Source organism: Onychostoma macrolepis, chromosome 03 (assembly GCF_012432095.1).
Source record: "Onychostoma macrolepis isolate SWU-2019 chromosome 03, ASM1243209v1, whole genome shotgun sequence".
NCBI classification, from domain to species: Eukaryota; Metazoa; Chordata; class Actinopteri; order Cypriniformes; family Cyprinidae; genus Onychostoma; species Onychostoma macrolepis.
Window position 1 is genome coordinate 52,632,715 of NC_081157.1, and position 144,179 is coordinate 52,776,893.

Consider the following 144,179-nt stretch of genomic DNA (forward strand, 5'->3'; position numbering starts at 1 on the left):
AGAAAAATCATGTCAAAACTGGAGAAAAACCCTCGAGTTGCTTTCAAACCAAACAGAAAGATTTAAAGAAAAGAAGAAACAAGAAATATTTCACCTGCACTCAGTGTGGAAAGAGTTTGACAAGCAAATATAGTCTTGAGCTTCATATGAGATTTCATACTGGAGAGAAACCATTCACTTGTGATCAGTGCGGGAAGAGTTTCACACTATCATCACACCTTAAGATACACATGAACATCCACACTAGAGAGAAACCGTACTCATGTGATCAATGTGACAAATCATTTTTGAGAGCTTCAGACCTGAAGAAACACCTGAAAGTTCATACAGAGGAGAAGCCACATTCATGTTATTTGTGTGGAAAGAGTTTTTCACATCTACAAAGTTTGAAAGAACATCAGAAAATACACATTGCTGTGAGAGAGTACATGTGCTTTGAGTGTGAAAATACTTTTACTTCAGCGAGCAGTTTAAAACAGCATGAGAGGATTCACACTGGCGAGAAACCTTACAAGTGTTCACACTGTGACGAGATTCAGTCATTCATCAAGTCTGAAAACACATGAGAGGATTCACACTGGAGAGAAACCGTATCACTGCACTGCATGTGGGAAGTGCTTTATTAAATTATCTTTTCTACGCAGTCATACAAAAAACAATCACTGTAAATAGATCATCTTCAGATCCAGCTCTTTCATGTCTGATGCTGCGTCCTCACCAAATCCTTATCAAACATAATTTATTTCAAGTGCGCTCTTCTATCTGGGGCATGAAAGATTGCCCCATTCATGAATGAATCACTCTTTTGTGTCAGTTCTCTTCAAGGTCTTGAGCAAAGAAGCCTGCAAAACGGTGTGCATTTGTTCACGAATCACTTTGAATGGTTTGTTCATTTCCCTGCACGCACTGAATCATCTGAAGCGGTTTCTCATTCGTACCGGGGGAGATTTAAGAACAGAGAGAACATAAAGACCTTCAGACAATTGAAGCCAAATCTGCAAATTCAACTGTTGTCCTGCACTGAGGATCTTTATTAGCTGAACACCGTGTGTGTCGTCTGTGAACGATTCCACACGTATTCATCTGATTTCATTTAGGTGATATTTTGTAGCAGTGGTAGGAAACTAGATCGACAGTCATGTGTGTAAATGTGTAAAGTGAAATGAATTAAAGGTGTCGATCAAGGCATTTCATTTATAGTAGATTTACTTTATTACATAACATCAAATTTACTTTTGAGCATGGTCTGCGGTGTTGTGCATTATAACTAGGACTGTCAATCGATATTTTATATTTATTTTTTTTATTATTTAAAATCGCGATGAATCACATGATTGTCATGAGTTAACTCGTGATTAATCGCAACTTAATTACACGTTTTTATTTGTTCTAAATGTACCTTAAATGGGCGGGGGGGGGGGGGGATGTGCACGCTGGGAAAGAGAGACCTCACGTAGCAGTACCAGCATGTCTCAGAAACTAGCCTAAATAAGGTTTTGGCAAACCCTAAAGATTTGTCGCTAGGCGCTTTTTTGAAGAGGGGGGAAAAAGTCGCTAAATGGGTCTGCAAATTTGCTAAGTTGGCAACAGTGCATCTCCATTTCTCCAACTACAGGCTAGACCACAGGTCAAACAGAAATGCTGCGTTAATCGCGCGTTAATAAAATTAGTGCCGTTAAAATTAATTTTCATTACCGCGTTATTAATCTACTAGTGTCATATTTATCCATGACATGCCTATCTATAATTATCATTATAGAAAAAAATCTTACAAATATTAAGATATAATTTTTTGTCAATATCTCACACCAAAACATCACATCATGCCCTCAGCTGAAATAAAATAAGTAAGGAATAATTGACTACGGGCCGTTGGATTATTAGAAAAATAATGCACACCCGAGGTGGTGATGCGGTCACGACGCATCATGTTTAGAAATTATTTTTCTAATAATTCAACGAACCGAAGTCAATTATTCCGCTTATACTACGGTTGCCACACCTCAAGACATCGAACAGATGATATATTTCAAGGCATTCGTCCGGTATTTCTACTTAAATCGCTATTGTGAGTAGGATTATTTCTTCCGCATTTCATCCAACGCCTCTGTTGCTAATTCTTAAACGTCATTTTAAACCTAGTAATGGAGGCTTGAGCCGTTGATAACATTAATACAGTTAATAACTAAGTTATGAGAGAGAGGGGGAGAGAGAGAGATTACCTCTGTGCGTCTCTCAATAGTGTTCGGCAGCAATGTCTCTAGTTATAGTGAAACTTAGTTCCTTTTGTTCACGAACCGCGCCGTTATTGTTACCTCGCTTGTAAGAAGTCATGTAGTTTTTAAGTTGTTTACTGATAAAATCGTCAGAGTAGCGCTAACAACATTAGCGCGATGTATGCTAGTGTGTGTGCAGCTAACTGTTATGTATGTGCAGTCTGTGAGGGAGAGAGAGCGGGAGAGATAGAGTATGTGCTTTCCGTACATAATAAAACGTAATTTTGTGGCAAAAACATGGACATGATCTGTCATTTTTATCATATTGTTTACTACATTTATTTATTTGGCCAGTGTGTTGTGGGTTTTGGTTATTTTGCTGTTGTAAGACCTTTGAAATAACAGAAATCATTTGGCGAAGTGATATGGTCATGTAATGCGGTCAAGAGCTGCCTGGAACTACATTCGCCGTGCGTTTCCCTGAAAATAATTGCACACCTCAGAACGTTCGGCAGCCAATCAGATCCAAGCATTCAACGGCCCCGTAGTATAATGACAAACACAAAACACTAAAGTTTTGTACACTAAAGTGGAGCAGATGTTGAACTTTGTTTCTACAAAGACACTGACAGTTTTATTTATATTACATTATTTACACATTTATGAGAACATAACCCAACCCCTGCCCTTAAACCTACCATTTGTCAATAAAACACAAGATATAACAGGCAGATACAACTACTGTCATAATTTATTCAAAAAATATTAATATTCCAAGTCTTCCGAGGCAAAACATTTGATTTGTGAGAGAAATAGACGCGATCGCAGTCTCCATCCGCTGTTAGGCTCATCCTGTGTGCTGCAGTCTGTACGCGAATTCAAAAATGCCGCCAGAAGAAGCCTTACGTCAGCCTTGGTTGTGAAATTCTATTGGCTCTTGTGTGTCTCGTGACCGATTGCGTCATGCTGCGGGACGGGAGTATGCTTTTGAATGAGATGTGAGCACGATAACAGAGCGGGATCACTTTCAGCGATTAAAACCTTATGTTTTACTCTCTTCTTCTCATAAAGACTTTGTATGGCTTCAGAAGACTTGGAATGCAACACGACTTGTTTGTAATGCTTTTATACTGCTTGTTTATGGTCAGTTTTTGCAATAAATACCTGTGACTGCACTTATATTTGTCTGTTACGAGTTTTATATTGTTCAGAGGTGGGTAGGTTTAGGGTTAGGTGCTCCACTAAAAGTATAAATTTATATAAAATTGTTTATATATATATATATATATATATATATATATTACAAATGCATGCAAAACATTAAATTAAACTAAACAAAGACAAACAACTGAATGTCTGATTTCTGGGGGAGGAGCTGATCTGCCAAAATCGAGAAACATTCAAATGCAAGTGTCTATTTTAATTTTACAAATAACTTCTGAAAATGACACAATAGGCCTAGTTATTCTGACCTACTTATTAAAATATGTAAAAGAAAAAGATATTTTATTATAAATTAAATGATTAAAAAGTTATTGCTAACAACTGGGTAAAACCTAGTGGTTTGAAGGATAGCAAATATAAAGATTTAAAATGACAATTAATGAGCATTTTGGGGATACACACTATATATGATCCTTAAATATAATCTTTGAAAATGTCATCACATGATTTTTCTTCTAAATATGCCAGTTTATTTATTTTAGTTAAGTTTAGCTTTATTTTTGCTATATATATACCCCTTTTGTCTTTGACTCATACTAATTGACACATAAGCATTGTAAAACAACTAATGCTAATTCACTCATTTTTATTTATAATTCTAACATTTACTTTCTTCATTAAAATAGCAGCAGATATATAGAAACAGAAAAACATTTGAAAGTATAAAGTCAGAAAAAAATGCACATTTAAAAAAAACAAAAAAAGAATAACCCTCAGTCTGTTGACAATGAAACAAGCTTTAAATTAGCATTTTCAGGAGATCTGAAGACATCAGCATAATAAAGGAGGTGAAAACAGGAACTATTGACATGAAATAAAGAGTGTTTTCAGCAGCTGTTAATATTGATGAGTCTCAGAAGATCAACACTCATTCAACAAGACATTCAGGATCATCAGCAGATCATCTCACTTGATTCTGAGTGTTTGCTGATAGAAACTGATTATAAGAGTCAGGATATAAGATGAAAGCCTATAAAACATGCTCTACTGAAAGATTTCTCACAAGACATGAATGAAACATCAACAATGAAACAAACACTAATGACACTCATCTTCATCAACAACTACAGCTTAATAACTACAGCAGTCCAGATGAATCTAAATACAGATTAGTCTGGGTTTCTGTTAATAATAACAAATGGCTCTTTTGATGTAGAAGGTTGCAGACCCCTTCCCTCGGGGGTCACGCTGAATGGATTTTGGGTGTTTGCAGGCCTGGAGAGTGTCACGTAAATTTGCCTTTTCCTGTTTCCGGCTTCTACTCTGGATTTATTCAGTTTTACCACCTCGTGATGGCTGTGTGGGGGAATCTTTAGATCCTGCTTTGGGAATGTGTTTATTCTGCATCTTTTTGGTGGGTCTGTTCTGCAGAGGCCTTACACAATGAAGAACAAAATAACACATAAATCTAAGTCTCTCTTAAAAGTGTCACAGTCTCTTCTTCAGCTTCCTGAACAAGAACAGTTTGTAAAAACTTCTGCTTTCCTTCACGAAAGAGTAACAAACTACAAGTGACACGTATGCATTATAAGACAACTGAACATAATATGAAATTCATAAAAAAAGCACAATAATGTTGTTTATATCATGAAGCAACATGATATACAGGAATAAAACCTTTTGGACATTGTTCTTTGGGGAGGAACTCCATCTTTGAGTTGATCTGAATCTCAGTTGAATCTGCTGGTTTTGAAGATGAACTTTATTCACTGTGAAAACTTTAGATAATGTTTCTTTGTCATGTAGCTTGTTATGACAGATTTATCCAGATGATATTTTATTGCTTGATTCATTATTGCGTCACATTGGAGAGGACACAGCATCAGACCTGAAAGTGCTGGATCTGAAGATGATCTACTTACTGTGATAGTTTTTTGTATGTTTGTGTAGAGCAGATGAATCAGTGAACCGCTTCCCACATGCAGTGCAGTGATACGGTTTCTCTCCAGTGTGAATCCTCTCGTGTGTTTTCAGATTTACTGACTGATTGAATCTCTTGTCACAGTGTGAACACTTGTAAGGTTTTTCTCCAGTATGAATCATCTCATGTTTTTTCAAGTGTCCTGACTGAATGAATCTCTTGTCACAGTGTGAACACTTGTAAGGTTTCTCTCCAGTGTGAATCCTCTCATGCTGTTTTAAACGGCTCGCTGTAGTAAAAGTCTTCTCACACTCAAAGCACATGTACTCTCTCACATCAGCATGTATTTTCCGATGTACTTTTACATATTGTAAACATGAAAAACTCTTTCCACACAAATGACATGAATATGGCTTCTCCTCTGTATGAACTCTCAGGTGCTGCTTCAGTTTTGAAGCTCTCAAAAATGTTTTGTCACATTGATCACATGTGTATGGTTTCTCTCTAGTGTGGATGCTCATATGATCCTTAAGGGTTGATGATCGTGTGAAACTCTTCCCGCACTGATCACATGTGTGTGGTTTCTCTCCAGTATGAACTCTCATGTGAAGCTCAAGACTCCGTTTGCATGTCAATCTCGTTCCACACTGAGTGCAGGTGAAAGATTTATTGGCTCTTCTTTTCTTTAAATCTTTCTGAGTTTGAGAGCAACTCAAAGGTTTTTTTTCAGTTCTGATATGATTTTTTCCCTCAACTTCACTCAATTCTTCATTCTCCTCATTTTCTTCAATCAACTCTGAAATAAAAGTAAAAAAATGATTGATTTTCATTAACTCATAAAAAAAAAAAAGAAATGCGAAAAGACAAACGTGAACCCTGGTGTAACAGCAGAAAGTAGACAACTGCTATCTATACAACATTTTGATCATTTTGATGCAGTTTTATAAATACATCTGGTACATTTTATATATACACCTCTCTGAAACTTTTTCATTCATCAATGAATCAGGTACATGGATCTTCAAATTATGATTTTATAAAATATTGTAGGCACAAATCCCATGTTTCTATAGGGAGAACTATTAAATATGTCTGATCAACTACATGGTTATCTAACATAAATAATTTGGTTGAAAAAAAGTATCTAGTTTACAGAAAGTTAATAAGCTATTTCTTATAATTTGATTATTTAGCTCTATTACTGCAGAGCTCTAAAGATTTTTCCAATTACAACACACACAACCTAAAACTACTTGAGGTTTTATAGCCGTCAGCATTATTAATGAAGAATGAAGAATAAACACCAACCTGTTTGTTGTTCAGTATCTTCAGTGTGTTTGATTCTGCAGGGTTCTGGATCTCTCATCTTCTCTCTGTCCTCTTTAATAAACTCAGTCTCTGCAGATTTCAGCTCTTCCTGATGCTCTGATGCTCGTCTTCACTCGTAAACTGATGGGAATATTCCAGCATTTATTGGTGATTTGCTGAATGTGTGATTGCTGTGGGAGGAGCTTCACTGATGATGTGATTGTTGTGGGAGGAGCTTCACTGAACATAAATTTCTGTGTGGAAGAAGCAGATTTGCCAAAATCAACAATAAATCAGTTTACTTATTTTTAACTAATTCGCACATTTAACCCTCTGGGGTCGACAAACGCGTATACGCGTTTTGAGGCAGATTTTCCTGATAAGGCCGAAATGAGCTTGAATTACTCTGCCATTTTTGATCGTACAGATAAAAGCAATACACCATTCGAATCTGTAAGGGGTCTACTTTTATTTGTGTACACTCATAATAACAACTAAACTTTGTGCTTTTGCAGAATAAAGAAAACAAACAGGGTGTGCTCTCTGTCTTCGTCTCTGCGAACTGTTTTTAGAAACGCGTCACTAAAATGAACTGTAACTCAGCAAATAATTCACACAGAGACATGAGAAATATATCTATAGAAAGCTTGAAGTGTCTACTTTGAAATGAAGCAAGTCTTAAAGTCGAAAACAAACATTCTGTGATGAAGTAATCCGTATGAAACCAACACGATGTTCAATCTTTCCCATCTGACTCATTATCTCTAATGTGATCCCGCCCTCGCGCCGTTCATATGTAAATAGCCGCGTGGGACGTGCGCGCGTGCAAACGCCCAACACAAACAAAGAGAGGAGATCCTCATCGCGGCTACTGTTACTGTTCGCGCTGAGTAAAGGAAGGATTTCCCTCGAAAGAAGAACACGATTTCATCTAGCAAAGGAGATCAATCTGATGAGTAAGTAATGTTTCTTTTTTGCATTAGTTAACGTTTTATTGTGACATAAACTTGAACAGATTTATTAACAGTTAGCTGGGTTTTTCCCCTCTGAGAGCGCTGCACCAACATCAGATGTTCAACTAGACTGATATTCTATGTTAAAACAAGCTCCTTTTCTACTGATTATGTTTTTTTCTTCTTGAATCCATGGAAAGAAGTAGAAACACTTAAATAACACATGTACTGTAAATATCAGGTATGCTTTAATTGTTGAACAGAATCTGCTGCAGGAATGACTCAAAGTCTGTTCACATCTCTGTGGTTAGATAAGTGTTCACAATAATGTGTCTTTGACCTTCATTGTATGCTTTGATTATACTGTGTTGTAAATAAAATACAAATAATTTAAAAACCTTTTTCAATCTCCTCACATTCTCTCTTACCTGCCTCACAGTCACAGTCACACTGATGGGCCATTAGGGGCCATTAGGGGAGGGCCCTTTGTCTCTCAGGTGAGACTCACTTAATATTCATGGACATTGCCACTCCCTCGCATATAGACCCTCGATCACAAAACATGTCTTGAAAATTTTAAATCAATATATTGTTTTCTGTGAATGAGTAAGCAGAATGATTTTCACATAATTTTGAAGTAAATATTCTAGCCTACAAGACTGATTACTCAAAAGTCTTGGTCAGGACTATTTAGTGTGGGTTTCAAGGCCTTACTTCAGCTACATTTTTTCCCCAAAACGTACTAACCACGCATAATATTTTTTTTCTAAAAAATGCAAACATGTACATCCATCTTGGTCACATATTATTGTAGCACAGTTTGTGCTGAATACAAAAAAAATTACATGTTGGTCAATAGTATGTTTTAAGTAGCTGAAATAAGCACAAATATCAGAGCATGTCAAAACATCTCAAGGGCCCCAAAATGACCTCAGACCCCAGAGGGTTAAGCATTAATATAAGTTAATTAAGCAGTGTTACTCTCCATTTACTCTTAAGGAGTTAACTTAACAACAAATAGTGAAAAATGCCCCCTAGTGTTGGTGAAAATGATCAGAGTTGAATTCTGCATTGTTAACGTTACTCTGTTAAGCTCTGCCCCTCAAGCCAACCCCGAAGACCAGAGCAAAAGTTCTCTCATTGCCATTTTCTTTTGCCTTGCACCAAAATGTAAGCTCTTTTAATTAATTTATTAAAACATAAGTTTAATATTTGAGGTTAATAATTGTGTTACTATTAATGCATAAGTTGCAGTTATTTTTTAACTTTGTGTAATTTGATTGGTTTAAACTCGGGAATATCGAATAGGTATTGATTAAGTCAGTATGTTGGAGAAATTTGTTTTTTCATCTCAATGTGGTAATGATAAAGTTTAAATGATGTCAGTAATCTTACTTAATTTGATTTTCAGCTGTATTTAGCTTTGGTATATCTACTTAATCTGTTTTTTAAACGTTCAATGATGTAACGTCACAATGGGGCATACGTTAAGCTGACACATTTGTATGTATTGGACGGTAGAAATGTTCTCGGTAGGGCCGTGGCCTGGGTTTGCGTGATGTTAGAATATAAGTACAGCACGTTATGTCGTTGTAGAATGAAATGTTTTAGCATGTCCTACGACGTTAGATACGTAACTCTGAATAAATTCTATTATGTTATGTAAACCGTTGGAATGTTTTATAAACTCTAAATTTGCTACTGTTCAGCTCACGAAAGACTAAATGTGTCAACGAGATTAATTTAAGTTCTGTGAAGACAAATTAGTCGAACGCCGCTATTGCATCTTGATTGAAGCCATGTAGATGGCGCTGTGGTATTAGCGTTAACTCGGCTCAATGCTGTGTGACAAAGAAGCCAATGGGGCAGGCGGAACATCTCATTTAAAAACAGCCGCGTCTTTGTTTTTCGTTATTTTAACCTTATGCAGTGATTACGGTACCACGAACAACTATTTACGTTTTTGTTATTAGACATACACAGTTAGTTGGCCTGATCCAAGCGGTACATGTAAGTGCTGTTACAAGTAATGTTAACACATTTTTAAATGTTGCCTGTTTATTAACATTTTTATAACATTTAACATTTTTATATTTAACATTTTTTTTTATTTCTGCAGTACATCACCACCAAGGAAGGTGATCGAAGCCAGAGGAATTGTGCCTTTGTTCCTGTACCTTCTTCAAAAATGGCTATGCAAGTATCAAACTGTTTTTGTTTTAGTTTTAATGCATTGTTGACAACATTTAAATGTTTTGATCACATGCCCATAATACAGGTGGTGTATATTTCTCTTGGATTTTAAAACACATTTTCTCCTCCTTTTTCTGTATGTTTGTCTTTCTAAGAAGCACCGGAATCATAACTATACATTGAGACATCTCTAAAGAACGAGGAATATAATTTGAGAAATCTCATTGTGCCACTTTTCACAGCAGTTTTGTAGCTACTGAGTTGCATTAAACTGTGACTAAGGATTAACTTCATATAGCATTCTTTAAGCAGTGTTGATGATCTTAAAATGCTTTGTTGTTTGTGTCTTGTTAAGGCCAGAAGAGATCAGGAAAGGTGTCTATGCCTCAAGTAGGGATATATTCTAGAAGGTTAGTTTTTATTTATTATTATTATTTTTTTTTTTTTTGTAGTTTTTTATTTAACATATCAGTGATAGTCCTCTGCAATTTGCTTGTTTTTTTTTTTAGAGTGGAACAAGCATTGAGGAGCATATTCAAGACATTGCTGGAAGTGCTCAGCCCTGTCTACTGGCTCTGGGAAGAATTATTCAGTTCACCAGTACTTCAATTTTGATCAGAATGCCATTCCATGCAAGTCAGTCTCTTCTCTTGATGCCTTTAACGAACTGTTTACCCAAAAATGAAAATTGTCATCATTTACTCACCCTCATGTCGTTCCAAACCTGTAAGACTTTCGTTCATCTTCAAAACACCAATGAAGATATGTGAATGAAATCTGAGAGATTTCTGTCCTTACATTGAGAGTCCACGCAAGCTAGCACATTCAAGGCCCAGAAAGGTAGTAATGACATCATTAAAGTTATCATGTGACTCCACTGGTTTAACCTCAATTGTACTGTATGCATCCATTCACAACGTCTGCTTTAATTTCAACAAAACACTCATCCGTCGTCGTGCTCTCGTGTACGCTTGTCAGGGATTAATACTTTCATAAAGTGGTAAATTATTATTTTTTTTTTTCTTCGTGCAAACAAAGCGCTTGTGTTGCTTAATAAAACTGAAGTTAAATCACCGGAGTCACACGGGTTAATTTAATGATGTCTTTAACACCTTTTCAGGGCCTTGAAAGTTGCAGTTATAGGCTGTTGATGAAAGGATAGAAGTCTGCCGGATTTCATTAAAAATATCTTCATTTGTGTTCCGAAAATGAACAGAAGTCTTATAGGTTTGGAATGACATGAGGGTGAGTAATTAATGAGAATTCTGATTTTTGGTGAACAAACTTCTTAAAGCACACTTTGTTTTTGGCACCACTTATAACACTATTCTACACAAGATGTACACTTTCATTCAGACCACTGTGTACAACAAAGATGTTGGCAAAGTGAAGGTCCTTGTATTGCTGAGGTTAGAGCAAGGCTGCTTAGCTAGGTGGTTCAACAGGCTCTGTACTGAATATAGTGATGTATTGTCATTTCATGCAGACGTCACGTGATGTATTTTTGTGCATTAAATTGTGTATGTTTCTTGAGCATGACAGCATTGTAATAAATGTTTTGAATTTGACGTCGTTGATCTTGTTTTCTGTTCTGTTTTTAAAACACCAAATGGGATTTAAAATTAGATAATTTTTCACTATTATAAATGTAAATGAACTCTACATAAGTGAAATATTAACACTAATTAGAGTAAATTTTCCTGCAGAGTTAAATTGTGGTAACAAAGAACAGAGTTAATTTCCTCTAGTGTTAAACTCTGGTAACACTATTTAGTGTTCAGCAGTGTTAATTTTTTACTCAAAATAGAGTTAATTTAACTCTGAAAATTAAACACTATGACGAGAGTCAATTTATCACCAATTCTGAGTGGGACCAAATACACTCGGGCTGAGTGTTAAATTTAACTCTTATAGAGTTCATTTAATACTGCAAAATTTACTGTGTATAAATAAACTTGCCTTGCCTTATTATTGTTATCACTATGTCCATTTGACTTATAGCAGTGTACAGTGTTTCTCATACACTGAGTTATTTGTGGCGGCTCGTCACAATATCAAAACTGACCACCATAATACTTTGCACTATGCACTGCCCATTTCAAAATTAAAATGCAGCGCAGGTGTTTTTATTCGAATGTATCTTTGAAAAAAACCGACTGTCTTCAGAAAAACTTTGATTTCATTGTTATTTCGTCTTTCCTGTAATGCCTGATAAAGTAGGGCTTATTTGATTACAGTCGTTACCGTGGAAACAGCTATATCTCCTGCTCCAACAGCGCCTCCTGCTGGCAGAGAATAAATCTGCATTTTCAAGTCTGTGGGAAACACTGGTGTCTGTCAGCAAACATTAACAAAAATGCTTGCTTCAGAACCGTTTTGAGAAGGTGCTTAAACTTTCAGCTAATGTTATTACTATGAATTAGGCTACTACTACTACTACTACTACTACTACTACTACTATCTTGTACCCTGCAGTAATCATTTACTCAAACTCTCTTATGAGATGAAGGGGAAGAAAAAGAAAGAAAATCGGCCAAAAGAATTGGCATCATACATCGGCTGCCCTGATTTCTAAATATCGGCATCAGCCAGAGAAAAAACCATATCGGGCAACCTCTACTTAAAACAGGTGACATTTTGCCAATACTTCCCTTCATATGTACTCAGTACACAAGAGCCATACTCAATTACCTCTTTATACATGTACAGTACTCAATTAGAAAATAATTACTGTGATTCAGCAAAAGGTCCCACATTCCAAATGTTGTAGTTCACATTCAGTAAGTCAGTCTGGCCTCAGCATTTACTACAACTTTGTAAAAATTATTAATTTGAATTAATGATTGGACGTAGTTAAAGTTTGGTTTTTGCATTATGACTGGAATTTGTAGACGGTCCCTTAAACAACATTAGCGCTTATCCAGCGGACATAGAATCTGAATCAGAATCAGAATTAATCGCCAAGTGTGCGCAGACACACAAGGAATTTGTTGTGGGTTCTTTAAGGTGCTCTTGGTACATACATGTACACACATAGTATACATATCTGACATGAGAACATAAAACATTAAATAAGTAAGACTTTACAATAACTAATAATACAGAACCTAAAACTAACTTTATCGTGCTATAATCAATCAATCAAACTTTATTATGGACTCAAGGTCCAAATAAAAAATAAATTAAAAAAGGCAATAGGACAACATATACAACCCATAGCATCTACCACACACAATAAAGAGTTACAAAATACAGCAATATCAATGTCATTGCGTAAACATTTGGGTGGTGTTTTGCTAATCTTCCCACATCGTGACGTAGACATGTGGGGGCGTGTTTAAATGAAGCGTTTTAGGAAGGCGAGTCTTAACTTTTATAAAGAATAGCTCTTTGGTTTTGAGACTTTAGTCTTTGCAACTTCAGGGATCTTATCTATGCACAAACAGCCTGTAACACTCCAAAGAGAAAGGAAAACTTGAAATCACATCATATGACCCCTTTAAAAAGTGACACCTTCATCTAATCTGAACAGAAACTAAATTTATGTAAGTATATTCGCCTGCATATACATCATATGGCATTGCCTTTCGATATCCTCATCATCTGTCATGCGTTCAGTGATAAAATGTAGGTATTTTACTTTCATACACACAGTGAGACTCTTATTAGACAACTTAAAAACTGGAAAATATATACTTTTATCATCTTTAGTTCTGCAAATCATAACCACTGTCTTACCATGATTATATAAAATGTCATGTTCAAGACCATATTCAGAACACATAGTTAAAAACCGTTGAAGACCAGCACTGCTAGGACTAAACACCACAAGATCATCTGCATACATAATATGATTCACTAGAATATTCCTAATCATACACCCAGTTTTACAAGCATTCAGATAGATCAAAAGGGGCATATTTATTGACCCATTTTACTTGCATCATCTGGTGGGCATACCAATAAACCAGGATTCTCACAATGTATTCTGGCACCCCTCTTTGTCTCATTAAAAAAAAAAAAAAAAACTTTGCATGGTTAACCCGATCAAAAGCTTTAGATGCATCAAGGCAACACATAAAGACTGATGAGTTCTTTCGTCTCACTACACTTATTTACTATTTCCTTTAATGCTATAAAAGCGACTATAAGAAATCTGATCTGCCAAAGATAAATTAATAAAGAGAAGATCGCGTTAGCAGCAATGCATTACACTCAGTGATCACGAGACATTCAGTAACAGCACATTATCAGTCCAAACATGGAAAATGTGTCTGATGTTTGTGTTTCTATGTGAAACACCGTGAATTACTGACCTCTCCTCAGACTCGTCCGAAAGCTTTATGACTCGCTCCTTTATCAGACAATGACTTTACAGACAGCGTTTGTTCACGGTTCCTCCGAAAGAGACTTCAGACAGACTTCTGAGACAACATCACTATTTAACTACGGTCAAGCCAGCAACCACTCCGTAGAAGTTAAGCAGTAAAAAAAAAAAAAAATTGTCTGAGTGAACGCAGACGAAAGACCAGCGGAAGATCGCCGTAATGCACTGTATATGCGCGCACAACAAAACAGCGCGGCGGCTAGATTGACCGCAGTACGATTTAATGATCTACAACAACAGAGCTTTGCTGAGAAGCGAATACTTCATTACTACAACACTACTTTCTCCCTAGAAAGTAGTCTCTACATCAAAGCTGGAAAAAAAGTTGGTAAGAAAATTGAAGTGTTTTCTTCTTCCGGATGCAGAACAAAAAGAGGGCGTTTCCCAATTACTGGGCGTTTCCACATCGGAACAGGCTCATCAGAAAAGCACGAAAGCCCTCGGCCATGTGATATTTTCTTTTTACTTGTCTAGAGCACAAGAATTTATGAGGTCAAAAATAAATAAAACAGGAAAGTTGTGCGTTTTTCACCGGTGCACAAGCGTACACAAATGGAAACAAAGTCTCCTTGAAGTCTTGCATCTTCGGAACAGGAGCCGATTAAAATTAGAATTCATTTAGATAAGATTTAACGCATTTGCTTAAAGAGGATTTGTGGGTTTGATTAGAAATAAAACCAAAAGCTGAAGACTTATTGTGGTGTATCTTCCATCAGTGTCTTTGCAAATATTCACGATCACTAAAACTGATGGAGATTAACCTCATTCTTTTGTCTCTATACATAAAGAGACATTTGTATCGATGGCCGAACATTATCACCTGATTTTGTAAATGTGGTCAATTACATTTGCATTAAGCAGCCAGTTTGCGTTTGTCTATCATCTAAATTAGTAGCTTACATTTACAAAAGGATACTTTTTAATGAAAGTTTAAAGTTCACGATGAATCATTATACAATTCTCAGTGAAATTAAAATGTTAAATTAGAAAAAAATAAATAAATTTGTTATTCAATTTAGTTTTATATGGCAGAGATGGTCAAGTCAAGTCACCTTTATTTATATAGCGCTTTTAACAATACAGATTGTGTCAAAGCACTTAACAGTATCAAATTAGAGGCACTCTTATCAAATTAATGATAAGATTAAACACTCAATTTTCAGTTAAAGGCATTTCATTATTGAATTCAGAGATGTCATTGTCTAGCTCAGTTTAGTTTAAATAGTATCTGTGCAATCAAATCAGCGATAATCGCTAGAAATTAAGTGTCCCCAACTGAGCAAGCCAGAGGCGACAGCGGCAAGGAACCAAAACTCCCTCCGAGACAGAATAGAGAAAAAAACCTTGAGAAACCAGACTCAGTCGGGGGCCAGTTCTCCTCTGACCAGACGAAACCCGCAGTTCAAAAGTTTATATTTCTATTTTAATTTTGTTGCAATTTCTAACAGTAGTAGTATTATGTAGTTAGGTATTTTATTATATTTTAGTTATTTTTTTTTTTTAGTTTTATTGTATTCAATCGAGGTCTTCACTGGGGATATGTCTCTGGGGGTCATCTGGGTGTCCTGGTCTCCGCTGACGATCAGGGCTGTAGACATCATCTCTTGGTGCTGATCCACTATCTGATCGGATACGGACTGAGAAACAGACTAGGAAAGAAACAGACAAATATTAGCGTAGATGCCATTCTACTTACGATGTAACGAGTACATCGTGTGTTATGGGGAGTGTTCCCGGTTCCGGTTGATCTAATTAATGCAGCCTAACAATCCTTTAACGGATTTGAATAATATAAGTGTATTAGTGTGTTATGTGTACGCCAGGCTAAAGAGATGGGTCTTTAATCTAGATTTAAACCGACAGAGTGTGTCTGCCTCCCGAACAGTGTTAGGTAGATTTTGATATTCTAGGTATTATCAAACGGCCAGAGTTTTGAGAACGCAGCAGACGTGGAGGACTATAATGTGATAAGAGCTCGCTCAAGTACTGAGGAGCTAAGTCATACAGGGCTTTATAAGTAATTAACAAGATTTTAAAATCTATCCGATGTTTGATAGGGAGCCAGTGCAGTGTTGACAGAACCGGGCTAATATGGTCATATTTCCTGGTTCTAGTAAGGACTCTAGCTGCTGCATTTTGGACTAACTGTAGTTTGTTGATCAAGCGTGCAGAACAACCACCCAATAAAGCATTACAATAGTCTAACCTTGAGGTCATAAACGCATGAATTAACATTTCTGCATTTGACGTTGAGAGCATTGGTCGCAATTTAGTGTTAGTCAAGTAGAGAGAGACTACAAAACAAAGAACACTAAAATGTTTAACTATTGATCAGCTTCACCTCCCAGAATCCATCGGAAATAACAGCCAAATACAAAAGAAAACAAAATTCTTTTGTTGTGAAAGCACAGCAAATTATTAAACACAGCACTCTGTGTACACAACAGTACATTATAACCACAGCTGGGTTCTCCCACTATAAAGATTGACTGAGGAACAAAAAAAAAAAAAACCCACACACACACAACAGAAAGCAAGTATAAGCACATGGTCAATGTATTGTGTCAGAGAGCCAGGGGTTGTAGCAGCTGGTGCGTGGAGATAGTCATTGAGGCCACTCCAGAAGACTACCTTCAATGTTCCATCATTCCACGGCACTTTGTGGACGAGCTGGAGGAACTCCTCAACATAGTCCTCAATGGAGCGGCCATCTTGCATGACAGTGAGGAGTGCGTTCTCTGGATGCTTAGCTAAGAGGTCCATGCTCTGCGTGTTCGGTATAGGGGTCCGGTCTTCTGTCATGGAAGTAGACTCAGGACAGGTGTTAGTATAGCAATACAAATACTTTATTCAACAGAATGAGTTAGGTGAGCAATCGGAGTGAATGGCAGGCAAATAGATTCATGGACTTGCAGATGAACGGAGAACTAATGGAATTGTCTTTGCTTAGAATCTTGGGATACGCTGGAGAGCACACACCTCAGTGAAGGTTGCGCTGGAGACCAGGGGATGACGATGGAAGAGACCGACGTTGGAGAGGAGAACAGGAGGCAAGTACGCAAGTCTTTCTGTTTGCTTTTTCTCTCTCTCTCTCTTTTTACATTACACACAAACTGAACTTTACATTTATTGCATGAAATGAACAGTATTATACACCTCGAAGGGAATTTAAACTGACTTACGATATCAAATTCTACATATTGTTTGATGTTTTATTTTTCTGTGTTGTGATGCGATTGTATTTGCTATTATTATTATTGTAACAGTAAAGTGTTATTTTTATATTCAACTTCTGGTAATGTAGAAACTCATTCAATCTCAGTCATGTGTGGAGTAAAATATAGTTTATTAGGCAAATTAAATCTTTATTGAGAAATTTAAAAGCCCAAAAAGCAATTATGATACAGGTGCTTCGTAGCTTTTAGATATTGAAACTAAAATTATAAAATCACTGTTTCCTGATTCAAATACAATCAGCAGACAATAAAAGTTGTTGATAAAATATAAAAAGTAAAGCTAATGTATTAATTAAAAAATATAACATTTAATCAATAATTACATTTCATCAGCAAATACAAAAACAAGCTAAGTAAAATTGGATCTCTCTCCTGCTGACTTACATGGATATCTGTAAGGTTTTAATGGTGTTACTATTCTTACATTCCTGCTTATTAAACATATTGAACATAATTGTTCACACATTGTTCTTTGGGGAGGAACTCCATCTTTGAGTTGATCTGAATCTCAGTTGAATCTGCTGGTTTTGAATATGAACTTTATTCACTGTGAAAACTTTAGATAATGTTTCTTTGTCATGTTGCTTGTAATGACAGATTTATCCAGATGATATTTCACTGCTTGATTCATTATTGTGTCACATTTGGTGAGCGATATCAGACCTGAAAGTGCTGGATCTGAAGATGATCTACTTACTGTGATAGTTTTTTGTATGACTGTGTAGAGCAGATGAATTATTGAAACGCTTCCCACATGCAGTGCAGTGATACGGTTTCTCTCTAGTGTGGATCCTCTCATGTGTTTTCAGATTTGCTGACTGACTGAATCTCTTGTCACAGTGTGAACACTTATACGGTTTCTCTCCAGTGTGGATCATCTCATGCTGTTTTAAATGGCTCGCTGAAGTAAAAGTCTTCTCGCACTCAAAGCACATGTACTCTCTCACAGCAGCATGTATTTTCTGATGTTCTTTCAAACTTTGTAGACATGAAAAACTCTTTCCACACAAATGACATGAATGTGGCTTCTGCTTTGTATGAACTCTCAGGTGTGTCTTCAGGTCTGAAGCCCACAAAAATGTTTTATCACATTGATCACATGCATATAGTTTCTCTCTTGTGTGGATGTTCATGTGTCTCTTAATGTTTTTTTTTAGTGTGAAACTCTTTCCACATTGATCACATGTGTGCAGTTTCTCTCCAGTGTGGATGTTCATGTGTTCTTTAAGATGTGCTGATCGTGAGAAACTCTTCCCGCACTGATCACAAGTGAACGGTCTCTCTCCAGTATGAACTCTCATGTGTGTCGTAAGGCTTCCTTTTAGTCTGAAACTCTTCCCGCACTGATCACAAGTGAACGGTTTCTCTCCAGTGTGGATCACCTCATGTGTTTTCAGATTTGATGACTGTCTGAATCTCTTGTCACAGTGTGAACACTTGTAAGGTTTCTCTCCAGTGTGAATCCTCTCATGCAGTTTTAAACAGCTCGCTGAAGTAAAAGTCTTCTCACACTCAAAGCACATGTAATCTCTCACAGCAGTGTGTATTTTCTGATGCACTTTTAAATATTCTGGATGCAAAAAACTCTTTCCACACAAATGACATGAATGTGGCTTCTCCTTTGTATGAACTCTCAGGTGTATCTTCAGGTGTGAAGCTCTCAAAAATGTTTTGCCGCATTGATCACATGTGTACAGTTTCTCTCTAGTGTGGATGTTCATGTGTCTCTTGAGGGTTGATGATTGTGAGAAACTCTTCCCGCACTGATCACAAGTGAATGGTGTCTCTCCAGTGTGAACTCTCATGTGACGCTCACGATGAGGTTTGTGTGTGAAACTCTTTCCACACTGAGTGCAGGTGAAAGATTTCATGGCTCTTCTTTTCTTTACATCTTTCTGTTTGGGTTTTTCTACATTTTTGACATGATTTTTCTCCTCAGATTCACTCAATTCTTCTTTCTCCTCATCGTCTTCAATCAATTCTGAAACAAAAGTAAAAACAGTACATTTGTCAGTAACTCCTTAAAAAAAAAGAAAGTCAAAGGACATAATAAAGTGAAAGGACATAAAGATAAACCCTGATATAACAGCGAAAGTAGACAATTGCATTACAAACATTTTATCATTTTGATGCAATTTTATAAATTATACATCCCTGAAACTTCCCATGAATGAGGTACACTAATATTATAGGCACAAACCTCATGTTATTGTGTTATTTTTACTTTATGTTATGATATTTACTCAGTGTGGTATTATTTTACTTAAAATATGATGCATGTTCAAGAATGTAATCCATATACTGATCAATATGCTAAATTATTCCAATACTGAATGTCTTAAAACAGATTGTGAGTCTTAAAGGGGCATCCACTGGGCAGAACTGGTATTTTCCATTGAAGTGTACCAATGAACTTAAATAACCCAATGAACTTTGGGTGAGTTCCAGAATATGACAGGAAACAGGTAAACAAGTTTGATGTATGTCTCATGAGATGACCAGGTGGACTAGTAATAATTTGTTGCAAACCAGACAGGCATAGCCAATTAAAAACCGGAACTACCAAATTTGGGTAGAAAGATGAGTATAAAATGGGTGCCCCGACAGACAGAGAATTCAGATGCGGTGACCGTTATCTCGGCTTTGTTACTTTGTCTAATAAAGTCTTATTTTGACATCTGGAACTCTGCTTTTCGAGCTTCATTGATCACATAGAAGAAATCCATCATTGCTGGCTCCGAGACAAAACAATGTTTCTATAGAGAGAACTAATAAATACGTTTGATCAACTACATTATAGTGGACATGAAAGAGTTAATGTGTTTTGCCTATGTCACGTGTTCGTGGTGGAGAGTCACAGGGTTATGTGGGAATGGGAATATAAATCACCGGTTCAATTAGAGATGCTAAGGAGAGGGGGTGAGCAGGGAGGATGCGTTCTTTGTTGACCAACACAACATAACATAATATAACACAATTTGATACCATCAGTCTGTGCAATAAAGAAGAACAACTAAGCCAATTTTTGCCTCACTGATATCTTATTCATTTTTACCTCACTGATATTTGCGTCGCAAATGCATTGAGTTCCTATTTTAGCCTCTCAGCAGCATTTTTTCAGTAGCTGCTACATTATGTCAACAAAGAATTCACTTTTCAGCGAATGCATCAAAAGGATTAAGTATACATCGCGTCGAGGAGTACAGGATTCCGCTCATTTGGAAAATAAGTTAATTCTACAGCCGCAAAAGTTGAAACGCCAACAAAAACTGATCAGCAAAGCTCAGAGGAGAAGCAAGCAATCAATCACCGCATAGGTAAGCCTGCTGGGCTTTTTGTTAATCAGCTGTGCTGTTTTGGAAAGCGTGATGTTTCAATCGACTATGTTGTTTATGCATTGGGTATGATCGTGCGGTTGTGTTATTATTAGTTGTTTAGCTTCAGCTGATTTTGTCCAGAGCTCTGGTGTTGGTAGTTTGGTGATGATGGAGATGGTGAGAATGTAATAGACAGTGCACAGCCAAAAGTCACGGTTAACAGAATTTCAGTGGTGAATTTGGAAGACGTGTGGCAATAGCAGTTCAAAATGGACTTCCCAGAATGCAGACAAAATGAACAAATTGCATATTCAAAGGAAGATCAACGATTCATGGAAATGGTGACAAATTCTGCCAAACTTGATGATGCATTACGAAATTGGTTTACCTCTGAGAGAGAAAGTTCATATGCCAAACAATCAAAAAATTGTGGAACAACGTTCTCTACATCTAAATAGCAGACTTCAAAAGGATTCTGCCTTTCTGCAGGATATGGTCTCCAAAGGTTACGCAGAGCAAGTGCCTGCAGAGGATTTGACACATAGTGATGGAAAGATCTGGTATATTCTGCATCATGGTGTCTACCATCCCACAAAGAAGAAAATCTGTGTGGTGTTTAATTGTGGAGCGAGTTTTCAAGGAACATCCCTTAATGCTAAACTCTTGCAAGGACCAGACCTCACCAGCTCACTCACTGGAGTAGTGACAAAATACAGAAAGGAACCAGTGATAATCATGGCAGATGTAGAATCAATGTTTCATTAAATAAAGGTGCCAGCCAACAATGCTGATTTGTTAAGGTTTCTTTGATGGCCTGATGGAGATTTAAATCAAGATCCAGTTGACTTTAGAATACTAGTACACTTCTTTGGAGCGGTGACTTCTCCTGGCTGTGCAAACTTCGCTCTTAGAAAATGTGCTGAAAACCATAAAGAGCAGTTCAGCAAGGAAGCAGTGGATATAGTCCTACATTCCTTTTATGTTGATGATTGTCTCGTTTCAGTTGCTCCTACTGAAAATGCACTAACCTTGTATCAGGAGCTTGTCTCCATATGTGCCAAGGGTGGCTTTAACCTCACAAAATGGATGAGCAATAGACGTCAAGTGCTAGATGTAATACCAGAAGATCAAAGAGCAAAGACCATGAAACGCTTGATCATGGAGCGGAATTCTCCATCAGTTGAGACAGTATTGGCGGTGCAGTGGTGTATTCAGTCCGATGCATTCAAGTTTAAGATTGTAATTAAAGAAAGACCTCTGACTAGAAGAGGAATATTATCCATAATCAGTTCCATCTATGATCCCTTAGGAACTGTGAGTCCTGTGGTATTGTCCGCTAAGAAAATCTTGCAAGATCTCTGCAAAGGAAATCTGGGATGGGATGATGTCCTCCCTGAATTGGTTGTTCAAAATGGACCAGCTGGTTCCAAGAACTTCACCATCTGGAAAACTTTGAACTTGAAAGATGTTAAAATCTCCAAAGTTTGGGGATGTCACTACTGCACAGTTGCATCATTTTTCAGATGCGAGCAAGAATGGATATGGAACTGACATATTTTCTGTAACATAATGGACATTTTCAAGTATACTGTGCTTTTTTCATGGGAAAATCAAGAGTGGCCCCAACAAAGTCCATTACCATCCCTCGCATGGAGCTCATTGCTGCTACCATGGCAAGCCATATGGATGTGTTGTGGAAGAAAGAATTACATCTGGAGCTCCAAGATTCTATCTTTTGGATGGGCAATGTTTCTGTTCTCAAGTATATTAAGAATGAGACTTCCCGATTTTGAATATTTGTGGCCAACTGGGTGACAGAAATCCTCAAGGCCTCACAAGCCACAGTGGAGATATGTAGACTCAGCAAGCAATCCAGCTGATGTTGCTTCAAGAGGATCGGCTGTCAGTACATTCCTTGAGAACAAAACATTGACATCAGGTCTTGCCTTTCTTTTCTGTTCTGAAAGTGAGTGGCCTGACATTCTCACTGACCTCGAAAAGTTCGAAGTAAGTGACCCTGAGGTCAAGAAAGGCATAGAGACCAATTCCAAACAGCTCAAAGAAGAGGATAATTGCACATTTAATTGATATTTTTTCTTATTGGTTCCGTCTGAAAAAAGCAGTGGCTTGGATTTTGAGATTTAAGAATCTATTCGTGTCTCTTAGTCAGAAGTGGAAACAACTGAGCTTCGCTCTTGATGATTCTGGTTCGACTGCACAACAAGATGGTTCTTTGGGAAGAGAAATGGAGACTTTCAAAGATCAACTTTAACAATCTTCCCTCTCAACAGAAGAACTTAAAACAGCAGAACTGGAGATTATTCGATTCTCTCAAGAAAAGATGTTTCCTAAAAGATGTTTAGCCTAAAAAGAGGTGAAAGTGTAAAGAAGAGTAGCCATATCTATGGACTTTGTCCCATTCTTGAAGATGTTTTGAGGGTTGAATGACGATTAAGTAGGGCATCTATAGCCGGTACACACCAAGCCGACGGTTGGCCGTTGGGCAGTTTTTGTTTATCGGCCGACTGAGGTTTCTCAGTGTGTTCCACGCCGTCGGCTTTTTTTTCGGCCGATTTGACATGTTGAATCGGCGTCGGAGCTCGTCGGTCAGTCGGGCCATCTGATCATTCTGATTGGCTGTTCAGCTGGTGAACCAGTGTGCGAGAAAGGTGCAGAATGGATGTGCTTACTTGGCCGTCGGGTGTCGAACGTCGGCTTGGTGTGTCAGGCCAACTTTGGACCCAGACGCTGCCAACGTGAGTCAGGCTTCGGCTTGGTGTGTACCGGGCTTTAACCTGAAGAATCCAAACATTCATTCAGGAATGCCTCTTGCGACACATACATCAAGAAGTAGGACATGGTGGTCGCAATCATATGTTGTTCAAATTGCGACAGAAATATTAGATTACTGATGTAAGTACAGCAGTAAGGAAAGTACTGTCCAAGTGTATTGTTTGTCGGAGATTGAATTCACTTCTTGGATGTCAACAGATGGCAGATTTACCTTCAGAAAGAGTCACTCCAGATGAACCTCCATTTACCCGTGTTGGGGTTGATTATTTTGGACCTTTTGAGGTAAAAAGCTAGCCTGGTAATACCAAACTCTGCTACTTCGCTTTGCTTCGTAGACAGAGTCTGGAAGGGCATAATTGACAAGCGTTTACTTTCTCGTGGGCGGGCGTTTGCTTGAAGTTTAAAATCATTGGTGTGCCCGTAAGCCAATCACATAATGTTTGGTTATGATGTATGTAAAGAGCCGGCTCAGCCGCCTCGAACTTCCACTGTAAACACAGGTATGCGGCGAAAACAAAACCATTGAGTGAAATACCGGAGTGAAGATGGCTGTGAACGACTTTTGCAGATTATATGAAGTAAATCTACGTATCCACAATTATCGCCTTGCCGGACTTTGGCCTCCCCAGTATCTCGCTGACGATTGGTAACAGTTGGTAAATTAAACTTTTCCCAAAACCTGTCGGGAGTAGGGCCACAACATCACCTCCATTCAAAATATGAACCAAACACTTTTCTTGTTCGGGCTTCAGTTGGCAAATGCCAGGAATATTCTCCACAACAGAGCGAATAGCATCCCCTGTCTCCATGTCCGCTGTCGTTTTAGATTTCCCTCACCTGAACTACAATCTTAAATTTGGCGCTTAGCATCTACGTCACGGCTCTCAGCCCGCCCTCTGTTCGTTGATTGGCCCGGCTGCTGCGGAGCCGGAGATTAACTGGGAGTCTTCTATATCAGACTGAGTACAGAAGCGAAATGAAATTGAGCGGAAGTACGTAGTCAGGCTAGTAAAAAGCAGAAGAAGTGTAGTGAAAAGGTATGGAGTAATTTTCACCTGTTTGGCCATTTATAAATGCACTTTTATAAATGCACTCCGCTGTTTTATTGCAAGACGTGGACAGGTCCAAGAACTTCAATCTGATAATGGAAGAAACTTTGTATGAGCTGAGCATGAACTAAAAGTAGTGATAAAGGAATGTAATCAATGTAAGATCAATGATGTCCTTCTTCAGAAGGGGATTAAATGGACATTTAACCCCCCGACTGGATCACATTACGGAGGAGCATGGGAGAGGTTAATCAGACCTGTGCAGAAAATTCTGAACTCTACCTTAAAGGGATAGTTCCCCCAAAAAATGAAAATTAGTCCAATATTTACTCCCCATCAGGGCATCCTAGGCATGTCTAACATTCCTCTTTCAGATGAACACATTCGGAGTTATATTCGACATTGTCCTGTTTGTTCCAATCTGTATAATTGCAGTGAATGGTGCCCCTGTTTCTGAATCCGAAAAAAAAAAGTATCCATCCATCACAAAACTACTCCACACTGTTCCGGGGTGTTAATAAAGGACTTCTGAAGCGAAACGATGCATTAGTTTAAGAAAAATGTCGATTCTTAAAACTTTATAAACTGAAATGTGCAGCTTCCGGTCTCTCAAGCAGGTGCGTTCACAACAAGGCGGTCAAGCGTCAATGACGTAGGCGTAACGAAAGGCGCAACGTAAGATCCGGAAAGAAGACTGTAGTCTCGCGAGAGTAAGCTCCGGGGAGAAGCGTGTAATCTCGTGAGAACCAAGTTTTGTATACAGCACAGGGAAACCATGTGAACAAGTAAATTGTATTTGTTTTAATTAAAATGTTTGTGTCGATAACCAGGATGTTTAAATAAGTTTGTGACAAGTGTTGTGTTTTGCTTTCTCCTCTGTGCATCCGCGTTCGTCATGCACTCTCTCCCCGGATCTTACATTCGCTTTTCGTTACGCCTACATCATACGCTCGACTGCCTTGTCGCGAACGTGCCTGCTTGAGAGACTGGAAGCTGCACATTTCAGTTTATAAAGTTTTATGAATTGTCATTTTTCTTAAACTAATGCATCGTTTTGCTTCAGAAGTCTTTTATTAACACTTTATTAACATTAGTTTTGTGATGGATACTTTTCTTCGGATTCAGAAACAGGGGCACCTTTCACTGCAATTATACAGACTGGAACAGACAGGACAATGTCAAATATAACTCTGAATGTGGTCGTCTGAAAGAGGAATGTTAGACATGCCTAGGATGCCCTGATGGTGAGTAAATATTGGACTAATTTTCATTTTTGGGGGAACTATCCCTTTAACCCCCTGGGGTCGACAAACGCGTATACGCGTTTTGAGGCAGATTTTCCTGATAAGGCCGAAATGAGCTTGAATTACTCTGCCATTTTTGATCGTACAGATAAGAGCAATTCCCCCTTTCGAATCTGTAAGGGGTCTACTTTTATTTGTATACACTCATAATAACAGCTAAACTTTGTGCTTTTGAAGAATAAAGAAAACAAACAGGGTGCGCTCTCTGTCTTCTCCGTCTCTGCGAGTTGCTTTTTGAAACACGTCACTAAAATGAACTGTAACTCAGCAAATACTTCACACAGAGACATGAGAAATATATCTATAGAAAGCTTGACATGTCTACTCTCAAATGAAGTAAGTCTTACTGAAAACAAATATTCTGTGATAAAGTAATCCGTATGAAACCAAGGACATGTCCAGTTTTTCCGTCTGGTCTCATTATCTCTAATTAGGTCACGCCCACGCGCTGCTCTCGCTATTGATATTACAAACCTCCACGCGAGCCACGCGACATGTAAACGCCCACACCACCTTAAACAAAGCAGCAACGTGTTCATCTCGGATACTTTTCAGTTTTGGAAGAACACGCTGTGAGGAATAAGCCTTGTATTTACCTCAGAAACGCACTGAGAGGAAAAAGCCTTGTATTTACCTCAGAAACGCGCTGTGAGGAAAAAGCTTTGTTTACCTCACAAACCGAACGCGAGCGCAGCTGGAGCCGGCGGAGGAGGAGATACTTTATACCGAGTAAGTAATGTTTCTTATTGGCATTCGATAATGTGTTGTTGTGACAAAGTTGAAGGCATTTACTAGTTGAACTTTTCCCAAACTATAACTCCAGAATAAAATGTGTGAAATCGAGTGCAACATTTTGAAATATGATGAACCTTTCATTGCATTTAAATGTTGTACGACGTGAGGACAGTTATATGTTCTATAAACAATGATATAAAAGTAATGTCTAAGAAAGTTTAGACCATTCTTTACTGTGAAGTAGCCTACTCTGTTTGCAAATACCTGCTCAAACATGTTTATAATAAGCTTAACAATAATAATTTAGTTTCTCAGTTATAAAATGTTGTTTTTGTATTGTATAATAATACATGTGTGCATCTATGTTATAAAATCACGTGGGCAATATTGGTGATTGCTAATGTAATAATATAGTTGCTCCTGATAAGACTATCAACATGTTCACTAATTTATTTATTAATTTTAGTGGGTGGGGGTGCTTTATTTATTTTGAATGGTAACAATATGTAGGCCTATATATTATAATAAATATAATGTACCGTTTTTGCTGTACTTTGTATCAAATAAATGAGCTGAAGACACTTCTTAAAAAAAAAAAAAACATTACAAATCTTACTGTTTAAATAATTTGACTGGTAGTGTATGTATGGTCACCATGTTTGCTTTGTCTTTGTCCGTTCATTGTGTTGCTCACGTCTGTTTTGTGTTTTCTCATGCAGTTTCTGCTGTCTCCCGTTTTCCTGGGTTCCAGTTTCTTGCCAGTGTTTTGGATATTTTGGATATTGCACCCACGATGTCTTGACTCTTCTGTTGTTTATTTGTTTGTTTTGTTGGAAACTTTTTTCCTCTTGTCGAAGCAGAGACCAGGAGACGTTGGGATATCTTTCATACAGAAGTTACTCTTTATTGAGAACTCGCTGTGCGTCGCTGTAGTCATCCAAGTCTAACTAAAGCAGTGATACATTGTAGTTTATATACATTTAGGGGGCAGTGCTTAGGAATGGAAACAAAGCACCGGGTGACGACCTTAAACAAAGCATGCAAATGAAGTATTCAGGTATAGCATCCTGCCCCATTTAACCACTCCTAATCCAATCAGCCTAACTGCCCAAAGATTGAGGCAGGGGCATCAAGAGCAATTACAAACAAAAGGTAAGAGTCTCCGTCGTCTGGCTCATTTCACTTACAATAAGAGAACAGGAACTGGCAGGGACCTCTTGCTACAAACTTTGTTTAACAGAATCGTTCATCTGATGTCACCATCTTCACCATAAATGCTAAATACAATGTATATAACTTCTTCAGTTTGTACACTATTACATTGGAACCTAGATTTAACATTTCCAGTTCTCAAAAGTCTTGTGAACAAATGTTCTGTATGTGTTTTATGGCCTTATTTCAGTTACTTTAAAATTTTAGTTTTTTTCAAACCACGTATAAACGTTGTTTTCTCAAAAACACAATCATGTACGTACATGCTGCTCACATATTATTGTAGCCCAGTTTGTGCTGAATACAGTGTTTTTAGACTTTAGCCATTAAAATATTTATAAGCAACTGAAAAAAGCACAAATGTCAGGGTATGTCAAAACTTCTCCGGGGCCCCAAAACACCCTCAGACCCCAGAGGGTTAAGGTAGAGTTCAGACAAGACTTGATGTTAATGGGTTGCAGTGGTCTCAAACTCAATTCCTGGAGGGCCACAGCTCTGCAGAGTTTAGCTCCAACTCACACTTGCTTGAAAGTTTCTAGTAATCCTGAAGAGCTCGATTAGCTGGATCAGGTGTGTTTGATTAGGGTTGGAGCTAAACTGTGCAGAGCTGTGGCCCTCCAGAAACTGAGTTTGAGACCAATGGTTTTGGGTATCGACAACCCTGCTGACTAGTTGTTCAGACACCAGACAAAATAGATATTTTCTGACAGCATCTGCAAACTGGATCTTAACTATCTGGCGTGGAGACTCAATCTAACATACAAAAAGTACCCAGGTCATAGGACGTGTCCCTTATTATTTGACGCTTCAGCAAAATTATTAAACAGCACTAAAGACTTTTCGAATTACAACAAACACAATATAACCTGCCTGAGACTTTTTAACCGTCAGCATTATTAATGAAAAATGAAGAATAAACACCAACCTGTTTGTTGTTCAGTATCTTCAGTGTGTTTGATTCTGCAGGGTTCTGGATCTCTCATCTTCTCTCTGTCCTCTTTAATAAACTCAGTCTCTGCAGATTTCAGCTCTTCCTGATGCTCTGATGCTGTCTTCACTTGTGAACTGATGGGAATATTCCAGCATTTATTGCTGAATAGCTGAATGTGTGATTGTTGTGGGAGGAGCTTCACTGAAGATGTAATTGTTGTGGGAGGAGCTTCACTGAACATAAATTTCTGTGAGGAAAAGCAATAAATAAACAATAAATCAAAGAGGCATTAAAGTGGTGGTTTACTGTTTTTTTTCTAGGCTTGATTGTGTTTATGGGGTGCAGTCTAACATGTGGGTGCAGTGTAACAAAGCGTGCACGCATACATGACGTGATGAAGTCTAGTAGGTTAGACTAGTGCGCATGCACATTTAGAGTGTGTTTTAATTATGTATATCTTAATTGAAATGCTTTTGTCATTTAAAATAAAATTAAATATTTTTGTGTGAGAGATTAATATTTTATTTTAACATAACTTTTTTACCTGAAACCAATATCTTGTGCACTAAAAATGTCTCAATGTAGATTTTGGTGAGCTTAATAGGTACGTTTACCCTATAAAATGCGGAAAACTATTAATTGTTAATCTAGAATTAATTGCACTATAAATTATACTACAATTGGAAAATACTGTAAATTGATAAACTATTCGGCGTTATGACGTTGAATGTCTCCGACAGCACCTGTAGTCCCATCAGTGTTGCCAACTTAGCAGTTTTGTTGCTAAATTTAGCAACTTCTCACACTACCCTAGCAACTTTTTCTTCCAAAAGCACCTAGCAACAAATTTAGCTATTTTTAACATTTATTTGCCAATTTTTAGCAACTTTTGATAAATGACTCAAATGATAAAAAGGCACACAGTTTCCATCTAAATTACACAAAATGAGTAAACCAAAGATGTATAGCAGTACACACATCACATGAATTAAGTTAGCTGCTATTTGCAATTGTTCAGTTTGATAATAATAATAATAATTGAATAATTGTTCATTTATGATACACCTTATCTTGTACCTGACACTATGAATCATTAGTTAATCATAAGTAAATAGTCAATTCATCCTTTATAAAGCATTGTTCCAGCATTAATAGGCATTAGTAAGCATTTTATAAATACAGCTATAATTGCTTTTTTTTTTCTTGAGCATATATATAATGTTTAATAATTGTATTGTCATACATGTCTGTTTTGTATCCCTCTGTGTTGTGTTTGTTTATTTTATTTTTTTCTGTTAGGAAGATAACTGAGCCTTTAAATCTCCTTTGCAATATATATGCCTAATAAATAAAGAACAAGGCATTTATAGCTGTATTTATAAACTGCTGTGGGATACATGTCAACTCCTGAAACTTTGATTATAGCCTAGAAAACGAGCAAATAGCGCTTCCATGTAAATTATCACTAATGCTGCTTCCTTTCTAATCAGTGAAGCTCTCTGAACTGCAAATAATATCTGATTTACTTCATGCCCTCCAGCTGCATTTCGCGTGTCATCAGAATCACGTGATTGCACACTATTCACCAAAATGTGTTTTTGTTTGTTTGTTTTTCACATTTCAAAATGTTGTAGTTCACACTCAGTAAGTGTCTAACTGAGAGTAAGGCGGATTTATTTTCCTCATTTGCGAAACTATTTGTCTTCAACAACTCCGTATTCAACTCATCTTTTATGAACGGAGGGATATTAAGACACAATGTGATCGTTTTTAACGGTTTAAGGGCTTTTTTGGAGTAAAAGTCTTCTTTCTGCACTGACCACATGTTAACTTATATATAATATTATTCCAGCGCTGTTCATACGAGAAGCTGACATTATGCTCGACAACATTTGCAAACTGCAATTTATAATAATAATTTATTTACGCAAAATAATCCATGCACGATACCAAAAAGCAAATAATAGATAAGAAAGAGAAGAAAAACAGGACTCACTCTCACCGTCCAGCTCTCAGTCTCTCGCGCATGCGCACACCGAGTGATCCTCACAAGCCCCGCCCCCTCCATCTAATCTAATGAGACGAGAGACAAACTAAATAATTACATTACACTCCCAATATTTGTTTCCAAAGATGGTTTTGACTTTGTATGTATTTATCACGCTGCTGATGTAAGTTCAAGTGTTTGTTTGTTAAATAAGTTTGGTTTCAGTCAGTTATTTGTTTTATTGCATAACAAGAACAGTAACACAACATACATATATAGAGCATCACAGTGTGTTCAACTATTATCTGTTACATTCATAATAGCATGAAAGGAACAAACAGAAAAAAATAAAGAAGGGGGGAAAACTACAGCGGATAACTTACTAGAAATTTCCATTAGAAATGGTTTCAAAAATTCTATACATCCTTTTTTATTTCTTAGATCTTTTAAGGCTTCAATGTAGTGCTTAAGTTCAATTTTAAATAATGTAATGTTATGTTTATTATTTGAACATTTTTGTTTGTGTATATGGTATTTCCCATACATTAATTGTTAAATTAATCACCAAATTATGCTCCAAACACTTATTTTTATACACCAAATATATATATATATATATATATATATATATATATATTTACCACAGAACTGAATCTTTCATTTTATCATTTTAAATATTAGATATTTAATATCAAACCAAAACATTTGGGTAAATAGGCTACACAATCATAAAATAAGTGTTTTATGGATTCTTCATCTAAGTTATGATGCAGTTAGGGCTGGGCCGTGATATGAGCAAAAATTCATATCTTGCTATTTTTTGGTTGATGTGTGGTATACGGTATATATCTTCATTCACATGTCCATTGAAAGAGCTGTTGTCAGAAGGAATGAATAGGGTTGGAGCACGCCCCAGCAAGAAGCCTTTCAGAAACTGAAGAGAGAGCTCAGTTCAACTCCAGTGTTGGCCCAATACTCCCCGACATATGAGACTAGAATGTCAGCAGACGCTTCATCATTCGGGTTAGGAGGAGTGCTGACCCAAAGACAACCCGAGAATGGACGACGGAAGCCTGTGGTCTACATTTCCCGAGGATTGTCAGAAGTGGAAAAACACTACGCACAGATAGAGAAGGAAGCATTAGCGGCGACGTAGGCTTGCGAACGTCTTTCTTCTTATCTGTTGGGGTTAAAGGTCACCCTCGAAACAGATCACAAGCCTCTAGTCTCTTTGTTGAGCACTAAAGCATTGGACCAACTCTCTCCTCGTGTCTTAAGATTTCGTCTGAGACTGATGCGCTTTGATTATGACATAATCCATGTCCCGGGAAAGCAGCTGATCACAGCGGACGTGCTGTCAAGAGCGCACACGCTCTCAGAAGAGGAGATGGAGCAAGAGGCAGCTCTGAAGGAGTTCATTGATTCAGTTGTGCAAGGCTTGCCAGCCACAGAAACAAGGCTGAAACAAATAGTTGAAGAACAAAAAGCTGACTCAGTCTGTGGGAAAATCCGCCAGTGCTGCCAGTCGGGATGGCCAGAAAAAAGTCACCTGCAGAAAGACCTGTGGCCATATTGGCAAGAACGAGGGCATTTTTCAATAGTTGGGGACCTCCTTTTGAGAGGACAAAGGATTGTCATACCCTCTTCATGAGGGCCACCAAGGGATTGTAAAATGCAGGGCCAGAGCTGGTCTGTGGTGGCCTGGTATGTCAGTACATATCAGCCAGTTGGTGGAACGATGTACAGTAGTGTCTGTGCTCAACACCGAAATGCGAGGTGTGAGCCATTGTTGCCAACGCCCATTCCATTACTGTATATTGATGATTTTGAGGTTTCAAATCCTCTTGGGACTTCTCGTAAAATACACAAAGTGTGCGGTGTGTATTGGACATTAGCTAACATTCCAGCTAAGTCTCGCTCTACACTTCACACCATACAACTTGCTCTTTTATGCAATTCTAATGACCTGAGACAGTTTGGCTGTGCTAGGGTTCTTGAACCTTTACTAAATGACCTCAGGATTCTTGAAATGGAAGGTGTTTACATTGAGTCTCTTGGTGACTGTGTGAGGGGTTCAGTCTTTTCTGTGGTGGCAGACAATCTTGCTGCACATGGCTTGGCTGGCTTCAAAGAGAGTTTCAATTCCTCATACGTTTGCAGATTTTGTCTATGTACTAAGAGTGCCATTCAGACGACAGAAGTGACCAATGGTAATTGTGAGCTGAGGACAAAAGACAACCATGACACTGTAGTCCAAGGATTACAACGGGATGGAGATCATATCAATTATGGGGTCAAGGGTAGTTGTGCCCTGTCTGACTGCCTTGTTTATTTCCATCCCATCACAGGATTTCCTCCTGTTATCTTGCATGATTTGTTAGATGGTGTTGTCCCTGTTGAGATAGCACTTTGCTTAAAAGACTTGATTTCCAAGAAGTATTTTTCTTTGGATGATCTCAATAAGGCAATTGTGTCCTTCCCTTTTGAACATTCTGACAAGTCTGACCGTCCTCATTCAATTCCCAAGAGTTTCTCAACACGGGGCACTATAGGCGGAAATGGTCACGAGAACCTCACCTTGCTGAGATTATTGCCAGTTCTCATTGGGTTCTCTGTCCCAGAGGGTAACAAAAGTTGGGAAATTTTGATGGATTTGAAAGACATAGTTGCGCTATCATTGTGTCATTCATATGATGATGAGACTCTCCAGTACTTTGCTTGCAAAATTACTGATCACAGACAACTCTTACAGGAAGTGCATCATTACATCGAGCACTATTCTTACCTGATTAAGTGCTTTGGTCCTTTGGTACATCTCTGGACAATGAGGTTTGAAGGAAAACATAAAGTTTTCAAAAAGATTGTACTTGACACACACAACGTCAAGAACACTTCAAGAACTTGCTTGCAGAACTACACCAAAAAATGATGGCATACTACCTGTCATCTCCAGCCTTCTTTAAACCTGAAGTCCAAACCACAAAGCTGCAGTCAGTCTTAGTAGCTACATTGCCTGAAGATGTGCAGGTGTTTGTATCCAGTATCACTGACAGTAATGCCATTTACTCTGTAGATCATGTGATCGTTGATGGTACGCTTTTTAGACCTGGCATGTTTGTTTGCACGGGGCTACATGGAGAGTTGCCTGACTTTCATGAGATAAGGCACACTTTGCTGGTTAATGACAGTGTTTACTTTGTGCTGAAGAGATTTGAATCAAACTATGTAGAGCACTTGTGTAGTTACGAGTTAGTTGCAGACCGTGGAGGAAAGGTCTTTGTGAGATCAGCATTTCAGTTGCATGACAACATTCCTTTGACTGCTTACAGGGTAAAGAACCAAAAACTCCTTACCACGAAGAAATTCATCCAGCTCCTGGATCTACAGTTGTATTGCTGACCACTACACCACAGGGTCAACTGTAAGTGCCTTTGAGGCTGTCAATACATCTTTTATCACATTTAAACACATTTTATTTCATTTCTTTTTTTAGAGTTTTGCTTATCAGTTTTATGGCATACATTTCTGCTCATAAGTTTACGTGCCCCTTGCAGGATAGGAGAAATGTTCATTTTTACAGAATAAAAGATATCATACATTTTTCTTGCTTTTAGTACTGTGCTGAATAAGCTATTTTATATAACAGATGTTTACATATACTGCACAAGATAAAATAGTTGCTGAATTTATAATAATGAAACTGTTCAAAAATGTACAAACCCTTGAATCTTTATACTGTGTGTCATTACTTGGGCGATCCACAACTGTCATGTTTTTAATAGTTGTTAGTGAGTGCCTTGTTTATCCTGGCCAGTTAAACTGCCTGCATTTCTTCAGAAAAAGTCCTCCAGGTCCAGCAAATTCTTCAATAAAAGGTAATAAACATTTACTGATGTTTAAGAAAGCAACACAATGCAGTAGGGGGTGAAACATTTACTTATATACATACAAATACATATTTCCCCAAGGACAAAATAAGTACAATTTATCTATGATCATCCAATTCAATAAGTTTAACGAATGCATTGTGTTGCTCTGGAGCATCAGTAAATGTTTTTACCTTTTGTAGAAGCTGTGTTTGAGTCCCTCAGTTGCCCTCAGTGTGAAAATATGGGTCTCAAAATCAGATACAGTCAGATATTAGAACACCAAAGAATTTGCTGGACTTGGAGGATTTTTTTGGAGGAACAAGGGACTCACTACTATCAAAGACATGACAGTTGTGGATCGCTCCAGTAATGACACACAGTATAAAGATTCTAGGGTTTGTAAATTTTTGAACAGTGTCATTATAAATTAAACGGCTATTTTGTCTTGTGGAACGTATTTATTTGAAATAAGTTATTCAGGATAGTACAAAATAACTAGCAACTTCATAATCCCTATTTAATATTTTGTAAAATTATTAACAAGCCTATTCTGCAAGCAATATGTAAACTTATCAGCAGAACTGTAGTTACAGCACTTCAGTTTAATTGCTTGTGTGTGTTTTTGATGCTTACAGATTGAGCGTGAATATGAGTGCATCAGAGACAACTTTAAAGCTGAGGGTAATATTAGATCACACAAGTACCCGGAAAATAGTTTTGCCATCTCGCCCTGAGACAGTTAGTGATCTTTTGTTGCAGCTAAAAACAAACCTCAAGGTGAATTGTGACTTTAGACTGCAGTTCGAAAATGCATTATGTGATCTTGAGAACATTGATGAACCACCCTCCAAAGCAACTGTGAAGCTCATCAAAACAGTTGAACTGGATGGCCATTTTACTGACACAGAAGACACAGTGTTGCTCTTCTGAACATGCAAACAGATGGCCTGATGTCTTCACTCCACCAACATTTTCATATGATGTTGAGTTTGCCTTGAGAGAGGGCAATTCTGACTATGTTAAAGAAGGAAAACTTCTTAAATTGACAAGGGATCAAAAACATTACATACTTGAGAGGATGGTCGAAACAATCTATGGCTTCAAGGCATATCCAAATGATGGTGAGTTCACCAAGGCAGCTGAAGCTCTGGTGAAAAAGCACCCCTGCTTAAAGGAAAACGGCTCGAAGACTGGATATGATGGGTGGAAAGTTTCCCAAAGGAGCAAGCTAAGGAGGGTAGGAATACAAGAGCTTACGATTAAAGGGGGCAAAAGGAGCAGGGGCAATCCAGATGCGAATATTAAACGCCCTAGACAAGCTGAGGTCAACTTCCTCCCTAACTTTCCTCATGGATCAGATGCACCTGCTTTGGAAGCTTTACGTCTAGAAATGATGGATGAGCTTAACAAGAAGAACCAAGATGGCATGAAGATAAATCAACAGATGAAACAGACTTTTGCACTGAGACGAAAAGAAATTGTTCAGCCCAGTCCATCAGTTAAGGAAATGATGTCAAGATGGCAGCTCTGTTTCAGGAAGCACAAGTGATTTTTAAATCCTTTTTCTGTGTATATGTTTTTGCTTGTAGTCTAATAATCTTGGTTTCCTGCTGTCTTTACTCGAGTAGTTCACCCAAAAATGACTGACTTTCTTTACTACAGGCTTGGAACAACATGAAAGTAAGTAAACAGTGACAGAAGTCTCATTTTTGGGTAAACTATTCCTTTGTGCGCATTTCTGCACTCAGTAGTGCTTAAAGGGTTAGTTCACACAAAATGAAAATTCTGTCATTAATTACTCACCCTCATGTCATTACAAACCTATAAGACCTTCGTTCATCTTCGGCACATAAATTAAGATATTTTTGATGAAATCCGAGAGCTTTCTCCATAGACAGCAAGAGTACTACCATGGTAAAGGCACAGAAATGTAGAAAAGACCTCCACCCTAGCACCATTATGGAGATTATCATGATGCATGCATGTGGTGTAGAACATGCATGCATCATGATACTCTCCATAATAGTTATTTTTGTTTTCTTTGCACACAAAAAATATTCTTGCAGCTTTGTAAAATTATGGTTGAACCACTGATGTGTCACGTGGACTATTTTAATGATGTCTTTACTATGTTTCTGTGCCTTGCCTATGGTAGTACTCTTGCTATCTATGAAGAGTCTGAAAGCTCTCAGATTATTTCAGAAATATCTTCATTTGTGTTCTGAAGATGAATGAAGGTCTTACAGGTTTGTAACGACATGAGGGTGAGTAATTTTCATTTTTGGGTGAACTATCTCTTTAATATATATATTTGAGTGGTTTTCTACTCTTTATAATATATATATATATATATATATATATATATATATACACTGTATATATGAAGAGTTAATTTGCAAAAACAGATAACTCCGTTTATAACAATTCTCAAAAATCATGTTTTTTCATTGTGCATTCCAATTATTCTCAATCAAACTGCAGCTGGGTTATTTTGATTAGGTTAAAAAATACAGCTAACTAACACAATAATACAATACAAACATGATAGCATGAACAATTTTGAAAAAGCAAAACAAAAAATGAAGTTATCAGTTTTTGCAAATAAAATCTTTACATACACACATATATATATATATATATATATATATGTATATGTGTGTGTGTATATGTGTGTATATGTATATATATTTAAATTTGTGTTTTATAATAATTGTTGCGGGTGCTTGCAGGATTTCATCGAATCACAAACCAAAATCTGCAGCATACCTTCTACACTGGCCTGGACAAGCACACTCCTCAGCTCCTGAAACCAAGGCAGCGAAGGGTGGTGCCAGTGGCAACCGGATGGCTGAAATGTTCAGAGACTATGATGAACAAGTAAGTAGAATTCCCATTGAGCATATTGATTTAACAAAACTCAGAAAAACTGATTAACTCATGCATACACAGCCCATACAAAAAAAAAAAAAATGGTAGCACAAATCCAACATCAAACCTCATTGGTTCTCACACACCACATGACTGACATCATGACACCCAAGAACCAATGATGTTTGATGTAATATATATTTCCACAATTTTGTATTTAATTTAACTCTGTTCATCATTCAAAGCGATTGCATTGCTTCATAAGAATACAAGTCGAGTCATAGAAGTTGTGTTCATCATTGACTTTTCTATTATAAACAAAATTTAGTCTAATTAAAGTCTAAATTGCTTGTTTTGTGATTTGTCTTTCAGGACAAGGATGACATCAATGTCATTCGAACTCTTGTTCTGGCAGGCCTACCACTTTATCTGAAGGAAGACTCCTCAGAAGTTTTCAAGACCCACAAGGTAGGACAAATATAAGGCCTGTGTTATTCATATTTACTTGGCAATAGTTTGACCTTTTAGTTGACATCAGCATAAATTAATGCTTTGGGAATAGTAAGCTGAATAGTTGAGCATGCAGGTAATCTTAAAGGGTAGTTTTCTTAAAAATCATTATTATTTAATTAATTTCACTCACCCTCATGCAATTCCATAACACTTGGATCTTCGGAACAAAAATTAAATAGTTTTTAAAAACATTTCTCCATTTATTTTGTCTGTCCATTGAAAGTGTAGGCAATCTATTATCAAGTGTTAAAAATTAATTTATGATTTATTCAAATGCACATACATAGAGCACATGAAATATGGTAAACTGGTAAATCTCAGATTCACTTGCTTGACATGAGAACAAAATGTCAGCTTGAGCAACATTATAGACCATTGGACATGCCTCTTCTTTACATTCAAGAACATTTAAATATGGTGTCTGGCCTGACTAGAGATATGTATGTTCTAACAAAGATTATTTTCATGCATTTAGAGAGATGAGATCGACCAGGCACAAAAGGCAGCAGTTGCCATCATTGGGGTCAAGGAGGATGAGGGAGCATTGCCTTTCAACCCACTAGATGTTCTGATTGTCCTTGAAGATGATGTTGTGATTTCTTCCAAATCCTGGGTCAGTTCACTGGTGCTGCTTTTTGGGCTACTGTATGCCCTTTACATCAGCTACCCCAAGAAGCTGATTGTTTTTTTTGAATTCATATAAAAGGTACTATTGAAACTTGATGACGGGAAGGCTAGGCCAAAATTGCTGGCACTTAAAAATGAACTTTTGAATTAGTATTATGAAATCTACCATGTTACTAGTACTGTTAAGAGTTTTGCACAGTTTTTAGGATGTTAAAACAGCAGTTGTTGTTGTTTTTATTTAACTCTGTTTCTGAAGTGCTCAAGTATTAAAGGAATTGTTGATTTATTCCATGGAAAATTGTATTTTTGATAACATTGTTTTAATATTGTATTTTGTTGTGCTGCACAGCCCACATGTTGATAAACTTTGAGTGAAATAAATGTTTTATTTCAATAAATACTATTCAAAATAACCTTGTCCTGTCCTCATTGCTTTATACAAATGTTAATTTTTGCTTAGTCTTATGTAACTTTATTAATGTGAGTTCAGTCAACCATTTAAGGCAATCGGTTTCCTTAAACCATTTGAGTAGCTATTTGAACTGATTTAAGTTGTTTGAACTCAGTTAGATTTAATAGACATCGCAAACTATTTATTTTTTTATGAATATGACTTAACCTGATGGAGGACGCGCTCAGTCATTCAGGCAGTCTCTCTCTCTCTCTCTCATGCGCGCGTGCTGTTAGGCATGTTTTGTACCGTTGATCGCCCTCGTCGCCATCATCCTTAATAAATAAATAATTCTTCATGCTTGGATGTCAGCGGTGAATCCAGTGGAGAGAAATCCCCCCACAACTAACTGCAAACTGGCATTCAGATCTGCCTCCATTTTGTTAGCAACTTCCAATGATCCAATCAATTCTCGAAGGATGAAATCAAGTCCCGCCCTCTCATTTCAGATTCTGTTTCACTCGGATAGACGTCACAGTAGAGAAAAAAAGACAATCACTACTTCCGTTTCATGCCGACTTTAACGTCAAAAAAAAGATAAAAAAACGCGAATCGTGCACACAATTGGTGTCCTATTCTAGACCACCAAAATAACATCACAACAGTCATAAATGCAAGAAAGTTTTATTCATCAAGCAACAATTCAAAAATGCAAATGTAAACTGGATTTTGTATCCCCTGAAAATAAAGGACTAAAGTACAGTACACGTAAATCAGAGGTTAAACATAATATGGATGATAATTCAACATTGTATAAAAAAAGAAATATTCCAGCATTCATTCTTACATTTTTGTGCACCATTTTTACAGAATGAGCGTTAAATGCTGTATCACAATGTGTCAATATAGTGGGATTCATAGAGTAATTTCCAAAAACAGTATACACATAAGTTTGATCACAACATATAATCGTTGCTGTTAATAGTGTTCACCGTCTGTTTGATAACATGACATTGACTAACTGCTTGTTTTTCACTTATATTTCTGCCATATGGACATTAACTTGAGGTAGAAACTTTAATTTTCTGAAAATCTGCTTTTCACGATTTGCATCGTGAAAAGCGCTATACAAATAAACTTGAATTGCATTATTTTTACTGTAACATTCATACCATTAACATTTTATCACATAAATTGGGCAATCTCACTTTTTCCAAAATTAGTACTGCATGTTTCATTTTAAATGTACAATTCGAGCATTCATGAGAATCACAATTTATCAACAACAGAGCATGTGTCAAGAGCCTGAAAGTCCAACTCCTGGTTTAATTATACTCTATTCAGTTTGTTAAGCATAAGACACGGAATTCAAAAGCTTACCACACAGACATCATATGGCTTTGACAAGCAATGTATCTGGTCACATCACTGAACACACATTACACTGAATATCCAAGGCATTCACAGGAGGTGTGCAACAAATTCCTATTGTAGCCAAAATTAAAAAAAATAAAAATAGTTCAGAGTCAAATGCACAAACAGTTCTCCTGATTTGACCTTACTTTTTTTGTGGTGACCACATTGATATACCGCATAGATATGTTTATATATTTATTACAGTGAATTTATTTTCAGCAAATCAGAATTTTGGTAGATTTAATAAATGTAATCATTCCACTGTTTACCTTCAATTTATACAAAAAGTTTTTTTTTTTTCTGAAAAGTTTTCAAATTCAGCGGCTCCACATCAGTTCAAAAGATGAGCCAAATGCGTTTCGAGCCTTGAGTTAAGAAAATAATTATATTTAAAAATGTGTGCTGACAACTCAGTCGGGATGGTTTAGAAGCGGAATCGTCTGCTGCCCTTGCACTCCTCGCTATCCCTGTTTGCGGTCCGATCTCAGAAAAGCACACGCTTGAGGGACACGAGGGCTGCCAAAGGCACTGCTGGGATTCAACCCCAGGATCTCCTGTTTACAAGACAGGCGTTTTGACCAGCTAAGCCACAGCACCTTGCTGCTGTGGTGTGCTATCCTTCAAAAGCAGCTGAGGGGTGGTTTTCAGAAGCACACGCTTGGCAAGGGCCGCTGTGTAAAGACACACAAGCGACAACCAAAGGCACCGCTGGGATTCAAACCCAGGATCTCCTGTTTACTAGACAGGCGCTTTAACCAACTAAGCCACGGCGCCAACCCGCATGCTGGGCCTCTGGGAGGGTGACAAAGACGATCACAGCATCCAGAGAAGAGGCCAGCGACTCGTGGGACAGGCGCTGGATAGCTTAAAAGAGTTGTTTTGACAAGCGAGTCGGGGTGGCCAGCTAGCCTCTGTGTTTGTTGGCCAAGCGCACTTAGCAGAACGCATACTGTCACGACTCTGGTGGGACTTGAACCCACAACCTTTGAATGGTCTCATATGGCAGTCTAGAAGTCCAATGAGCTATCCATTGCACCACAGAGCCTGCCAGCAAGCCAGAGTGGGCCATGTAAATCACACACACACACACACACACACACACACACACACACACACACACACACACACACACACACACACACACACACACACACACACACACACACACACACACACAATGTATATATAAATTTCTAAATATTTTATATTCCAAAACCTCTAATCTGACATCGATAATTTTTAGACAAATACAAATTTAAAGAACTATAACAATACTACTAATAATACTTGCAAAATAATAATAATAATCTTTAAAATCTGACCTTCATAATAATGTTGTATGTAGATATACATTTAAATACCTAATAATACTACTAATAATATACACTTGCTTCCACAAATATTTTATTCCAAAAGCTCAAACCTGACATTTTATAATTTTTATTAGACATAAATTCAAATAAAGAACTATAATAATAGTATTAATAATAATAATAATACTTACATCATAATAATCAACTTTCAAATCTGAACTTTATATAATAAAAATATAGATATAATACAAATTTAAACTACATAATAATAACAACAACAACTGCCACAAATACAACTTAATTGTTTATCATTTCTGTTGTTTATATAAACAACTTTAAGTGCTTTCCTTTAAATTCAAATGTACTTGGTTTACTTAATGTACTAGTTAAAATGCACTAAATTACAAGTTAAGCTGACTGTGTATGAAATTAAGAGACAAAATAAAACATAAAGAGAGTCTTTCCACTCTGTAATGGTCTGGGCAGATGCTGGACAGTACCACTTTCCTTTAACCTGGGAATGGCCAGTAACTTTGCTTTTTGAGTGGCCACATGTCTTACATGGTCATGTAATGCTCTTTTGTGTGACGCTTCTTTGGTGGCTCCTCTCTTGCCACACGCTCTTGATCCTCAAGAGCTGCCTTGTGCAGTCTCCGGTGAACCGGTGGCCTCTTCTCTGGATGCTGTGATCCTCTTTGTCACCCTCCCAGAGGCCAAGCTTGTGGGCTGGCGCTGTGGCTTAGTTGGTTAAAGTGCCTGTCTAGTAAACAGGAGATCCTGGGTTCGAATCACAGCGGCGCCTTTGGTGGTCCAATCTTATGTCTTTGCGCAACGGTCCTTGATGAGTGTGTGCTTTTGAAAACCACCCATCAGCTGCTTTTGAAGGATAGCACACCACGCAAACGCACCACAGCAGCGAAGCGCTGTGCTTTACCTGGTCAAATATATCCATCACAGCGTGACGTGAGACAGTTTTATTATTTTTCAATCACAAAACACATTTTAATCAATTGGACGTCTTCGGATAGTGTGCAGGTGAGTACAGTATAACGTGAAAAAGAAGCGGTACGTGACATCGCTTCGTTTGACACTATGGTTCAATCTCAACCGCTAACGTTGGACTCGTGTAATTTAGATAACATTGTTCTTAATTTGGTGGTTTAAGTTAAGTCTATATAGATATTAGAGGCTATATTTGGGCGATATAGTGATATCAATTGCAGTGGCCATTCATTTTTTGCAACAGCATAGCCGGAATTCCTTCTATACAACGTCAATATGGCGATGATGATGATGATTGTCGGACATGTTTTGTGTTTTAAATGTTTTAAAATGTGTTTTAAAAGTGTTTCAAATGTGTTTTGTATTTTTCCTGTAGCTCAAATAGTAGAGCATGGCGCTAGCAACGCCAAGATCATGGGTTTGATTCCCAGGGAAAGCAAGAGCTGATACAATGTAAAAACTGTAACTTGAATGCAATGCAAGTCGCTTTGGATAAAAGCGTCTGCTAAATGCATAAATGTAAATGTAAATGTATTTTAAAAGTGAAATAAAAAAATAATAATGATCCCGCACACTATCGGTCCATGTTACCTTAAAGCTTTGGGTTTTTTTATTTTATTTTAAAAAAAGGGAAATTAGTTTGGCTGTAATGCTCAGACAACTTGCAAAATAGTAAAACCAACATGACAAAGAATCGTGATAAAATCGTGATATGATATTTTTGCCATATCGCCCAACCCTAGTTCGAGTCTCCATGCCAGATAGTTAAGATCCACTCCCGGATGCCAGATCCTGTCAGAAAATATGCATTTTGTCTGGTGTCTGAACAAATAGTCAGCAGGGTAGTCGATACCCAAAACACATTAACATCAAGTCTTGTCTGGTACCAAAACTGTATTAACAGTCTTTTATCAACCAAGAAGTTGACTGAGCAAAGCCAGAGAAGAGCAGAAGCAGGAGACGAAGTGATGATGATCAAAAGGAGCAATGTTTATTGAATAATCTTAGTTGTGTGTGTTTCAATGCTCAGACTTCATCTGACCAGCACAAATCCAACAAGTACTGTTTTACCAAACACAACAACATCCCATAATAAACCTTGAGTTTTATCATTATCATTTTATCATTTTATATTGAGTTTTTAATATTGCCTCTTATCTCATTCATATAGACAAAACAGTTAATGAAACCTCACAATCATAAGATTAAACATTGAAAATACATAAGCAAGGAAAATAATAAGAGATAAAAACATCATCGATGACATGACAAATTTACTGTTTTTACTTTTCTTTCAGAGTTGATTGAAGATAATGAGGAGAAAGAAGAATTGAGTGAATTTGAGGAGAAAAATCATGTCAAAAGTGGAGAAAAACCCAAACAGAAAGATTTAAAGAAAGGAAGAGTCATGAAATCTTTCACCTGCACTCAGTGTGGAAAGAGTTTCACAAACAAACAACATCTTGATGTTCACATGAGAGTTCATACTGGAGAGAAACCATTCACTTGTGATCAGTGCGGGAAGAGTTTCTCACAATCATCAAACCTTAAGGATCACATGAACATCCACACTAGAGAGAAACTGCACACATGTGATCAATGCAGCAAAACATTTTTGAGAGCTTCAAACCTGAAGAAACACCTGCAAGTTCATACAAAGGAGAAGCCACATTCATGTCATTTGTGTGGAAAGAGTTTTTCATGTCTACAATATTTGAAAATACATCAGAAAATACATTCTGCTGTGAGAGAGTACATGTGCTTTGAGTGTGAAAAGACTTTTACTACAGCGAGCCGTTTAAAACTGCATGAGAGGATTCACACTGGAGAGAAACCGTATCACTGCACTGCATGTGGAAGTGTTTCAATCAGTCTTCTGTGTTACACACACATACAAAGATATCACAGTAAGTAGATAATCTTCAGATCCAGCACTTTCAGATCTGATGCTGCAATAATGCATCAAGCAATAAAATAAAATCTGGATAAATCTGTCATTACAAGTGACATGACAAAGAAACATTATCTAAAGTTTTCTAATAAAGTTCATCTTCATCTTCAAACCAGCAGATTCAACTGAGATTCAGATCAACTCAAAGATGGAGCTCCTCCCCAAACAACGTTGAAAAGTTTTATTCTTGTGTATCATTTTGCTTCATAATATAAATTATATCATTGTGCTTTCTTATGGGTTTCATATTATGTTCAGTTGTTTCATATTATGTTCAATATGTTTAATAAGCAGGATTGTAAGAATAGTAACACCATTAAAACCTTACCGATACTCATCCCTTCTTGCAAGTCAGTAGGAGAGAGATCCAGCTCATTAGTTTTCACTTTTACTTAGCATGTTTTTGTATTTGCTGATTAAATGTTACCTTTTTTATTAATACATTGTTATCTTTTTATATTTGATCAACTTTTGTTGTCTGCTGATTGTATTTGAATCAGGAAAAAGTAATTTTATAATTTTAGTTTTAATATCTAAAAGCTGTATTGTAAAACAATTGCACTGTGAAATAAATGAAAATGAGTATTTTACAGGTATATTATTTTACCTCACTCTAAAGTAGGGAAATTGCTTTTGTTCTCATTTCTACACTTGCAAGCAGGGCCTAAAATTTACTTTTTGCCACATCTGCCAGTGAATGGTGACTTGAGAAAATCTGCCGGCCATAAATAGTTTTCCTTGCTATGAAACTGTTTTTGCAAATTCATTTTTTTTCATTTAAATTTGACTATCATTTCAACATTTGAAGCAAAAACACAATGGTCTGACTTTAGCTTTGTGAAATGATGCTAAAAACAGTATGAAACAAAAACAGACGGGCTGAATGAGAACGCAGATTCACTCTTTGACAGCAGGTGGCGCTTATGGAACAGCAGTGATAAGAGGGGAAAAATTATTACTAGTTTAATTAAATACTGTAAACAACTGCCTGACTTCTGGGAGGCGCCATGTGAGAGCACGACACGTGTGAAGGCAGCTCTGTAATTTTCCATTGATATGTGAAGCAAAATTAAACAATATTTAATTTTCACATCATTAAGTTCAGAATATCCACTTAAGATGCCAAATAAACCCCCCAAAAAGTTGAACAAACAACCAAAACCCCGAGAGACATTCAAGATGACTGTGGCGGCTATGGTAGCACCATGACTAACAAGGCAGTGCTAGAGGGGATAGCTGCTCTCCAATCAAATTTTCAGGTATTTAAGTTGGAGATAGTTCAGGCTATTGACAAGAGACTAGACCAGTTCTCGGCCTCCATTAGAGCAGAATTAACTGCTCTCAAAAAAGAGACTGATGTCACTATCTTGGCCATGAAAAGCATGATAGATGACCAAGCTACACTGTTAGACATTTCAAAGGGTTTTTACAGTAACTTTCTGGCAACACTGAGTGACAGTAAGTTGCTGTAATTAAGACTTACGGTAGCAAACTGTATTTAATTTACAGTTGCAAGCTGTACTGTTTTGCAGTAAATTATGGTCATCAGTATACTACTGTAATTCATTCATTTTAATGTAGATTTCATGAGAATTTATCATTTTTGTATAGAATTAATTTAATTTTTACTCTACATACCTACTACTGGCATTCACTTAAAACAGACACAATAATTACAAAATATCAAATGCTTTATTTAAAATGTATAACACTTAAAAATACAGTCTTACAATGCTGGAACAGTGCATCTTCACCATTTCTCCTGTCTTAGGATGTTTAGCAGTGCATCATGTTGTGTCCTCTGGATTCATCCTCACAAAGAATATTTAGGCAACAGAAACATAATGAGGGAAAAAAGACAAGCAGCCAAAGAATACATAGCTATCTGCAAAACCCATGTGCTGCTCCAAAACGTGGCCAACATCTTTGCTCACCATCCACTTTGACAGAAATGTCTTCTCTGAAAAACTAGTAGAAATTACACACTTTTAAAAGGTAAACCTCATATAGAAAACACAAATCTCTCAAAACCATAGTTGTTCTCTTACCATGAATTATCAGTCTCAGGGTGGCTGGCCTGCTCATGTCTTTCTTGATGCTTCATTGCAGTTGCCTTTAAAACACAAATACAAAAAGAAAAAAATAATGCAGTGAATCTTAAATTACATTAAAAACTATAACAAACTAATTCTAAAACTAGAAAGGCAGCTAGCCATAAAACTTTTTTAACCTAGCTAACATACGATTTTATTTTCTCAATAGGCTACTGACCAACATTATTATTAACACCTGAACTAAATTTCACATTAGTTAACCTAATGTGAATAAAAATAAATAAAATAAGCGTTGCTCGTTAAAAATCATTTTAATTCGATAACTTAATTCAATAAGCTGACAAAAGTCGTTTGAAACGACAGCGCAGTTTACCATAGTAAAGTTCTGCAACCACCATGTTGACGGGTAAATGTTACTAACGTTAGGTTAAACTGGTGTGCAAAAATCTGACGCAAACACACAGACAAACGTACATATATTTTACCTTGTTTGCTAGTCTTATTCTCTCATAAGGTGCATCGAGACACAGCGCAGATGTTCTCCGGAGCTCTTCCACTCTCGAGGGTTCATCCCCGGAAAAAACCCGCGGCGCTGCCCCGCTGCTTCCGTGTCTTCCTCGGACGCAAATGGCGTGGCGCGACTCAATAAAAGACAATATAGAACCCATTATATATACTATCTACAGTGGATGCGGACAGTAAAGTGATGCCCCGGTATATTTCTGCCATACAGATGTGCTCCAAGCGCTCGTGCTATTTCTGACATGAAGGACAAACGGATTTGCCAATCATTACAAGCGATGTAACACATGCAGTGTAGTCAGTCCCAAGCTGTTGCAGCGTTGTAGAGACTGTGTAGGGAAAATCGTGTCAATCCAAATGTAAGAAATGAGAAAATAAAACAACCTCAATAGAATGGCGCCAAAGAGCAAATACAGCAAAAAAAATTATTATATTTTCGACAGCAAATACAGTAGTATACAGCAATTTAAAAAAAAATACAGTAAGTCTCTGTATGTGGGGTCTGACGTCACAGAAAATTCCCATGATGCAAAGGGTATTACAGTTATTTACTGTAAAGGGAATTTGAAGGATTATACTGGGTGATATGCCGTCAATAACTGTAGAAATTACAGAAATATCTAACAGTGTAAAACAATGGCGGAGCTCGAACGTAGTGCAACTTTTACTTCGGATATGATCTCCCAGCTACAAAAGGATATTGAAAAGCTAACAAGCAGTGTCTCACAGCTCACTGAGAAATGTACAGACCTGGAAAGTCGCAGTAGAAGGCAAAACCTGCACATTCTAAACATTAAAGAGGGCGAGGAGACCGGGTGCAAGACCATAGACTTTATTGCACACCTTCTGAAGAATGCTCTCTTTGGAAACCTTACCTTTGATCGACCGTGCTCACAGATCTTTGAGAAAACGCTCCGACAACATATCATATCATATCCCCGAGCCTTCATAGTTAAGATGCACTACTTTAATGATTGGCAGGACATCATTCGAAAAGCGGCTCAACTCGAGACCATCATTTACAACGGAGAGAAACTCCTGATATTCCCTGATCTACCAGCTGCCATACTGAAACAGCGTGCCCGTTTTAACAGAGCTAAAGACCTACTTCGAGATCATCCAGGGGTCCGTTACGGATTTCTGTACCCAGTGACGTTACGGGTCACACACAACGGAGAAGAAATATACTTCACAGATCCGGTAAAGGCGATCGCATTCGCAGAGCAGCACTTTGGTGAGGGGAACGTGTCAACACCATAATCAGAATCACAATCAGACTGAGCTTTATTGCCAGGTATGTTTACACATATGAGGAATTTGTTATAGTGACAGAAGCTCCACAGTGCAACAGAATGACAGCAACAGGACAGGACACAGATAATAAAAATAATAATATACAAATATACAAAATAGACAATGTACAAAATAGCAAAAAACACAATATATAATATAGACAAATATACTTCACAGATCTGGTAATTTCTAATTTCTAGCAATTATCGTCGATTTGATTGCACAGATGCTATTTAAACTAAACTGAGCTAGACAATTGTAAGGGTCCACCCGCTAGTCCAAACAACGGAATCCAGCGGCCTGGTCGAAGGTTTAATGCATGTTCGGTCTTTTACTTGCGCTTATGAATTTATTAGGATTTAGTTTCAATTTTAACTAACTCCATGCTTGATCTGACTCCAATTTCAAGTGATCATTAAACTTAGACAATATTTATAATTAAACTGATCACAGATACCGATTGTACATTAACTTAGATATTTGATTATTGCGAAAATCCCATACTTTCAATTATTCGTTCATTAGGGACTAGGTATCGCATAGGAATTACACTTCGGACGATTTTTTAGTGAATCCACGACACATTTACTTCGTTACATTTACTTGAGTAAATTTTTTGGGTAAATAATACTTTTAGAGTATATTTAAAAATGGGTACTTTTAAGTATATTTTTAGTGAAAAAATGGTACTTTTACTTCGTAACTGTGGGCGACGCTCCTCTCGTTATTTTATCTTAATGCAATACAAGTTAAAAATCCTTCAATTTATTCCAAACGCGCCGTCTACTTTTTTTCTGGGCAATGAGTGATGCCCGTGCGCGAATGATTCATTCTTTGAGTCAATTCTGTTCGAAGGCTTGATCAGACCAGTTGGCAAACCAGTGAATCGGTTCGCGAATCAGTTTGAATGATTCGTTCAGTTCCCTGCCGCACGCGCTGAGTCGTCTGAAGCAGCTGTCACTCAGAGTTGTAACATCAGGAGCGCTGAAGTCTGGATCTACAGTCAGTTGAAAGCAAGGTGGGAAGTTGTGGCCTAATGGTTAGAGAGTCGGACTCGTAATGCAAAGGTTGCGAGTTCGAGTCTCGGGCTGGCAGGGATTGTAGGTGGGGGGAGTGACAGTCCAGCGCTCTCTCCACCCTCAATACCATGACTGAGGTGCCCTTGAGCAAGGCACCGAACCCCCAACTGCTCCCCAGGCGCCGCAGCATAAATGGCTGCCCACTGCTCCGGGTGTGTGTTCACGGTGTGTGTGTGTTCACTGCTGTGTGTGTGCACGTTGGATGGGTTAAATGCAGAGCACAAATTCCGAGTATGGGTCACCATACTTGGCTGTATGTCACTTCACTTTTTTTTTAAATCTGCAAAGGCTATTGTTTGCTAGCTATGAAGATCTTTATTAGATGAACACCGCGTGTGCAATCGGTTCCATAGGTATAGATTACAGTACACGATACCACTATGACATTACCAGTTTGTTGTACATGTACCTTACACATTAAATACAATGTATAATTGATTCATTAAATAAGCAGAGTCACAGAGTATGAAATGAACACCCGCCAAACCCGCGTTAGTTCCAGGAGGAATGCCTAGACACAATTAATATTGATATTTTCACAATATTTACGCTTGCAGAAATAAAGGCTACATTTGTTTACATTTTGCAGAACAGACGGAAGAAGATCCGTCAATGTGCATTTGTTTTGTTATGTTCAGATGTTCTGTTGGTCATGTAAGGAGTTTTCACTCTTCTCCGTGTCAGAGGTTATATACATATATACATTTATAATACATAATTAATATACTTTAAAATATAATTTAATTCAGTGATGCAAATCAGAATTTTTATAAGCTGTTACTCCAGTTTTCAGAGTTGTATGATTCTTAAGAAATCATTCAAATATATTGATTTATTACCAGTGTTGTTGAAAAAAACCAGCATATGCTGGTTAGGTATGTTTTGATGCTGGTTTAAGCTGGTCCTTAGCTGGTCGGACCAGCATAAACCAGCAGTGAACCAGCTTAAATCAGCTCAAACCAGCATCCCATGCTTCAAAACATACCTAACCAGCTGTTTTTTTCAACAGGGAACAGTTTTGCTGCTTAATATTTTTTGGAACCTGTGACATTTTGTTCAGGATTCTTTTATGAATAGAATATGTTTGTGTATATATTTATATATATACAGTATATGTATATATAAATGTAATCTAAATATCTATAGATCTACATAAAAATAGACTATATTCACTATATGATCCAAAGTAACTAGTAACTAACTACTTGAGTAGTTTTTTTTTTATCCGGTACTTTTTTACTCTTACTCAAGTAACTATTCAGACTATTACTTTTACTTGAGTAAATATTTCTTAAAGTACTTTTACTTTTACTTGAGTACAGTTTTTGGGTACTCTACCCACCTCTGTTACTCAGAGGGTGCAGAGCGGTTATAATACCTTTAAGTGAGCTGCGCCTGCATACTCATAACAAAAAGTGTAATTTTCCCTATAACCACGAGAGCTACACCGTGTTAAGCCAGCGACAGTCAGAAATCCAAAGTCTCCTTCATGGTGCTCCCCATGGTTCATCCATTAGTGCTTTAGTGTGATCTGTCCTGAACTCAGATTTGCGGAAATACCCCTACCATTAATCTACTAGGAAAAATGATTTCAGAAGAGATCAGAATAAATCAAATATAACAATTTATTATTAGTCAGGTAAACGCATCGTGCCAATTACATAATTAAACAATAAGAAGCCAATTCAAAAATAAGAAAATACATAACAACAGTTGTTCAAAGATGCATCTAAGAGTAAAATGTTTACCTGAATTCAAGAAGAAAATACATAGTATGGAACATATTAAACACACTCCACACTACGGGCTGATCTGGCTACAAATCGCCCTGACTGATTTGCAACTTTCCCTTAAATACTACCAGAACAAAAGGCCCATAAACATTTATTCTCTGCCCCAAAACAGATTAGATCTGTGTATGGGGGATGAGAAGCCCCAGGAAGAGATGTTCTCGTGCCCCAAATGGTCACACCTGTAGAGCAATGTTTATCAGGTTTTGAAAGGAGACCGCCCACAACAGAGGTACAGAATTCACTTAAGTTTCCAATATTTCTCATAATACAAGTGACTACTGTGAAATTGAGACCAGTTTACCCATCACACCGAGACCTTTAAAATGATACCAAACATGAAAGGGTTAAGATCATTAATTCTTAAGATATAGTAAATATTTATGTAAGAGTAGCAACTTGAGTTCTTTCAGTGACCAGTACCATGAGTCCAGGGGGGAAGGATGGGTGAGTGGACCAAATGGTCTTTCTCTCAGATCTTCTTGTCTGATTAGAGAGTTTATTGTCTTGCGGCATGACATTTGCATTGTAAGGGTTTCTGGGTGTTTGGCTTCACAAAGAGATCAAAGCCTAAATGAAGAGTTTGTTTTGTGGCCTGACATTTGCATTGTAAGAGTTCCTAAGTTTTGGCTTCACGAGGAGTTATTTTCATAAAGGAAATAATTTAACTCCCTACACAATGACATCTCTGAATTCAATAATGAAATGCCTTTAACTGAAAATTGAGTGTTTAATCTTATCATTATACATTACTGATACTCTATCCTCCAATTTGATACTGTTAAGTGCTTTGACACAATCTGTATTGTTAAAAGCGCTATATAAATAAAGGTGACTTGACTTGACATGTATGTACAGTTATGATATGTGCAAATTTGAAATGTAAATAAGTATGTTAAATAAATAATGTATTATAGTGTTGTGTGTTCCGTGTTTATTGTCAAGTGTTCATGAGATGGATTGTCTGAGGGAAGAAACTGTTCCTGTGCTGGTCGTTCTGGTGCTCAGAGCTCTGTAGCGTCAACCAGATGGCAGCAGTTCAAAGAGGGAGTGTGCTGGATGTGAGGGATCCAGAGTGATTTTGCCAACCCTTTTGATCACTCTGGATGAGTACAGTTCTTGGAGAGAGGGGAGGGTTCAGACTCGTCACCGTCCTGAATGAGGCCGATGACTGTGGTGTCGTCTGCAAACTTTAGGAGCTTGACAGAGGGGTCTTTAGATGTGCAGTCGTTGGTGTAGAGGGAGAAGAGCAGCGGGGAGAGAACACAGCCCTGAGGGGCACCAGTGCTGGTGCGCGTGCTGGATAAGAATTTTCCCAGCCTTATGGACCTCATATATCTCCTTATTCAGGGTACGCCAAAATTCCGATTTCGGAGCCCTCCCCTCAGACAGCGCGCCAAATACGCTTAAACTTTATTCTAGTTATTATATGTAAGTGTGAACTCTTGAAATGCAATGTTTATATGCTTTGCAGCTTGAATTAGTAAAGACTGAGTTGCCTGTGTGTGCAGATGGACATCCATAACATCAACAGGAACTGTTCACTGAGCTCCTGCTGGTCAGCTAACACAAGGTGGGCTGTTTTTTACAGTAAAATTTACTGTTTCTTGGTAAAATTCAGATTTGATGTTCAAGCAAGCCTGTGTTCTCAGGTACATTTCTGTTGTGATAAGGATTCGTGGGAGGGGATGTCTAATAGGGTTCTGTCTGTGGGTGCATTCTGCGTTGAGGGGAGGTAACAAACGCAATAACTGGGATGGCTGCTGCTCAGAGTAAGACACCGGATAGAGGGGTGGGAGCATTGACTTTTTCTTCTTGGAACGTTAAAGGTCTAAACCATCCTGTTAAACGAAGTAAAGTGTTGTCTCATCTAAAATCTATGAACACTGATATCATATTCTTACAAGAAACACTCTTCAAAAATGACTCTCATTCCAAGCTAAGAGCCATGTGGATAGGTCAGTCTTTTCACTCTTGATTTTCATCCAAGGCTAGGGGTACCACTGTTATAATAAGAAAAGAGGTTCCATTCAAGCATAGGGCTACAATTGCAGATAAGGAGGGGCGATTCATCATAGTTGAGGGAGAAATGTTTTCAATCCATATAACATTAGTTAACATTTACAGACCAAATTTTGGTGATCCACATTTTTTTCAAAATGTGTTTTCCCGGATTACTGAAATTGAAATATATATTACATCTTCATGACTAGATACACAGTGAGTTTGTCTTTACTATACATGTTAGATGTGAGTCACTCAACCGGAGGGAATCCTGTCAGATCGTCCATCCTTTCAGTGAGTACAGGTCGGCCGATCTGGTTTCGTCCGTTAAAGTTAACCTTTTCAAATAACGCGGTCCCAGACAGTGAAATTAAGTTCCTACTCATCGAGTATGCGGTTTCGGATGCAGCTATTGTATTTGTCATTGAATCATTCATTCAAACCACTTTTTCATAATTTTAATATTAAAAATTGGTGTATTTAATATATATTTTAAATACATATTAAAATGTTTAATAATTCATTCAAATTAATTACTTTTAAATAGACTGCAGAAATAATATTTTGTAACACATTATTTTATTTAGTTCAGAATCGTGGGAGAATCGTTATCTCTATTTGAGAAAAATCGTGATTCTCAATTTATCCAGAATCGTGCAGCTCTGAGATGAGAAAGGAGCGGCATATAAACACACACAGACATGTCTTCTCTTTGTTGAAACAGAAGTAATGTATTAAGCATAGAGGAGAGAAAATGGACCTAAAGTATTGATCTCATCAGGCTCGTATTGATCCGATACCAATATCAACGTTCATATCGATACTATCAATATTAGGATCAATCTGCCCACCGCTAGAAGAAGAAGAAGGGTTGCTAATGTAGACAAACTCATTCAATCTCAATTATAATACTTCATGGCTTTTAGATATCCTGATTCAAATACAATCAGCAGACAATAAAAGTTTATAAAAAATATAAAAAGTAAAGATAACAATGTATTAACAGAAAAGGTAACATTTAATTTTCAAATACAAATGCAAGAAGCTAAGTAAAAGTGAAAACTAATGAGCTGGATCTCTCTCCTACTGATTTACAAGTATGGATGGGTCTCTGTAAGGTTTTAATGGTGTTACTATTCTTACAATCCTGCTTATTAAACATATTGAACGTAATATGAAACAACTGAACATAATATTAAACTCATAATAAAGCACAATGATATCATTTACATTGTGAAGTAAAATTATATACAGGAATGAAACTATTTGGACATTGTTCTTTGGGGAGGAGCTCCATCTTTGAGTTGATCTGAATCACAGTTGAATCTGCTGGTTTTGAAGATGTTTTGAATGTTTCTTTGTCATGTCATGCATCAGACCTGAAAGAGCTGGATCTGAAGATTATCTGCTTAATGTGATTGTTTTTGTATGTCTGTGTAGAGCAGATGAATGAGTGAAACGTTTCCCACATGCAGTGCAGTGATACGGTTTCTCTCCGGTGTGGATCCTCTCATGTGTTTTCAGGCGATCTGATTCTGAGCGACTGAATGTCTTGTCACAGTGTATACAGTGTTGATGCTTCTTACATCTGTTTCAGAGAACCAGTGGACAAATATTTCAATCAATTGCTCATGCATTTAAGTGGCACCGAAATATGCGTTATGATTCGGTTACATAGGTACCGGTGCCGTATTGGTACCGTGTTTCGTTACCCAAACCTAGTGATGCGGTTTCTCTCCAGTGTGGATCCTCTCATGTATTTTCCGACTTGATGAATCATTGAATCTTGTCACCAATCCTCTCATGCAGTTTTAAACGGCTCGTTGTAGTAAAAGTCTTTTCACACTCAAGGCACATGTACTCTCTCAGCAGTATGTATTTTCTGATGTTTTTTCAAACTTTGTAGATGTAAAAAACTCTTTCCACACAAATGACATGAATATGGCTTCTCCTTTGTATGAACTCTCAGGTGTTTCTTGAGGACTGAAGCCCACAAAAATGCTTTGCCACATTGATCACATGTGTGCAGTTTCTCTCTAGTGTAGGTGTTCATGTGTCTCTTAAGGGTTGCTGATTGTGAGAAACTCTTCCCGCACTGATCACAAGTGAACGGTTTCTCTCCAGTGTGGATCCTCTCGTGTGTTTTCAGATGTGTTGACTGACTGAATCTCTTGTCGCAGAGTGAACACTTGTAAGGTTTCTCTCCAGTGTGGATCCTCTCATGCAGTTTTAAACAGTCTAAAGTACTAAAAGTCTTCTCACACTCAAAGCACATGTACTCTCTCACACCAGTGTGTATTTTCTGATGTTTTTTCAAATGTTGTAGCAATGAAAAACTCTTTCCACACAAATGACATGAATATGGCTTCTCCTTTGTATGAACTTTCAGGTGCTGCTTCAGGACTGAAGCCCACAAAAATGTTTTGCTGCATTGATCACATGAGTAAGGTTTCTCTCTAGTGTGGATGTTCATGTGTTTCTTAAGGTTTGATGATTGTGTGAAACTCTTCCCGCAGTGATCACAAGTGAACGGTTTCTCTCTAGTGTGGATGTTCATGTGCTTCTTAAGGCTTGATGATTGTGTGAAACTCTTCCCGCACTGATCACATGTGTGCAGTTTCTCTCTAGTGTGAATGTTCATGTGTATCTTAAGGTTTGCTGAGTGTGTGAAACTCTTCCCGCACTGATCACAAGTGAATGGTTTCTCTCCAGTATGAACTCTCACGTGATGCTCAAGATCATATTTGTTTGTGAAACTCTTTCCACACTGAGTGCAGGTGAAAGATTTCTTGGGCCTTTTTTTCTTTAAATCTTTCTGTTTGGGTTTTTCTCCACTTCTAACATGATTTTTCTCCTCATTATCTATAATCAACTCTGAAAGAAAAGAAAACAGTACATTTTCATTAAACTCCTTAAAAAAAGTCAAGACATAAGAAATTGAAAGGGCATTAAAAAAAACCTGACCTAGTAGAAAGTAGACAATTGCATTATAAAATTGTAATCATTTTGATGCAATTATATAAATTATACATCCCTGAAACTTTCCATGAAAGACGTACACTGATCTTCAAATTATTAGTTTTAAAATATTATAGGCACAAATCTTGTTTCTATAAGAAGAACTATTAAATATGTTTGATCAACTACATGAAGGATCTGAGGATCGTCAAATACAAACTGTGTTGCATCAAGAGAGCAACCATACATTTGTTTTTATTTTATTAATTTAATCATATAATCATTTATAATAATTAGCCATTTATGTGATTTATTGTATATTTTATATAATTTACTAATATCATTTTATATGGTAATTTTGTTTTTATTTTATGATGTTTTTATATTTTATATCTCATTTTCCTTGCTTATGTATTTTCATTGTTTAATCTGATGATTGTGAGGTTTTATTAACTGTTTTGTAAATAAGAGATACGAGGGAATGTTTATGGAAACTCAAGGTTTATTATGGGATGTTGTTGTGTTTGGTAAAACACTACTTGTTGGATTTGTGCTGGTCAGATGAAGTCTGAGCATTGAAACACACACAACTAAGATTATTCAATAAACATTGCTCCTTTTTATCATCATCACTTCGTCTCCTGCTTCTGCTCTTCTCTGGCTTTGCTCAGTCAACTTCTTGGTTGATAAAAGACTGTTAATAAAGTTTTGGTACCAGACAAGACTTGATGTTAATGTGTTTTGGGTATCGACTACCCTGCTGACTATTTGTTCAGACACCAGACAAAATGCATATTTTCTGACAGGATCTGGCATCAAGGACTGGATCTTTATTGATTTTCTTACTTGCAGACAAAAGCGGTATAAACAATCGTACGTGACATAAACAACCCACAAAAACATAAATTAAACAAAACAGTTAGTCAATAAATGGTAACAACATAAAAGGTGAGTAAATACAACAGTATAAAGTTAAAAAAATATATATATATAAAATTATCTACACCACAAGTTTCCACTATGAGCTAAATAAAATTCACCGTGACCATTATTTTGTCTCCTCACATTACTACTACTATGGACTACAGAAATTCAAAAATTTTCCCCATTTCTCAAAATAAATATCAATCCTCCCATGCAAACTATAGGAGAGTTTTTCAAGGGCTGCCACCCGTCCTAAACCCAAAAATCGAAGGCCTTCCAGAAGATTTCCAGTTTTTTTACTATCACACGTATGATGCAGCTCTGTATCCACTCTGATTCAGTTTTTTTTTTTTATTAACATGACAAAGGTCGAGGGTCACCAAGAATGTATAAACTAGGACAGAGATCATACTGGGTCTGTGATATCTTTAAAATATAATCATGCACCTCTCTCCAAAAGTACTGGATTTCAGAGCATTGCCATAAAACATGAAGGGGGTGAAGCAAAGATACATGTAAGCATTTGTCTCATCTGTAGATATCTCCCGAACTGATCATTAGACAAGATACATTTTTGCTTAAGTCTCTCAAATGATATTAATGTATCATCTTTATACAGATCTTCCACACTGTTAAAAAAAAAAAAAAAAGTTGAGCCAACTTTAAATTTTAAGGCAACCAGCTTCAGCAGATTTTTGAGTTTGCTCAACTTATTTTTGTAGGAGATATTTGAGTTCTCAACTTTTTGTTGAATAAACTTAAAACAACAAGTTGAGAAAACTCAAATCTACTGAAGCTGGTTGACTTAAACTTTTTAAGTTGGCTCAACTTTTTATTTTTATTATTTTTACGGTGCTGTAAAAAAATCAAAAGTTGAGAGAACTTAAACGTTTAAGACAACCAGCCTCAGCAGATTTTTGAGTTCTCTCAACTTGTTTTAAATTTCCCTTAAAGTTGTGACGACTCAAATATTTCCTACAAAAATAAGTTGAGCAAACTCAAAAATTTGCTGAAGCTGGTTGCCTTAAAATTTAAATTTGGCTCAACTTTTTACAGTGCAGAATATTTATATTTTTTTATTCATCCATTCCTTCCATAACACAGGTGCTCCATCTATTAGCAACTTTGAATTGGCCCAAATAGCAGGTGAATGGCTTAAAAAAGGGTCGACCCCTAGAATACGAGAGGTCTTCCTCCAAACTGCTTGGCGATGTGAAATAATTGGACGTTTATGCACTGGTACTGGTAGTTTTATCATCAATATGGACTTAAATGGTATAAGTTTCCATGACTAGCCATGGGGGGGGGGCTCGCTCTGGAGGTAACATCCACTGTCCCAGGTGCCTCAAACCAAATGCATAATGGTACAAAGATAACTTGGGGAGACCTAAACCTCCCTTCTCGACTGGAAGCAGTAATTTCTCTTTTATTGTAATTTCTAAGTTTGCATACCCTGTCAAATATACTGAATATTTTGAATGAACAGAGACAGGCAGGGAACTTAAAACATAATTAATTTTTTAATACATTAACTTTGCCCCAAAGGGAAAGAAAAGGGGGTGCCCATCTTGCGGTGTCAGCTGACATTTTTTTTTCCAATAGGGGGTCAAGATTGGTTTTAACAATATCCTTAAACCAATGGGGAAAGGTAATTCCTAAATATACAATGCCCTTGTCAGGCCATTTAAATGAACAGGTCTGAAACAATGACTTTGGACAGTAAGCAGTCAGGGTTAGAGTCTCTGGCTTGGCCCAGATATGTTCCGATACCCTTTTTCCTTTCAAGATACCTAGGCTATGGGTCGATACCAAGTACTGATCCGATACCTGGGTGTGTGTCTGTATATACTAGAGATGCACCAATTGAAATTTTCTTGGCCGATTCCGATTTTTTTGTAAGTGTGACCTGCCGATACCGATTTTTACAGATTACGATTTTCTTTCTAAAAACTTCAGAGTTAAAATTTTAAATGAACAACAAATAATTGACAGCATGCACAAACAAAAATCTATCCTTTTTTTAAAGAAAAAAAATAAATGAATGAATAAATTACATTATAAAAATTATTAAATCTTACAATTGCCCCAATCTGGACAAAGTTACATATGTTTTTTCACTTAAACAACTCTCAAAATAAAGTGCTCTTTGACTAGAAAAGAGGTAGAAATAATTAACTGAAAAGGAGTTGCTGTATATAACAATACAGATGTCATTTCCCACTATGTTTCTTAAATTGTCATTTTTTCACTAACCTTAATAAATGCGTCATCTTTCACACCAAGTTCTTACATTGTCTTTAATTAATTCAGTTAGAATAATAAGAAACTGTAGGGCTGTAACCATTCAAATGAAATCAGTATCGACAAAACACAGAAGTTGCATCTGAAGTGGCATTAGATGTGTTTACACAGACTGTTTGTTGAAGCTGAGGTGCCATAAATGCATTTATACTGCAAAATTTTGAATGCATAAAGACTTTTATAAGATTAATGTTTTAAATATTTTTTAAACATACAAAAAATAATAATAATGTTGGGAAAACTGCAATGATAGTTTTAAATATAAAATGAGTGAGTCATTAGTCCTTTATTCAACAGACTCGTTCAAAAGAATGATTCACCTCTGATAACTTTTAAGGCTTATTCTGTGGCATTTATACGCTTCAGTACTATATGTACTATAGTCCTTTGCCACGTCACAAATTGTGACGTCAACACGATGTAGATTTTGAACCAGGAAGATGAAAATAGCACAAAAAAAGCTTAAAATTAAGCAGTTTTCTCCAACAGTTAAAATTAACGGATACTAACATGGTCTTCTATGACGTGCAACACAAACACCTCTGCTTTAAATGACCCTTTAAATCGAGTCGTGATATGGACTAATATCTGTAAATATTAAGCCGCAAAAATATGAATCCTGCATGTTCTGCATGTCTCTGTGTTAATGAATGGTGCAGACATGTGGTTTCGTTTACTACACACATACTGAAGTGCGCTGTGTTTTCAGCATCTACCTTCTCACTAAATGAGGACATAAACACATGAACAACATCCCCAGAACTGCTCTGAGAGTCACTTCATGAGCATTTGACCATTTCATTTGAGTAAAACTATCCTCATATCATATACATAGGCTACAGAAACGTAAGGCCATCATTTCCTGTTACAACAAACCAAAATCTAAATCTGCTTGAAGCGTTATAACCATCAGCACTATTAATAAAGAGAGAAAAATAAACAGCAACCTGTTTGTTGTTCAGTATCTTCAGTGTGTTTGATTCTGCAGGGTTCTGGATCTCTCATCTTCTCTCTGTCCTCTTTAATAAACTCAGTCTCTGCAGATTTCAGCTCTTCCTGATGCTCTGATGCTGTCTTCACTTGTAAACTGATGGGAATATTCCAGCATTTATTGGTGAATTGTTGTGGGAGGAGCTTCTCTGAGCTTGAACATGTGCTCCTGAATTCAGTCAGCAAGCGTCTGCAGTGAACAAAAACACTCATCTGAATGTCTCTAATTGGACATTGAATTCATAAGTTCAACAGACTCGCGTGTGATTGGTTAAAATGAGCAACACTGTAAAAACGCTTAATAAAATCATAGCGCAACATTGTGCAGATCTAAAATTTAATTTAACAGTCGTAATGGATTTAGTTTATCTGTACAGCAGTATTTGTGTCCGTGTGTTGCCATGGTTTCTACAAGCGGAAACTGAGGATAGTACAGATATTACGCCACCGATAGGCGACAATGACCAGGGACACGAGCCATTACTTAAAATCGGAAATTCTCTGGATTTACAAATCCTTGGGAACTTTTGGGATAACAAATACACAACTGCATGAAATAGATAACACTGTGCAAGTAGTTCTTGGATATTTTATTAGAAAAATCTTACATATTGTGCCTTTAAGTCTAGTCTCTGTGAATCATTTACTATACTGAACTTCTGCCTTACATCACGACTTAAGGGACCATTCTCAATTACTTTACCTCTATGTATACGTTGTAATTCACCAAAATGTTTTTATTATTATTATTATTATTTTTTCTTTCACATTCCAAAATGTTGTAGCTCATACTCAGTAAGTCGGGTCGGCCGCTAGCTTTTGTTTTATACCGTGGCTGGAATTTGCAGACGGTCCCTAAACAACAACAAGCGGATATCCAGCGGATATCGAAACTAAAACCAACTTTATCCCGTTATAAAATTAAGTGACTATAACAAATTTGATCTGCCAAAAATAAATCTCAAAATTGAAATAACGGTAACAAACTCGCAGCAGCAAAAACAAGGCAGTGTCTAACTGAGAGATACACGTTTAAGTAAAGCGGATTTATTTTCCTCATTTGTGAAACTATTTGTCCTGAACAACTCTGTATTCAACTCATCTTTTATGAACGGAGGAACATTAAACACAATATGATCGTTTTTAACGGTTGAAGGGCATTTCTGGAGTAAAAGTCTGTTCCTGCACTGAACACACGTGTTATTAAGTAAATCACTCCAGCGCTATTCATACGAGAAGCTGACATTTACCTCACATTCCTGCTTAAATACGCAAAATAATCCATGCATTATTACCAAAAATCAATTAATAGAGAAGAAAAAGAGGACTCACTCTCACCGTACAACCGACGCTTCCGGTCTGCCACTATTACTACTACTACTTCTTCTTTGGTGTTTTTTGGCGGCTGGCAAACCAGCTCATAGGTGCATTACCGCCACCCACTGGACTGGAGTGTGGATCAAGATATATGCATTATGATGAGGAGAGAGGAGAAAAGGCCATAGAAACGAAACAAAAACAAATAAAAATATTATTTATATTCTCTAAATTAATTCACATTCTTTTATAAACTTAATAATATCATCATATATCTTGTTTGCTGATTTCCCCAATAAACCTGATAAAGAAAAGTCATGGTGCTTTACCTTCTTCATTGACTGAATAAGGCAATATCTCTCGTTGTTGTATTTTACACATTGAAGTAGTGCATGTTTAACTGTTTGGTCTGTACGATTTACACAGAAATATTAAGTAGCACAACTGTTTTCAACACAGACTACATTTACATGTGCACAAATAATGTGATTATTTCCAATAATCAGAGTAAGGACTTAATCACATTATAATGTTTACATGTCAAGAGCAAAGCTCTTCACTACCGTTTACATGCAATTTTCATTATTCGTATTATTTGAGTTGTGGTTATTTTTTACCGCCATTATTCACATAACATTACCTCACAAATAGGTGTGTTACTGGCCGCTACATCCTAACAAACACATGAACTTACAACAGCAGCGTGATAAAAACTACATATAATGTCAAAAACCATCTTTGGAAACAAATATTGGGAGTGTAATGTAATTATTTAGTTTGTCTCTGGTCTCATTAGATTAGATGGAGGGGGCGGGGCTTGTGACTATACTGAGTCCAGCCGCCTGGAGGCGCTCGAGACGCTCTGCTTTACTCTGCAGCGCTCGTGAGGATCACTCGGTGTGCGCATGCGCGAGAGACAGAGTTTACGGTGAGTCCTCTTTCTTATCTATTATTTGCTTTTTGGTGTCGTGCATGGATTATTTTGCGTAATTAAGTTTGAGGGCAGCAGGAATGTGAGGTAAATGTCAGCTTCTCGTATGAATAGCGCTGGAGTGATTTTAACACAGTGTTCAGTGCAGAAAGAGACTTTTACTCCAGAAATGCTCTTCAACCGTTAAAAACGATCATATTGTGTCTAATATTCCTCCGTTCATAAAAGATGACTTGAATACGGAGTTGTTCAGGACAAATAGTTTCACAAATGAAGAAAATTAGACACTTACTGAAGTGAACTACAACATTTTGGTGAATTACACCTGTAGTAAGTCATTATTGTCACTAGGAACCTACTACAAACCTGTGTGTTTAAAATGATTTGTATGTGAGCGGAGCGGTGTGATTTTAAATGGAGCGAGGAGCCAACAATTCATGCCAACAGCCCGTGATATAACTGCATATTTAGCAATAATTCACATGTTAATCATCTTTAGCTAGCTTGATACAGATGGATAACTCAAATCAGAAAGAATGTGAAGGTTATGATGACGGCAATGGACTTGAGCGGGAAGTTATATTATTTGTTTGTTCCTTAGACACTGAATATTTTCAGCTGAAAGCATGATTTAAACAAGTACTACAACATTATTCACACGCAATCGCTCTCTCAGTAATGCATTCAAACAAATATAACCTTACTATGCTACTAAATCTGTATCCGATTTCGAATGAGCAGAAATCTGTAAGAAATGCATCGATCCGTAGGTAAAATAACTGATGATTATATTCATCACAAACAAAATTGACACTGCAAAAAGCAGCAATTATACCTTTTATTGCCGATGTTATTAGCTTGTCATGTGGTAGGAAAAAAGTTTGCACACAAGTGTTCCAATAAACCACTTTGAAACTCCCTTAATTCTCTTGTGGCTCAAACATAGGCTAGTGGAAAAAATAAATACATAAATAAATAAATAAAACTTAATAAAGAGAGAAGAAACGTATTTTGTGTTAAACAGGTCCTTTTTTTAAAAAAGTCGGTGCTTGAAATAAAGCTTTTTCATTGATGATTGCAGTGTTAATAATTTTAATTATAGGCCTATAATTCATTGTATAATAAACCTGTTTTGAAAGACCTTTTTAAAAACATTTTCAATGAGGAGTAAGCTAGCCTAATCTTTATTATCCTCGCAGCGTGTCAGTTATGACTGTCTATGTCTGTTTGAGATCAAAATAGGTCACCTACGTGATTTGCGTAGATCCAATGAGAAAGTGTTTTGATGGTGGTGGTCGTGGGGGGACTTTTTACAGTACCATTAGTACCAATTCATATCTGTACCCGCTTGTAGTCAACCACTTTTAAACGCTCCAGTGTGTTTTTGCATGCACTTTCTGGTTTCAAATGACGGGTTTTTGCAGCATTGAGTATTGTAGCCAATCACAGGCATCTCTGTAGCCAAACACAAGAAATGCAGGGACAAGTGTGTGGCAAAATGTTCAGGATCATCAGGTTCAATCGTTAAGGCCTTTAATTGTCAGGATGCTCACGTAGGGGGCTGCGATAATATCGTAATTGTTGTTTTAACGATGTGTGATTTGACATTATCGAGTATATTGCAAAAACCAAACCAAACACCTACAGAGAGTGCACGCATGCATGACGTGATGAAGTCTAGTAGGTTAGACTAGTGCGCGTGCGCATTTACAGTGCGTTTTCACTGCATGATTCAGTCTATTAAAATGCATAACAAAATTCAAGATATGGTGGCTTTATATAATTTCATATAGTTAATATCACATGAACAGTGCCGTTTTTACCTCCAAAAATCAGCATGATTACAAATGTGATATTGATTTTAACAGTTCAATAAACAAGAAGTTAATATTAAGAGACTTACGACTTAAGCCCCGTTCAGACTACACGATTTTAGCCCGATTTTGCCACGATTTGCTTGACGTAGATTGTCGTGAGAATTCGTAAACGACAATGGGCGTCGGGACGCAAGATTCAATCGTGTCATCTCGTATAGTGTGTCATAGTGCACGACAACCGATGCCATGTCTGCGACGCTTCACGATGTCAACACAGAAAGTCTAGCATGTTTAATTTTTTCTTCGTCCACGACGGGTTCCGCCACATGTGTGACGCTGACCAATAGGAGCACAGAATCTCTTCTGTACACAGCTTTTAAACATGGCAAAACGAAAGAGAGATGACTGTGCTGCTAGGTGGACTTATGAAATGGAAGAAAGCTTTGTGGAGCTATGGCAACAATATGCTTGCCTTTATGATGTTTCATCGAGGGACTACCACGACAGAATAAAAAAAGATAAATACTGGCGATCGATAGCGGAGGCGCTTCAGCAACCTGGTGAGTACTGAAATTGGCATGTAAACTAGCAAATCACTCATTATGTTCTCATTCACAATAGCGACACAGTGTTTCATTGATTTATTTGTGGCGGGGCGGGAGTTTTTATATGAATGTATCTTTGAAGGTAACCGATTGTCTTCAGAAAGTTTCGTTGTCATTTTAATTTTAAGTAGCATTTATGAGCTCAGGGCTGCTTTGTTTACAGCTGTTGCCGGGAACAACAGTTGCTTTGTAATACCTGTCATACCTTTGTCATTATACACATCTATGTCCTGACTTTTCACAAAAACGCACACTCACACACACACACACACACACACATATATATTACAATTACAATTACAGAGACATTTAACATTCGGATGTGCTAGATTTGTAATTTACTTATCTCTTCCCTAGTCGGTGAGGTCCAAACAAAAGCTGCTTCCCTCCGAACACAATATGGGAAACTACTCTGTCCAAAACCAAGTGGCAGCAGCAGCGACAAAGACTTAACTCCCAGACAGAGGTGGATTTTAAAAAACCTCCAATTTCTACAACCTTTTGTTGTACCACGGGTAGGGTTGGGTACCGAACTCGGTACTTTTAAGGGTACGGACCGAATTGCGTCGGTACTACCGAGTATCGATTCACATGAAATCATTCGGTACCAAATTTCGGTACCTGAGAACGCATTTGGGCGCATACGAGAGAGACAGAGAGAGAGAGAGAGACCCTGTGACTTGTCACCCCTGCAACTCTTTAAAACACAACACAGAGGGCAAACCGAAATGTTCTGAAGTGTGCTTACATTTCTAGGGTCATATGGTTTCCGCGAAAACGCGGACAGGATGGCGGAGTCCATTCATATAAACGGAATTTACTCTATAACGCGGAATGCCACGGAATTCGCAAGTTTTGGATGAATAAAAGAATGTCTGTCACTTAATTCAATCGCGATATGAACTAGTGTATGTGAATATTAAAACGCAAAAGACGGTTTAAATATGAATCCTGCATGTTCCGTTAGCCTCGGTATATATGAATGGCGGAGACGCGTTTTGTTTAATAAACAAATACTGAAGCACACGTGAACTCGCGGTGATTTTCGGCCTCTGCACTACATGAACACATGAACTTACAGGCTGTGAGTCACTTCATGAGAATTTTACCGTTTCATTTGAGAAAACTAGCATCATATCATACTGTATACACACAGAAACTTCACGCAACCTGTCAAAATAAAAGTGCGGTTTAACATGTAACAGAAATATATTACTCTTGTATTACTTTTGTACAGTATAATGTACGTCTTTATATATTCCATTTACTGACAAATTTAAATAAAACAATTAAATTATAAAATAATTATTACAACCACATTAACGACTTAATTGTAGAAAAAATACAATTATTATTATAACTTTTTAAAGGTATATTCACATAATTTTTCTACCATGTATTAATTTTAACAGTAAACCTCTGTTTGTTTGCCAAAAAAATAAAAGGGTTTCATTTTGATTTGATTAGAAATAAATAAATGTTTCATGCCTTCATTTGATTATCAGAAAAAAAATAAAACACAAGAATTTCTGGAAGAAAAAAAAGAAAAACAATTGTTGGGTCCAATTGTTCAAAATGTTGAAATTGAGAGTTTTGGACTTATTTTTCACTGAAATAAATGTTTTGTTATTACACAGAGAGTAAAGTACCAAAAAGGTACCGTTGGGTACCGGTACCGAATTTCAGATACCGGTACCGGTACCGTACCGTTCAAATGTGAACGGTACCCAACCCTAACCACGGGTATCTCAGTCTACACTGAATGCAAGTTGGTTGTTACAGTTCTTCCCAACTGTTAAATTTGTGAGCTCCCCATTCTATCTATCTATCTGACAATTTCTATCTATCTGACAATTTCTATCTATCTTATCTATCTGCTTTCAAATTTTAAAACGACTTCGAACTAGTTTTTTTTTTTTTTTATAGTTTTTATCTTAGTTGGATGACTTGGAAAACAGCATCGCTGATGAGGGAGGAGAAGACCTGGAAACAGAGGAGGAATTGTCTGAGTCATCCACCTCCTATCAAGCATTCAGTTCATCAACTCCTCTTACCTCACTTGATTCCTCATCATCTCACCAGCGTCATCAGGTCACAAGCAATAATACTGAAAAAGCACATTACAGGTCCAAACAAAAGTCAAGAGATAAATCAGCAGATGAACTTGAATTGGAAAAAGTGACCATTCTAAAAAATGTGTCTGAAACACTGGTAGATGTCAGCAAGGATGTTGATCAAACATTTGGCAAACAGGTAGTATCTGAGATTAAGCTAATCAAAGACCCACTAACCAAGATGAGGCTGCGTCGTAACATCCTTATGATGTTGTATGATGCACAGGAAAACGAGGCTAGATTAGCAATACAAACACCCTGGCAGGGACACACAAATTATAATCAGCACACCCAAAATGCATCAATTCATGTCCCTCCTGTAACACCTCCAGTGAGCTACTTCAGGGCAGTAGAAGAGGCATATGAACATGAAAGAGAGAGGGTGTAGGTTCAATTCTTAAAGGGATAGTTCCTGTATGAGTTTCTCTCTGCTGTTGAGCACGCAAGATGATATTTTGAAGAATGCTGGTAACTTAACAATTGACTGAAACCATTTACTTCCATGGTAAGGAAAAAAAATACTGTGGAAGTAAATGGTTACAGTCAGCTGTTCTGTTACCAGCATTCTTCAAAATATCATCTTGTGTGCTCAACAGCAGAGAGAAACTCATAAAGGTTTGGAACTACTTCAGGGTGAGTAAATGTTGACTGAATTTTCAGTTTTGGGTAAACTATCGCTTTTATGTTTTTTTTTTGTTTTTTTATGTTATGGTGCTACACTGTTTGTTTTTGGTACTTTTCAGGCTGTTTAAGATGCTGTTTTGTATTATTTGCACATTTTGAAAGAACAGTTATGTTTACGAATTATATTCCCCTTTGTATGAAATTTACCAAAGACTTCTGTAAAGATTCAAGGAAAGAAAGTGTAATTTAACTTATTAAATAAAGGTTTTTACTAAGAAAATGAATCTTGTGCATTTTTTTAAAAACACAAATCATGTTAATTTTGACCATTACACATACTTGACATATTTAATTACATTTTAATTACATGACATTTGCTAAAGAAACAAACAGGAAGTCCACCTGAGTGTACTATTATATGTATTGCAAAATGTTCTAAATTAACACATTTATCAGATGATGTCCATGTTTAAATCATATTTTCCTGCCAGGAAACTGATCCAGCCGGTGACAGCAAGTATGCCTTCAAATTGTCTCGATTTTTTTTGGCAGCGGTTGTGGCATTCTGTACATTGCTGACTGGCACAGAGGGGAGTTCTCTATCTTTTCTCCAAGCTCCGGGTACTACATTATGGTTCTCATCATCTGCGTCTGCAAAGGCTGAAGGCAGGTACACATCTGATGCCTTCTCTCTGAGGAAGTTATGCACACAGAGTGCAGCTAGTGTTAGTGTTGCCACTTTGTCAGGCTCCAGAGCAATGTTGGAAAGGAAAACACGGAGCCTATTGGCCAAAATTCCAAACGCATTTTCAACTGTACGCCTTGCCCTTGACAGCCTGTAGTTAAATATCCGCTGTTCATGGTCCAGATTTCGGAAGGAGAATGGCTTCATCAAGTCGTTTCTGAGAGGGAATGCCTCATCTCCAACAAATGCATAAGGCAAAGTTATGTTACTGCCTGGTAGTGGCTCTGGAGGGGGGACATTCAGCAAACCTCTGTCCATTGCAGCTCGGAGGTCTGACTGGCCAAATATTCCTCCATCTGACAGTCTTCCTTGTATGCCAACATTAGCATAGATGAATTTGTAGTTGGCGTCAGCTACTGCCATGAGCACAACAGAAAATCTTGATTTATAATTATGGTAGGTGCTTCCACAGTTTGCAGGTGGCTGGATGTAGATGTGCTTGCCATCTATGGCACCCAAGCAATTAGGAAACTGCCACTTGTTTTTAAATCCTGCTGCCACCTCTCTCCATGCTGCCTCCGTTGTAGGTGTCTGGGGAAAAATAAAATTAATTAAAACATGACCTCTGCATTCTTACAGAGGTCATGACATTTTTAATAAAATGTATACTTTTCTCTTAAGTCCACTCATAATGCTATTAAAGACTTCAACTGTCATTATTTAGAAACATGTATATTGCATACTCTGGTTTTGACTTTGTGCTTAAAACATTTGTGCGGTTTAACAGATGAGGCTTAAACCTAATCCGAGACTAAAAAGCATGTTTAAGTTGTCTTAACTGGAAACAACTTGCACTTACATGTCTTAAAATATGTCAGTGTCATTGGTTTGTCTCAATATGCATAACAGTAATGTATGCACACTTATAAAAGCTTTTTAAATGCCCTAATTTAATTAAGACCTAGTCCTTGCTTAGTCCTGTCTCTGAAACCAAGCCATGGTTTCGGATATCTCTTTAGTCTTCATCATAGTCTCTGTGGCCACCCTTTGTTGTGAAATGTCAGTCTTCCTGTTGTTTACATCAAATAACTTACCTTCAAATGATCATCCTTTAAGACATCATACAGGGCTTTACAAGTCTCCATTACAATTTCACTGATGGTACTACGGCCGATCCGGTACTGGAAACTCAGAGACCTAAACGTCTCTCCTGTGAAGAGGAGCATGTTATTGTGAATTTCCAGTGTTGGGTTAGTTACTCTACAAAAGTAATTACTAGATACAACTTATATCTTCAGTGTAACTAGATAACTGTACTGATTTACATTACTCGTTACTGTTTACTTTCTTTAAAAGCACTGTTTTGTGTCTATCCTTGTATTGTTGAACTTTGAGGTTGATATTCCCATATCAACCTCAGAGTTCAACAATACAAGGACAGACACAAAACAGTGCTTTTAATTTTAAAATATTCTTGAACTAACCAAAGTATTTAAAGGGAGGTTACAATGAAAGCATACATTTTAACATTAGACATTAAATTGTTTGTTACATCCATTATTATTATATATTGAACTGTTCTACAGTCTATGCAGTATTTAATCAGAAGTAGCTGTAATTAAATTACAGAAAAATTTGAGAAATAGTTCACCCAAAATTAAAAGTTCTGTCATTATTTAGTCACCTTCAGGTTATGTCAAACCTGTATAAATTTATTTGTTGTGCTGAAAACAAAGGAAGATATTTTGAAGAACATTTGTAACCAAACAGGCACTTTTTTTTAAACTGACTTGCCTGTAGCAAGGAATCGTAGCGTTAGAGACAGGCATTCTTGTACTGATGGCTCTTCTAAATTTTGTTTACCTTCTTTGGATGAGTGGTGTAACTTTTTCAAGCAAGTAGCTGAAATCCTCCACATCCATCCTAAGCAGATCACGGAAACCCTTCCTGTCATTGTCCTTCAGTGCAAATAGAAAGAAACAGTTTGGAAAGTCAAACAGTCTGGTTACAATCCAAAGCAATAGTTAACTGTTTTATTGTTCACTTAAAAACAAAAAATGGACATAATGCAGAACTTTAAAAAAAAAATGATACCAAGGAAACGGCACTGCCGTTTTTGTGTGCCCATTTAACTTATTACTGTGACATCGTTTGGTGGAGTAATGTATCTATCAAAGGATTCTGATACACGGGCAACTTTTGAGCAATGTTGCCAGGCAACAATGTTGCTGTCAACGGACAACAATGTCAGACACAGGGCCCACGACCGATCTGACATTGCCCCATGTATCGTCAACTGGAGATAAAAGAAGAAAAAAAAGGCTCTGTGTTTACCCCATGTGACATAAAACAAATTGTACTTGTGAAGTGTAAAATTACATTGGTGATCAATGAAAAACATTGGAGCTGCATACTGCTTAATTTAAGCTTTAGCTCGATTTTTTAACAGTGTTTTTGTCTGGCTAAAAATAAAACTATAAACTATTTTACCTCGAGTTCTCTTTGGAGGATCGACAGCCCATATTGTCCTCTTCGAGCAAGCCAGGAACGTGTCCACTGTCGAGTTTTCTTTCTTTTTTTGCGCTTTTCCGAGGACAACACAGCCAGTACAAAACACGCAACTTCGGTATCCATCGCCGCTGTTGTTAGATGTGAGTCTGTAGCCGCTGCTTCTCGATGACGCACGCATGTAGACGTCACGCAATGATTTTGTCGGGAAGCAACGTGTAGTCTGGCATGTTTGTTACCCACGACACCACAAGATTCTATCCAGTCAAAATCGCATAATCTGACACAGTGACTGTCGTAACCGACAAAAAAATCGTGTAGTCTGAACGGGGCTTTAGACGCCATATTTCCAACAAAAATAATTCCAAACAAAGCCACAGCACTGTTTTGCGTCTCTGAGCAACATGACGGTGTATCGTTTCGTTCCTGAATGAATCAACCGTTTAAATGATTCGGTTCAGTCGCAGTGACTCACTTATTAACAGTGACTTGATGCCACCTACTGGTGATTGTAATTTCACATTTAAAGTATCTTTTTAAAAAAAATTATAATTTCAAATATCAGTATTCAACGTTTTATGTTTGCAGTATTAAAACTTATTATAATATAAATTATATATGCATGTGTAACTGCAGGTTAAATGCATTCATGTCCTGCATTAAACAGGTGTAAGTGCATCTAAATGCCACTTCAGAAATTAAAAATTCAAATTCAAAGATTAATTTTGTTGATACTGATTTCATTTGCTTGATAACAGCCCAAATGTCTTATTCTAATTTACTGATTAAATGTAAGAATTTGACTCAAATGATGATGCACACTTTTCGAAAAAATGGCTTAATTGTGAAAATGACCATAAAAGGTAAAAATCAATTTAAACTTATTGGAAAATATTAATTTCTATCACTGCTGTGAACTGACCACCACACAGACTATGAAGAATATCAAAATCAGCTGTCCACGGTAGTCCTTAAGACTACCAGCACAATAACACAAGGAAAATATCGTCTAATTCTTGTTTTTTTGTATTTTTGTCAATATTGCACACCCCTAGCTGCCAGCCGTTCTGCGCAATTGGCAGAGCTGAATGTAAAATTTAACACGGCATACACCATCCTAACCCTCACCAAAGAGGAGCTCTCTCTGTGTTTAACCAAACTCAGATTAACTTCGGTGGTTTACGAAAGAAATCTGTCAGTGTTTCCTTTAATTTTCTCTCTTCTTCAGCCCTTTGCTGGTAACTGAAAGACTCCTACTTAGCTATATTACTGAAAAACACATTTAGCCTACATTAATAATAGTAATAGTAATAATAATAATAATTTGTACTTTTATTTTAAATAACAAACACTGTGCACATTGAATGCACATATTTATGATTTCTTGTTACAATGTAAACACAAACTGCAAAATGCACATTACTGTAAAAATATAAAAACACTGTAAATGTGCAACAGTGAAATCTATTAAGAAATTGAACAGTTTTCAAAATTCAATACGTTCAAAACAGGCCCATAAAAGCATTTGTCTGCATATAAAAAACATTCTAAGTGTCCATAAAACTTTACTACAGCCTAATCATTTTTGATCACCAGATTTTTCTGCAAAAACAGCAGCTGATCAACATGGTCTGATCTAAGGCAGCTCCTTTGCGCTGTGATTAGATCGCCAGCGGTTGAGAAAACTCTCTCAGCCATAACACTTGTTCCAGGCACACAGAGATACTGCTTCGCTTGTTGTGCTAAAAGAGGATACTCTTCTGCATGCATCTCCCACCAGATTAGTGGGTTTCCGTTGAGTAGGACAGGTTTGACTTCCCTGTACCTTGCCACTTCCTCTTTTACCATTTCAGTCACAGTTTTCATTGATGCTGATGCTGCTTCTTTGTAGACTGGTCCAAGGAGATCCATCAGTGCAGATGTCTTTGGCTTCTTGGGTGATGTGGGAGAATCTAGTGCTGATGCTGTGTGCAATGTTTCCTTCAGGCCAGCATATCTGAAAGAGATTCCACACATTTAAATCACTTTTTGTCATATGCAGCTATACAGCTATATACAAGTCACATAGTATTTATTAGTGTTGTTGATTTCATTGGTATTTTAATCTATGTATGGTTGTAAAAATATTTAATGTATGCAATCTATATTTAGTCTGTAGGGTTTATAGCTGAACACTGCTAAAGAATTTAAAAAGTTCTGTAAACATACCTTGACATTAGGTTGTCATGTATAGTAGACTTAAAGTCCTTGATGATTGTGGAGTCGCTGGGTGAAACCCATCTCCTGTAACAGCCGTGCATGCAGAGGACCAATGACTGATAATGTTGGTGAGCATTCCTCAGACATGGCTAGTGTGGCAGCTTTCATGGAATTCAGAGCCTTCGTTACATCTTCTTCTGCCGTTATGTCACCCTCTGACTAGGGCTGTCACGGTTAAGGAATTTCCCTTGCGGTAATTTTGAGTGGCTCAATAGCGCGGTATGCGGCATTACTGTATATATATATATATATATATATATATATATATATATATATATATATATATATATATTTATCTGTGAGTGTATGTGTTACGATGTAAGGTAGGGATGCACCTATACCACTTTTTCCAGTACTCGCCTGATACCGATACTTTTATTTTTGGTACTTGTCGATACCTTGTACCGATACCGATATTTTCGTTGCATTTGTAAATTTTTTAAATATTGGGTACAGAAACCAAAAGAGTATGTATAATGTTAGTTGGTTAAATTGATTTATCAAATAGATACAGTCAAACCAAAATTTATTCAGACACCTTCAACATTTCTCACATTATCACAGTTTATTCGCTATAGTTTATGGTAGTAAAATATGACAAGAACTCAGAGTTAAACTGTGTCAGAACAAATTCAGCTCGATAATATCAGATAACTTTGATAGAAAGGTATGTGATGGATTACAATCAACCAAAATCATTCAGACGGCTGTTAGTATGACGATATTTACACAACTATCAATACTTTGTCAGGCAACCCTTAGCTTTAATGACAGCCTGTAGTCTCCTGGGCATGCTGTCAACCAGGTTCATGCAAACCTGAACTTCAGTTTTTTTCCCCAGACTTTTTGGTTCCAAATTTGTATCAATTTTATTGGTAGTCCACTGTATGAAGAATTTTTGGATATAATATGTCACAGTTTACTTTATTTTGCTATCCTCACTTACATAAATGAACTATAGTGCCCTGCACCCATTAGTAAAAAATATAAAAAATTATATTTGGTCTCTGAATAATTTTTGGTTTGACTGTATATCCTTCGGTTATTTTCACACTTAATTATGCACATTAAAATGTATTTTACAAGTTGAAACCGAGGAAGTGAAGTAAACAGAAGAGAATGACAACATAACGGTCCACATAACAAAACATAAACCTGACAATAAGACCATTAGTATATTGTTAGCCTATACACATACAGTTAGTTAAGTTCTGATCCTCGAATCTGACTGACAAGATACTTTTTCTGTTGATATTTCACTTGCGTGTTCTAGACGGCTGTCAGTCAGTGCAGTTTCATTGTTACGCCACAAGGTGGCGTCAAGGAACTGTCTTTGAGTGAGTCTTCATTCAACTACATGTTCAAAAGCGCTGATTCATTCAGAGATTTGTAATGAAACACGCTGTTTAAATCATTTTAACTTTGAGCGCCACTTTTAAAAGCTCAGCTGACCAGCAGTCCACTGAAATCCACTGAAATATCGCGGTTGCTGCGGTTGTTGCATTCCTCTGCGGTTATACTCGTCAATAGCGCGGTATTGCGATATTGCGGTTATCGCGACAGCCCTACCTCTGACAAAGTGCAAAGATCTTTCTCACTTCTGCGAACCTCAGGTGGGAGCAGCGCTGCGGATATGGCTGGCTGCCTGACAACGCTCGCCAAAACAGTTGAGCTCTCGGAGTGCAGACCTCTGCATACCGACTCTCTAATCGAGAGGAGGTCTACTATGCTCCACACGCTGGACATCCTGTAAGGAGACTCAACTAGAGCCTACCACTAACAGAGCTCTGTCGAGCGGAGGTCTCTAAAACTCTCTCAGCGAGAGGAGACCTAATGACGCTCGCCGAAACGGTCGGGCTCTAGGAGTGAAGTTCATAGGAGTGAAGGCCTTAGCATAACAACTCTGTAGATCGAGAGGAGGCGTTCTACACTCCACATGGAGCTCTGGCAAGCAGAGTCCTCGAAAAACTCCTAGCAGCGAGAGGAGGCCTAAGACGCTTGCCGTGACCGTTTCAAAGGGAAGAACCCGATATTGGTATGCTTTGCCCCCAAAGGAAACCTCAGGAACTCCCCTGTTTGATTAGCAGAGCCTGCTCAGGGTCCACCGTGTGGGAGAGACCCCGTTGAAAGTGGCGACGAAGCACCAAACTGCTTCTACAGTGCGCAGGACCCATAGAGACAAATTTGGCAGTAGTTTCCATGCTGCCAAGTAATCTACTAAGCGAACCAGTCTCTCGAGATTGGCCTCTGGTGTGCTTAGAGCTGCTAGGCTTGGTGCCCTGAAGCAGAAGACTGGTAGGAGACGGCCGAACCAGCTGCTCTAAAGACCTAAAGGGGCGGCGAGCCACTCAGGTTCCGCTACATTTCCGGATGGAAGAAACTGAGAGAAGCGCTTGCTGGAGACTGCTGCACCCTGGAACACTGGCAGGGTTGGCAGACCGATCTCCTGAGGGCACTGAGGAGAGACGGGCAGCGTATAATGCGATGTACACTGCTCTTCCCCAGAGGGGCCGGCCCTCAGAAGTCCTGGGCCATAGACAGCAGGATGTTTTAGCCGAAGACTATCCAGCGAGAATGACAGTCCGCAGATCCGCCTTCTGCTAGAAGTCTTCGGCCCGAGAGCGCCACCCTGACTCCAATATTGGAAGGTACGAGAAATGACGCTCCCTAAATGAGGAGCTGGAACACGGTTGGGGCTGCTCCGCCCCACAACCCCTGCTGACCACCTCAACATCCTCGGAGGAAGAGAGGTAAAATATTGTACTCTCACTCGAGAAATTTCCCAAGAGGCTCCTATAAACACATATGTGTATAAATATATCTCTAACTTCTCCCAGTTAGATGAAATACATCATTTAATTCCTCAGAAATTAAATGCAGCCAAACAACCAGACAAGTAAACACAGTCTGATATGAAAAGATTCATCTAATGAACCAAGAATGACCGTAATGCACGCGTCGCCTAGACAACGTGTGCTGCAACAGCGAGCTCTCACTCAAAAGGCTTCCAGCCCCGAGTGAGAGCGCTAGATCTGGGGAAAGCAGGTGGAGATAGGGTGAACCTGTCCGCCAGATCCATTTGCGATCCCCACAATCTCAGTCGCCACCGTGCCTCAGCAGCAGCGGGACCAGAACTGCGAGATCATAAGGCGGGGAGAAGCACAATCAGCCCCTTTTCTTTCTAGAGCTGATGGCACGAACTCCGAGTTGTGCAGGAATGCTGCTATAACGATATTTTCATTCGTAATATGCTTGTGCAAACTGCTTTACAAAGCTCATCGACAGCTCAAACATGCAATTTAGTCTAGGACTAGTCTTAAGCCTTGTCTGTGAAACCGGGGGTTACTGTAATAAACGTCTCGGTTACATAGGTAACCCTCGTTCCCTGAAGGAGGGAACGGAGACGTACGTCGGACTGACCGACGAATAGGAATCTCGCTAGAGAGGCCAATCTACTTCGAGTGTAACTAAAACGAGCCAATGCATATTGGCATGCAATCATATGCAGCTGCTGCTCACCTCGCAGCGCGGGTATATAATGAGCAGCAGGTGCGTTGCATCTTTAGGTTTTCGCTGAGGAGCCGAACAGGTAAGGCGGCAGCATCAGCGGGGTCCAGCGACTGTGGCGATGGGACGTACGTCTCCGTTCCCTCCTTCAGGGAACGAGGGTTACCTATGTCAGTACGTCGGACTGTACGTACGTCGGACTGACCGACGAATAGGAATCCCTACCAAAGCGCCACAGGAGCTGCCCCCTTCCAGCGCTCTGTAGCCAGCCTCCTGTACCCCCTTGCCTAAGGACGGTGGGACAGGGCCAACACAGAGAGTGTCGATCACTGCTGTTCCCAAAACCCATACAGTGAGACTTTTGGATAACACTGGGAAAGCGTACCCTTTCACTAGAAAGGAACGCTGCGGAAGCCACATCCTTCCCCGAAGGAGTTATGTGGAGAAGTACATATGGACTAACCCCGTAGGGCTGTACTACATATGGAAGTACTGGGGTGACTCCAAACCTGACGAGAGGTGGGTTCTCCCAGAGGGAAAGACACGGGTTTGTTTAGAAGCAACCCGTGGAAAACCCCATATGGGATCCCCGTAGGGTCACACATATGGACCCTAGCCTAAATCCGGTTCTCAGGGATACAGCGGAGTAAAGGCCTGGCGCCGGACGCTCCGCCACGTCTGGCTGCCGAAGGGTGATCGGAGGACTCAACAGGGTCTGCCTTGTAGGGACTCTCTGGAGCAATAAGCGTATGTAACGCAGCAAGCCGACACTAAGCCAGGACCTCTCCGTGCCTCTGACCTGAGGTGAGAACACGGGAGGAGACCGGCTCGACACGAAGGCTATAAAACCTAGTGAACGTGTTAGGTGTTGCCCAGCCCGCAGCTCTACAAATATCTGTCAGCGAGGCGCCATGAGCCAGCGCCCAGGAGGATGCCACGCCTCTCGTGGAGTGGGCATGCAACCTGAGCGGGCAGGGCACGCCTTGTGCTTGGTAAGCCATGGCGATGGCATCCACTATCCAGTGGGCCATCCTCTGCTTGGACAACCTGATCTCACAGAATTCCGTGTAATGTTCACGGACTTAATTAACCTCCGAATCTGTGGTGGCATCACGGAATCGCCGAAAATTCCGTGATGGGCTCACAGAAGGCATCAGCCGTGGTCCATGCACGGATTCACTGGTTCAACATAAAAAGAGTGACTCCGATGCAGTTATACTTTCACTGGAGTACCTGACCCCACCCCTACCCTAAACCTACCCAGTTCTGAACAATAATGATGATAAATGTCCCAGTATCGCGTCGGCATATTGATGCTAAGGGTTTCCGTGCGTGGAGCACGGCTGATGCCTGTCACTGACTTACATTGGTTTCACTTCTGTGAGCCCATCACGGAATTTTTTTCTGTGAGCCCATCACGGAATTTTCGGCGATTCCGTGATGCCACCACAGATTCGGAGGTTAATTAAGTCCGTGAACATTACACGGAATTCTGTGAGATCACGTTGGCTTGGAGACAGCCTTTCCCTTCTGCTGGCCTCTGTAACAGACAAAGAGCTGGTCTGAGGTCCTGAGGCTTCGAGTTCTGTCTATGTACAGTCGCAAGGCACGAACTGGACAGAGCAAAGCCAGGGCTGGGTCTGCCTCCTCCGGGGGCAGTGCTTGCAGGCTCACTACCTGATCCCTGAAGGGAGTGGTAGGAACCTTGGGCACATAGCCAGGCTGGGGTCTCAGTACCACGTGGTCGTCACCCGGCCCGAACTCTAGGCACGATTCGAGCATGCTTCTGTACAGCCGAGAACTGCTGGGCGAAGTTCTCGACCGCGTCGCCGAAGAGGCCGGTCTGGGACACGGGGGAATTAAGGAACCTGACTTTGTCGGTATCCCTCGTGTCGGCCAGACACAGCCAGAGATGGTGTTCCTGGACCACCAAAGTGGACATCGCACGACCCACTGACCGCGCCGTAACCTTCGTCGCCCGAAGTGCGAGGTCCGTCGCGGCACGAAGTTCCTGAAGAACTTGTGGATCATGACCACCCTCGTGCAGGTCCTTCAGTGCCTTGGCCTGATGGACCTGCAACAACGCCATAGCATGTAAGGCGGAAGCGGCTTCCCCACAGGCCTGGTAAGCCCTGCCTGTAAGGTCCGACGAGTGCTTATAGGCCCGGGAAGGGAGAGACGGCTCCCCCCGCCAGGTGGAGTTAGGGCACAGTTGCATAGCAACGGCCCGCTCCACAGAGGGGATGCACGTGTAACCCTTAGCCACCCCGCCATCAAGGGTGGTGAGGGAGGAGGGCCCACCGGCACGGTTTCGGGCAGTAAAAGGTGCCTTCCACGTACCAGTGAGCTCTTCATGCACCTCCGGGAAGAAAGGAACCGAGGTGGGTGGCTGAGAACCAGCTCGTGCCACCCCGAGAAACCAATCGTCCAGCCTTGAGGGCTCGGGACACGGTGGAGGATTCCACACGAGCCCGACCCTGTTGGCGGCCCGGGAAAGCATAGCCATCATTTCCGGATCTGTATCGGGCACAGCTACCGTACCCGAAGGAGGCAACTGCGCCGACGCGTCATCTCCAGAAAGGTCTGACTCACCCCCCGATGCAGCTATCGACATCTGGTCATCGGGAGGAGCGCCGAAGGAAACGGATGGTACACACCTTTGAGATGGCCCACCGTGCTCCCCCGGCAGCTCTACTGGCTGCGGAGTGCAGGAGGAGAGAGGGTTCCTAGGAGGTTGGTTCCCCGGAGGAAGCGCACTCACTGTAATCCTCAGGTCACCAGTGCCACTGCTCGCAGCAACCCTCTGAGGAGGATTGGAACGAGGCAGCGGCACTGGGACTCCGCCCCTTTGCAGGAACTGGAGTCTCGACCGCAACTCCGAGATGGTCATCCTCCCACAATGAGTACATGACTCATCCACAAACGCTGCCTCAGCGTGCGCTAAGCCCAGGCACACGATGCAACGCTCGTGACCATCCCTCGGCGCCAGGTAACGACCGCACCCAGAAACACACAAGTAGAATGTCATCTTTAAAAAGACGCAAGCTCTACTTGTGTAAGTTCTTTTAGGGACTTTACTCTTTTTATCAGTGCTGAAGCACGCAGGGGAACGGCCGCGGCAACACGGACAGGGATTTGTGCAGCCTGTCGTGTGCTCTCTCTCTCTCTCTCCTTACCAGCCGTAAACACGGCTTTTACGCGCTGTTTAAGCGCCCCGTTTACCAGCCGTGAGAACGGCCTTTTCAGCTCCTTTGCTCAGAAAAAAAAGGCAAAAAAAAGAGAAGAAAAGGAAAAAATGGAGAGGATTCGACCCCGCTGCTGTGCTGTACGCCCGCACTTCCACAACCAAAGGGATCGTCCTGCAGAGACTCGTCTTTCTATACTTCCAGCAGAGAACAACCGTTCGGCTCCGAAGCGAAAAGCTAAAGATGCAACGCACCTGCTGCTCATTATATACCTGCGCTGCGAGGTGAGCAGCAGCTGCATATGATTGCATGCCAATATGCATTGGCTCGTTTTAGTTACACTCGAAGTAGATTGGCCTCTCTAGCGAGATTCCTATTCGTCGGTCAGTCCGACGTACGTCGAACGTACTGAATGGGACTGAATGGGAACCATGGTTAACTTTGGTAAGAGAAAAATATGATTCATGATAATGTAATAACATGTACAGTATTAGGATTTTTCTTTAAATATATTTCATGATGTAATTATTATTGTACTAATTTTGACATTTAGGCAATTTAAAAGTATAGTTTTGCTAAATCTATATTATGTAAGTCATTACAAGATAGAACAACAACACATGGTCATAATGTGCAGTGTTGGGGAGTAACTAGTTGCATGTAACGGAATCACGTCATTTAATTACAAAATAAAAGTAACTGTAATCAGTTACAGTTACTGAGAAAAAATGTGTGATTAAATTACAGTTAACTTCTTAAGGTAAACTTAAGATCATCTAAGTGTACTCAACTGTGCTATTTTGGAACGCCATGAATATGAACTTAATGCACTTTTAACATACTATCTTTGTATTTAAAAAATGTATTTAGTCACCACTTTTAGTACACTTGAGTGTTCTAGTGTATGAAAGATGGTTCAAGTGTCCTACAAGTGGTAACTAAATAGTGACGGCTGGTCTTAAATTCTTTAGACACTGCACACTAAACGACTTTGAACACACTGCCTGAGCCCAAATGACATTCATAATCGGCCTGGCAGTAGGCTTAGTGTGTTCCCGGCTTTACAGAATGAACCAGTTCGTGCGTGGAACTGAAAAGTCTTACGTTTCTTGCAGACTGATGGACGGGCTATCTCCCTCGTCAATGCGAGGTTTTTAAAAGTCTTTTTTTACAGAATTATGCATTGCTGCTGTTTTTCTAGCATTTTCTAACACACAGCTGCAAATTACAGTCCAGCTGAATGGGTGAACACGCACAAATTTACATGCGTGACATGCCTGAAACAACCTGGATAACAATTGGCTAACACTCCTGTCAATCAAACTCATCAAGAATTATGCAAAAACACATTTTATTTATTTTATTTATTTGAGATGTTATAATACTTCTCTAATTGTGTTAAGATAGTTTAAATGATAATTATTTAACAAATATTATATTTGTATAATAAACTGGGGGGCCTTTCATCAGAGTGGGCGGGCCTGTGCCCGTCAGGCCCGTCCGCTGCCTACGCCCCTGGACCTGAAGGATTTTTCTGAAGAACAGCAGACAGTTTAACTGTTCAGGACAAACAAGGGACTCATGAAAAACTATCACTAAACAAACAAAAAACAGCATTAAGAATCAAGGGGATGTAAACTTTTGAACAGGGTCATTTTTATAAATTCAACTATTATTTTATCTTGTGGACTATATGTAAACATCTTTTATGTGAAATACCTTATTCAGATCAGTACTAAATAAAAAAAAAATAACATTAATTTTGTATGATCCCTCTGATTTTGCTAAAATAATTAACATTTTGCAGATTCTGAAAGGGGGATGTAAACTTTTGACCTCAACTGTACATTAACATTAATTTGGGACAAATACAATGTAATTTAATGGAAGACTATGCGAGTGCCATGGTAGTTTGCTTTTTCCACCAACGAGGGTAGAGGAGAGGTCCAAGGTTTAAGAGTCACGGTTCACTACTGTAATATAATATAGTAATGTAATGATTCACGAAGAGACAACACTTGATGGCTCTTTGATTTATTGTTTATTTTGGCAAATCTGCTTCTTCCATACAGACATTCATGTTTAGTGGAAGCTCCTCCCACAACAATCTCATCATCAGTGAAGCTCCTCCCACAACAATCTCATCATCAGTGAAGCTACTCCCACAACAATCATACATTCAGCAATTCAGCAATAAATGCTGGAATATTCCCATCAGTTTACAAGTGAAGACGAGCATCAGAGCATCAGGAAGAGCTGAAATCTGCAGAGACTGAGTTTATTAAAGAGGACAGAGAGAAGATGAGAGATCCAGAACCCTGCAGAATCAAACACACTGAAGATACTGAACAACAAACAGGTTGGTGTTTATTTTTCATTCTTAATTAATAATGCTGACGGTTATAAAGCTTCAGGCAGTTTTATATGTTGGTTTGTTGTAACAGGAAAAATCTCTAGAGCTGTTGAATGGCTCTTGGTGCCTCTGCCCCAGTATTTTAGTAGTTATGCTGATTGGATTAGGACTGGTGAAATGGGGCAGGTTGCTATATCTGAATACTTCATTTGAATGCTTTAAGGTCATCACCCAGGTGCATTGTCTCCATTTCTATGCACTGTCCCCTAAATGTATATAATCTACAATGTAACACTGCATTATCAATATAACACTAATATCAAGTCTGGTCCATTACCCAAAACTGTATTAACAGTCTTTTATCAACCAAGAAGTTGACTGAGCAAAGCCAGAGAAGAGCAGAAGCAGGAGACGAAGTGATGATGATAAAAAGGAGCAAAGTTTATTGAATAATCTTAGTTGTGTGTGTTTCAATGCTCAGACTTCATCTGACCAGCACAAATCCAACAAGTAGTGTTTTACCAAACACAACAACATCCCATAATAAACCTTGAGTTTCCATAAACATTCCCTCTTATCTCTTATTTACAGAATAGTTAATGAAACCGCACAATCATCAGATTAAACAATGAAAATACATAAGCAAGAAAATAATAAATAAAAACATAATCAATGACATGATAAATTTACTGTTTTTACTTTTATTTCAGAGTTGATTGAAGACAACGAGGAGAAAGAAGAATTGAGTGAATCTGAGGAGATAAATCATGCCAAAAGTGGAGAAAAACCCAAACAGAAAGATTTAAAGAAAAGAAGAGCCAAGAAATCTTTCACCTGCACTCAGTGTGGAAAGAGTTTCACAAACAAATGTGTTCATACTGGAGAGAAACCATTCACATGTGATCAGTGCGGGAAGAGTTTCTCATACTCATCAACCCTTAAGAAACACATGAACATCCACACTGGAGTGAAACTGCACACATGTGATCAATGTGACAAAACATTTTTGAGAGCTTCAGTCCTGAAGCAGCACCTCAGAGTTCATACAAAGGAGAAGCCACATTCATGTCATTTGTGTGGAAAGAGTTTTTCACATCTACAAAATTTGAAAGTGCATCTGAAAATACATACTGCTGTGAGAGAGTACATGTGCTTTGAGTGTGACAAGACTTTTACTTCAGGTAAACATTTGAAACTGCACCAGAGGATTCACACTGGAGAGAAACCTTACAAGTGTTCACACTGTGACAAGAGATTCAGTCAGTCAGGAGACCTGAAAACACATGAGATGATCCACACTGGAGAGAAACTGTACACATGTAATCAATGCGGGAATAGTTTCAGACGAAAAGGATACCTTACGCACCACATGAGAGTTCATACTGGAGAGAAACCGTTCACTTGTGATCAGTGCGGGAAGAGTTTCTCACAATCATCAAACCTTAAGGATCACATGAACATCCACACTAGAGAGAAACTGCACACATGTGATCAATGTGACAAAACATTTTTGTGGGCTTCAGACCTGAAGAAACACCTGAGAGTTCATACAAAGGAGAAGCCACATTCATGTCATTTGTGTGGAAATAGTTTTTCACTCCTACAACATTTGAAAGTGCATCAGAAAATACATACAGGTGTGAGAGAGTACATGTGCTTTGAGTGTGAGAAGACTTTTACTAAAGGGAGCCATTTAAAACAGCACCAGAGGATTCACACTGGAGAGAAACCGTACAAGTGTTCACACTGTGACAAGAGATTCAGACTGTCAGCACATGTGAAAATACATGAGAGGATTCACACTGGAGAGAAACCTTACAAATGTTCACACTGCGAAAAGAGATTCAGTGATTCATCAAGTCTGAAAACACATGAGAGGATTCACACTGGAGAGAAACCGTATCACTGCACTGTATGTGGGAAGCGGTTCAACCAATTATCTAATCTACACACACATACACAAAGATATCACAGTAAGTAGATCAAGTTCAGATCCAGCACTTTCAGGTCTGATGCTGCTTCCTCATCAAATGTGACACAATAATGCATCAAGCAGTGAAATATCATCTGGATAAATCTGTCATTACAAGCAACATGACAAAGAAACATTATCTGAAGTTTTCACAGTGAATAAAGATCATCATCTTCAAAACCAGCAGATTCAACTGAGATTCAGATCAACTCAAAGATGGAGTTCCTCCCCCAAAGAACAATGTCAAAAAGTTTTATTCCTGTATATAATTTTGCTTCATGTTTTATATTATATCATTGTGCTTTCTTATGGGTTTCATATTATGTTCAATATGTTTAATAAGCAGGATTGTAAGAATAGTCATTAAAAATGTACAGATACCCATCCATACTTGTAAGTCAGAAGGAGAGAGATCCAGCTCATTAGTTTGCACTTTTACTTAGCTTGATTTTGTATTTGCTGATTAAATGTAATTATTGATTAAATGTTACCTTTGTTCATTAATACATAGTCTTTTTATATTTTATCAACAACTTTTGTTGTCTGCTGATTGTATTTGAATCAGGAAAAAGTAATTTTATAATTTGAGTTTTAATATCTAAAGGCTAATCTTCTTTTTCGTTTTATTTTACAATCATTACCATTAGGGAATAGACACGAAAAATAATGGTAATGATTGTAAAATAAAATGAAAAAGAAGATTGTTCTCGTGAGTGTGGATCATTAATTCTTCTACAAAGTAACTCAACAGATTGACGCACCAAAACAAAAGAATCAAGTAGCGGAGGAGCGTGGTGCAAACGACGCTGTTGAACTGAATATCTAAAGGCTTAAATATCTTTGAATAATCATAATATTCCTATAATCATAATGCATCAAAAATTGCATTTGTTGTTGTTTTTTTCTGTCATTTATAAGCCTGAGGTATGAAATGAGTTAAATTCAACAAGAAAAAGAGGAAAACAAGGAACATTTAAGCCAGTTTTGCTTGTGGATGAAAAAATTTGCAATTTCATACATATACACGCACACACACACGTGTGTGTATATATGTATATATATATATATATATATATATATATATATATATATATATATTATTATTATTTTTAAGGATTAAACTGTGGGTCATATTAGTAGAGTAAAAAAGATAAAAAAAAAAAACCTACAGTCAAAAATATCCTTTAAAACTCATCTTTGATCATCAAAATGACATATTTAACTCTAGATCAGTCCTTGGGGTCTATCTGAGCCCAATGGTTTTTCATTGGAATATTCCAATGGTTAAAAGTGTACCCTTCATCTCAGGGGTATGAGACTCATAAACACACACAAATTTGGTTGTTCTAAAGGTGTGTAAAAAAAAAAAAATTGACCGTTTGAGTGCATTTTTATAGAAATTGGCATATAAAATCAACAAATTTGGCATAAATCTGAACATTTCCACTCATAAATGAAGGACTGGTACTAGAGCACAAATGCAACATGTTACAAGCATCACTCACACACACACACACACACACACACACACAGGTGTGACATAGGTGTCCAGGGCATTTTTTAGATTTTGGCAAATAAAATGCACAGAACATAAATGCGTTACAATGTGAAGGGATAGACATAACTTTTTCACTTTCTGTCTGGGAAGAAACTCCCGATCACCACTGAACCAGAATAACATCTTTTGGAGTTCATCACTCTTCAAACCCGGAAGAACTTGAAGAACACCAACTCCGACCTTCAAACCATCAAAACTTTAATCCGAGACTGCATCCGGACACTCATTCAACGACCAAGGCAATGCAAGTATTGTACATTTAACTACAGGTGCAATTCAATAAATTAGAATGTTGTGGAAAAGTTCATTTATTTCAGTAATTCAAACTTGTATTAAATAAATTCAATGCACACAGACTGAAGTAGTTTAAGTCTTTGGTTCTTTTAATTGTGATGATTTTGGCTCACATTTAACAAAAACCCACCAATTCACTATCTCAACAAATTAGAATACTTCATAAGACCAATAAAAAAACATTTTTAGTGAATTGTTGGCCTTCTGGAAAGTATGTTCATTTACTGTATATGTACTCAATACTTGGTAGGGGCTCCTTTTGCTTTAATTACTGCCTCAATTCGGCGTGGCATGGAGGTGATCAGTTTGTGGCACTGCTGAGGTGGTATGGAAGCCCAGGTTTCTTTGACAGTGGCCTTCAGCTCATCTGCATTTTTTGGTCTCTTGTTTCTCATTTTCCTCTTGACAATACCTCATAGATTCTCTATGGGGTTCAGGTCTGGTGAGTTTGCTGGCCAGTCAAGCACACCAACACCATGGTCATTTAACCAACTTTTGGTGCTTTTGGCAGTGTGGGCAGGTGCCAAATCCTGCTGGAAAATGAAATCAGCATCTTTAAAAAGTTGGTCAGCAGAAGGAAGCATTAAGTGCTCCAAAATTTCTTGGTAAACGGGTGCAGTGACTTTGGTTTTCAAAAAACACAATGGACCAACACCAGCAGATGACATTGCACCCCAAATCATCACAGACTGTGGAAACTTAACACTGGACTTCAAGCAACTTGGGCTATGAGCTTCTCCACCCTTCCTCCAGACTCTAGGACCTTGGTTTCCAAATGAAATACAAAACTTGCTCTCATCTGAAAAGAGGACTTTGGACCACTGGGCAACAGTCCAGTTCTACTTCTCCTTAGCCCAGGTAAGTGGTTCAGGATTGGCTTAACAAGAGGAATATGACAATTGTAGCCAAATTCCTCGACACGTCTGTGTGTGGTGGCTCTTGATGCCTTGACCCCAGCCTCAGGCCATTCCTTGTGAAGTTCACCCAAATTCTTGAATCGATTTTGCTTGACGATCCTCATAAGGCTGCGGTTCTCTCGGTAAGTTGTGCATCTTTTTCTTCCACACTTTTTCCTTCCACTCAACTTTCTGTTAACATGCTTGGATACAGCACTCTGTGAACAGCCAGCTTCTTTGGCAATGAATGTTTGTGGCTTACCCTCCTTGTGAAGGGTGTCAATGATCGTCTTCTGGACAGCAATCTTCCCCATGATTGTGTAGCCTAGTGAACCAAACTGAGAGACCATTTTCTCAGGAAACCTTTGCAGGTGTGTTGAGTTGATTAGCTGATTGGCATGTCACCATATGTGACCCGTTCTGGCGAAATGAGTCGGAAGTCGCACGGACTAATTTTGAGCTACAGGCAAAAGAAATGTAAAATGTCAGTTTTGGTCAAATTTGAGGTTTTCACAAAAATTAAGCCCTCTTCTAGTGATCCCAATGCTCCAAATAGTAATTAAACATCTAAAATGATCTTTATTTGTACGTTTTCTGAGAGGAGTACCTTTTTCTCTGCACACTTCTGGACGGCTGCTGCTTCTCACCACAAGTTGTAAGTCTATTGTTGCAAAGCCAGCATTCCAGCTTTGTGAATATTCATATCGAATTCTCTATGACATGAGTCCAAACCAGTGAAATATTATTTTTAAACCCATTCTGATGAAAACAAAACGATCGCGCTGACTGACATTTGCAAAGCGCGTGCATAAGACGCGCCTTTCTGCGAGCGCGCGATCTCCCTTATAAAGAACATTATTGGGAAATATGTATTTTTGCGAGATTCACACAATCATAAAAATCCGATGTGTAAATCCGATGTGTAAATCCGATGTGTAACATTATATTTGATCCATGCATTACAGTAGGTCTTAATATAGATCTGTCTCAAATTGAGACTCTCAATGCTAATCATACATTAAAAGAAAAGACGGAATCACTCGCTGCCCTTGATTAAACTACTGTTTATTTGCATCTTTGTACTTATTTTTAATAACAAACATGAAATAAAAATAGCTATACTGTGATTAATAATATAGTAATTATTATTAAGAAAAGAATTGGAGGAAAATATGCAACGTTGCTTGGTGATTTTGCTTTGGAATCTTTAACTCGATTTTTCTCAAAATCAGATCCGCTGCCTCCATTGCCTTCAAACGGCTGTAGCTCAGTAATTTGTTTATCCGATTCTAATAAGTCATATATCATTTTTAAGGTATTTTAATGGAGAATGTGAAAATAAAAAGAACTCATTTTTGAAAATTTTGCGCATTCTGACTCATTTTGCCAGAACGGGTCACATATTCTAATTTGTTGAGTGAATTGGTGGGTTTTTGTTAAATATGAGCCAAAATCATCACAATTAAAAGAACCAAAGACTTAAACTACATTGTGTGCATTGAATTTATTTAATACACGAGTTTCACAATTTGAATTGAATTACTGAAATAAATTAACTTTTCCACGACATTCTAATTTATTGAGATGCACCTGTAAACGAAACAGAGGTTTAGTATAAGCTATAGACCCTATTATACACGGCGCTGATGGTTTAACTCAGGTGTTTAACTGACTCTTTCCATAACTGCATTCTCTGTTTCTCTAATGGCTTCGTTCATCCACTTTAGCTCCCCTTTGTACGCGTGAGTGTATGTATGTTTATTCGTTTGTTTGTTTAGATTAGTTATGCGTGTTAGCATTTAGTTAATAAAAGTTGTGTGCACAAATTACACGAGTTTCTGGCTCTGCCTTGCAAATTAATGTCTCTTTACGATTTTGACCCTCGCTACATGCTTTAATGCATTAATAGGAAAGTATTTTCTGTGGCCATGGAAATATCCTTTCTTAGAGTTGATATGAACTTACACTGAATGTTCGCTGGACGAACAGATCCGTTGATGGCAATTTAATTCTGCTACAGTTATTATAACGATATAAATAATTGTAATTATTTATATACATTTCCCTTTTGAGCTGATTTGCTACAGCAGCTTTAAAGATTTTTCCTGTTACAACAAACCAAAATATAAGACTTGCCAAAATAAACAATAAATCAAAGAGGCAGTTAGTGTTGTCTCTTTCATTACTATATTATACTACAGTAGTGAACCGTGACTCTTGAACCGTGGCCCTCTCCTCTATCCTCATCGGTGGAAAAAGCAAACTACCAGCCTAGCTTACAGTGTCTTCTCCTAAAAGTCATCTGTGTCAGTTCCACCTCAACAAACAAGAGGCTATTCCAGCCTTAAAGCGGTCACATACCGGACGAGAAGCGCAGTGCTGCTCCGCACCACGTCTTTAAAATTCACACACATTGTTTTCTATGAGTGTAAGCACACCGGTGACGATGTAAATGTTAATTATTTTACCAAAATCAGAGGGATCATACAAAATGCATGTTATTATTTTATGTAGTACTGACCTGAATAAGGTATTTCACAGAAAAGGTGTTTACATAGAGTCCACAAGAGAAAACAGTAGCTGAATTTATAAAAATAACCCTGTTCAAAAGTTTACACCCCCTTGATTCTTAATACTGTGTTGTTACCTGAATGATCCACAGCTGTGTATTTTTGTTTAGTGATAGTTGTTCATGAGTCCCTTGTTTGTCCTGAACAGTTAAACTGTCTGCTGTTCTTCAGAAAAATCCTCCAAGTCCCACAAATTATTTGGTTTTCCAGCATTTTTGTGTATTTGAACCCTTTCCAACAAGGACTGTATGATTTTGAGATCCATCTTTTCACACTGAGGACAACTGAGGAACTCGTATATAACTATTACAGAAGGATCAAACGCTCACTGATGCTCCAGAAGGAAAAACCATGCATTAAGAGCCGGGGCGTGAAAACTTTTTGAATTTGAAGATCCGGGTAAATTTAACTTATTTTGACTTCTGGGAAACATGTAACTATCTTCTGTAGCTTCTGAAGGGCAGTACTAAATAGGGGTGTGCGATATTGACAAAAAATAATATATCTATACTTTCTGGGATTTTATCGATAATGTTAATTAGGCAATATCATCGATATTATCGAACGAACAATATGGAGAGAACCGAAGCAGCGTTTTTTTTGCTCCTTTTGGTGTTTTCTTGGTGGAAAATGAGGCCGTGAAGCCAAGATTCAAAGATGGAGTCTCAGCGGCGTTTACGCTGAAAGCTTATGTTAGCTGCAAGGCGAAAAAGAGCGATACAGCGACGTGCAAGCTGGTTACAGCCAAAGTATATATATTTAATTATTGTTATCTTATATTCAGTGCGACCCTAACCTGATAACATATAACTAAGCCCTATGAGATATAAGCAACATACAGAGTTGTTCTGATTATCGTTCTTTAATGTAAGCTTAAGCTCTTTAATGCTCATAAACAGATGTTTTGCTAGCATGACATCACATAATTAGAGAAATAATGTTAGACATTCATTGAACTATAGCCATCTAAGTAATGTGCCCATCAAAAAGCATAATTGTCCATATCAATATCTGCCTGATAATGTAAGTGATTCTATTTGAAAATAAGTTTTTTTTTTTTTTAATAGCAATACATTAACAGTTTGTAAATTGAGACACAAAGCCATTTTATCATATTGTTATTAAAGGGGTCATATAATGCCCAATTTCCACAAGTTGATATGATTATTTAGGGTCTTAATGAAAAGTCATGATCTCAAAACAGAATAAATAAGCTTTCCATTGATGTATGGTTTGTTAGGATCGGACAATATTTGTCTGAGATATTTGAAAATCTGGAATCTGAGGGTGCAAAAAAATCTAAATATTGAGAAAATCGCCTTTAAAGTTGTCCAAATGAAGTTCTAAGCAATGCATATTACTAATCAAAAATTAAGTTTTGATATATTAACGGTGATAAATTTACAAAATATCTTCATGGAACATGATCTTTACTTAATATCCTAATGATTTTTGGCATAAAAGAAAAATGTATAATTTTGACCTATACACTGTATTGTTGGCTATTGCTACAAATATACCCCAGCGACTTAACACTGGTTTTGTGGTCCAGGGACACAATTGTCTATTTTGCTCATATCTATACACCTTTCACTTTTAAAGACTATTAGAACGCAGGTGACTGTGATCTGGTGATTGCTGTTGATGACAGACTGTGACTCTCTGACACAATGACAATATCTTACATAACGTTTATTAACAAAAACAAATAAGATGAGGCATGGCATATTATAGGCCTACACCACACCGACTAATACATGACAGATTTGAAGAGTTTATTTCCACAGATTAAGGGACCGTCTGACAGTTTCACCAAGTGCGTTAAAAGATCAAATCTGTCTTCATAACTTTTAATATACAAAAATAATTTTAAAAAACAGAGGTTTGTAGTAGGTTCCTTGTGACAAGAATGACTTACTACAGGTGAGACTTTAAAAAATATATATAATTCACCAAAATATTTTCCGTTCTGAGGTTTGTAGTACATTCCTAGTGTCCAGATCGACGTTTCATATATGTACAAAGTACACTACCACAATACTTGAATACTTTACCTCAATTACCTCTCTTTATACAAGTACAGTACTTTAGTAATTAGAAATAGCTGTAATAGAGTGGAGGAACTTGTGTTGCATTTCAGGGCAAAGCAAAAAAACATTATCGAACAACAATGTAAAATGCGGAAAACTATTAATTAGTTATTCTACAATTAATTGTATTACAAATTATACTACAACTGGAAAATACTGTAAATTGATAAATTGTTCGGCGTGATGACGTTTAATGTCTGCGACATTTAGCAACTTGTTAGCAACCGTCTTTTTTAATATATATGCTCGACAACATTGGCAAACTGCAATTTATAATAATAACTAAATAATCCATGCACTTCACCAAAACGCATTTAATAGAAATAGAAGAAAAAGAGGACTCACTCCCTGCGTCCCAATGTGCATACTATCCACCTTATCTGCCCTAAATAGTATTAAAAATTATAGAATTGAGGATGGATGGTATGCACATTGGGACGCAGCTCTCAGTCTCTCGCGCATGCGCACACCGAGTGATCCTCACGAGCGCTGCAGAGTGAAGCAGAGCGTCTCGAGCGCCTCCAGGCGGCTGGACTCAGTATAGTCACAAGCCCCGCCCCCTCCATCTAATCTAATGAGACGAGAGACAAACTAAATAATTACATTACACTTCTAATATATGTTTCCAAAGATGGGTTTTGACATTGTATGTCGTTTTATCACGCTGCTGATGTAAGTTCTAATGTTTGTTTGTTAAATAGGTTTGGTTTTAGTTATTATTTAGTAATTATTTGTTTTATTGCATAACAAGAACAGTTATACAACATATAGAGAGCATCACAGTGTTTTCAACTATTATCGGTTACATTCATAATGGCATCAAAGAAACAAACAGAAAAAAAGAAAGAAGGGAAAAAAGACAGGGATTTACAATTTACAAGAAATCAAAGTTCTACAAAATTCTATACATCCTTTTTTATTTATTTTTTATTATTATTTCTAAGATCGTTTAAGGCTTCAATGTAATGCTTAAGTTAAATTTTAAATAATGTAATGCTAGGTTTATTATTAGACCATTTTTGTTTGTGTGTATATTTCCCATACAATAATTATTAAATTAATCACCAAATTCTGCTCCAAACTTTTATTTTTATACAACAAACATACAGTAGCCTTTACCAGATAATCGAATCTTTAATTTTATAAATTTAAATATTAGATATTCGATATCAATCCAAAACATTTGGGTAAATACACAATCATAAAATAAGTGTTTTATGGATTCTTCCCCTAAGTTACAAAAGATGCATGTATAGTCTCCATAAATATTTTTGCAACTACTTGTGTCTCTGGGTAAATCAAACGAATAGGTTGTAACTTATTTAACTTTATCGGAGAGACAGTATTTACTGGGTAAATTCCAGACCTCTTTTCATTCAATCTGAGCATATAACAAATTACAAAAAGGTTTGCATTTTTAAGCACTTTTATTCAGTGTGCGGTGGGGGACCTTTATTTTGGCGCTTCCGGAAGCTCAGCTCACAGAAGCGGAAGTTTTGCAGTGTGTCACACGTGTTTATTAAAACTCCGGAAAATGGCGAAAAACGGCAAATTAAAGCAGAAATCGACGTTTAACAGCGGCGTGAAACAGAAGAAGAAGCAGAGAAAATGCGTGCTGATGTTCGACGATAAAAACCGACAGTAAGAGACGATTATCATCGATTACTGGCTCTGTTTTAAAACAGAATTACGAATCAGCAGTAAATCAGTTTATATACAGTCACATTGATGAATAAGCATGCTTAATTACACATACACACTAATACACAGAAATAACATAATACGTCAATGCATAAGAATCACGTGTAATTACATAAGACTATTTATTTACCCCTTTCTTTCCGTTTGTTTTTCTTTTCCATTACTTAAAATATAAAATAACTTACTAAACTAAAATAATGTTTTTAGCTTGTTGCCAAGGGAACATTTTTTTCATACAATCTGACTATTAATTTAACTAAAACAAAAAAATAAAATAATTAAATTACACAATTTAATTTAAAGTTAGGAATTGAAAACAAACATTCAAACTCTTCCGCACTAAGTGAAAAAATCTACCAAAACACCTAACTATTTCACTACTTCACCCCCTACTTTGACCATCATAAACCAAACAAATAGAGCTCAGAGGTCCTACTTTCAGCTGATTAACAACTCCCCTTGTACATCTGTAATGTATTTAGGTCCTAGGCCATTTAGACATTTATAAACGAGTAAAAGTACTTTAAAATCAGTCCTAAATGTAACTGGAAGCCAGTGTAAGGACCTGAGGACTGGTGTGATATGGATGGTTTTGTTCTGATGTGGGTGTGTTAATTAGAGAGTTCCTGACGGGTTTCCACAAGCGTAAGCTGGAGCGGAGGAGAGCAGCGCTGGAGGAGATGAAGAACAAGCTGAAGGAGGAGCAGAAGCGCGTCAGAGAAGAGGTGAGAGCGTGAGGAGGAGGAGGATGATTGTGATGATGAAGCAGCAGCTGACTCTTCTGATCTTCCTCCAGAGACACAAAGAGTATCTCAAGATGCTGCAGGAGCGCCGCCAGGCTCTGGGTGAGTCAGGGGTCATGTGATGTGTGTGAGGTAACGTGGTGTGCCGTGTGAGGTCATGTGACGTGTTTGTGCGTAGATGAAGCAGACGAGCTGGTGGATGCCATCATAGCTACGAAAGAGAGCGTTCAGTACGACCATCCCAACCACACCGTCACCGTGACGACCATCAGCGACCTCGACCTATCAGCAGAAAGATTACTGGAGCCAGATCAGGTGACCTTCACTGACCAATCAGCTGCTCGCTAATGAGTGAGGTTAGACCGCTTAAAGGGCTTTTCACACTGAATGCGAATATTCGGTGTGATGACGCTTTTGAATCAAAACAATATGGAGCTATTCACACCAGACGCGATCATTCGCGGCACAAAAATTTTTTTTTCGTCGTGTCCATTTTTTTTCTCCCATGGCTCCGCAATGAAACGGGCCGTCCAATCAGATTTGAGCTTAGATCACGTGACCAGAACAGCTGCTGTTGCACAAAAAGGCAGGAGTGGTGGCGCTGTTTCGATAAACCAGTGTAATTTCCATCACGTGCCATATCGTGCAGCCCTAATCTGGAGAGCACTGTCCGTTTTCTTCGACGTGCGCGAGTGTTATATTAGATATCAGAGAACGCGTTCACTCTCTAGATCAGGGGTCACCACACACGGTCCCGGAGGGCCGGTGTCCTGCAGAGTTTAGCTCCAGCCCTAATCAAACACACCTGAAGCAGCTAATCAAGCTCTTACTAGGTATACTTGAAACTTCCAGCAGGTGTGTTGAGTCAAGTTGAAGCCAAACTCTGCAGGACACCGGCCCTCCAGCATCAAGTTTGGTGACCCCTGCTCTAGATCTTCTGTATTAAAAAAAATAATCGAGTGAAACATTTTTCTACATCTGAAATATGATCATGGCGATATATTTTCTGAATGTATTTTGTATGCAGCTCATGGTATTTTTATAACAACAAAGGATGTTTGTAAGCTGTGTGGCGTTATTAAACATACAAAGAGTGCATGTCTGCCTATTATAGAAACAAAATCAACTATAAATCACGATCAGAAGTTATTACAGGCACTCGATGATGGTTTAAAGTGGGTTTTATAACCAGTGCTGTCAAACGATTAATCGCATCCAAAATAAAAGTTTTTGTGTACATAATATATATATATATATATATATATATATATGTGTGTGTACTGTGTATATTTATTATGTATATAAAGACTCGCACATACAGCATGTACTTTAAAAATATGTACATGTATATATTTATATTCATATAAATATTTAATATATAAACATAACATTTTTCTTAAATTTACATGCATGTGTGTGTATTTATATATACTTAATACACACATTATGTAAACAAAAACTTTTTTTTTGGATGCAATTAATCGCGATTAATCGTTTGACAGCACTAGTTTTAAACAAATACATTAACAATTACATACATTTTCAAATGTGGCTTGATGCTAATTGTACCTCTATTTATATTTTAAGATGTTTTCTTGTAAGCATTAGCCGAAGGCTAACTGTGTGTGTGTGTGTGTGTGTGTGTGTGTGTGTGTGTGTCTCGTTTCTGCAGAGAGATGAAGAGCGTGAGAAGAAGGATGGTGAAAAAATACAGGCCCTTCCGAGGACAGCGGGACACCCCCTCATGTCTGAAAAGTACTGACTGATTGATATTCATATGAGTTGAATCAGAATGTCACTTGACTCCTGAATGATTCGTTCGAGGAGTCGTGTCCGATTCATTATCTGTGTGTCTGTAGGATCCAGAGGCTCACGGCGTCACTGAACAGTCTCGCTAAACGGAAGAAGAAGAAGAGGAAATGGAAGCCCAAACAGGAAATGAGGCGGGGAGACCATCAGACCGACAGGAAGTCGTCATCATTCACTCACAGCAAGAAGTTACGGAAGGGAAAATCCACCATAAAAGAGAGACGCAAACGAACGAGCCGGAACGAGCGCGACCAGGACTGATGAACGCCAGACTCACGGGGGAACAGTAGCGATTAGTCGACGGACGCATCGCTGAACTCACAAACTCTCGACGGACGCGCCGCGGATGTGTTTGTGTTTTACATGTTTGATACTTTAAGGACATTAAAAAAGGAGTCTTTCATCATACGGTGTCATATTTTCATTGCCACGTCAGAGTAAAGCTCGTTCACAACAGGAACAACAATAACTATAATGATTATAATAACTTGGTTGGTTACTGCGTGATGATTGTGTCACATGATCTTCAGAAATCATTCTGATATGCTGATTTGCTGCTCGAGAAACATTTCTGATTATTATCAATGCTAAAAACAGCTTTGCTGCTTAATATTTTTGTGGAGACCGTGATACGACTCAAACATTTGTATAAGATTTAAAGAGAGAGAAATTAATAATTTTATTCATCATGCATGTAAGTGATAAAAAGAGACATTTAAAATGATTTCTGTTTAATAAATGCATTAACGCATTTAATTAATATATTTGATAAATGCAAATAAATGCTGTTTATTAAACTTTATATTTATCAAAAAGTCTTGAAAAATAAAGTGTATCACAATATTAAAATTGAAAACTTTTTTTTTTTTTTTTTTTTTGCTATACAATACAATATTGCTGTTTTTTAAACTTAATGTTGATCAAATAAATTCAGCCTTGATGAGCAGAAGATATTTATTTCAAAATCATTAATAATTGTAATGTTTCCGAACTTCTGGCAGGTACTTTAATGATAATAACAATTCTATATACATTATTATATTATAGTATTTTATTATACTATATTATATTGTTATCATGATTATTAAATGCTGCTTTTTATTTTTTTACAGGACAATCATATGTATTATTACAATATAAGATATATCTTTTAATGTGCTAAAATATAAATTTTTAATAAGAAGTGCTGGGGGCGTGGTTAGATTTTCCTTCTTTTGTGTCTCTAGCTGATGACATGCCTGAATAATATAACTATAACGATAACTTTAATAATTAACAATAATGATTATAACTATAATGATAATTCTAATAACTAACGATAATAATAACTAATAACTATTTGACCCTCTAACTCTAGCACTCTATTCTAATTCTATTTTATATATCTGTCTTCTTTTTATTTAAAAACACACACACACACACACTTGGCCCTCTATCAATTGAATATTTATTCTCTAACTGCTAGCTTTTCTTGAAAAACTAAGATTAGCTTTCTTTTTTTCTATTCTATTTACTTCTTTCTTTAAAAAAAAAACCCTTGCTACGTGTACTGCGTTAGGCTAACCGAGACCTGTTGTAGCACTTGCATGATGTTGCTCTTTTGTTAGTTTTGATTGCTTCTATTGTCCTCATTTGTAAGTTTCTTTGGATAAAAGTGTCTGCTAAATGACTAAATGTAAATATAACTAATGATAACTGTAATGATAACTGTAGTAACCGTAACGGTAACTTTAATAACTAACAATAACGATAGCTATAATGATAATATATAACTATAATGATAATTACAAGGATAACTAAAACTAACGACAATGATGAATATCACAATAACTAGATAACTTCATGATGATAATATATATATATATATTACACAGGTGTTTATACAGGGGTTAAATTGGGATTTGTTATGTGGGGGGCTCTATGGTATCGGACTTTTATTTTTATACATACATATATATACAGTTTTTTATCAGCTGTGACATAAATCTGCATGTTTTTTATAATTAATCGAAGGTCATTTTTTTACCTTTATAGAGGGCATTTTCCCACTAATCTCATTAATACTTGCATTTCAACTTCTTACATTTAATCTATAAATTCAATTATAATAATATGATTGTTATTATCAGTACGTTATCAAATTAAATAATTTACACTGAAAAATACATCTGCATTAAATAATATTACGAGATTCTTTTAAATATTTTTTGAATATACAAACAAGAAATTATGGCGGAAATGATCCTTTTCAATGAAATTGAAACGCCAGTAGTGAGCGTTTAATCGGTGAGTCATTCATTCAAACGATTCGTTCAAATGGCAAACCTAATATTATTGTACTTGCTTATTGAACTGTTTATTGAACTATTAAACAGTCGTAATGGTGGAAATGTTGTGTGATGTTGCCTAACTAACTATTTTAAAGGGTTACTCCACCCCAAAATCAAAATTTTGTCATTAATCACTTACCCCCACGTCGTTCCAAACCCGTAAAAGCATCGTTCGTCTTCGGAACACAAATTAAGATATTTTGGATGAAAGCCAGGAGACTTTTGACTGTCCCATTGACTGCCAAGTAATGAACACTGTCAAGGCCCAGAAAAGTATGAAAGACAAGTAGATCACATATTTGACCATCAGCTTCGCGATAGGAATGGCTTGCGCAAATCTTATCACAGTTCTCGAGTGCGCCGGAGAACTCGTGAAGAGTATTTGGTGATTCACGCGCCGCTCGTGAACCGTGCTTCAGTCATATTGTGCTGAGAAATGCTCCGTTTGGTGCGTACATGAAGTTAGTGCTTATAAAACCGCAGAAGGCGCGATTTAAATAATTAATTAATAGTCTGATTTGAGGTTTGCATTCACCATGGTATAAATATTGTGGGTTGGGGGGTGGTACTTGCTAGTTTTGGTTATTGGGGGAGTTATATACCCCCCACAAACTACGCCCCTGATAATAGCTGTAATAACGATTATTGTTCACACCAGCGGACGATATCGTTCTGTTTATTAAAAATGTGCACTGCAGTTTTGTTGTCTGTCTTTTTAAATGCTAGAGCTCTTTAAATCAGGATGGATTCTGATTGGCTGTCAGTGTTTTTATCGTTCATTAGCAGGAAAAAATCGTTCTGTAAGCGATTCCAGCGATATCGTTCCTCTGTGTCGTTATCGTTATAGTTGTGCTATGGACTCACTATTATCATAGAATCAGAGTGGTTATTAAAACTTCATGTTTATAGTTACTGTTATTATGAACAGCTCTTATATAGAGATTTGAACCGCTGAGATCCAGTAGAAACTAGATGAGAATTAAAACAAACAGCTTTAACATCTTGACATATTAAAGCATATTAATAACTTTATTAAAACGGAGAAGGTATGTTGAGAAACTTAATCTCACAATTTTTTTTGTCGCAATTATAAGACATAAACTGGCAATTTTGAGAAGAAAATTCTGAATTGTGAGATATAAACTTAATGGAAACCTGCTTCCTTAGATTCTCATTACTGTGATAACTAAATGTATTTCAATGGTTTAGTGTTTGTTGTACTGCCTTTATAATGATTCATTGATTCATGACAGAGAATCACTTTTGAGGTTCTTGAGGGTTTAAACTCGTTCTGATTCAGTCCTGAGAGTTTGAGGTTTAAATCTGCTTCAGTCACAATGAAAAACATTTAAAAAATTGCGACAAGACGTCATACTCAATAAAATAGACTGTAGTTCCTAATATGGTGTAGTATCTCATTTGTATTCCCTACCACTAAATGGCAGACGTAGTACTTCAATTCTAGACCAAAATTACGTCACGTTCCTATTCAAAGTGTTGGAGGAAATAGCAGAGCAAGTGAGCTATCGTGTCATTGATGCGGAAGCAGTTCAGTTCATAGCGTGTGAGTAAATTGTGAGAGAAAATCGCCAAATGTCTAATAAAAAGTTGTACCGTGAGGATGTGTTGCAAATGTTATTCGCCGATTCTGACTCTGAAGGGGAATATTTGCGTTTTGGAAATGACGATCGGTCGTCTAATGCAAATAAGTTCAAACATCCATTAAATATCTATTATTTCCTCTTTTCTGATCATTTGGAATGAGGATAAAAAGACAAAAAAAAAAAAAAAAAGAACCAGGAAAAAAAAAATTCAAACATCAATTCAATATCTACTATTTCCTGAATATTGTGAAATTCAAGATGGCCGCCCCCTGATGACGTCATAATATGCAAATTAGATTAGTATATTTACACCCCACATAAACTTTCAGTCATGCCCAACATTTTTCTAATTTACAGTAGATCTCTATGTTTAAACCCTTCAAGCCACAAGCTTTTGAAATCTTGATGTCAAAATCCAGCATTTTTCCAAAAATCCCTGGCGCCTAAAGGGTTAACGCTCCTAAAACAGGCTCATTTCCTTCATGCAGAATACTCTTCAGGTCTTTTTCTTGATTCTCGTGTGGCACTTAGTTCTGATGGTTAGGTTTAGGGTAAGGAGCTAGAGATTGCATTGTGTCAATTAATGTCCTCACAAAGGTAGCTATACAGAGGTGTGTGTGTGTGTGTGTGTGTGATGTTGAGCAGCAGCTGTGGCGCGTCTCTAAAGCTGCTGATATTTAATACACGCAGCAGATGGACACACACATGCAGCATCACTGTCTGCTATTGTTGAGCGAGCCAATGGGACGAGTGTGTGTGTGTGTGTGTTCATCTCACAACTCCATCGACTCTCATCCGCTGCTCAGGTAACACACATTCACTCTCACTGTGTGTCTGAGCGTCTCCGCATGTGCTGCTCTCTGACTGTTTGAGTGTGTGTTTGACCTCATGTGAATGAATGACCCACGATGCCTCTGGCCGGAGACGAGCTGGTCTGCCCCAAGTTCCAGCCCAACATCTTCGACTCCACCCGCTGCCACGACTGCTTGCGCCAGAAACACCTGCATCTCACCTGCACTGAGCGCGCCCCCGAGCAGAGCGCCCCCGCGGCCACGCGCAGCGACGACAAGGACACCAGTGCCAAGGTGAGACTGCAGCTCCTCCATCACTAGAAACACATGTGCTCAGAGCCGGGGAGACAAACCAGTGGTGTGATTCACTCTGCTGTGTGTGTGTGTGTGTGTGTTTAGAGCTTATTTAGTTCTCTCAGTGTCATATATAGCGACAGATGCGCTCAGACTGACTGGAATCATCAGCTGTGTGATGCTTTAACAGATTAAAGTCATTAAAGTAATATAAGAGAGTGGATGTGTGTGTGTGTGTGCATTCTCATTACTAATGAATGAAGGCAGATCATTTTCTTCTCTTTGTGGCATCAAAGTAACACAATACATTCACAGATAGACTTCAACCGCTGAGATCCGAACTAAGCCTGAAACGGTTCACCCAAACATGAAATTATTCCTGTAAAGACGCATAATAATCACTTTATAAAACAGAAAAAGAAAGTGGTGAGTGTTTAGCGTTTGTCCATCCAGCACCATGTGATTACCATGTGGTTGCTAAGGTGTTCTGAGTCATGTTTACCAGGTTACCAGTTCAGATGGTTGATAGGGTCATCTGGGTGGTTGCTAGGGTGTTTGGATTAGTTGCTAGGGCTGGTTGCTAGGGTGTTTGAATTAGTTACTAGATTCTGTTGAGTGGTTACTTGGGGTTTTGGCTGGTTGCTGTGGTGTTTGGATTAGCTGCTAGATTCTGTTGAGTGGTTACTCAGGGTTCTGGCTGGTTGCTAGGGTGTTTGAATTAGTTACTAGATTCTGTTGAGTGGTTACTCAGGGTTCTGGGTGGTTGCTAGGGTGTTTGGATTAGTTGCTAGGGTCTAATGGGTGGTTGCTAGGGTGTTCTGAGTCATATTTACCAGGTTACCAGTTCAGATGGTTGATAGGGTCATCTGGATGGTTGCTAGGGTGTTTGGATTAGTTGCTAAATTCTGTTGAATGGTTACTCAGGGTTCTGGGTGGTTGCTAGGGTGTTTGGATTAGTTGCTAGTTTCTAATTGGTTGCTATGGTGTTCTGTTTGTTGCTAGGTGTTTTCCTCCTGTCCTGCGTGAAGTGAGTCCTGCAGTCTGAGTCTCTGTGTCTTCAGATGTGAGAGTTTTCAGTGTGTTTCAACACACTCAGCTTTAATATTTACTGCTAGCGGTTTCAGCACGGCACCATAGTACTAGTGATGAGCTCTAGCACTAGTGATGACTAATCTAACGTTAATAATGAAACTCACTTTGAGCCACTGGAGATGTACATTAGTTAAAAGTGGCAGTCAGAAAATAATTATGTTGTAATCAAGTTTAAGATCTCAGAATATCTAACTGTTCATCTGTATTTGATGAATACTGATATTTCAGCTGATTATTCTTCACTGATCTGAAATAATGATGAGGCGAAAAGCCACAAACCAGACCGAGTTACAGCTGTGAAACCCTAAACCAGTACAGTGTGTGTGTGTGTGTGTGAGACACTGCATTTGAAGTGCCTTTTTAGTTGCTTCATTTCCTCAGAAACATCTAGTTAACAAGCCTGAAACATGGTATAACTTCATTTTGAACGAGAAATATCTATAAGTAATGAAGAACTATGTGATTTTGTTATAAATTTACATGATCCCTGACATTACTGATGTAGAAACCCAGCTTTAGTATAAGACATATTCACGGTCGATAAATCTTTAAAAGTGTAGCATCCTTCTATTCTGATGCCTCAATGTTCCATGAGAACACAGATCAGTTCAGTTGAATGTGCTGCTCTCTGATTGGCCGCCTGTGTTCCATCCACCAATCAGGATGACTCAGATGTACTGTCAGTGGTGAGCAGCTACTGCGATGTCAGCAGAGTGGGGCGGTGCTTTGAGGACGGCTCCCTCTGCATCTTGAGTCCGGACTGTGACCTCTACCTGTGTGACGGAGACGACGACCAAAGCTCGGACAGGTAAGGCTGCTAAACCACTCGCTATTCACCACTTGTAAATCTGATTGGCATGTTGAGTCTGTGCTGTTGATATAGTGTTTTTCTTGCATTAAATGTGACTTTAATTGCATACTTTGCTCTAAGCATGTGTTTTGGGGCTGAGATCCATCCATTTGCACACCGTAGGTTGTAGCGTCATATCCTATTCTTCCCTTATATATCTTTAATCCCAGTCAGGGTGACGATTCCGTCTACAGCAGCTCTGCCGGAACAGAGGAATACTCCAGCCTCCTTCATCATCCTTCATCTTGCCATAGAATGACCCGCTTGGATCCGCCGCCATACCGGTCAAGCCCCCGAGGATGGACGGAGGTGTCCCAGAGTCGCCGTGATGGTCTTGGGCAGTTCGGTGTTTCTCACGGTGAGGAAAACACCAATATCCGGTTACCAATCAAGCAGCTCGTGGTGTTGTTCGGATGGTTAGAGTGGCAGTTTGAGGTGTCAGGTGGTGTCAGGTTGCACTGGGCTTTTCCTGAGCAATGCGTCACGGTGCACGAGTGCAGTATCATTTCACATATTAACACAGGTCATGATCTTATCTCTCTGTCCGCAGGCAGCCAGAAGGAACGGAAGGAACGGGAGAGTGGATATTTCTCTCTGGGAAGGGCTGCGGGCAGCAGGGCCCTTTGTGATCAGAGCCCTCCCTATCGGCATTCAGAGAGAGGGCATCCCCTGCCAAGCAACAAAAGCCCAGAACCCAAAGCCACCATTCCATTTCGAAACCCGGATCTAGGCGTCCCTTCGGAAAGGAGGACCTCTGAGTTTCAGAACGCCGAGCAGATTGAAGAAAACTATCCTCCGGAGCCGCTGGATCTCAGCCTGGAGGTTGAGGCCCTTGCCGGGCCCCGGGCCCTGAGTCCCACCCCGTTCAAACAAGCAGAATCGCTCTGCGGCTCCAGTCGAAGAGCTGGACGGAATGCCCACACGTCTCCCGTACGGCAGTCGGGAACGCTCGACTCTTCCCAAAGAGGATCTGTCCTCTCCCGTTCCTCCTCTCCTTCCCCGTTCAAACGGGCCGAGTCCAGCTCCTCTCTCAACACGGTTGGCTTTCGGTCAGGTGGAGTTTTGCACGGACAAGATCGGGCATCGGTCAATCCGGCACGGAACGCCTACTCCGGAAACCTCCGATCTTTTTCGAGCACCGCAGGCACCGTCAGTAGCATCAATAAGTCTCTCTCTCAAATGGATCTGAGAGGCACTTTACGGAAACCCGAGACTGACAGCTCCTTCCCAGGGAATCGTGGAAGCTCGTCCCCTTCCAGAAGGAGTTATGAAGGTCCTGCTGTTCGGAAAACCGAAACGAAAAGCCCTGCTTACGACAGACAGAGTGCCTTCTCCTCAGTAGGACGCTATGATTCAAGAAGCCAGTCCCCTTCTAGACGGAGTTATGATAGGAAAACCGAAACGAAAAGCCCTTCCTTTGAGCGCGGCCCTGACAGACAGGGATTTTCCTCCTCTTCCTCCTTGAAGAGCCGCTATGATTCCCAAAGTCAGTCTGCTTCCAGACGAAGTTATGATAGGAAAACCGAAACGAAAAGCCTTTCATATGAGCGCAGTCCTGACAGACAGGGATTTTCCTCCTCTTCCTCCTTGAAGAGCCGCTATGATTCCAGAAGCCAGTCCCCTATGGGGAGGATAGAGACCAATGGCGTATCAAGTCAGATTCAAGAGAGTCGACGAAGTGCGTCTCCAGTCAGAAAGGGCTACGGAACACCAAGCAAATCAGATCGAAGATCAATGTCTAATGGGGGGAGCCATGAGAGAAAAAGCCCCTCCCCATCCAGAAAAAGCTATGAAACGCAAAGCCAAGCCACAATGAAGAAACCAGAAGCAAAGAGTTCCCTTCATAGCTACAACCGAGAGAGCCGACACTCTTCCCCAAGTAGAGGCCATCACCAAAACCCTGGCCCATCATCGCTTCGTAAGTCTGAAACCAGCCAGTCCTCAAAAAAACGTGGCTCTGAAAGCCGCAGTCCCTCCCCCTTAGCTCATAGCCAATCTCCTCCTCGCAAATCAGAGAGTGGGCGGAGCCCCTCTTTGTCTACATTGAGGCGTGAGATTGCAGACCACGCCCCTCTGAGGAACACTATGAGTGGCTCCGCCTCTTACGTAAGAAACACCACGACTAGCCAATCACAGCATGATTCGTCGGGACACTGGAGAGGTTCCGCCCACTCTCTCCACAGCCAGTCAGTCTCACGAAACTCCTCCCCCTCGCGCCACAGTAGTGAGAAGAAACCAATCGGTTCCTTTACGAAATCCGCCTGGGAAACGCCACGAGACGGAAGTAAGAGGAGCGTGATTCAGAACCTAGAAGCACAGAGCTCCACGTCTGACAACCGACGAGCACAGAGTCGACACAGAAGTCCCTCGCCTCCGGTCCAAAGACACACATCTTCTCAGAGCTCCATGGACTCTGAGTCGAGTCACCTCTCGGCTGGGTCGTCGGGTCTCAACCGGGAGGAGTATGCCATGATGGCTGACCTTCCCAAGGTCAAAACAGTCTTCCAGAGGGAGGATCCGAGCCACCTGAGGAGGATGGAGAGCAGACAGAAACGAGAGCTTTCCCGCTACAAACCGGCCAGGTGGACAGAAAATGACTGATCACTGTTCAACTCAATATCAAAAAAGAGGGTGTATTTGGCAAAGTTATCCTAATTTCAGGATCAAACTAATTTAATTAATTTATTCATAACAGAGCTCAAAGGCAGCTATCAAATTGTACCAAATATGAAATAAACAGACCTACATCAGGGTCGGAAATTAACAAGGGCTTATGGCAAAAATGCCACCAAAATTAATAAAAATGTCCCATAACTTCAAAACACAGGCGGAAAAAATTCTCCTGCACTATTAAACAAGATATTATGGCTGCCGCAATTAAAATGTAATTTGAAAATGATTAAGAAGTGTCAATTTGTAGAATTAAATTTAGATTCGCTCACTCTCCATCAGATAGCTTTTAAGCACTGTTTTGTGCAACGTTGCGCCTTATAACCAATCAAACGTGTTTCTGTTGAACTTAGTTCAACCAGTCAGAGGCACTTAATTTAGTCAGCGCTGAAAATGCCGGAGCTGTGTTGATTGCGCACGCACGCGAATTCCCTCTTCATTAACAACACAGTGCAGTTATACGAAAATAGCTAAAAGATTGATTTCGTAGATTCAGTGATTATAACGGGAGTTTTTGCATAACATCCGCTAAACATGTCATGGATTAATATTTTTGTCTGTAAAGTCAGAATATGACATGCATAAAACGCAGACACAAAACAAAAATGTTTTATATTGTTTTCTACTGTATATTGATATTAATAATCATTATTACAATATAAAGAGCAATAATCTACAGTAATGATTTGTCAGAATATTACAGCCCTGTGAGCTCCTGTTTTTTTTAAATCTATAATTTTAGAAAGGCTACAATTTTAAAAAGTGCATTGCTATTTACAACAGTTTTTAAATATTGTTCAAAGTAAATTCAATTATCTGACTGTAAAGATAACACAGTATGGTGGTTATAATAATAAGGTTATAAAAATTGCCCTCACAAATGTAAAAAATCCCACTGGAAGTTAATTCCAGGTGGCCAATATTGCCCCTTAATGAAAAAGTACATTTCTGACCTTGGCATATTTCATACGGGTGTATTCATATCTTCAGATGAGGGTCAGACCCGGGTTAGCTGAAGCTGTGTTTGTGTTTCTAGTCACTCCCAGAGCAAAGCTCCTTCAGAATGGGATGAACTGGAGGAAGACAGAGACAGTGGTACACTATCAAGGGCTCACTCGTCCAGCTCCCTACACACACAGGTAAATAAACACATACACATGCCCTGTACATATTGAATACGTGAACATATTGAATATAATAGCCTAAGGATAAGCGATTCTGTTTCTAAATGCCCATTCACACCACGGCTGATAGCTATTATGTCAACAAGAAAAACCCATAAGGTTTTAATAACCTATATAATAAGTTTAATAAGTCTGCAACAACAAGAAATTCTACACTAGGGCTACACAATTAATCGTATTTTTAAATGCAATTACAATTACGGATGCCACAATTACGCAATCGTTCAAAGTGGAAATTAATCATTCAAAGTCCACTTATGTTATTCTCTTTGCTTTTTAAGATGTGAACGATAAATGAACGATAAAAACATTGACAGCCAATTCGAATAGTTATCATTATATTCATTGTTATAGATAACATTCATCGTATACAGATGTACGGTTGTGAATATTGTTATCATTGTAGCTATTATAGTTATCATTACAGCTAAAATTATTATTGTTATAGTTATCGTTAGTTATAATGATAACATTACAGTTATCATTATAGTAAAAAATATAGTTATCATTACAGTTTGCTTTATTGTAATCATTACAGTTATCATTATAGTTATCGTTAGTGTTATCATAGTGATTGTTAATGTAATCATTCTCGTAATTGTCATTGTTATTATTGTTTTTGGTGTGAATTGGCCTTTAAAGTGATTTGCTCACCGCTAAGATATAATGCATATATGCCACAGTTCTTAGTAATGTTTCAAATTTTATATTTAACCGGCCTGAGGGCGTTGACCTGTGTGTCAGCCGCTCTGATCATGTATTTCACCTGTGTTTGTGACAGAGAGCGAGCAGTCCGGCTGCGGATCAGATGCAGTCCGGCAGAAACCCGTCCAGAGCGTCGGGACAGAACCAGGTACAGTAACACCTCCGTCCGCCTGCGGAGGCACTGTAGCTCCAACGCCGCTCACCAGGTGTGTGTTTGTTCTGCAGAAAACACACAGACCGTCGGTGTATTTCTCCTGCAGTGTGGAGCAGACCGATGAAGAACCAATGCAACAGGCACGTCATGAACACACTCACGATTCAAGAGTTCACTCACCCACTAATTAATAACTCTGTCATCACTTACTCAGCATTGTTGTACCAAACCTGTATGACTGACCATCTTCCATAGAACACAAAAGTGAAGTGAATAGTGATTTTTGTTTTGTTTTGTGTTCTAGTATAAATATCTAAAAAGTCTTGAATCGAGATGCATTTACTTGACTAGTAAAATGACTTAAGATATTATGTCTTGTTTTTAGTTTTTGCTTACAACAAGCAATAAAATATATCTCCTGTGTACACTGCAAAAAAAAATTTCTTAGGATTTTTGTCTTGTTTTCTAGCATAAATATCTAAAGAGTCTTGAATTGGGATGCATTTACTTGACTAGTAAAAGATTTAAGATATTATGTCTTGTTTTTAGTTTTTGGTTAAAACAAGCAAAAAATATATATCTGTGTACACTGCAAAAAAACAAAACGAAAAAAAAATTTCTTAGGATTTTTGTCTTGTTTTCTAGTATAAATATCTAAAAAGTCTTGACTCGGGATGCATTTACTTGACTAGTAAAATGACTTAAGATATTATGTCTTGTTTTTTAGTTTTTGCTTACAACAAGCAATAAAATATCTCCTGTGTACACTGCAAAAAAATATTTTCTTAGGATTTTTGTCTTGTTTTCTAACATAAATATCTAAAGAGTCTTGAATCGGGATGCATTTACTTGACTAGTAAAAAGACTTAATCTATTATGTCTTGTTTTTAGTTAAAACAAGCAAAAAAATATATATCTGTGTACACTGCAAGAAACAAAACAAACAAATCTTAGGATTTTTGTTTTGTTTTCTAGTATAAATATCTAAAAATTCTTGAATCGGGATGCATTTATTTGACTAGTAAAATGACTTAAGCTATTATGTCTTGTTTTTAGTTTTTGGTTAAAACAAGCAAAAAATATATATCTGTGTACACTGCAAAAAATATTTTCTTAGGATTTTTGTCTTGTTTTCTAGCATAAATATCTAAAAAGTCTTGAATCGGGATGCATTTACTTGACTAGAAAATGACTTAAGATATTTTGTCTTGTTTTTAGTTTTTGCTTAAAAAAAAAAAAATCTGCCAATGGGGCATGAAAAACCATTTTGTTTAGCCTTTAAATTAAGATTAAATTAAGTCAGGGGGCTACGTTTCTATAGTAGGCTACTGAGTTTTTCCTCACGATTTTAGTAGTTGACGGATTTACTATGAGCCTATTGAATGGCGCGGTTCTGATTGGTTGCTGAGCTGCGACGTGCGGTTCTAATTGGTCGCTGTGCTGCTCTAGGCAGTTCTGATTGGCTACCGCGCTCCCGTTGAGCGGTTCCGATTGGTTGCTACGCTGCGCTGGGCGGTTCTGATTGGCCGCTCGCTTCCGCTGAACCCTCATCAGGCTCCGCCCCGGCAACAGCGACAGCAGCGCGAGTTCCGTCAAACTTAAGCTCCGATCCATCGATTCAAGAGATTAAAAGTGTGATTGAACATGACGATCTTCAGCTTTAGCGAAACTTGAGAGCGCTGGAGCTCCTCCGATGCGGTTTATTTGATCAGTGCTTGTGTTTGTGTTTGTGCTGCGGCTGGATTGAACATCATGACGGTCAGTTTCACTTTAATTCACTTTAATAACCGTCGCTCTGAGTGTAAACACGATGCTAGTTTGATTCGGTGTTGTATAAGTGCTCGCGGATTTCTGTCTTTGTGTGTGGGTGTGTAGTGTTTGTTGTGTTTGCGCACTCTGTGTGTGTGTGTGTGTGGGTGATTCGTGAGCAAACACAACTTGTTGTTTTTATATTTGTGTGTTTCTGCGCGCGTGACACACCCCACACCGTGCACGCGCAATGCTCAGGCTAATCTTTGCTGGTTTGTTGTTTTTGTTGATGTTAATACACACAAACTCAGTGGAGGTCAGATTAATACAGTTAAATATGTTGATTATACTGCTTCCTGATTTACACTGCAAAGTTACACCGCTTCTGAAGTGGCATAAGATGTTTCCATCCACCTATTTTTGTGTGCATTTCTGAATATCGCATAAAAAAAAAAAAAATAAAAACCCTGCATGGAAACGCCAAAATGTGCATTCAATTCAAATTCTAAAAATGTGCATAACTTATTGGATAAACTTTTTATCCAATAAGAAAAAATGTGCATAAACTACGATGGAAACACATTTACCGATGAAATTCCACCATGTGCATCAAAAAAAGTCATGTGAGTATTTTTGTATCAAATAGACGTGTCAGAGATGTGCATTGTGTCTTCTATAGCACGCGTACATCTGCAAGATGTCTGTTAAAGATCTCTTAATCTGGAAAGCATCTGCTGTATACAGATATCTGTGTGATGTCAGTTTTACATACTTTCTAAATCATAAACATCTTAAAGACATCTAATAAACGTCTATTTGACATCTGATAAGAAAGGTCCTATAGACGTATTGCAGATGAGCAAACACTCTTTTAAAAAGAAATGTGTCTTGCAGATGTCAAATAGACGTCTCTGAGATGTATGCATGCTATCAGAGGTGCGTCAGAGCATGCATTATTTAATGTGGCTTTGCATCTTTACACTGAATTTGAGCAGGTGCAGAGCAGCCTTAACTCGGCCGTGTAATGACGCCTTTAAGACATGATCATGTTCACTGAGCGTGTAACAGTCGATCGTATCTGTTTTTCTGATGATGTTTATTTGTGCTTCGCTACTGAATCGCTGCTTGTATCATGAGGAATCATTTGATATGATGAATTATGAATCAGTAGCTGTTTCATTCAGTCCTGTAAAAGCTTTTATTGAAACTCAGCTGCTCGATTGACTCATTCTGAATTTGTCATATTTCTTTGTGATCGCACGAACCCCAATGCCTGCTGGGTAATCAGAAACATGGCCTGTCCAGACACACGCTGCTATTACTAAACTACACGAGAACTAGTGATCAGAGTAAACCGCACCGTACCAAACCCATCACCAGTGACTAATCCTAAACCGTCTGCTGTAATTAATATTTATCTATTCATGGTTTTGTATGTAATATATTTATTATTTTAAACAAAAAGGGTAAGTATGTGGCAGTTCGCTTTTTAAAAAAAAGCTTCCCACAGGTTTGAAATATGCTGTAATTTCTTAAGTAGTTCTGTTGACATGTAATTGTTTATATAAAATATTTAATTCAAACATACAATAGTTTCTATCATATCTCTTTTTTTGTAAATCCTATTTCATAATAAACTATCTCGTGTTTGTGTCAAAACATACAATAATTTATTTTTATACTTTTATTAACAATGTCAAAAATAAAAGCAGAATTCAAATCTAAATGTAAAACTTTCTTGGCTTATAAATTCTTACCTTTTATATGAACTTTTACCCTTTAACACCACCATTGCGCACATATACAAACATATATATATATATATATATATATATATTAGTAGACCGTTGTGCTGTACATTATCAATATACATAAGATGTACATTAAAAAGCACCAAAAACGCATAGAAAATGCTATAAAATGCATGAATAATCAGAAATGCAATAATGTTGTTAATGGTTAAAAGTGTATATGAATAAGTTAATTTATAAGTGGAGAATGTTTTAAATTTAGATTTGAATTTTTTCTCTATTTTTGTCACAACAGCAACAGCTAATACTATCCTAATATAAACAAAATGTTCTCCGTCTTAATCTTGCAGGCAGTAGGACAAATAGGCTTAAAAGTGCATGGGAAGGATAAACTGTTGTCGAAGTAACACAGCAAAATCATGTGAAAGTAATCATGATAGAGATGAGTTTCACTAATATTATCTGGCCGACCCTCCCTGGTAAAGTGTGTTAGGGTGTGAAACACTGCATGTGTGTTTCATTCAGTGGTAACCGACAGCAGCAGTTTCATGTTTCCTGTGCTCTTGTGTTTTGTTCCTCACACACTCACACTGATGGTGACACTAATGTGTGTGTGTGTGTCTGTGTGTGTGATTACACTGGTCTGATGAACCCATTCGTCCTTCCGTCTGTCTGCAGCCTGACCTGCTGAACTTCAAGAAGGGATGGATGTCTAAACTGGACGAGAGCGGAGAGGTGAGACTCATCTGTCTGACCTTCAGTGTGAGATGATGCTGAGATGTGTTTGACGACTGACCGCGTGCGTGTGTGTGTGTGTGTGTGTGTGTGTGTGCGCGCAGTGGAGGAAACACTGGTTTGTGCTGACGGATGCTGGACTGAAGTACTACAGAGACTCTGCAGCAGAAGAGGTGAGAATCACATGCTAACACACGGACAAATGCTAACAACACACTAATAACACACAGACATGCTAATAATATATGAACACATGAACACTCACAAAAACGCTAGCAACATTTGAACACGTGCACTAATCAGTGTTGGGAAAGTTATTTTTAAAAGTAATGCATTACAATATTGCGTTACTCCCTTAAAAAAGTAACTATTTACGTTACTTAGTTACTTTTTGCGTTACTTTTTAAATGTGAGCGGGGCTTAATTGTTTTTAATATAAGAAGTTATATTTATAACAAATGTAAAAGCCCTTTCACACCAAAAAAAGTGTAATGAATAATCTTCAGGCTGAAGGGAAAGTAAATTCATGTCTGTACAGTAGAGCGCAGGAGAAGAAGGTTCAACGCTCTTCAGCAATAAAAACAGTGAAGCACGATTGTTAGTTTATCTTAAGTCATTTTTGCTTATTAGTGTGATTTGAACTGGATCATCAAAGGCCAGCAGCAAAGGCATTGGTTAATAAAATGGAATTAGAGACATATGTGTTGTTTAACACTTTTAATTATTGCAGGTTTGCGTCATATTCTGAGTTTGCATTTCAAAGTTTTAATTCATTTTGATGAATACCAAATCAGTTTTTTTGCGAGCGGGATGAATTAATGCACATTCACATTTAGTCTAGAACTACAGTAAGGTCATGTTCACACGGCGCACACAACGCCTCTGTACTTCTGATTTCTCCTAATATGGGGACAGGAGAGCTGTCAGTCAATAAATGGGGAAAAAAGTAACTGGCGTTACTTTTTTGAAAAAATATCTCATTTTCTTGTAAATTAAAAAGTAATGCATTACTTTACTAGTTACTTGAAAAAACTAATCTGATTACGTAACTCGTGTTACTTGTAATGCGTTACCCCCAACACTGGCACTAATAATGAGCAAATGCACATGAACACTAGGGCTGTCATGATTATGAAATTTGGCTGATGATTAATTGTCTAGAAATAGTCACAGTTATTGTGATTTAATTGTCTGTTGTTGTTTTTTATGGCTTTCATTATATAATTGTGATTCATTTAAGGGTTCAGTAAATAATTATGATGTTCTCTCTTAATCTTTCTGTAGTTATTATGTTGCAGTGTAAGATTACGTGGAGTATTCCAAATTCTAAGAATCGGCCAATATCGATCCAACACCAGCGCTATTTATTTATTTATTTTCTACACCACAGAATATCAATATTGTGTTTGTGGAACTAATGGTCACACTTTTTTTTTTTTTTTTTTTTTAAAAACCCTTTGTTAAACACAATCCACTAAATACTCACTTCCTCATTACAGAGGAAAAACTACATTTGAATAAAAATATATAAACTATGAAATTAAACTTGGGTTTCCCCAGAATGTGTCTGTGAAGTTTCAGCCCAAAATTCCCCACAGATCATTTATTATAACAGCTGGAAAATGTCATTTTTGGGGTGTGTCTAAAAACGAGCTGATTTGGAGTGTATAGCTTTAATGCAAATGATCTGCATATTCCCGCCCCGTCTCCAGAAGAGGGCATGGCGTATAGGTCTCTCTGCATTGCATATCCGCAGCAATAAACACAGCCGGTAGAAGCAACGTAACCGAGAGCGAAAGACATTCACAAAGGAGTGATGCATGTATTTAGGTAGATTTTGCCCTTTAAATTTAACAATGTAAATATAATTCTGTCCCTAACATGAAAACCAAACTGGTGCTCTTCTGTTTCTTTTGGTGTATGACTCCCCCTTGTGCCGTATAAAAAGCACATTAATCGTGGTTGTCTGCAACAACCGCGGTTAGATCAAATAATCGCAATTAGATGGTTATTTAATTATTGCAACAGGCCTAATAAACGTGCTAATAACACGCGAACATGACTATGTAAAACAATGTTGCCAAAGCATGCATATATATATATATATATATAACAACAGAAATAATAATAAATAAAATCCATCTAAATAAATGAAAAGATAAAGTCAGTCAGTTTAGAGTTAATCATGTTTAACATCTAACATTGTGAATGGTTAATACATATTTAGCAGCGAGTGCAGCTGTTATCATCTTCTCCAAGTAAGAAGGGCATTTTCTCAGTATCATTAAGTTCAGTAAATGATGGAATCAATGCTTCAAATCTGGGGAGAAATGTTTCCCTCACATTGTGATATTTAGGACACATCAGCAGAAAGTGTGATCTACAGCAAATAGAGAAAGAGAAACCGTGTCTACAGATCCTCTGCTCTCGCTCTGTCCATCTTTGTCTCTCTCTCTCTCTCTCTCTCTCTCTCTGTGTGCATCAATTAAAGCAGCGCGTTAATATAGAACGGTGATTAAACTGACTACCTGTGCATTAAACTGTTTTACTGCATACCTGCCAGCCAATCAGAATCCAGTATTCAGACAGACCATGGAATAAGCGCTAATAACACTCTTTTACCACTGTTCAAAAATACTGTAATATTATTAGAATGTGAAACGGCTGTTTTCTATGTGAATATCTGTTAAACTGTAATTTATTTCTGTGATCTAAGCTGTACTTCTAGCATCATTACTCCAGTTTTCAGTGTCACACGATCCTTCAGAAATCATTCTCGTGTGCTGATCTTCTGAATGGTTTCTGATGATGATGCTGTTATTATATGGTTGATATGCGTCTGTGTGCTCAGAGGGACGAGGTGGATGGCGAGATCGATCTGAAGGCGTGTGTGAAGGTCTCGGAGTTTGACGTGGAGAAGAACTACGGCTTTCAGATTGAGGTCAGTACAGGATCGCGTCTGAACTCGCTGCATTCCTGCGCAGACTGTCTGATCTGCAGATCATACTCAGTGTGTGTGTGTGTGTGTGTGTGTGTGTGTGTGTGTGTGCTGCAGACCAGAGACGCCGTCTTCACTCTCTCTGCCATGACGGCCGGCATACGCAGGAACTGGATCGAGGTCTTGAAGAAGAACGTCCGGCCCAGCAGCTCTCCAGACCTCACACAGTCAGTCTCACTCACTCACTCACTCACTCACTCACTCACTCACTCACTCACTCACTCACTCACTCTCTCACTCACTCTCTCACTCTCTCTCACTCACTCACTCTCTCACTCTCTCTCACTCACTCACTCTATTTTTAATTAATATATACTCATTTCAAAGTATAATATTTATGTTACTTTTGTTATTCATTAATAAACAAAAATATATAAATAAGCATTATTGTCAAAATACTCAAGGTACAATAGTATTATTAGGTTATAACTCTTATTTAAAACAGAATGTATAAAATAATTAATAATAATATACTTTAAGTATGATAGTATTATTAATGTTGCTTTTATTAATTTAATAAAATATTTAAATAACTATTATTGTTAAATATTTTTTAATTCAGTAGTAATATTATGCTATACACTTTATTATTTTGCATTTATTTTTCATTTTTTAATAAAATGAAAATATTTAAGTAATAAAAATACTTTTATTTCTGTTATATACAAATTTCACATTTAACAGAATATTCTACATTAATTTAATTATTATAGTGTATTAAAAACACCTTAGTTATTTTATTTTCAGTTGTGATTCTGTCAGTGTTTTTTCGTATTGGCACTATTTATATTTTAAACCATGTGTCGCATAGATTATACAGACTTGAGTTTGATGGAAAGCATTGAGCATGATTTAGATCTGCTTCATCAGTAGGTTAATTGACACTAGTCGTTAGTTGCAGTGCTAATGAGACTGAGTCGCTGACGTGTTGAATCTGTGCATGTGTGTTCCAGGCTGCCCAACTGTAGCAGTGATAAAGAAAACGCCCGTCATTCCTCATCCCTCCGCCACCGCAGCCAATCAGAGGCCACCTCCACCACCGCAAACCCTACCCACCGCAAATTCGACTATGTTGAGCTGTCGCCCATAGCCACGCCTTCTACCCCTGCCTCCACCAATCAGAGAGAGTCGGGGGAGGGGCAGGTGAGAGAACACAGCCAATGGCAGGAGCGGCTGCGTGACGATGCCCACAACCAGTGGGAGGCGGTGCTTTCGCGGAAGGGGGTGGGCCAGCAGTCGGAACAGAGACGAATAGAGGAGGAGATTGAGAAGAAGTGGGCGGAGTTTGAGCGGCTGCCGCTCAAAGAGACGAGGTCGCTCCCACCGATGGGCTCGCGGTCAGGCCTGTCTGCCAATCAGGCCCTGGAGAGGGAGGTAGTGCGTGAATATAGTCTATCTGCTCTCATGAATGACTTTATGAGAACTGAATAGAACACAGAGAGACCGGTTAACCCTTATATAAAGCATTTCTGAACTGAAGAAATTTGGAAAAATTAAGAAACGCACCTTTTTGGTGGGAACCAAACTTTGAAAATACGTCAAAGCTATCAAAATATATTATTCACATGATATTATGCCGATATTCGGGAAAATAAAATTTATTCCCGTATTTTTTTAGCATCTTTTCCATATCTCTCACATAATTTTTTTCATAACTTTCTTCATAATTGTAAAATATGTGCAATTTAGTTTGAAAACATTACAGAGTAATATATGTATATATGTTGAAATCAAATATGTAGTTTTCATAAATTTGGGCTGTTTTTGATCACCATTAGTTCAAAGGAATTCAATTCTGGTAATTGTCATATTATATTATTCATATTATTTTATGAATTGTATGATATATATTCAGATATATATATGTTTTTTTTTTTTTTCCTTGCATCACATTGGTTTAGATATATTTGTACAGTAAAAATTTCATTTTAAAATTTATTAAACAAATTGTAAGTGTGGTAAACACATGGTAAAATGCTAAATGTTAAAATGTTCACATGTTCACAAGTACAAAGAGATACAATGTTTTTGGTTAAAGCTATTAAGTAATGACTTTCATAAGCTTATGTTCCCAGAAAATAGGATCATGCGTTATAAGGGTTAACAATCACCTGCACAAATGACTGTATGAGCTTTATAAAGACCTTATTCACAGTCATTTGTGTTTCTCTCTGTGTGTGTGTGAGTGTGTGCATGAGCGTGTTTCACACTTCCTGTCCAGTGCACCTGCACTTCCTGCAGAAGGCTTTACCTCCGCCTGTCTCTCTCTTGCAGGTGGCGTCTCTGAGGCAGCAGCTGGCGGAGCTGGGGGTGGGGCCGGGGAGGGGGGCGGGGCACTGTGGGCGGAGTCAGGCTGCAGGGCGATGCTGCAGCAGATGGAGCGCACACACAGGGAGGTGCTGGAGGAGCTGGAGAAGCAGCATTCACAGCAGATTAGCGCACTGGAGCGGGAACGAGACACACTGCTAAAGGAGGAGAGCGACGCCACCGCTCGCGGTAATGACCAATCACTGCAGATCACGCTCTATAGTGGGCGGGGCTTGACTGTCTGCACATTTTCAGGATTAGGTTTTCTTTCGGTTAAATTTTTCTAGCCTCTGTTTTTATGCTTAAATGTAAACAAACAAAAACAATCAAAAAGCATTTGTAGTTAATTGAAATCATGAAACTTACACAATTTACCAGTAATTTATTAAAAGTTGAACAAAAATGACATTGAAATATGTATTGAAATACGTTTTTTTTTTTTTTTTTTTCTTCTTCCTCAAATTAAGTTATTTTTACCTAATTCTGTTTTCCATTAATTTTCTGGATTCCATTTTAATGGGTTCATGAAATTTTCTCTGGATAATTAATTTTATATAAAAAAAAAAATTGTTATTAGCTTATTTTATGTTATTTTATTTATTTATGTGTTTATTTATTTTCAGAAATACTGTTGTGTATTTACATTTTTCTGGGCAATGCGATCTGGTAAATGTTTTTTTCTGGTAAATATTCCTTTAAAAATAATGTTTTAATCATAATTTAATAACTATCATCTGGCCTAAAATAAGTAATATATTTCTGTCACAGTTTCTTCAAGTTAAACCGCACTTTTATTTTGACAGGTTTCTGTTTGTATATGATATATGACGATAGTTTTTCTCAAATGAAAGGGTAAAATGGTCATGAAGTGATTCTGAGAGCAGTTCTGGAGATGTTCATGTATTGACGTCCTCATTAGTGAAACAGCAGAGGCTAAAAACACAGCGAGCGTCAGCATGTTTGTAGTAAACGAAACCGTGATTCTGCATCATTCATTCACACAGAGACACGCAGAATATTCATATTTAAACAGTATTTTTGCAGCTAAATATTTGCAGACCGTAGTCCATATTGTGTGTTTGATTTAAGTGCACTGACTTTTTTTTGATTTCTTAGTTCAAAATTTGGCAAATTCTGTGACATTCAGTAAATTTACATACAGTAAATTCTGTCTATGACTGGATTCCATTCACAGAAATCATAGGGTCCTAATGTTTGCATGAATAAAAGAGTGCTTGCTGCTGGACTCCTCCAGTGTGTGTTCAGTTCTGTGGTGATCAGTGTTAGCTGTAGTGCTCCAGTGATGTACGTGTGTGTGTGTAACAGTGTGTTTGTGTTGTCAGTGATGGAGGCGCTACAGAAAGCACACAGAGAAGAGCTGGAGAAAGTCACACAACTCAGAGAGACACATGGGACAGACTCACACACACTCGACAAGCAGCAACAGTGAGTACACACACATAAACACAAACACACACACACACGTACATGTGCGCTGCAGGAGTGGTGTCTGGAGCTCATCTCTGTGTGTGTGTGTGTGCAGGGCGGAGCTGGTGTCCCTGCGGCGGGAGCTGGCGTCTCTGTCGGAGCGATACACTCAGAAGTGTGTGGATCTGAAGCGAGCGCAGCAGCACAGTCTGGATGCGGAGCGACTCGTGAGCCAGAAGGACACACAGATGGAGCAACTGAAGAGAGACAACCAGGTACCGCACAAAACCTCCAAACACCAACAAAAACTTCAGGTGTCCCAGATGAAAGACTGGCATCGTGAAGCAATCGCGGCGATTTCTGATTGGCCACGATTGTTTCACGATGCCAATCTTTCGTCTGGGACAGCTGAAAATCGTGCAGTGTGTTTAGGGCTTAAGACTTGTATGGCTTAATATAACGTAAATGATGTCTCTTACTGAAATACGTAGCAGAAAACCCATGAAAGATTTGTTATTTAATAAATTCACAATCGTTTTATACATATTTTGTACTATGGGGGGCGCCATTGTTCTGATGACGTCAAATGGTTACACTTGGTGAGCTATACCTGTTCCTATTTTTACCAATAATAAATTTATTTAAATAAGTTTTATTTATGTAGCGCCTTTTCAGGGCTCAAGGGCGCTTTACAATGTACGTTCAACAAGAAAAGAATTACACTGAAAGGGTAGACGATAATGACAAACAATAGTTAGTAGAAACGGTAAAAGAGCATTATACAGACAGGGAAACATAGCATAAAAGAATCAAGCGCAACCAATACAAAACTTGTAATGTGGAAATGGAGCTAGCAGGTAAACCAATGAAGAGGCCATTGGTGCCATGCACAGGTGCGCAAACAGTTGCGCTGCGCTCGCTTTTCTGAGGTACAATATTCGTGCTATCTAAACAAACAAGGGGTGATCAAAAGTTCAGAGACTATGCCCATGATAAACAACGGAAAACTGTCCTCTTCAGGGTGACGTTAGTCTGCGTAATGATGCAGTATAGCGCTCCTTACAGACAGCTGTCATTAAACCCGTGATGTGAAAGTGAAACCCGTCTCACTTTAAACCTGTTTTTCTCAATTCCATTCCTGAAAATCATAGCTATCCGCCAACTTCAGATAGCCATAACTTTCGTTACGGTCAAGCTATGGGTGAAATAAACAGTTTTGGAAAGGGCTTGAACCAAGCTTTCATATGATATCAAAACCTAAAAAAAGGTAAAATTTCACCATGTTTTGGGTTTTCCTAGATCGCATCACATATAAGTCTGAAAGGACAGAGAGGAACCGAAGATTACACCTAAATGTTTAACATTTCTTGATGGTTTGATGTAAGAACCAGCGATCTCACAGTTGAAATTAGTAGGAATATTGCTAGTGAGTGACGGAGTTCCAATAAAAATTATCTCAGTTTTGTCAATTTTAAGTTTTAGAAAATTTAAGTTTTATTTCGTTCACACAAGCAGAAATTTTGTCAGTTTGGGCAGAGAGAGCAAGTGTACAGATAGTGTGTAATTGGACTTCATCAGCGTAAAAGTGATAATTTAGACCATGGCGGTGTAAGATCTGACCGAGAAGCATTATATAAATTATGAATAATAATGGTCCGAGAACGGATCCCTGGGGGACACCTTGCTTCAGGGGGACAGTAGGTGATCGAAAATCCTGTCAGAGAGATAAGGAGAAAATCTTGAAAGACCACAACACAACTTGGAATACACAAATAAAATAAAATACTGATATGATGATCACAGCTACTGAAAGAGCTTACAGGTGGAGATGGATATAATCATAGGCTTAAACCAAATACCATATGATATAATTTTTTCTCACAAGGAGTGTAAACGCCTCTGTATCTCGAGGGAAATCTGCGCTTGAGAAACTCCTCCAGTGGCCGTGGCGTCATGATTAGCGTCGGCATGTTTACATGCTAACAGGATGACATAGCATTTCTTATCTCTACCGTTTGTGAGCTCTTTCAGTAGCTGTGGTCTACTAAAAGACTCAAAAGCATCAGGGCTAAAGTGGAGAGAACAAAGAAGTAGGTCTTTAGGAAGTTTTATTCGTTCACAGGCATCTTCTCATTATGAAAAAAGCAGTGAAGTCTTGCATCGCTTCTCTTGTTGCCCTTCGACTGAAATTACAACCAAAAGCCACACAATGTGGCATCGTATCAGTATTTTATTTTCTAAGTTGTGTTGCGGTAAAAAGCGCCAGTGGCTCACCGAGTGCAACCATCTGACGTCACCGACGCAGAATGTACTGTGCACATAAAATAACAGCGCCCCCCCAAAGAAATGTAAGGGTAAATAAAGAACTGGTTGTTTCAATAAGGTTTGCACAACTTTCTTTACTCTTTAATTTAAAATCTATGTTTAAAATGTGTAATATTTTATGTGTTTGAGGTCAGAGATGTGGGAACGGTGAAGAGAGAGAGGGCAAACATTTTTTTAACGTTTTAGGTCAGCATTGCTGTCTAATCGGCCAATATTGTCTTAAATAGCCTGCATAGCACTTCATCTTTTATAACAAATGTATTAAATCGTGAGTAAATTGTTTTAGCAACTGTTTTGGACATACAAGGTAATAAAAAAATATTAAAAAAATACCTTAAAGTAAGTACATGTGAGCATAAGTAATTTCTCCCTTACCTGTTTGCATCTGTGAGTTTTAATGTGTGTGTGTGTGTGTAGGACCTCCAGGCGCGTCTGTCAGAGGAGGTGAAGGTCATTCGGTCTCTGGTCACAGGTCAAGGGTCAGACGGAGTGACTGACAGCACTGAGAGGTCGTGGTGTGAGACACAGGTGATGCAGTGACTCTCTCTGACTCTCTTATCACTCACTGTAATGTGTTTCTGTCACATGTCTCACACATCCAGACAGATCAGTACGGAACTGAATCAAGAGCTTGTGATTCTGAATCAAATGTATTTGTGAAATCTGTCTATAACCTGCCCTATTAGCGAAGCACTGTCAAAAACACAAAATGAGCACCACGAGTGAATAGAAGAACACCGATGATACATGTTCCTCAGTAATGATTTGTTGATTATGTAATGGATCAGATGTTCATGAAGTATAGGAAGTGAGGTGATCATCCTCCTGGCTGCTCCTGATCAGTTTAGGGATATTCTGAAGTCACTTGAAATCAGACGCCTGCTGTGTTTTCTTCATCTCTGTGTTGATCGTGTGTGTGTGTGTGTGTGGCAGGTGCTGCTGCGTGTGAGAGAGAACGAACTGCAGTACTTACAGAAGCAGCTCAGCAGCCTCCGCAACCAGCTGCTCTTCCTCACTACGGTAACATACCTGTGTGTGTGAGTCTGTGAGAGAGTGTGTGTGTGTGTGTGTGTGTGTGTGTGTGTGCAATCCTCTACATTGCGAGTAAATCCCTCGCATATGCGACTAAATCTTCACTCTGGGCGACTAAATGATGTCTAATATTAGCCAATGGCTAATAATTTGTCAGATTTTACTCGCCAGTGTGTGAGTTGGAGACTAAATATATAAGTTTAGCACAGATATATTTCACTCGCTGAACACACTGACTGAGCGCTTCAGAGTTTCTCTCTCCGTCAAGCAATCTGTGACATTTTTCAGCTCATCTCAATGGATGCGCAGCGCACCTGTATTTGACGTAACGTAAACTCTAGTGTGAAGGCGCATCTCTCGTCGTCGCTTTCTCACACACGCAGAGAGAGAGAGAGCGAGTGAGAGAGTCCTAGTGTACATAGCATGCAGCATTGACACGCTATATATAAACAATATTCTTTATTGTATATTCCAGTCAAAATAATGGAGTTTCTTTTGAACTCTTCAGCTTTTAAGAACTGCTTAATTACTAAAGTTCTATCATTAAATAATACTTGATTATCATATTATAATGATTGACTGACTGATGTTAAGTGTACTTTCAGATATTTAAAAGATGTGCCATTTTGCAAACATTATATATATATATATATATATATATATATATATATATATATATATATAAAATGTAAAAACGTTGGTGTAGGGCAATAGCACATACAGTAAGTACAGTATAAAACCATTACACTTATGTAGAGTCCCCACTTTTCACAAAAACAAACGTGTGTGACGGGTTTCTTGTGTATAACGCATGGTGTGTGTGTGTGTGTGTGTGTGTGTGTGTGTGTGTGCAATCCTCTACATTGCGAGTAAATCCCTCGCATATGCGACTAAATCTTCACTCTGGGCGACTAAATGATGTCTAATATTAGCCAATGGCTAATAATTTGTCAGATTTTACTCGCCAGTGTGTGAGTTGGAGACTAAATATATAAGTTTAGCACAGATATATTTCACTCGCTGAACACACTGACTGAGCGCTTCAGAGTTTCTCTCTCCGTCAAGCAATCTGTGACATTTTTCAGCTCATCTCAATGGATGCGCAGCGCACCTGTATTTGACGTAACGTAAACTCTAGTGTGAAGGCGCATCTCTCGTCGTCGCTTTCTCACACACACGCAGAGAGAGAGAGAGAGCGAGTGAGAGAGTCCTAGTGTACATAGCATGCAGCATTGACACGCTATATATAAACAATATTCTTTATTGTATATTCCAGTCAAAATAATGGAGTTTCTTTTGAACTCTTCAGCTTTTAAGAACTGCTTAATTACTAAAGTTCTATCATTAAATAATACTTGATTATCATATTATAATGATTGACTGACTGATGTTAAGTGTACTTTCAGATATTTAAAAAGATGTGCCATTTTGCAAACATTATATATATATATATATATATATATATATATATATATATATATATATAAAATGTAAAAACGTTGGTGTAGGGCAATAGCACATACAGTAAGTACAGTATAAAAACCATTACACTTATGTAGAGTCCCCACTTTTCACAAAAACAAACGTGTGTGACGGGTTTCTTGTGTATAACGCATGGTGTGTGTGTGTTTCTCTCATGTGTGGTATGTGTTTCTCGCGTGTAACGCATTTCGTGAGTGTGTAACGTGTGTTTCTTTCGTGTGTGTCTGTGTGTAACACATGTTTCTCTCATGCGTGTCAGGAGAAGAGCAGCGTGTGCGAGCGCTACCGTGAGGTGTGTGAGGAGCTGAGCATGATGAAGAGCCGCAGCGAGCGCGAGGCCGAGACGCTGAGAGAACACCTGAGACTGGCACTGAGCGCGCTGCACGAGGGACCGCAGACCGACAACACACACACTCGCATGCACACACACGCCTCCTGAGGGGCGGAGCCTCACACACGTGCCTTCATTTCAGCCCAATCAGCTGCAGCCGTTCCCATCGGCCAATCAGCTGCGGCACACTGGAACAAACGCTTCTGCACTTTCTCACGTCTCTCTGTGTGTTTTACTCCTGGGAACAGAACTGGAACATCTCGCACACACACACACACACACGTATGAATAATCAGTCTCACTGGGTTTATCTGCCAAACTAATATCTGATTATGTGCCTCCTGCTCCTGTGTGTTTGTGAGAAAGAGAGAGTGTGTGTGTGTGTGTGTGAACTGCCTTTGTGCCACAAAAACAAAGAGCTTTGCTTTAATGAGCCAATGTTTTTTAAAAGATGTTTGCGTTTCTTGTCATTATATTTAATTTTAGAGTTTAACGCTTATGTAAACATATCGTACTAGGACTAATAAAACATGGGTTCTTTGGTCTCCGGACTCTGAGTGATTGTTCTTTAAAGTTTTATAATGTTTTGTCTCCACATAGCTGAAATGAAATCATGTGAATCGTTCAGAGTTGTGGTAAATTGTCTGTTTGCCATTGAAGCCAAACCAAAACGGGTCAGTTGTGTGTTAATAACCAGCAGAGGTGGGTTGATGTAGCCGTGATTAACTAACTAGTGTTAAAGACTGTTCATTTACAGTGTTTTTAAGATAATCCGAGTGGATTTGTATCAGTAGTAACACTAAACAAAGTCTAAATCGGCTGTTTTTGACACAGTTCCACCCATTATCCAGAACAACATTCAAAGGCATCATAGGTTTTCCATTAAAGATCAGATTTTGTTTTAGATATTTATTTTTAGATGATTTTTCCAGTTCAAGAAATCAAACTTATTTTAAACATCCCAGTTTTCCAAAACAGAACCCTATTTCTTATGGACAAAAAATGCATTAAAATAAGAAATACCTTCATTCTTAGTTCTTGTAGCTTATCTGAATGTTTATTTTGTTATTGTAAGCTGTTTTAAGTCATCCTGAGGCCTTCGGTGGGCCCCAGACCCCTGATTGACAATCATTGATTTAACATGAAACGGAGCAACAGTACCCGGACTCTCTTTTAATCATTCTTGGAGATTTTAACAAAGCAAATCTCCCCCGTGAACTGCCAAAACACAGACAGCACGTTACATGTCCCACCAGGGACAGTAATATATTAGATGACTGTTACACAACAATAACCCACGAGCAGCTTTGGGACTCTCTGATCACTGTTTGGTTCATCTCATAATGACCTACAGGCAGAAACTGAAATCAGCTAAACCTGTATTAAGAACTGTTAAAAGATGGACTAATGAAGCAAAGCGGGTTTTACAAGCCTGTTTTCACCGATCTGGACGAGCTCACAGAGACTAACTTCATATATCAGTTTCTGTGAGGATATGTGCATCCCATTCATTCAATAATGATAAACCGTGGTTTACTGGGAAACTCAAACAGCTTCGTCAGGCCAAAGAGGATGATTTCAGAAGTGGGGATAAAATCTTGTATAACCAGGACTAACAAAGGAGATCAGAGTGGCTAAAAACTACTCTGAAAAGCTGAGAAGAGAGCTTTCAGCCAACGATCCGGCGTCAGTATGGACTGGTCTGAGGAACATCACCAACTACACTCATCGGCCTCATCAAAGACGGTGACGAGTCTGCTTACAGACAGGAGGTTGAGCAGCTGGCTGTCTGGTGCAGTCTCAACAACCTGGAGCTTAACACGCTCAAAACAGTGGAGATGATTGTGGACTTCAGGAGGAACCCCCCTGCTCTCCCCCCACTCACCATCATGAACAGCACTGTGACTGCAGTGGAGTCTTTCAGGTTCCTGGGCAGCACCATCTCTCAGGACCTGAAGTGGGACATTCACATAGACTCTAGCAGAGGTTGAGAAAGTTCAACCTGCCACAGGAGCTGCTGAAACAGTTCTACTCCGCCATCATCGAATCCGTCCTGTGTTCATCTATATCTGTTTGGTTTGGCTCAGCTACCAAAACAGACATCAGAAGACTACAACGGACAGTCAGGACTGCTGAGAGGATCATCGTGTCCCTCTACCCAACCTCCAAGATCTTTATATCTCCAGAGTGAGGAAAAGGGCTAAGAAAGTCAGGGTGCTTTCACACCTGGCCCGTTGTTTCGGGAACCTGGCGTGTTTCCCCCCTTAGCTCGGTTCGTTTGGGCATATGTGAGCGTGGCAATCGCGCTCGGATCCACACCAAAACAATCGGTCCGAGATCGAAAACGAACTCTGGAGCAGTTCGGTTGTAGTGAGAAAGCAATCCGATCCAACGGACTAACGAGCCAGGCTATATCACAGTGTATGATGGGTAATTACGTAAGTTCCCTGAAAAGCAGTAGACGATGTCTGTGGGTGAGCACGTCTTCGCCATTCAAAATCAAAGCGCGCCTTTTCATTTCATAATAACATCCTGGACTCCTGCTCAAAATTATAAATTTATATAACGACGGCTACAAAAAACCCAGCAAGCCCTCGAAGCTGACGGATGACTATGAGCGGAATTCCTGAAAATAAACCGTGGAACTTTGACCAATGAGAGAACAGTTTACTCGCACGTGACTTGTTTTAACAATTTTGGTCCGTTTAGAAACTTTGTCGTGTGAAAGCGAACCGCACCAAGAATAAAAAGCAACACTGTAATTATTTTAATCCCTGTTTCAGAACAAATCAATCGATCTGCAGGTGTGAAAGCACCCTCACACCCAGCTCACTCTCTCTTTGAACCGTTGCCCAGTTTCCTCCAGGCTCATATCCCACCTGAACAACACAGAACACACCCCAGTACTGTACACCTGCAAATAACTCATCATCCGTGCATAGGACACATGCACATTCACAGTTCTGTCTATGGACATTTTTTCTTTTCTGTGTATTTTTCTTTTTATTACTGTTGTTATTTATAATTTATTTTCTATTCTCTTCATTATTAGTGTTTTTATTACCTTAATTATATATTTGTCTGAACTATGTTTGTACTTTCTGTACTGAAGCTCCTAACACCAAGACAAATTCCTTGTGTGTGTAAACATACTTGGCAATAAAGCTCTTTCTGATTCTGATTAGTGTTTTTATATTCAATCTCATACCACTCACAAACTATAAGCAAACTATTTTTTTTTTTTTTTTTTTAATGATTCAGCGATTATTACAAAACTCAAAATCAACAAAATGACGCATTTTTGCGATCGCACATGATTCAACGTTTAACAGCAAAAGAAAATCGTACGGTAATAATAGCTGTCTGATATAGAAACACACATAAATGAATAAACAAGCTTCCTACATTTTTTATTCGGTCAATTATGACTATTGTAAATATACATGATGTGGTAAATGTGACATGCTAATTAAAATAAAATAACACAGCAAATTGTGCACTAAATTATGGACATGCCCGCTACAGACTGTTCCGGATGTTTTGACTGTGCAGTTCCGCTCCGCGCCGGAAGGAGGCGGCGGTGCGTTGGCTTTGAAACGCAGCGGAGTCGCGCATGCGCAGAGCAGCGGCGGAGTTTAATGATGGCGTCCAGCGCAGCGACTCGCTCCGGAGCCGCCGCCGTTAAAGTCGTTAAACCGATCTTCAGCCGCGACCTGAGTGAAGCCAGGCGCAGGGCCCGCGAGCTCTACCGGGCCTGGTACCGAGAGGTGCCTAGCACAGGTACGACACACACACACACACACACAGAGAGAGAGAGAGAGAGACAGACAGACAAGAGAACCGAGTCAAGGTCAGACACACACACGAGAAAACACAACAACAACAAACTACACAGTCACGAGAAAACACACACACACACACCAACAACAACACAAACAAACACTCCGTCTGGCCGCTACACAGTCGCTGTTTCTGATTAAATTCCTCTGTCTAAATGAACTGAAGTAAATGATTCATCAGTGAATCGAATCAGTTCTGTTCTTTAAAGAATTGAAGCTTGAAGTGTGTTCGAAGTGGCTCACTGCTCAGTACACAGTGCATACTGCCTACTATTTTTAAAGAATAGTGTGTAAAACAGTATACAATAAGCAACAAATGTCTCAGAGTAGTATGCTTAATTGTCACATGACAAACAAACATTAATGCAACACAGCTGTCAAGGTTGTTACCTTGTAAACAAATGTGCTAACTATTATTGTCAGTTAAGTGCAATGATAAATTCAGTTTACACTAAAATAGCAGCATTTTCTTTAGCAACAGGTGTGTAAATAGCAGTTAGGTGGCAGATATTTATACTTCAGTACTGTAGTACATTATAAAACAGTGTGCAATAACATTGAATGTAAATTATCATATATCAATTTTATTAATGAATGCCACTTTGAGACAAAAACCTACAGCTAAACATACATAATTAACGAGGCGTTTTATTTCCACTTATGAAATATTTACTTAATTTTTATTTCTGATCTTTCTGATCTGGTATGTGATGCACGAGTTTGACAAAGCCAGAATCGGAATTGAATTCTGTTTGCATCATTGAAATATTATTTTTATTCATATATTATATTGCTGCATTATAATTATTATTATTATTTAATATCTTTGAAACAATTCATTTTGAAACAAAGTCATTTGACTTGAAAATATCAGTAAGCTTAATATTATCATCGTTTACTGGGTGCTTTCAATTGGGAGGTGGCTATAATAAAAGTTTTTAATAATATATGCATGTAAATTATATGAATATAAATATAGACATGTAAATACATGTAAATATTTTCAAAATATATACTGTTTGTCTGTGTATTTTATATATACATAAATATACACAGAACACACACATATATTATGCAAACAAAAACTTTTATTTTGGATGCAATTAATCGCACACACACATACACACACACACACACACACATACACACACACATACACACACATACATATATATATATATATATATATACACACACTGCCACTCAAAAGTTTGAGATCAGTAAGATTTTTAATGTTTTTAAGGCTGTATTTATTCGATCAAAAATACAGAAAAAAACAGTAATATTGTGAAATCTTTTTGCAATTTCTAATATTGGTTTCCTATTTTAATATGCTTTAAAACTACATTTATTTCTGTGACGCAGCTGTATTTTCAGCATCATTACTCCAGTCTTCAGCATCACATGATCTTCAGAAATCATTCTAATATGCTGATTTATAATCAGTGTTGAAACTGTTGTGCTGCTTCATATTGTTTTTTGTAACATGTGATTCTTCTTTGATGAATACAAAGTTAGAAAGTGCAGCATTTGTTCAAAATAGAAATCTTTTCTAGCAATATAAGTCTTAACTATGACTTTTTATTCATTTAACACATCCCTCCTGAATAAAAGTATTAATTTCTTAAAAAAGAAAGAAAAAATTACTGACCCCAAACTTCTGAATAGCATTGTATAATGTAACACAAAATTTATTTTTTAATCAAATGCTGTTCTTTTTAACTTTTTATTAATTCAACGTTATATGTTTAATATATCAAAACATTATTTATGCATTTGTAATTGCAGGTTAAATGCATTCAATGTGAGTAAGCACAGCTTCTGTGTTTCCTCTGCATTGCAAAGAGACTGATTTCATTTGGTTGGTAACACCCCAAATGTCGTCTTATACTAATTCACTGATTAAATGTAAGAATTTGACACAAAAGATGATGCACACTTTTAGAAAAATGGCTTTGTAAAGGTAAAAATGCTCATAAAATGTAAAAATCAGTTTATTAGAAAACTTAATAGAAAAGATTAATTTCTATCTGAACACCACAGATTATGAACAATATCAAAAACTTTAGGAGACAATAACACTACAATAACACACTCAGCTAAATATCATCTGATTATCGTTATCGATAAACTCCCAGAACACATGGAGAGATTATTATTTTTGTGCCGTGTTGCAGTGCACACGTTCCAGCTGGACATCACTCCGCAGCAGGGCCTCGAGAAGCTGCGGGAGATGTTCGACAAGAACAAGCACGTGACCGACCCGCGCGTCATCGACATGCTGGTCATCAAGGTGCGTGTTAGCGTGCTAGCGTCTGCTAGCGTGAGCGTCTGTGATCTGAGCTCTCGCTCCTGTGTTGCAGGGGAAGATGGAGCTGGAGGAGACCATTAACGTCTGGAAGCAGAAGACGCACATCATGCGCTACTTCCACGAGACCGAGGCGCAGCGTCCCGCCGACTTCCTGTCCAAATTCTACCACGGACACGACCCCTGACCCCTGAAATGTGTTGTGATTTTCTTTTTCTGAACTGTAAATATACACTGATGCTGAAACTCTCCGGTCTGCGTGTGTTTCATTGAGTACCGTATCGTTATTTGAACAGAAGCGTTTGCGGCTGTTTCTCCGTCTACTAACAGATTGATCGTTATACAGGATGCTTATAATATGTGACCCTGGAGTACAAAACCTTGTAGCAATAGCCAACAATACATTGTTTGGGTCAAAATGATCAATTTTATTTTATGCCAAAAATCATTAGGATATTAAGTGAAGATCTTGTTCCTACCGTAAATATATCAAAACTTAATTTTTGATTAGTAATATGCATTGCGAAGAACTTCATTTGAACAACTTTAAAGGCAATTTTCTCAATAATTAAATTTTTTTGCACCCTCAGATTCCAGATTTTCAAATAGTTGTATCTCAGCCAAATATTGTCCGATCATAACCTAAAAATGTGAAATAACTTTCTAATTAAAAACAGCTGTTTTCTATGTGAATATTATGTTAAACTGTAATTGATTGCTGTGATGCGCAGCTGTATTTTCAGCATCATTACTCCAGTCTTCAGCGTCACATGATCTTCAGAAATCATTCTAATATGCTGATTTGCTGCTCAAGAAACATTTCTGATTATTATCAATGTTGTCAATAATAATAATAAGTTGTCGCCCAATATTTTTGTGGAAACCGTGATACATTTTATTTTTCAGAATTCACAGATGAATAGTACAATGGTGTTTTATTGCCACATTAAAAAAAAAAAATCTAAGATTACGAGGTTAAAGTTATAATATTTTGAGAATAAAGTCTAAATATTCCAAAGTCTCAGCTTTCAAATTCTGTCAATTTGCAATTTAGGCTGTAGTCTCGAAATATTATAACTTTAATTGCTACAATTTAATTCTCTAAACATTTAGACTTTAATTTTGACTATTCTCGACACACACTTTATTCACGAAACATTTTGACTTTACTCTTTAAACATTTAGTTTTTACTCTCGAAACATTTAGACTTTATTCTTGAAAAGTTTTGATTCTATTCTTGAAACATTTCAACTTTATTCTTGACAAATTTCGACTTTATTGGCACATTTAGACTTGATTCTCGAAACACTTTTTACTTTACTCTCGAAACATTGTTTTTATTATTTCAATTTTTTACTTCATTCTCAAAATATTCCGACTATTCTTAGAAATTTGACTTTATTCTCAAAATATTCTGACTTTAATCTTGTAATTTTAGATTTAACGTAGCACTAAAACACCATCATACAATAGAAAGTTCAAAAGAACAGCATTTATTTGAAATAGAAAGCTCTTACATTATAAATTATGAATGTTTTCTATAGCAAAAAGGTGTCCAAACATTTAAAATAAAGTGGATAGGCCTATTTGAATTAAATGTTTGGTCAATATTAAACAAGGATTTGATTGTCCTGTAAGTGTAACAGCAGCAATCACCAGGCCTTTGGTGCCATTTGCAGGCATTTGTAATAATGTAAATTGTTTATTTTGTATTACATTATGTATTTTAACAGTGTTATTCAATGAAACCATATGATTATTATTAATTAACCAATCGCCTCATTGTTTTATTAATACATACAAGTCATGGAAACTAGAATATTAAGTCAGATGCGTTGTTGGTGGTGGTGAAATTATTACCGACATTAAAACACGTTACTAACATCAGCAGTTAAAAAAAGTTTCACAGGATTATGAACATAGTTACCTGAAAGTGATGCACAGGCTTAATCTCGGGCTTTTTCTTTTCTCTGCGCCGAACTGCGCTGATGTCTTTTCCCTGATATAGCGTAGTTGTTCATTAATTATGATGATCATTTGTTTTTGATATCCAGTGATGTATAGTGACAATATATTGCTATACCACTGCATTGTTTTGAATGTTAAACAATTGGATCAACATAAGTAGCCTATATATTCTATATCCTGCGATCCAAAAGAGGATAAGAGATACAGAGATTGGATCAGTTTTTATAGGGAAAGACTGCCTAGTTAAATGTTTAGCCATGTCACTCCTGATTTTTGAACTAATCAATCATATTAACAACTTTACAGCACTTATTGTGAATTTCACTCACTAACATTGTAGTGGGGATGCTTTGTGAAAACACCTAGGCTAAATGGTTAATTATAGATATAGTAAGACAGAAACTCACCTGTTCCCCACTCATGCTGGTCTGCTGTATTCCTGAAAAGGTAAACAGGTGTTTCGGGTCTCGAGAGACTAGCGTAAACTGACCAACAGCACCATCTGCTGTTTTTGGATTGCATTTGTGAGAAAATCAGTCTGCATCCGCCGCATTTGTGAGAAAATCAAGTCACATTTCGTCATTAAAAGGCAAATGAGTCTCACAGTTGTAACACACAATACATATTTGTCCATACATCTGCATTTTCTCTCAGATAGTTTTGTATTTGCAAATCAGTTTGCGTTTGTTTGAAAGTCGAGTTTTTCTTTGCAAAGCAGATTGTGTTTATTTGCAAAACACTGGATTTGTTTGATGATTATTGGCACAAAATTCGCTCCATACATGGTCATTTCCCAGCATTCACATATTAAAGATGTTAATAATATTCGCGCTGCCATATTTGACCGGAACGATAAAAATGACGGTTATTTTCGTCCGTATTACCATTCAACTGTAACTGTATGTTACTACGGTTACCAATGTTTATAGGAAGCGCATTAATATAGAACGTGATTAAACTGACCTGGAACTACCTGCGGTTCAACGAATTTAATCAACACCTGCCAGCCAATCAGAATCCAGTATTCAGACAGACCATGGCATAATGAAAAAATAAAACCTTGTACTCAAACAAATAAATGTCTGACGGTGTTGACAAAAAGTAGGGACATAAATTTGAAACCTTATGAAACGCGTGTCCTTGGAAAAAAAAAAAAAAAAAAATCAGCTTTTGATCTGAGATATTAAGTCTTGCTTTTAACGCTGCAGACGCCGCTCAAAAATAAATTTGATGTTATGTAATAAAGTAAATCTACACTCTAAAAAATAATTCAGTGGCTTTGTAAATAATCACAAAAATAAAAACTTGTATTAACTTAATAAAATCTCTGAATATCATTTAAGAGATTATTTGAGTTGGAATTACCAAAAGTAAGGAGTAAATATCCCACAGTTTATTTTAACTCAAATTTACTTGTGCTATTTAAGTATGTTTTAATTAAAAAAATTAAGCATTTAACTAACAAATTATGTTTTTCACATGTCCTTAATGTTTTTGGTACATTTAAATGAAAATATTTGAGAATGATGCAATGAAACCTGTTAGTTTTAAGAACCAAAATTATTACTCGTTTTCTATCAATTTTTTTTGTATTTTGCATCGACTTAAAAAATTGAGTAAGTTTCGCGGCTATTTGTGATCACGTGGACACGAGGATCGCGCTGAGAGCTGAACGACGGGAACGACTGCTGCTTGCTGGTCTGAAGAAAATGGCTAAAACCACCTCACGACTCGTTTAAAATACTGGTAAGTAGTCAATTATCAAAAGTTAATGAAATACTGGCTGTGTTTTCGGGTTCACAACACGTCCGGTGTATGTTTTTGAATGCTGTTGCAGCTGTTCTTTGGTAACGTTAACTGTTAATAACTTTTTGGAAGGGGCAAGCATTTCTAGGATCACTGTGACAAATATCAAGCTAAAATATGGTTAATACAGCTTGGAAACTTGATATATATGTAAAAGAAGCCAATTATTCCTGTTTTAACGCAACATAGCGTGTCCGTGTAACGTTATAAGGTGGAGGCAGAAGGGGCTGTATAAACCGCCGTATTGGTTTCCTCAATTTATTTACTTGGGTGATGAGCGTATACGTGTGAGTAATTGCAAATTTTTCAGAGAGCTTTTTTTTTCATGATTTGTACCAAAGCACAGCTGAAACGTCATTCGGAATCACTCAAAATGGCGGAGGCATAGTGAAGAAGTTATCGCGTTATCAGTTATCAAGTTTCCTTTTCATCCTTACCAAAACAAGGCTCGAAATTGCGACCATTTTGGTCGCATATGCTCCCATAATTTAATCCGTGCGACCTCAAAATATATTTGGGCGCATTAGTGCGAGTGCATATAATTGTTGTAGTGAGACATGTTTTCATTTCTCTAAAAACATTCACAGTTATGTGCCTTCTGTGTGCTGATACGGTCTGCCGTTCTATCAGACGTTACATAACTTCATCTTTACGTTCTTAAATTTAATGCAGATTTTAGATTGGTTAATATTAGCCGTCAATCACTCAGTCACTGCTTTCCGCTGTCAGGTGACCGGGAGCGAACTACCGCGGGAAATGCAAAGGGATGCAAAAATTTATTTTGTAAACCACCTAAAGTTACAAATAATGGTGCTGGTGATAGCGATCATGTGGTGAATGTTGACCCAGCAGCCGAAAAGAAGGCGTACAGTTTTCGGAGAGAATGGTTGAAAGACTTTGAGAGGCTCTGCTATGAAAATGCACTGTGTGGACGGAGTTTGCAGGAACACTAACAGCATTCGCCACCGAATCTACACATTTTAAGCTCGAGAGCTTGGTTAAACACAGAGAGTGTGTCAAACACAAGAAATGCAGGGACAAGTGTGTGGCAAAATGTTCAGGATCATCAGGTTCAATCGTTAAGGCCTTTAATTGTCAGGATGCTCACGTAGGGGGCTGCGATAATATCGTAATTGTTGTTTTAACGATGTGTGATTTGACATTATCGAGTATATTGCACAAACCAAACACCTACAGAGAGTGCACGCATGGGCGTAAATTTCATCTGACAGCAGGGGGGGACAATAAACGTAAAATTTCTCAAGAGCAATTTTTGAAGGGGACACAAATAATACAGCCAAAATTGTACTTGTAAGGATAGATGTGTGTACACAGCATGTGTACATAGCATGGAGACTGTGTTTAAATATGGTTCACCACGCCCTCATAATATAATTATTATTTTGCGTCATCCATAATATTTTAGGTTTCGTCTGAAACCCTAGTATGTCTCTTTCGCATTAATTCGACTGCATTAAACCCACTAATCTGCCACTTAACATCATATTGAGCAAAACCCAACACTTAGGTCTACAATATTAGCCTAATATCAGTTCACACATAGGTTTATCGCCGTGTTAGTTGTAGTGGGTGACAAGCTATTAAGCTTGTTAACCTTATAATCGCTCATAGAAAATACATCGGATGTCATAATTTTTTATTTGTAATGACTAATTTATTAATGATCCAGCATCATCTGTATTAAAGAGAAAGAATCATTTCACCCGATGTTTAAAGAGAATAAAACAGCCTTGACAGCCTACTTACACATAACTAACTTGCTCTCTCTCACCGGACTCGTGTGTGTGTGTGTGTGTGTGTGTATCGGTAAAGAAGGAAAGCAGGCAGTGGACCAAACCACTGTGAGGAAAGGGAGGGGGGAATCAAAACATTTCTGAACTTAAAACGTTTTTTTTGCGTTTATTTTGTTTTACTAATCACACAATTATTTTAAGTATATGTCCATTATATTATTTTCAATACACAGAGTCGCTTGTAATGATATTTTTAGGGGGGACAAGCCTCAGATAGGGGGGGTCCTGTCCCCCCCCCCGTCCCCCCCGGGATTTACGCCTATGAGTGCACGCATGCATGACGCGATGAAGTCTAGTGCGCATGCGCATTTACAGTGCGTTTGCACTGCATGATTCAGTCTATTAAAATGCATAACAAAATTCAAGATATGGTGGCTTTATATCATTTCATATAGTTAATATCACACGAACAGTGCCGTTTTTTCCTCCAAAAATCAGCATGATTACAAATGTGATATTGTTTATTGAACTGTTGTATAAAATCAATGTTAATATTAAGAGACTTATGTTGTAGATGCCATATTTCCTGTTTTTGCTCCATTTCGACAACAAAAATAATTCCAAACACAGCCACAGCACCGTTTCGCGTCTCTGAAACACGTGGGTGTTTCGTTTCGTTCCTGAATGAATCAACCGTTTAAATGATTCGGTTCAATCGCAGTGACTCACTTAACAGTGACTTGATGCCACCTACTGGTGATTGTAATTTCACATTTAAAGTATCTTTTTAATTTTTGTAAAAATAATTTCAAATATCCGTATTCAACGTTTTATGAAATCAGTCAGTGTTTCTTTTCATTTTCTCTCTTCTTCAGCCCAGTTATGAATCTCATGGCAAAACTGTTGAACATTTGTTTTACAGCACTGTCTTCAACTTAAGCTTCAACTTAAAAAGAATAACAAAAGGCAGAAGGTAAGTCCAGTTTACTATAATTTTTAAGCATAATTATATTTTTAAATGTAGAAACACAGGTCACAAAACATGACAACATGACTGACAACAGTTTATCTAATAACATTTATGAAATGTTTAAATAGAACTTTAATAACGTTTCATATACAGTGAGGAAAATAAGTATTTGAACACCCTGCTATTTTGCAAGTTCTCCCACTTAGAAATCATGGAGGGGTCTGAAATTGTCATCGTAGGTGCATGTCCACTGTGAGAGACATAATCGAAAAAAATCCAGAAATCACAATGTATGATTTTTAACTATTTATTTGTATGATACAGCTGCAAATAAGTATTTGAACACCTGAGAAAATCAATGTTAATATTTGGTACAGTAGCCTTTGTTTGCAATTACAGAGGTCAAACGTTTCCTGTAGTTTTTCACCAGGTTTGCACACACTGCAGGAGGGATTTTGGCCCACCTCCACACAGATCTTCTCTAGATCAGTCAGGTTTCTGGCCTGTCGCTGAGAAACACGGAGTTTGAGCTCCTCCAAAGATTCTCTATTGGGTTTAGGTCTGAGACTGGCTAGGCCACGCCAGAACCTTGATATGCTTCTTACAGAGCCACTCCTTGGTTATCCTGGCTGTGTGCTTCGGGTCATTGTCATGTTGGAAGACCCAGCCTCGACCCATCTTCAATGCTCTAACTGAGGGAAGGAGGTTGTTCCCAAAATCTCGCAATACATGGCCCCGGTCATCCTCTCCTTAATACAGTGCAGTCGCCCTGTCCCATGTGCAGAAAAACACCCCAAAGCATGATGCTACCACCCCATGCTTCACAGTAGGGATGGTGTTCTTGGATGGTACTCATCATTCTTCTTCCTCCAAACACGTTTAGTGGAATTATGACCAAAAGTTATATTTTGGTCTCATCTGACCACATGACTTTCTCCCATGACTCCTCTGGATCATCCAAATGGTCATTGGCAAACTTAAGTCGGGCCTGGACATGTGCTGGTTTAAGCAGGGGAACCTTCCGTGCCATGCATGATTTCAAACCATGACGCCTTAGTGTATTACCAACAGTAACCTTGGAAACGGTGGTCCCAGCTCTTTTCAGGTCATTGACCAGCTCCTTCCGTGTAGTTCTGGGCTGATTTCTCACCTTTCTTAGGATCATTGAGACCCCACGAGGTGAGATCTTGCATGGAGCCCCAGTCCGAGGGAGATTGACAGTCATGTTTAGCTTCTTCCATTTTCTAATGATTGCTCCAACAGTGGACCTTTTTTCACCAAGCTGCTTGGCAATTTCCCCGTAGCCCTTTCCAGCCTTGTGGAGGTGTACAATTTTGTCTCTAGTGTCTTTGGACAGCTCTTTGGTCTTGGCCATGTTAGTAGTTGGATTCTTACTGATTGTATGGGGTGGACAGGTGTCTTTATGCAGCTAACGACCTCAAACAGGTGCATCTAATTTAGGATAATAAATGGAGTGGAGGTGGACATTTTAAAGGCAGACTAACAGGTCTTTGAGGGTCAGAATTCTAGCTGATAGACAGGTGTTCAAATACTTATTTGCAGCTGTATCATACAAATAAATAGTTAAAAATCATACATTGTGATTTCTGGATTTTTTTTAGATTATGTCTCTCACAGTGGACATGCACCTACGATGACAATTTCAGACCCTCCATGATTTCTAAGTGGGAGAACTTGCAAAATAGCAGGGTGTTCAAATACTTATTTTCCTCACTGTAAAGGTAAACCTCACATTTGAGCCTTTAAATAAAGAACAGTATTAAGTCAAAATAATAATCGGATTTCATCAAAAATATCAAAGACGAATAAAGGTCTTAGGGGTTTGGAACAACACGAGGGTGAATAATTAATGACAGAATTTTCATTTTTGGGTGAGCTAACCCTTTAAATTAGCCTTTTAGTTATGGGATGGCGACGTAAGATCTGCACTTTTGTGGCTTCATCTAAAGGTGCACTTCTCAAGCATTATCGGGTGAATCATGGTACTTTTGGTTGTGGATATTCAGTACCCTGCTTTTATTTAGACTGTCCTTGCTCCTTTAAGACATGGGGTGGTCTGCGTACACACTTGTATAGATCTCACAATTCACACGAAACTGAAGAAAGTGAAGTTGTGCAATCTTTCAGATGTACAATTTGTGACTCATTTTATTCTAATACAAAATTTAAGAGGAAGAAGTATTTTAAAGAAAACTTTAGTGTAATTGAGCCAGTAGAGTATATTTTGGATCCAGAGGATAATTGCAGCTTTCAGTATGTGCCTGTCCTTCAAACTTTACAACAGTTGTTGAATAATGAAGACATTCTGAACAGTGTATTGACTAAACATTCAAATGCTTCGCAGTTGACATCCTTTCACGATGGCACATATTTCAAGCTAAATGCATTGCATGCTGAAGAAAAGCACAGTATTTCACTTATACTCTACATAGATGATTTCGAAATCTGCAATCCTCTTGGAACTTCGCGTAAAAAACACAAAGTAACAGCAGTTTACTGGGTTCTTGCCAATGTACCATCTGTGATTGAGATCACAACTAACATCAATTAATTTGGCTCTCCTTTGTAAAGCAAATGATGTAAAAAAGGCATTTTTGTGCCTCGGGTTAGTACTAATATCAGAGGTACTGTTTTTTGTGTTTCAGCCGACAATCTTGGTGCACATTCTTTAAGTGGACTTGTAGAAAACTTTTCTGGACATTATATATGTAGGTTTTGTATCGGGGACCATTCTGACTATCAGCAAAAAGAAGTGCACTCGGGAGCATTGTCCAGACTGTAAATGGAAACCCAGCACTGATACATTGTTTTGGTGTGAAAAAATGTTGTCCCATAACTGAGAAGTTAAGTTATTTCCATTTTGTTACCGGTTACCCACCAGATATTCTTCACGATGTTTTTGAAGGCATAATTCCATTCGAATTGGCGCTATATATTAATCTGTTCATCCAAAAAAAGTACTTTACCTTGGCAGAACTCAACGAGTTAATAACTCAGTTTCCATATAAATGGACAGACAAAACAAATTGCCCTCAACCCATCTCAGCAAATTTGGTCTTGCGTAAAAGTATAGGTGGCAACGCACATGAAAATTGGACGTTATTAAGACTGTTCTCCTTTATTATCGGTACAAATATACCATTAAATGAACCGGCATGGCAAGTTTTAATGACTTTGAAAGACATTACTGATCTTGTAGTAGCTCCTACTCATACTGAAGAGACTATTTGCTACCTTAGTGTTATACTATCCCCTCTGGAAAGCCCTAAAAGGGCATCATGGCCAGATCAAATTATCATTCCACGTTTCTCTGTGGCAGTGGAAGCAGTTCTGAGGAATGCCAATGAAGAATTTGTCAAAGAGGGTACTGTCCTGAACAATATTCGTGTCAGATCTGAAATAATGGAAAAATTGGCAGACTACATGTACAGCTTCACACCCTACCCGACAGGCCTTCAGATCAGTGAGGTGGCAGAGGCTTTAGTCAAAGCCCATCCATGTCTAAGAGAACCAGGCAGTCGTAATGGCTGGAGCGGATGGATGTATAGTCTTAAGTACAAGATGGGAAATTACAGGTCGAAGCTCAGAAGTCTTGGATTTCCTGAGGTTGCCTGCAACTCCCTTAAGAACAAGTGCCCTAATGACCGGACACCTGCAAAGAATATAAAGAAAGCACGGAAAGGAGAAGTGGTGTTCCTCCCACGCTATCCCACAGGAGACCCTAAGGAACAGCAAGAACTGAATCGAAAACAACTAATCGCTGAATCAAAGAAAGACAGCACAGCCATCAAGGACTTGATGTGCAAAACTTTTGCACATAGAAGACATGATGCCATCACCCTACAGATGAGCATCAAGGACATAAAGGATAGATGGCCTGCCTTGTTTGATGTCTCACAAGTGAGTAAATGAACTGATTGTAGCAGTAATTAAAAACCTGCATGTACCAAAGTTTTATATGCTATTGAACGCTTTCTACATTTGTTATTTGAACGATAACAGCGTATCCGTGTGGTGCGGCTGACACAGAACAGCATACGCTGTTTGCGTCCAGCGGATACTCTCCAAAATGTCGCTACGCTGGAGACAAATTGTTGAATAAAGTCGTTATTTTTGTTTTATTTGCGGACAAAAAGTATTCTCGTAGGTTCATAACATTACGGTTGAACCACTGATGGCAGATGGACTATTTTGGTGATGTCTTGAGCGTGTTATTTACTTGGCATTCAACGGGACATTCATAAGCCTCCTGGTTTTCATCCAAAATATCTTAAATTGTGTTCCGAAGACGAACAAAGCTTTTACGGGTTTGGAACGACATGCAAGCAATAATTGGCAATAAACTCCTGAAGTTTGGATTTTTTTTTCTTTAAAAAGTTGTATCTGTGTGTTTTACACTTCCAAATAAAATTTTTTACATATAACATTCCCCAAGCAAGTTATAGCCATTTATTACAATATTGTTATAGACGCTTTTCAGTGAAAAACATTTACTAGGGCTGTTGCGGTTGAGGAATTTCCCTTGCGGTAAATTTGAGTGGCTCAATAGCGCGGTATTACCATATATACTGTATATCTCTCTATCTGTGTGTATGTGTTACCATGTAAGGAGGTCATATTCAGAAACCGAGACTAAATCGCGTTGAAACAGGAAGTGAAGTAAACAGAAGAGAATGATAAAATAACAGTCCATAAACAAAACATAAACCTGACAATAAGATCGTTAGTATATTGTTAGCCTATATATATATAACTCGAATCTGACTGACAAGATACTTTTTCTGTTGATACTTCACCTGCGTGTTTTAGACGGGCTGTCAGTCAGTGCAGCTTCATTGTTACACCACAAGGTGGCTTCAAGGAACTGTCTTTGAGCGAGTCTTTAAACCGTTCATTCAACTACACGTTCAAAAGCGCTGATTCATTCAAAGAGTTATGTAATGAAACACGCTGTTGAAATCATTTTAACTTTGAGCGTCACTTTTAAAGGCTCAGCTGACCAGCAGAGCGTCGATGCTAAGATTTCCCTTTCCTTGGACATGACAACCTGTTTCACAAATATACATGACTCGGCCTGACTCTATCTCATTCGCTGTCTGTTTAAGCTTGTTAAGTGCAAATTTACTGAGCCTCTGTACAAATCAGCATGATACACATTGTTATCATTACTAATATTCAGTACACATGCACGAAGAGTAAAACGAGAAGGCCGTAACCTTACGGGAAAAAAACCCTGAAATATCGCGGTTGCTGGGGTTGTTTGCATTCCTCTGCGGTTATGCTCGTATTGCGATATTGCGGTTATCGCGACAGCCCTACTATTTACTTTAATTAATTTACTAAATTGCTTGAATGTGTTGCCGTTGTCTCATTGACCATCTGGGAGAAGATGCACGTGCCTTGATCAAGGACTTTGAGGTTGGTATAGTAAATGGAATTCTGGGGCTTTGACACTGGCTGTTTAGTTCGTAACGGGGCATGGTTCGCATAAAAAAAAAAAATTTATTAATTAAAAAAAAATCGCTAATGTGAAAGCTGTCATGTGAACCCATGTGAAAATGGAATATATAAAGACGTATATTATACTGTACAAAAGTAATACTAGAGTAATATATTTCTAGTACATGTTAAACCGTACTTTTATTTTGACATGTTTCTGTATGTATACAGTATGATATGATGTTAGTTTTATCAAATGAAATGGCAAAATTCTCATGAAGTTACTCTTACCGCTTTTCCACGGAACAACATCACATCGAGCACTTTTAGTCCAACGAAACAATTACGTTGTAATATAGATGGATATTCCTTTGTTTACGTCTGATTTCTTTATTGTTTGTATCCGTTATGGAATAAATTGCGCTCAAAAACAGCGTCTTGGTGGAAAAACAACAACATGGTTTTGTAGCATGCAGTGTTACAAACAGAATGAGACCATCCAAAAAACATTATCAGAAAAATGGTTGCAAGAATCTCATTTCTCATGGTATCATCTTCATATTTTAAATATAAACTCATGCGACGTGACTTTCAACCCATTACTTTTCTGGATTGCTCCAGGACTGATTTCATGTATTTGTATATGAAATAAAAAAAACATTGTGTGGTAAAAAACATTTTCAAGGCACTTCAGTGTCTATAACTTTTTATCTTTTTGAGCATTATCAACTCTGGATGATGGATAGTAAAGCCTAAAGTGTCTTCTTTCAAAAGATACCCAAGTTGTGTGTGTAGCACACTGAAGTCAACAACTGTTACAATTTTAAGTTAGGTAGGTCATTTTCAGCTGCGAGTCCCAAAAGATGGCTCAGTCACTGATGTAGGCAGATCTTAGCAGAGCCTGCTGCTACCTTGTGGGATTGACCTGTGCCTTGGACCTGCGATACCCCAAGAACATTAAATACACTTTGGAGGTCTTCCAGAAACTTTTCCTGGATCTGGATCTACTGAAACTTTCTACAAAGCTTCAAAGACTAAAAATTACCTGATTGCCTAGATTGTTAGTGATGCATCCAAAATAAAAGTTTTGTTTACATAATATATGTGTGGGTACGGTGTATATTTATTAAGAAATATTTTGTAACAAATAGCCTCAGTATTGACACCAGATCTCCTGTAAATTGCCACTTAAAGCTCCTTTCATTGAAGACATCAGCATAACTAAAGTGTCAAATTATGTGGAAAAAACAAGTCTAAACACGCTATTAATAGCTGGATCTGGCAACACGGAGGATGAGCCCGTGTCCTCAACTCACAGCTCTGTCAAAGAAACTTGTTTACTTCGTCAGCATTTCACAGCGATCATTTTCATACCACGGGCGCTAAAATTCTTGCAAACTGTCTAAACTGAATTATACACATCATGCAGACGTACATATGAGGAGTTTAACAGCAAATTAGTCATTCAGAGAACAAATTTTATTTTTGAACATGAAAGAGTAAACGAGAAGGCCGTAACCTTACGGGAAAAACCCTGAAATATCGCGGTTGCTGGGGTTGTTTGCATTCCTCTGCGGTTATGCTCGTATTGCGATATTGCGGTTATCGCGACAGCCCTACTATTTACTTTAATTAATTTACTAAATTGCTTGAATGTGTTGCCGTTGTCTCATTGACCATCTGGGAGAAGATGCACGTGCCTTGATCAAGGACTTTGAGGTTGGTATAGTAAATGGAATTCTGGGGCTTTGACACTGGCTGTTTAGTTCGTAACGGGGCATGGTTCGCATAAAAAAAAAAAATTTATTAATTAAAAAAAAATCGCTAATGTGAAAGCTGTCATGTGAACCCATGTGAAAATGGAATATATAAAGACGTATATTATACTGTACAAAAGTAATACTAGAGTAATATATTTCTAGTACATGTTAAACCGTACTTTTATTTTGACATGTTTCTGTATGTATACAGTATGATATGATGTTAGTTTTATCAAATGAAATGGCAAAATTCTCATGAAGTTACTCTTACCGCTTTTCCACGGAACAACATCACATCGAGCACTTTTAGTCCAACGAAACAATTACGTTGTAATATAGATGGATATTCCTTTGTTTACGTCTGATTTCTTTATTGTTTGTATCCGTTATGG

The 144,179-nt window shown here is 38.1% G+C and overlaps 6 protein-coding genes and 3 non-coding genes across 20 annotated transcripts; 5 read left to right on the forward strand and 4 right to left on the reverse strand.

Moving 5' to 3' along the window:
• Nucleotides 1-3,590: 3,590 nt before the first annotated feature.
• On the reverse strand, nt 3,591-35,742 carry LOC131535833 (zinc finger protein 184-like). Its single transcript, XM_058768337.1, has 8 exons — nt 35,646-35,742; nt 30,716-30,792; nt 28,714-28,966; nt 18,072-19,359; nt 17,803-17,806; nt 16,690-16,986; nt 6,610-6,733; nt 3,591-6,097 (listed from the first exon to the last, which is right to left on the reverse strand). Exons 2-8 carry the CDS (start codon nt 30,785-30,787, stop codon nt 5,295-5,297), a joined length of 2,841 nt encoding a protein of 946 aa, XP_058624320.1. The 5' UTR covers nt 30,788-30,792; nt 35,646-35,742; the 3' UTR covers nt 3,591-5,294.
• A 5,348-nt stretch (nt 35,743-41,090) lies between these two features.
• On the reverse strand, nt 41,091-41,164 carry trnat-agu (transfer RNA threonine (anticodon AGU)). The gene has a single exon. It is a non-coding gene; the product is annotated as a tRNA-Thr (tRNA).
• Nucleotides 41,165-41,345: 181 nt separating this feature from the next.
• Nucleotides 41,346-41,435, reverse strand: trnar-ucu (transfer RNA arginine (anticodon UCU)). The gene is given in 2 exon segments: nt 41,346-41,381; nt 41,399-41,435. It is a non-coding gene; the product is annotated as a tRNA-Arg (tRNA).
• Nucleotides 41,436-42,431: 996 nt separating this feature from the next.
• On the forward strand, nt 42,432-42,505 carry trnat-agu (transfer RNA threonine (anticodon AGU)). Its single transcript has one exon. It is a non-coding gene; the product is annotated as a tRNA-Thr (tRNA).
• Nucleotides 42,506-54,049: 11,544 nt separating this feature from the next.
• On the reverse strand, nt 54,050-62,018 carry LOC131536518 (zinc finger protein 239-like). 3 transcript variants are annotated; one of them, XM_058769502.1, is made up of 3 exons: nt 61,904-62,018; nt 60,529-60,761; nt 54,050-56,272 (listed from the first exon to the last, which is right to left on the reverse strand). In XM_058769502.1, exons 2-3 carry the CDS (start codon nt 60,584-60,586, stop codon nt 55,245-55,247), a joined length of 1,086 nt encoding a protein of 361 aa, XP_058625485.1. In that variant the 5' UTR covers nt 60,587-60,761; nt 61,904-62,018; the 3' UTR covers nt 54,050-55,244. The 3 variants fall into 3 exon arrangements, with proteins under 3 accessions (XP_058625485.1, XP_058625486.1, XP_058625484.1); XM_058769503.1 differs by having other exon boundaries at nt 61,910-62,008; XM_058769501.1 differs by having other exon boundaries at nt 61,822-61,919.
• Nucleotides 62,019-62,752: 734 nt separating this feature from the next.
• Nucleotides 62,753-85,132, forward strand: LOC131536516 (zinc finger protein 235-like). 10 transcript variants are annotated; one of them, XM_058769493.1, is made up of 5 exons: nt 62,800-62,816; nt 65,599-65,707; nt 67,168-67,332; nt 82,196-82,482; nt 83,187-85,132. In XM_058769493.1, exons 4-5 carry the CDS (start codon nt 82,425-82,427, stop codon nt 84,455-84,457), a joined length of 1,329 nt encoding a protein of 442 aa, XP_058625476.1. In that variant the 5' UTR covers nt 62,800-62,816; nt 65,599-65,707; nt 67,168-67,332; nt 82,196-82,424; the 3' UTR covers nt 84,458-85,132. The 10 variants fall into 10 exon arrangements, with proteins under 10 accessions (XP_058625477.1, XP_058625479.1, XP_058625482.1 ...); XM_058769492.1 differs by lacking the exon at nt 62,800-62,816 and adding an exon at nt 62,913-65,196; XM_058769497.1 differs by lacking the exon at nt 62,800-62,816 and adding an exon at nt 62,913-65,196 and having other exon boundaries at nt 67,180-67,332.
• An 8,181-nt stretch (nt 85,133-93,313) lies between these two features.
• nol12 (nucleolar protein 12) lies at nt 93,314-96,515 on the forward strand. Its single transcript, XM_058769600.1, has 6 exons — nt 93,314-93,497; nt 94,177-94,282; nt 94,354-94,402; nt 94,479-94,615; nt 95,973-96,055; nt 96,160-96,515. Exons 1-6 carry the CDS (start codon nt 93,391-93,393, stop codon nt 96,368-96,370), a joined length of 693 nt encoding a protein of 230 aa, XP_058625583.1. The 5' UTR covers nt 93,314-93,390; the 3' UTR covers nt 96,371-96,515.
• Nucleotides 96,516-109,330: 12,815 nt separating this feature from the next.
• triobpb (TRIO and F-actin binding protein b) lies at nt 109,331-124,465 on the forward strand. The gene is given in 13 exon segments (XM_058769460.1): nt 109,331-109,541; nt 111,962-112,018; nt 112,123-112,191; nt 114,870-114,959; nt 115,074-115,183; nt 115,970-116,390; nt 117,291-117,357; nt 117,360-117,512; nt 118,667-118,769; nt 118,867-119,026; nt 121,494-121,604; nt 122,010-122,096; nt 123,850-124,465. Coding segments are annotated over 13 exon segments (1,614 nt in total). The 5' UTR covers nt 109,331-109,535; the 3' UTR covers nt 124,030-124,465.
• Nucleotides 124,466-127,521: 3,056 nt separating this feature from the next.
• On the forward strand, nt 127,522-130,317 carry ndufa6 (NADH:ubiquinone oxidoreductase subunit A6). The gene is made up of 3 exons (XM_058769610.1): nt 127,522-127,701; nt 129,938-130,053; nt 130,124-130,317. Exons 1-3 carry the CDS (start codon nt 127,560-127,562, stop codon nt 130,253-130,255), a joined length of 390 nt encoding a protein of 129 aa, XP_058625593.1. The 5' UTR covers nt 127,522-127,559; the 3' UTR covers nt 130,256-130,317.
• The last annotated feature ends 13,862 nt before the right edge of the window (nt 130,318-144,179 follow it).

Coding starts and splice junctions, on each gene's coding strand:
- LOC131535833 (XM_058768337.1), bottom strand. CDS start 30,787: ATGGAGGGGGCGGGGCTTGTGAGGATCACTCGGTGTGCGCATGCGCGA. Junction 28,967..30,715: donor CTGAGAGCTGGACGGTGAGA/GTGAGTCCTGTT, acceptor TTTTCCTCACAG/AAATTTATGTTCAGTGAAGC. Junction 6,098..6,609: donor AGATACTGAACAACAAACAG/GTTGGTGTTTAT, acceptor CTTTTATTTCAG/AGTTGATTGAAGAAAATGAG.
- LOC131536516 (XM_058769494.1), top strand. CDS start 82,425: ATGAGAGATCCAGAACCCTGCAGAATCAAACACACTGAAGATACTGAA. Junction 82,483..83,186: donor AGATACTGAACAACAAACAG/GTTGGTGTTTAT, acceptor CTTTTATTTCAG/AGTTGATTGAAGACAACGAG.
- ndufa6 (XM_058769610.1), top strand. CDS start 127,560: ATGATGGCGTCCAGCGCAGCGACTCGCTCCGGAGCCGCCGCCGTTAAA. Junction 127,702..129,937: donor CCGAGAGGTGCCTAGCACAG/GTACGACACACA, acceptor GCCGTGTTGCAG/TGCACACGTTCCAGCTGGAC. Junction 130,054..130,123: donor TCGACATGCTGGTCATCAAG/GTGCGTGTTAGC, acceptor CCTGTGTTGCAG/GGGAAGATGGAGCTGGAGGA.
- nol12 (XM_058769600.1), top strand. CDS start 93,391: ATGGCGAAAAACGGCAAATTAAAGCAGAAATCGACGTTTAACAGCGGC. Junction 94,283..94,353: donor AGAAGCGCGTCAGAGAAGAG/GTGAGAGCGTGA, acceptor ATCTTCCTCCAG/AGACACAAAGAGTATCTCAA. Junction 96,056..96,159: donor CACCCCCTCATGTCTGAAAA/GTACTGACTGAT, acceptor GTGTGTCTGTAG/GATCCAGAGGCTCACGGCGT.
- LOC131536518 (XM_058769501.1), bottom strand. CDS start 61,856: ATGGATTATTTTGCGTATTTAAGCAGGAATGTGAG. Junction 60,762..61,821: donor TATTTAAGCAGGAATGTGAG/GTAAATGTCAGC, acceptor TGTTCACTGCAG/ACGCTTGCTGACTGAATTCA. Junction 56,273..60,528: donor AGATACTGAACAACAAACAG/GTTGCTGTTTAT, acceptor CTTTTCTTTCAG/AGTTGATTATAGATAATGAG.